This window comes from Chiloscyllium punctatum, chromosome 14, assembly GCF_047496795.1.
Source record: "Chiloscyllium punctatum isolate Juve2018m chromosome 14, sChiPun1.3, whole genome shotgun sequence".
Classification (NCBI taxonomy): domain Eukaryota; kingdom Metazoa; phylum Chordata; class Chondrichthyes; order Orectolobiformes; family Hemiscylliidae; genus Chiloscyllium; species Chiloscyllium punctatum.
The window spans coordinates 11,010,163-11,154,341 of NC_092752.1; the positions used below are offsets into that span (position 1 = coordinate 11,010,163).

Sequence of the window (144,179 nt, forward strand, 5' to 3'; positions counted from 1 at the left end):
ATTAAGGAAAAATGGTTAAATGCTCAACATCCATCACTGTTGTTGTGGTTTTGTTCGCCGAGCTGGCAATTTGTGTTGCAGACGTTCCGCCCCCTGTCTAGATGACATCCTCAGTGCTTGGGAGCCTCCACAGAAATGCTTCACAGGAGGCTCCCAAGCATTGAGGATGTCACCTAGACAGGGGACGAAACATCTGCAACACAAATTCCCAGATCGGCAAACAGAACCACAACAATGAGCACCCGAGCTACAAATCTTCTCACAAACATTGAATCCATCACTGTTGTTTGAGAGTAGGCTGATGGGCTGATAATTAGTTTGATTGTATTTTTCCTACTCTTTGTAGACATAACTGGGCAATTTTCCATATTATTGGGTAGATCCCAGTGTTTGTACAGAAACTGCTTGGTATGATGCATGACCAGCTCTTGAGCACAGTGTTTGATACTATAGTCAGGGTGTTTTTAAAACCCTTAGCTTTTGGTGTGCCAGTGCATGCAGTCTGTTCCTGATATCACAATATTAAAGAAACTTTTTTGCTGCAAACAAAACGATATCTCATTGTTCACCCAGATCTAACGGAGCACCATTATCTCTGATAGGATTTCCTTCCCTTTCATAAATTACTCCTGATAAATAACTCTTTGTTATTTATCAGGACTAGGGGTAAAAATGAGAAAATTGTTGAATTGCATTAAAATCATAAGTTGATCATGCAAATCATTGCCTGGATTTGGCTCTAGATGGTTTCTGACTTGTCCATTCAATAGAGGAATGCAGTATGCAATGGAAGTTATGTTCACTGTTAGCACTTGGAAACTGACCATGAGCAGAATGTTTGTCCATTGTGAAACCTCCCTGACTGTTGTTCGATTGATTAAAAAATCATGTCAATTACTATCACCTTCAATGAGATTGTTGGGAGTCGCACAATTGCTTTAAATTTATAGAATTCCAAATGGTGCTTATACCCTATTAACAATGAAGAATACAAGTGATAGTTGCCGTTACTTCATTCATTGGCAAATTATGGATACTTTTGCAAATCATATATGCTTCTGTTGAATGTAAAAGAAGTAGATTTTATTGGATTTGAGATAGTTTAGAGAAATGATCCACTAATATCATGCAAAATTAATAAGGGCCAGGCTAGGTTGGAAAACAGAGCCAAGACAGGGTCACAGCAGCCAACTGTGATGTTCTGACTGGTAACATTGTGCAGAAGAAAGAGGTGAATGAAGTCAGGGAGCCAGACAGTCTAGAATCAATGAACATGATACCTTTATTCTGAGCACAGCGGAGTCTTGTAAAGTGGCAGCAAGTCACCTGCATGGTGTGTCACATATTACACAGTTACCAAGTAGTGCAAGTTGATTTGGATTGGTCAAGGTTTAGCGCATTAACTTGACACATGAAGTAGCACATGAGCATTAAGGCCACAGTCAGTTAAAACTGTAGGCCAATCCATAGCTTGATATGAAAGAGAATAGGAAATAAACGTTGGTTCATTTTGTTACTTTTGCAGCCACAGGATTTGCAGAAACACTTCTCAATAAGCAAAAGTGGAGTGGGGTGAGGTGGGGGGGGAGGCTGGGGGGGAGGTGGTGGGGGCGTGGTGGTGATGGTAGGTGGGGGCAAGTGTGGGGGGAAGATGGAATCAGTCAGCCAGCTGGCAAAACAGACTGATGCCATCAGCGCGGGTTCAATTCCCACACCAGCTGAGGTTACCGTGAAGGATTCCCCTTCTCAACCTCTCCCCTCCCTGAGGTGTGGTGACCCTCAGGTTAAACCACCCCTCTGTCATCTCTCTATCTGATTAGATAGCAATCTATGATCGGGTAAAACGATGGTGACTTTACAACAAATTAAGTACTTTTTAAAAGTATGGTCACTGCTGTTAAGTAGGAAACATGGCAGCTAATTTGTGCACAGCAACTCCCACAAGCTGCAATGTAATAATGACAAGATATCTGCTTTCCCAACATTGATTGAGAGATTAATGTTAAGCGCGTTAGCAGTACTAACCCCCTTGCTCTTCTTCAAAGTCATGCCATGGGCTGTGCTATGAGAAGGAAAATGATGTCCTGGGATAATATTTTTTTCTGAAGGACAGTACCTTTGACAGTGCAGTACTCCCTCAGTACTGTATTGGAATGTGCATTTTAATTCTTTCCCTCATGCTCCTGGAGTGAATCATGAACAGCCTATCTCCTATCTCAGAAGGTACCAACTGCTACTTACAGTATAATAATGAGTAAATAACACATCTTGTCCATCTGACAAATCAGAAACCTACTTCATTTATCTTGAGATATTGGCAACACTAGCAACACAAAAATTTATTGCTCATCCATTTATTGCTCATTCCCTGAGGACATTTAGAACCGTCACATACTGTAAGGTTGTACCTGGGTAGAAATAGCCTGGGATTTGACCCTGAAAGACATCAATAAAATAATTAGGATTTTTGTGGAATTCTGACAATTTTCATTATTTAACTAAAGCCAACTCACAAACTAGGACGTTCATTGCACTAATGTTATGTTTGTCATATTGCTCATGTTTTCTGCATTGTGTGATTAATATGTCCTGTTTAAAGTTGGAGTATTTTATATACTTGGCGCTACTACTTTCCGACTAAAAGTTAAACCAAAGTCCCATGTAATCTCTTGGACACATTTAAAACATCCCATGGCACTTCCAAATAAGAGAAGAGTTCTTCCATACGTCCTTGACAATATTAATCTCTGGAATACTGTAATTACAGTAAAACACCTGGTCCTTATCACATTGTTGGCTGTGTGACTTCACAATGCACAAAATAGGAGCTGTTCTAATGTGCTTACATTCAAACAATGGCTACACATCAAAAGTAACTTCTTGGGCGGTATAGTGCATGGAGGATGTCAAGTTGCCAGAGACACTATAGAAATGCAAGTACTTTTTTTGTATTGGATGGAAAGAAAATCAACATTAATTGAGCAAACTGAATATTATAGACAACTTGGACTCCAGTCACCCACTAGGGTGACTAGTTGGCTCCAACTGGACAACTGCAGCCTCTGAAAATGTAACATGAGATTTGAACACAGACAGCCTAAAAATCAAGAAGCATGGATTCTTTATCCCGCTAAAAACAGAAGAAAATTGAGGATAAATAAGGAACTGTTTACACTATACACATGAAAAGAGAACATGGGTGAGGAATTCCTTTTTCTGACTCCTGTCTTCCCATTAGCCCTCTATCCACCAAATACACTTTCTCTCTTTTTATCTCTCTTTCTCTTATGGAGCATAAGTCCATTCAATGGCTCCAGATGCCCTCCTTCACCATCCCCATTGGCTGCTTGAGTACATCAATCAAAGGCACTCAATGCCCAATCTTGGGATTGGAATTTGGGAAGGAGCAGCCATCACCCTATCATTACAATTGATCCCACAATATCTCTCCCTCCCCACCCACATTACTTACCTGTAGCTTGGGCCACTTTATGGTTCTGAGAATCCTTAAGTGTACTTCTGGCTACAGCCACCACATTGCTAATGGCAGTGGCAATCGCAAGAGCTTCCAACCTCTGAATGGTCTCTTGATTGGCTGCAGTCCTTCCCCTGGTGTGTTGATTTCAGGCAAAGGCTATTTGTGGCCTGATTAGCTGATTGGTTGGGTTTTGGTGTGGAGAAAATATAGAGAATCACCAGGAGACACAGCAAGTCCCTCAAGAAGTAGGTCTTTTATTTGCAAACAAAAAACCGTGACATTGAGAAAGCAGATTCTCGAATGCCCACAAACCTCAGAGTCCGTGGATTTTTTTAAAATCATGTTTCTATTAGGTTATCAGCATGTCCAACTATATTAGTCAAAGTACCTCACTCTAGCTACATAATAAACCAGTGCTGTTAGTTCCCATTATCTCTTTAGTTGTACATTCTACTTAATGTTATTCTTATGTCACGGTTAGATATTTAGTGCTAACACTTGCAACGATGGTCTTTCATTCCAGATCCTACTTAATATTTTCCTAATGTCATGATTAGATATTTATTATCAGCTCTGCTACAGTGATCGTCCATTCCAGACTAACCTGTCATGCTAGATATTTAGCTATTCCATCTATTACAATAGTCTCCTGTCTCAAGCTAACTCTACTAACTATTAATTAGGTATTTTAGTATCATGTCCCAAACATTTATGGTCCCAATCCTGTCATAATAACACTTAACAGAGAAACTTGCTTCATTACTTGTGTTATCTCATCTCATCATAGTGACCTTTCAGCCTTAACCTTACTCTGCTAATTGGTGTAAGAGCGTTCCACTATGCTTATCCCATCTTGTCTACCACAGTGCCAGTGGAAGACAAGATGGGATAAGCATAGTAGAATGCTCCACTTGATTGCCAGTGGTCTTCATGCTTTAACTCTTCCCATGCTTTAATGTTCTTTATTTTCTATAGTCTCCACCCAAACGGCAAGATTACTGATGCCACAACAAGACACAGAAATGTACAAACTAGTAGCAGAAGTAAGCTATTCGGCCCTTCAAGCCTATTCCACCATACTATGAGAGTATGGCTGATCTATGATCTAACTCCCATGTACCTGCCTTTGGCCCATATCCCTTCTTACGTTTGCTTAATAAAAAAATTATCTATCTCAGATTTAAAGTTAACAGCTGATCCAGCCTCAACTGTGGAAGAGAGTTCTAAACATCTTCCACCCTTTGTGTATAGAAGTGCTCCCTAACTTCTTTCCTGAATGGTCTGGCACTAATCCTCAGGCTATGCCACGTGGTTCGAGAATCTCCAACAAATGGAAATGGTTTATCTTTATCTAACCTGTATTTTCCTGTTCATATCTTGAAGACTTCAAGCAGCTCATCCTTTAATCTTCTAAATTCTAGAGCAAACAGGCCGAATCTCTCCTCATAACTTCAACTCTAAAATCAGGTATCATTCTTGTAACCGTATATTATACTCCCTCCAAGACCAGTATATCTTAAGATGTAGTGCACAGAACTACTTACCATAATCCAAGCGGAGGTTAACCGGGGTTTTTGTATAACTGCAGCATAACCTTTATATCCCTTAGTGCCAGTCTTCTAGATATAAAGGCCATTACACAAACTTAATGTTTCAGGTTGGTGAATTTTCACCAGAACTGGAAAAAGTTAGAGATATCATAAGTTTAAAGAAAGCACAGAAGGAAGATAAGTGGAGAAGGAAACAATAGGAGGGAAGATCAGAGACTGTGTAGTGATTTAACAAGGTCAGCCAGGTGGACTTCATAGATTATGAATTCCCTGAGTGGGGCAGTTAACCTGGTCCAATCAGGGAGTCCTGGTTGACAGATTTAAATGGGACTGTTTATTTTGATTTAGTCCCTACCCTCCCCTTCACTGTTTTGATCACACAGCATTGCCCTGTGGTTTGAAGGGCAGTGCTTGTCACTGGCCACTCGGGTGTCTTTCCTATCTTCCTGGTGGTGGAAATTGAATAAAGATTCGTGCACTAAAGAAAAAAAAAAAAAAATTAAATGGGACTGTTTATTTTGATTTAGTCCCTACCCTCCCCTTCACTGTTTTGATCACACAGCATTGCCCTGTGGTTTGAAGGGCAGTGCTTGTCACTGGCCACCCGGGTGTTTTTCCTATCTTCCTGGTGGTGGAAATTGAATAAAGATTTGTGCACTTTGTGTCTTTTCACTGTGTCTCACATCTACACACACACACACCATGAGTGCTGGGGGAAAAAATAAGCACTACCGCACTTAGGCGGTAGTGTGGGGGTTAAAATAAGAAAAAAAAAAGAAAATTTAAAAAAATTAAAAAAAGAAAAAGAAAGAAAAAAAAATTAAATGGGACTGTTATTTTGATTTAGTCCCTCCCCTCCCCTTCACCTTTTTGATCACACAGCATTGCCCTTTGATGTGAAGGGCAGTGCTTGTCACTGGCCACTTGTGTGTTTTCCTATCTTCCTGGTGGTAGAAATTGAATAAAGATTCGTGCACTTCGTGTCTTTCACTGCGTCTCACAGCTGTACACACACACACCATGGGTGCTGGGGAAAAAATAAGCACTACCACAGTTAGGCGGTAGTGTGAGGGTTAAAGGAAAAAGAGAAAAAAAGAAAGAAAGAAAAAAATATATATATATATAACCAGGAGATTCATACAGCAAGAAAAACAAAGGAAAAAAAGAAAAAAAAAGAATAAACAGGAGTGTATAAATAAAAAAAAAATTAAATGGGACTGTGTGAAGGGCAGTGCTTGTCACTGGCCACTCGGGTGTTTTTCCTATCTTCCTGGTGGTGGGAATTGAATAAAGATTCGTGCACTTTGTGCCTTTCACTGTGTCTCACATCTACACACACACACAGCATGGGTGCTGGGGAAAAAATTAAGCACTACCACAGTTAGGCATTAGTGTGGGGGTTAAAAAAAAATAAATGAACAGGAGACGCATTGCCCTTAAAAAAAATTAAATGGGACTGTCAGAGTTTCTCTCACCCTGAGACCTGGCTCTGAGGAAGTCGGACCAGTGTCAAGTACCAAGCACAGGAAAATAAAAGGTGACTTGGTGATGAGTTACTGATAACTCTGTGGAGTTATCTCAGATTGGGTGGTCGTAAAGGTGATTAAATGACAAAAGAGGATAACGCTGAAAGGCAAAGGAAGATGGTAGGAGAGCAAGGGAAAAACAGAAACTGGCTCCAGAGGAGGTATAATGACAAATGCAAAATAATAATCAATGATTGCTGTTCAATAGAATGAAAACAGTGGTTATGATGTGAAATGGTTGAACTTTGTATTGAAGCTGAAATCTTTAACATGTTTAACCAAAAGAGGAGGTCCTTTTCCATTTAGTTTCAACAGAATACACTCGAAGGCTGAGAATAGAAAGGTCAGATTGGGAATGGATACAAGAAGTTGAATGATCTGAAGCTCGGGGTTACTTGTATTTTGAGTAGGGCCTGAGCTCCTTAGAGGCTGGCAAATGTCTCATAATGTTGACTGAGTAAAGAGAAGAAACCTTTATCACTCAGCAAGTGGTTAGGGTATGGAATGTACTGCCTGGAAATGTGGTGAAGGCGGGTTCAATTGAGATGTTCAAGAGGGTATTGGATGCTTTATTCTGAATAGTAATAGGATGCAGGAATTTGGGGAAAGGACAGGAAAATGACACTAGATATTAGAGACAAAAAAATCTGTAGATGCTGGAATCCAAAACAAATAGGCAGGTGGCTGGAAGAACATAGCAAGCCAGACAGCATCAGGAGGTGGAGAAGTCGATGTTTTGGGTGTAACCCTTCTTCAGGATTGCACGTTACAGAAGGGTTACACCTGAAATGTCAACTTCTCCACCTCCTGATGCTGCCTGGCCTGCTGTGTTCTTTCAGCCTCCTGCCTGTCTATATTACATAATAGAGTCAGACTAGATAACAGAGGCAGTACAAGCAGAATAGATCAATTAGCCTCTTTTTGCACTATTATAATTCTGTGAAGATCTGCACCAATAAAAAAAGTTTTTAAAATGGCATCTCTTTAAATGTGGTATAAACAACTGCAACAATGCATACTTATTGAATATTGCATTTATCCACTTGGTGATTTCCAAGAACTATGTTTTTCCCACACTTTCTGTTTGTAATGATTTTAATGAGCTATCAACCTCTGCACATCAAGTAAAAGCAGAAGGTGGAAAGCATTGGTTTTCATGTTAAAAACATATAATTCCTATTGATATCCAAGCAATGAGCACAGAGCTATGAAATTTCTCCTGTAATTCCATACATAAAGGTGCACCTCCTTGATTTTAGAATTGCTAAGCCATAGTCACTTTGACCTTCTGGCAATGATGACAAATGGTTTGTATTGTGATAAAGTAATAATGCTTTGTTTTCCTTTCACCTGAAGAAAGGAATTATTACATTCTGAAGTGCTTACTGAAGTATTAGATGACAATGCCAAAGAAGCTGACCAGCGATTCGAGTCTCTCATGCTTCAGGCTGTAAGTGAGCATGGCAGATTCATTGTGTTACTCTGATTTACAAAACCTTTTCCCAACTATAACCATCATGTGACTGGAATTGGTAATGATGTCTTCCTGGAATTCAGTTTGAAAAACATGCAACGAGACGTTAAACATAGATTCTGGTAATTTTTCACCTTTATGTTCTTGTTGCAGAACAATCCTTAAACACACAATCTGGACTTGTGCCTTTATCCTTTTCCACCTATCCACTCCACCCTCTCCTCCCTGACCTATCACCTTCATCCCCTCCCCCACTCACCCATTGTACTCTATGCTACTTTCCCCCCACCCCCACCCTCCTCTAGCTAATCTCTCCACGCTTCAGGCTCACTGCCTTTATTCCTGATGAAGGGCTTTTGCCCGAAACGTCGATTTCGAAGCTACTTGGATGCTGCCTGAACTGCTGTGCTCTTCCAGCACCACTAATCCAGAATCTGGTTTCCAGCATCTGCAGTCATTGTTTTTACCACCTTTATAATTTTAGTCTGCAATGCCTGAGCCAATAAATACACTGATAATGGTGGCAAAACAGTGTGTGTTCAATATTGTTAGTCCTCTGAAACTGATAGCAATTTCTGCAAGACTACTCATGCGCCAGATTACATGGAAATCCAGAAGTGGCTGTCATACTGTTCCAGAGATTATGCCATTGAATCACACCTGCCCACCCAACGCCCCCATTCTGAGATCAATAGAAAATCAGTAAACATGTGGGAATTTTCACATTGACATTGTTCACCAGACAATTAAAAAATTGAACTATTAAGAGACAAATATTAGGTAAAGTTTCTTTACATGAAGACAAATCAATATTTGAGTAAACAAAAACAGAAATCGCTGGAAAATTCAGCATGTCTAGCATCATCTGTGGTGGGGAAAACAGAGCAAATGTTTATTAAGGCGAAAGTAAGGACTGCAGATGCTGAAGATTACAGTCGAGAGTGTGGTGCTGGAAAAGCACAGCAGGTCAAGCAGCATCTGAAGAGCAGGAGAATCGACGTTTCAAGCAAAAGCCCTTCATCAGAGTTAATGATTTTTAAGTCCAGTGACTGTAAAGTTTGGAGTGATCTTCCAGACAAAGCAGTGGACACAAGGCTCCTGGAATTTATATTTGGTTGGTCCTATGCCCACTTGTCCCATAATGCAGTGCAATTACCTTTTCAGCAGTCTCTCAACTATTTTATATGTAGGGTAAACTACATATAAAATAGTTGTTGATATAGTTCCAGATTTTTGCGCAGTCACCATCATGAAATTTATTTTCTTTTTGTCCATTTAGTGTTTTTAAGAAGGTTTCATTTTTAATTTGTTGTAATTAGAGTTACACATGCTGCTTCTAATATATTTTCACCTTTGTGAAAGCTGAGACTGTGATATTTTCCAGTGGTTGTTTGAGGATCTACAGAAGAGGCACTGTTCTTAGATAACAAGAAGTTTTATTACAGAATAACAATATGTACAACCATATTTGGTCAGGCATAACTACCAGAACCTTCCGGAATTGGTCCAGATATATCTGTTCCCTCCAAACACTTATCTCCATCCATAGATTGAGTATAACCTCAGTAAAAGTGTGGTACAAATGTAAAGTGAACATTAACTGTTTCAGAATCATTACCATATGCAAAACCTCCCTCCCAAGCCTTTTTTTTCCCATTGTTAACTCAATATTCAATCATGGAGGTAACTATATCAGACTTACCATGGCCCTATCTGCTCTCAGGTTTCTGGTTTTACAATTGTAGGTGGTATGTTCTGATTTCACACCCTCGTCAGATTGCACTCTCTTCACATTTGAAACAACGGTCCTCTTGCTTCAGGATTATTAACCCTCATTCTGATCTATGGATTATTTCACCATTGAAGAATCTCTTTATCTCTTCCATCTTCTTCATAGATGACCATATTCCTTGTGCACCTTGTTGTTAATCCAAAACCTTATGTGGAGGTACCGTTAACCTCCTGAATTTCCTTCCTGGAAGAAGCTGATCCGTTGAAAAGATTACATCCTTCCTTGTCATATCCTGGATTTCTGGACCAAGTAATATCTTTCTCACTGGAAATAGTAGAGAGCCCTTTGATTTTGCAGTAAATTTTCAGTTTTTTTTCCAGCTTGACAATGTGCTGAATCTGTGAACGTCAATCTTTCTCGCATAGAGTCTGAAGCGGTTTATCTCCCTGGAGTTATCAGTCAACAAGGACATCTTCACTCAGCTTTGTTGCTTGTTTGGTGAAGTAAATTTTTTTCAAAATATTGATCGTGTTACTGAAAGATTGTTATGCAGTCAGCGATATGCTCATCACTGGCATTGGCTGCTTTGTTGGTTAAAGAGGATCAGTGAAATATTCCTGAGGATTGTGCTGCTCATTCCTCTTCTCAGTACTCACTTATTCTCACAGGTTTTTGCTGGGCGTTTGCTTCTGACCTGCCTCCATTGATGACAGGGCTGTTTTGCAAACTCGCCATCCCTGTATAATTGCCACCCCAATCCCGCCACATGACGAAACTGGAATGGCTTCTGTGCTGATTCCTCAATCATACTGAAACCTTGCCACCATTCCCTCAATCCTTCTTTCCCCAACAGCTCAGTTACTGACATCTTGGTGGAAACATTAGCCAGATTAAAATTTGGAGCAAGTGCTGGTGAGCACACCACTGCCGTGTTTCCACAGCTGATCGAGGGAGAAAACTCCCAGGTCACTGGAACTCGGAGGACTACTGAAGATCAGGCACCTGCTCAGCCCCAGGCAGGTCAGGAGTCTGTCCGCAATGTATAACTTCACTGATGTGCACAAGCAGACACAAGAGCAATAGGCATGTTTGTCAGGGACCCTGGGCAACCTGACCCAAAGGTTGTGGGACTGCAGTAATACAGTTGGGACCATGCTGCCTCAGACGTGCGAGTGTTTGGCTGCATCCGCAAGATGGCACTCCATCACTCTAGCCATTGCTGCTCAGCACCAGCAGCAAGGTAACAAGGAGACAAGGGGCCTTGAGCTCCTTCCAGGAGCCCCTTCTCCACAAGGAGGCAAGGCAGTGTCATCAACTAGGGAAGGAATCACACATTGGAAAACCCCAAACACCTCCTTTCAGGACACTCTAGAGGTCTTCCATCGCCATCCTGCCTACCATGCCTGTCAGTTCTGAACAAGGGTTACTGGGCCCAAAACACTAACTCTGCCTTCTCTCCATAGATTCTGCCAGAAATGCTGACTTTCTCCAGCAATGTCTGATCAAGGAAGGGTGTGTAGGTGGCACAGATGACATGTCACTGTAGATACGTAATCATATATGCTTACTGTTCTCCATTTGTTATGTGAGCAAATGCCTATCCATCCTCAACTGCTGTATTGAAAGAACAGAACTGAACTATCCTCGGAGCCACACAATATTATATGATCCAAGGTTTGAAGTAAGCATCTCCTGCACCATTCTCAATCTCTAGGAAATTCATTGGCAACAAGGGTGGTTCTTACTAGGCCACAGTGCATTGCTTGTGGATCTCAGTTATTAATGAGACTGATTCCTGGCTGTTGCCCAATGTGGTTAAGGAAGCTTGAGACAAGGATTTGAACTGTACACAGAAGGTTAATTCTTAAGGTTCACATAACATGTAATGTCCAAAGGTGTCTTTCAGCTTTACTGTATGGGTGCCTGTGTAATGCTCTTTCCCATTGAATGGCTTAATCACTCAAAATCAATCACTGACAGAAAGAAGCACTTATCCCATCCACGCTGGGTGTTGTGGCAGCTATTTTCAGTTCCATGGCACCATTGTTATCTATCAACCCTCATGCGGTGAGTCTCTGGCTCAGCCTCTCACGTGGTGAACCCTCAATATACACATTCTTTGCTTGTTATCCCTTGCTATCAACCCCCACCGACCCATCGATCTAAATCTTTACCTCCCCACTTTAACCCTCTAGTCCCAGGCTGGAAACATGTCAGATATTGTAGAGCACTGCTCCCTCTGAGGGAGGCCAGGGTGCCACTAATTGTTGATGACCCAAAGTCCCATATTACCACATTCTCTTCAATGTTCAACCGTGTCCCTGTTATATGATGCATTGTCCCCATTTCAAAGTTGAGAAGTGTGATGCAGGAAAAGCGAAGCAGGCCAGATAGCATCCGAGGAGCAGGAGAATCGACGTTTCGGGCAGTCTAGCACCACACTTTTCAACTGTCTCCTGCTCCTCGGATGCTGCCTGGCCTGTTGCGCTTTTCCAGCACCATACTTTTCGACTCAGGTCGCCAGCATCTGCAGACCTCACTTTCTCCTAGTTGTCCCCATTTCATAACTGCAATCCCTCTGCAAACCAGCATTCTGTCTCCAATTCCCACAATTAAGCTCACCAATTTTCCTCCCATAGCAATGACTCCTAATAATCATCCCCTTTTCGTTTTAGTGAATGGACCCCAGGACTGACAGTAGCCCATCCTATTGAGTGACTTCAATGGACAGCACCAAACGATGAGTGACCAGAGCCCTGACTGATAGTATGTACAAATCCTCAACTCCCTTCCCACAAGCCCCTGGGCTAGTTGCTCTAAACTCACAGGGATGACCATGACTTACTCACTGCACTGTAGACTCATAGACCCTGATCCTGACTGCCCTGAACAGTCAACTGACCATACTCTGATATTGGAAGCTGCCCTTGACTTACTGTGTAGGGATCCCCTGCTTGAAGGGTATATCCATTGACTTGACTGATGTCTACTTCTCTTAGACTTTGAGACATGACCATTTGCTGATACTATATATACTGTATATATAGTGTATTTGGTGTGTACACTGCTAGCCCTGAATGCAGGTGTGTGATTGACATATCATGGTGCTGTATGGCAATACGTCCACTCCTTAACTGATGACTGTTGACACAGTCGGTTCTGCTATAACACATTTCTTCAACGCAAATTAGCTTTAACGCGATTTTAAAATTTAGACCGTTATTTGTAGTACACAAAATGCCCTTACCTGTATTAGTTATAATATGATTCTGGCCCCATTAACTTAAATGTTGTGGCCAGTGTGAGATTTTCTTATAACGTGAGATCGCACAAGAAAGGAGCTATTGCGTTATATCAGAACTGACTGTAACTGGGTCAAAATGCCTGGCTTTCTGTTTGCACAAAAAACCAGGGAAACACTGATGAGCCTTTAAGCTCTGGCTGAAGTTCAAAAACGCAATGCAGAGATGCTGTGAGTGTGGATTTTGACACAAAGTGAATGAGCGCTAAGAGAGCGAACGAGAAGCCCTGAGACACTCCATGGAATAATCCATGATATGGGTACCTGTCCCTGCACATCAAGTCTTTTTGCAAAAGCATTGCAATGATAGGTACACTGCAAAGTGCAGTGTTGGAATGTAGAACCATATTGTAAGTGGATCAGAGTAATGCCATGATGATGTAGTGGGACTAGTAAGTATCAATGCCAATGTATGTAGACAGTGGCCAGATGCGGTCACTGCCTATGGAATGTACTGTATGATTTTGGTGCTGGTTGTCCAAGATGAAGGTACAAAGGGGCAAGTGACAATATGGAGTCGCCAGGTACCAACTGTGACTTTGTTGGGAATTTTCAGTGTCTAGTTCCATCTGGTTGCTGGGAGACTGGGAAACTGCACACTAATGGGATGGTAATACATCAAATAGGCCTCATGCTACTCACTGGTGAGAATCTCATCTCATTGTTCAACATTTGCATTTACTGAATGACAAAAAACTCTTTGCTGCCCACCTCATCTGATTTTCCCAACTTTCTCACCACAGGCTGTGTTGTTCAGGGGCAGGAAACTTCGGATGTCTGTGCACCAGAAAAGAAGATTAGAGTGAGTGTTGGTTGGAAGATTCCATCCCATGTATTCTATGTATCATCAGCGACAAACATATTAATTTTCCCAGACCTCGGGGTAAGGTTGAAATGGCATCAGAAGTGCCAATGTTTGACACAAGACTTTGCTAAGCGAGAGAGACAATTTACAGGTACTTCAGGGGGTGAAGTTTGGTGTAGACACCACGGGAATGACCCTACATGGGTAAGAGGTGTGGTTGACATGAAGGCAGGTCCAGTGACATACAAAGTTTGGGTAGGTGCAACGTTCCTGAACAAGCAAGTGGAAATTCCAAACATGCAAACAGTGCAGGAGGAAATCATGCTCGGCTCCTCAGCAGCCTTCCCAACTGTTCCAGAATCTATGGGTTCTCCATCCCTGTCAAGCATTGAAAATACCTCAGAATCTGAGATGGACACATTGGATATCGTCACCTCGACAACTTTGCCACCTGAAAAGGAAAATGAATTTCTTCCGAGATGGTCCAGGAGCAAGAGGTCAGAATCTGTATGTTACATGATTCCTGTACCAGAAGCAAAGTTGGAGGAATCTGACCAATGCCCCAGGAGGAGTTACAAAAAAAAACTGACCTCTCTCCTCAAACTCGGGTGGGGGACAGATGCAGTGATTGTAATGAGGTCAGCCAGGTAGACCTCACAGAATATGAGTTCCCTGATTGGACCAGACTACCAGCCCCAATCACGGAGCTCTGGCTGACAGATATTAACAGGAATCGAGAGTGTGGTGCTGGAAAAGCACAGCAAATCAGGCAGATCCGAGGAGCAGGAGAGTCGATGTTTCAGGCAAAAGCCAAAAGCCAATGATGAAGGGCTTTTGCCCGAAACATCGACTCTCCTGCTCCTCGGATGCTGTATGACCTGCTGTGTTTTCCAGCAACACACTCTTGACTCTAATCTCCAACATCTGCAGTGCTCACTTTTGCCTAGATAATAAAAGAGTGTCAAACATTCTGTTCACTCTGAGAGCTGGAGTAGTGTCAAGGACTCTCAATGGGTAAATAAGGGGTGACTTGGTGACAGGATACTGGCCTCTGTGGAGTTATTTCATTCATTGCAATCACTTGCAAGATTTGTTGAGACAATGTTCCATTGTTGAAGTGTCACATCTACATTCCCTCACATATTAACACAGAAAATCTTGGAGAAACAATTCCCTCAGCAAATATTAATACAATTACTTCATCCCTCACAGGCCATACTTTAATGATTTTTTCTTCCCACAGTACAATCAGCATCTTATTTTACACTGACTTTGTTTTTCATTGCATGGAATGAAAAATTAATTCAATGTGACTAGTGACTATTTCTTTCTGCTCTATTTAGCATTTACACTTCCCCAGATGGCAAAAGTCACCAGTTTTTGTGAGGCTGCTCCTTGTGACTTTGCACACAACACATTAAGAAAAATTAAAAATTACTATCAAAATATTACAGAAACAACACAATTATTGAGGAGGCTTTTTTAATGCTGTCAGTACATGAAATCATTTAATTTGACATAAGAAACAAAAATAAGACCAGCAATTAATTTAAAATCTCAAAGAAATGTTCATTTTCACCTGCCTGGTTATGATTGTCAAGAAATTACATTAAATTAAACCCTATCACAGTAATGGAGGGAAGAGAGTCTCTGTAGTTTTTTTTACACACGCTATATTAATAGCAAATCTACCAGACACTACAAAAAAGGTAAACGTGTTAAACATATATTGCTGTGCATTTCTCCATTTGAAAGATTTGAAATACTGCAGGGCTCTAATCTTCAGCGCACATGGCAACAGAGGAATAATTTCCACAGGCGAGACAGATCCAACCTTCAATAGAAGTTGTTGATGTGTTTTATGTAAATGTTGGAGCCGAGGGCGTAGAGGAAGAGAGAAAAGTGGAGGGGAGGGGGCGGGGTTGGGTGGTCGTTTGTCCCACTGGTGGTGGGAGGTGGGTTGGAATCGAGAGATGAAAGTCCTTCACACCAACAAATCAGGAAGCACGTTTGCCTTCTTCAGATCGGGACGCAGTGGGGAGAAGCTGGGCTGCTGAGTTGGAGTCAGAGCCAATCGGTTCCAACACCAGGCGCTGGGGTGTTCGGTAGTTTCAGCTTCGCGCTGCGTTTAGCTCAGCCATCCTAAACCAAACCTCGATGCTGCAGTGATGTACTGAACGGCTGGGGAAATTATTTCTCTTTCTCTCTCTCTCTCTCTCTCTCTCTGCCAAATAAAACCAAACGGTAAACTTGTCCATTGCGTTTGTGGTTCTATGAGATTTTAGATGGTTTCAATCATTGTGGATGCTACTTATTGTGTGATCTCTCTCCCTCTCTCTCTCTCTCTTTCGTTCAGTGACCAAAGAGTAGCCATGGATGTTTTCATGAAAGGGCTGTCCAAGGCTAAGGATGGGGTAGTAGCAGCCGCCGAGAAAACGAAGCAGGGAGTGGCAGAGGCGGCGGGAAAAACGAAGGATGGGGTACTATATGTGGGTAGGTAGAAAAATTAATGTTTCACATGGCAAAGAAAATGCAATATTTGGCATGGAAAAACTCCATTCACCTAATCTTACACCTTGGAAGGGGGATGTGTAAGAAACCGGAGCATTAATAGAAAGCTTTTCTTTTCTTCTCTGGTAAGAACGTGTGTGTAAGTGGTTGCCAATCAGGGAGAAAGGATAGCTGACACTTCCAAATCCGAAATGTTTTAAGTTGTAGAGCAGCAAAGCATCAAGTGTTTGGATCCGCGAGGTAAAGAGATTTATATATATTATATATATATTACAAAAAGACTGGACTAATCCAGTGCAGTTTTGTAAAATGTAAACTGTTGGGTGCTAAAAAGGAATCCATTTTTTTCCAACAAATTAATACGAGTGTAGCATTAGATATGTGTTAAATTCGAGGAGGGGGAAGGTTAGCGTCAAGGTCATTTCACTGCTGAATTATGAGGACCTTTTCTGCTGTGTGCACCGAGATTGAGACATTGACCTGTGTCAGTGTAAGGTCAATTTCATTCATTTCCCGGAATTTGAAATTTTAAGAAAATAAAACCAGAATTTGATTTATTTTTCCACTAATTTAAGGTTTTGCCCTTGCCCTCCCGTGCCTTTCTTGCACTAACCTCAGAGCTGTGATCATTATTAGTTTTGTTATTAAAAAACTGTTTGGACATGTTATGACATAGCTCAGGGGCAGATGGGATTTGAAGCTGTTTGCAGGCTGTCAGTTCTCCCGCGGTCCGTCCAAAGGGAGGAGAGAAGATGCAAGGGTGGGGATGGGGAGGGCAGAAGGTCCTGGGTGAGTGGAACAATGGCGTGTTTAACCCTTTCCTGACAGGTAGCTCCTTGCCCCGTGCTGTTTCCAAACCCCGTGGCTCTTCCCCAGGTGATCACCCACTTGTCAGTTTCGCCAGCTTGAACAGCTTTTGATAGTAGCTTTTAATTCCTTTCCACATAATGATGACTCAATTTGACCTGAACCTGGGGAAAGGGAATTTGCTGCTGTGATTTGTGACAATTTATTAATAGGGGTTTTTATATGTTTTCTTCTTAAATATATTTATCTCCAGGCTCCAGGACTAAGGAAGGTGTATTTCATGGCGTATCTTCAGGTATCAGTAATCAATAGAATTCTGTAATGTGGTGTGTGCTAGTCTCTTTGTCCACGTGTATGTGTCTGTCTGTCTGTTTCTAGGTACAGAATTAGGAACACAGAAAGAGGCCATTCTGCCTTCCATCCTGTTCTGCTATTCAATTCGATCATGGCTGACCTATAAGTGAGCTTGGTCCTGTAATCCTGAATGCTTCTGCTGTCAAAAATCCAATCTCCAGTTTGAAATTTTAAATTAAGTCATGGCCTCAAATGTTTTTGGTGGAGCAAGTTGGAGATTTGCACTGCACTTTGTTTGAAGAATTAGTTCTTGACACCACCCTTAATTAGCCTGGTTTAAATTTTAATTTGTGTTCTGCTCACTCTTTTCCCCCCCCGCCAGAGAAAGTACTCTGTCTCTCTCTCTCCTACCAACTCCTTTAATCATCTCAAATCATAATTTGAACACCCTTCATCTCTTGTACTCAAGGAAATACAAAGCAAGTATTTCTCATAAGTTAACTCTGTTAACCCCAATATGTACAATGGATCAGATTGGCTTGTCGAATCAATTTGAGTTTTCCTTTGATGCTACATCTGAGAGAAGAAACAGCCACTGTTGCAGGAAGCATTACGTGAATATCCTATACTTATTACTGGCTTTCTGAGCAGTGAGTGTGGTTTCACCACCAGACCACATGTTTAATGCCATTTCCTGTTGGCAGAACCTCCAATGTTGCACTGGTTTGCCTCTGGCATTGTGTGACCCATAAAACAAGGGAGAAGGAGATCCACATGGAGATTAAAGCTTGGCAGGCCGCTTGGACTATTTCTGTGTGATAAATTTCTATCCAATGCAGGTCACCATTGAGACAGAAAATGTTAGAAGATGTAAATCAAGATATGGTGACACTGGGGCTTGAAACTGCGAGAGTGCAGTGTACAGCCAACAATGTACCCTAGCTCTGTAGAGCTTGTGTGGATACAGATTAACTCAGTCTTAAAATTGCACCTTAAATGTTGCATCTTGTGTTTTACTGTTTACGTTTCCGGTGTTTAAGTGTCTGAATTAATTCCTTTAAGCATGTACAGAGAAAACCGGGACAAGCTGGTAAAAGGCAACCTCACGAAACCATTCTTCACACCAAGAGAAATTAACTTGTTTGATTTGGTTTTTCAGATGGTGCCAGAATCAAAAGTTGCAGATTTATTGAACTATTTTAAAATGATGAGTTCTGTGAGGTTGCCTTACCTGTGCAAAACTTGTAACAGAATTATTTGGAGTACTGTTGTGCTAAGGCGTTTTTGGTGTCTGTGACAAATCTGATATTTCCATATGTAGCAGTTTTCCATGTGACTACCACCACTTGCTAAACTTGTTGAAAATGGAAAAATGATCATGTGTATAAGTGCTGATGGATGTCAAACAGGCAGCAAGGAGCTGTCTCTCAGTGACATGTTTTGATTCACTCTCTGATCACTTTCCCTTCAATTTTTAATTTGAGTCTTGCTCCTTATGTTCCCTCATGGTACAGTTCTAAAGGCTATAACAGGCCCCTCTTACCTCATTCAACAGACTACTTATTTTGTGCCTGGGCATTGACTGGCAATAGGTAGATATCAAAGCCAAATAAACAATCGCTACGTTATAACAGGTTCGCAAACAAAGTTGGATTTTTGAACAATAATTTCTTGATGTCTGGTCTATTGACAGCACTGAGTCTCGCAGCAAAGACTTTTATCGTTTCCCTTGTTGCTGTTTATCAGCAGCTGTCCCCATTTATATCACTTGACTGGCATTTAGGAGCCTCTGATTGCTGCTGTCTGCATGAACTTGTTCCTCCTTTTCTACTTTGGAGACTTTTTGTTTACATTTGCAGAGGCTGGCATGTTGGAGAAGAAGCTTATTCCTCCCAGTGCCCACGGCAGCATTGGTTATGTAAGCAAATGATTTCCAGAATCTCAAGGCCAATTGATGTGGAAGGATAGCCATTGCAGCTTTGTATTTCAAAGAAAATAATCTAAGTCCAAGGGAAGATTTAATGCAGGTCTGCCACCAGTTTTTTTTTGTTTTCCCCAACACTACTGCCTAACTGCGGTAGTGCTTATTTTTCCCCCCGGCACCCATGTTGTGTGTGTGCAGGTGTGAGACACAGTGAAAGACTCAAGGTGCACAAATCTTTATTCAAATTTCCACCACCAGGAAGAAAGGAAGCACCTGAGTGGCCAGTAACAAGCACTGTCCTTCACATCAAAGGGCAATGCTGTGTGCTGCCACAAGTTGGTGGCCATTTGCCCATGATGCTTAGTGACCTCCAAGACAATCACTTAGTCAATGAGATGAGGGGATTATGATTAGATCAGATCCCCTACAGTGTGGAAACAGGCCTTCGGCCCATCAAGGTCCACACCAACCCTCCGAAGAGTAACCCACCCAGACCCATTTCCCTCTGACAAATGCACCTAATAATATGGGCAATTTACCATGGCCAATTCACCTGACCTGCACATCTTTGGACTGTGGGAGGAAACCCACGCAGACATGGGAAGAATGTGCAAACTCCACACAGTTACCCAAGGCTGGATTCAAACCTGGGACCCTGGTGCTGTGAGGCAGCAGTGCTAACCACTGAGCCACCGTGCCTCTACCTCTAGTTTGACTTCTCTCTCAAACAATGTGGATCTTCTCTGCAGTAATATATAGTTGATCAAGTTGGAATTGATGTACTAGGCTCACTCTGTAGGAGAAAGTGAGGACTGCAAATGCTGGAGATCAGAGTCAAAAAGTACAGTGCTGGAAAAGTACAGTTGGTCAGGCAGCATCTGAGGAGCAGGAGGGTCAGCATTTCGAGCATAAGCTCTTCATCAGGAATGTGGGGTGTGAGAGCCCAGGAGGGCAGAGAGATAAATGGGAGGGGGTTGGGGCTGGGGGGAAGGTAACTTGGAAGGCGATAGGTGGGTGTTAATGATAGATGGGAAGGGAGATGGACAGGTAGGACAGTTCCAGAGGGTGGTGCCGAGTTGGAGGGTTTGACCTGGGATGAGGTGGGAGAGGGAAGATGTGGAAACTAGTGAAATTGACATTGGTCCCGTATGGTTGGACAGTCCCAAGTCGAAAAATGAGGTGTTCTTCCTTCAGGCATTGGGTGGCTAGAATTTGGCAAGTGGAGGAGGCCCAGTACTTACTTGTCCTTGGCGGAATGGGAGGGGGAATTGAAGTGTTCAGCCACAGGGTGATGGGGTTGATTGGTGCATTACTCCCAGAGATGTTCTCTGAAATGTTCCGCAAGTTGGCATCCTGTCTCCCCAATGTAGAGGAGACCGCAGAGAGCAATGGACACAGTAGATGAGGTGTTTGCATGTGCAGGAAAATCTCTGCCGAATGTGGAAGAATCCTTTGGAGCCTTGGATGGAGGTGAGGGGGGGAGTTGTGGGCGCAGGTTTTACACCTCTTGTCGTGACGGGGGAAGGTGCCAGGAGTGGAGGGTGGGTTGATGGGGGGGGGGGAATGAACCTAACCAAGGAGTCATGGAGGGAATGGCCTCTGCGGAATGCTGAAAGTGGTGAGGAGGGAAATATGTCTCTAGTGGTGAGGCCTGACTGTAGGTGGCGGAAATGGCGGAGGATGGTGCATGTATCCAGGAAGTTGGTAGGATGGAAGGTTAGGACAAGGGGACTTCTGACCCTGCTGTAATTGGAGGAGTAGGGTTCAAGGGTGGAGGTGTGGGAAGTGGACCTCCGCCCTTGAGCCCCACCCCTCCAATCGCAAAAAGACAGAGCCTCACAGTCCTCACCATCCACCCCACCAACCTCCAGATGCAATGCATCATCCTCCACCATTTCCGGCACACACATTCAGAGCTCACCACCAGAGATATATTTCCTTCCCCACCATTTTCAGCTTTCCATAGAGGCCATTGCCTCCATGACTCCCTGGTTAGGTCCATGCTCCCAGCACCTTCCTTTACCATGACAAGAGGTGTAAAACCTGCACCCACATCTCCACCCTCACTTCCATCCAAGGGTCCAACTCCAAACACCTCATCTACTGTGTCCATTGCTCTCGATGTGATCCCCTCTACATTGGGGAGACAGGACGCCAATTTGCGGAATGTTTCAAAGAATATATGCAACAATCAACCCCACTGCCCTGTGGCCAAACACTTCAACTCGCCCTCCCACTCTGCCAACAACATGCAAGTCCTGGGCTGCCTCAACCGCCAAATTCTAGCCATCTGGCGCTTGGTGGAAGAACGCCTCATCTTCCGCCTTGGGACTGTCCAACCACATAGGATCAATGTTGACTTCACCAGCTTCCACACCACCCCTCCCCCACCTCATCCCAGATCCAACCCTCCAACTTGGAACTGTCCTACATGTCCATCCTCCTCCCCATCTATCCTCTCCACCCTCTATTCTGACCTATCACCATCTACCTATCACATTCCTAGCTACCTACCCACCAGCCCCACCCCCTCCCTTTTGTCTCTCAGACCCCTTGGGCACCCCCCCACGCCCCACATTTCTGATGAAGAGCTTATGCTCAAAATGTCAACTCTCCTGCTCCTCAGATGCTGCCTGACCTGCTGTGCTTTTCCAGCACCACACTTTTTAACTAGGCTCATTCTATTGCCTGCCTGTAGTGACAGGAAGAATAGAAAATATGCAAGAACTTTAAGGAGAAAAAATCTTTCAGAAATGTAAACCACTTATTATGGCTAATTTTCACCTGTTTGGGACTGAGCTGTTATTGACATGGTGATTGGTCCGAGGCAGGGACAACTAACATGTCAGAATAGAATTAATACTTTGTATTCTGCTGTTGATGTAACAGCTAGCTGTTGGTTGATTTGAGCTAACAGGTACAATGTACTAAAAATGAAGCATCTATATCTTGTTTTAACCGAGTCTGCTGTCCCCTTAAATCATATAAGGTGTATGAATTATGAGGCATTAGAAAGTGCCCCAACTGTATTTTATCCTGTGTTTTTGAACTTTGTTATAAATAGAATCCGTACAGCATGAAGACAGGCCATTTGGCCCATCAAGTCCATACCAACCCTCCAAATAGCATCCCACCCAGACCCACAACATCCCTGTAACCTTCCATTTCCCATGGCTAATCCACCTAACCTGCACATCCCTGAATATTTCAGGCAATTCAGCATTGCCAATCCACCAAACCTACACACATCTTTGGGCTGTGGGAGGAAACTGAAACACCTAGAGGAATCCCACATAGACACAGGGCAAATATACAAACTCTGCACAAACAGTCACCCAAGAGTGGAATTGAACCCAGTTCCCTAGCTGCTGTGAGGCAACAGTGCTAACCACTGAGCCACCCTGTTGCCTCAGCAATATGTTTGAGAGGAATTCTACTGGAAGATTCTCATATATATACAGCTTTTGGATGGCATGAATAATTTTGAATTGATAACAGATTTTTTTGTCAATGAGGTTGTCAGTTATGAATTTATATAATGTGTTGGCTGCAGGTTAAGAGGAACGAGTATTTCACTATTTTGGTTGCATTGAATCAAACACATTTTAGATAGCTCCCCACAAATAGAAGGAAGGAGCGCTGAATGTAGTAATAGTTTTTTTACAAGATACAAATTAACATTAGATTTAAAATCTTTTACTACTTACAATTTCAATGACCTGAATTAAGCAGTTTTTACTTTAATTAGTTATCTTTGCCACTGAAGGTGATCAGAAGTAATGACCTGCTGTGCTTTTCCAGCACCGCACTTTTTAACTAGGCTCATTCTATTGTCTGCCTGTAGTGACGGGGAGAATAGAAAACATGCAAGAACCTTTCTCCAAAACTAATGAACAGATATCAACAAAACTTGGCACACAGGGTATGACCCTGAATGGAAAACTGATTAGTTTTCTGCAGCAGAGCAGATCCAAATCCAGAACTGTTAAAATGATCAGTTAACATACAGACATATGAAATAGGAGCAGAAGTAGACCATTTAACCCCTTGAACCTGCTCTAGCACTCAATAAGATCATGACTAGTCCTGTCTCAAGTCCACAATCCCTCCCAACGCTGATAACTTTTGTGTCTCTTGCCAGTCAAGAATATTGGGAAATAGAAGTAATTGTCTTGTTTTTAAACAATGTTGCGTATATTTTGTTTAGAATATTGTTGGTTTATATTTAGGGTGGTGTTTATTTGAATTGCTGTGGATGAATTTGTCACGGTTGTCAAAAGGTGGGCAGAATATTCAGATCAGGTTGTTGGATTTGATTTGGCTTGAATCCTCTTCAGTCAGACGGAAGGTCTCGATGAAAAAATTTATTTTCAGTTTTATATCTCCAAAGCATCAACCAGCCAGAGAAAAGCACCAAGGAAGAGCTGTACAATTCTAATAACATTGTGTTAATACAGTGTGGTAAAGTTATGCACTCTACAAAGTGCCTTTCACCTGGTTTATGATATAATTGCTAGTTTATTGTTAAGTTTGCTTATTACCTTACTATTAGAGTTAGATTGGATTTAATATGTTATCACTTGGCCAACAATAATTTCAGTAGCTTGAAAACAACTAAGAGACCAGAGCTTTCTGTTTGCTCCATGCATGTTTCTTCATGTAGACTCGAGGAATTGAGCCTCACTTAAAATGACTTGGATAGAGAGCCAAAATATCTGGACCAAGTAGGACAGAATAGATTGGAAATGTAGTACATGGCATAGCAATAAATGCAAACCACTATAGATGCTGGAAATCTGAAGTAGAGAATGCTGGAGAAATACAGAAGGTCTGTGGAGAGACAAACAGTGTTAATATTTCAAGTCCAGTATAACACCTCTTCAGAATGACTCTATCTTCATGGATGTTGACAGACCTGCTGTGTTTTTTCAGTCTTCTCGGCGTTTGGTTGTTTATTGCCAGAGGCAGTTGCTCATAGAGGACAGTTTTTGCAACTCCTCCAACCACCTTGTATGGAGACTCCAGGTTCCTGTCAGTGCAGTATTCCTTTAATGCGTGCTAACGTACCTTCACTTCGCAGCTAACATGGAGGCCATTTTCTTGACCCAACCACTTATTTCTCCAAATAACGAATTCAGAAGTTAGTGATCAAGTGATCACTCGCGTGATTTTCTTACAAATGTCAATGGGTGTGATGTACAGACCTAGGGACACAAATATGAGGAAAGTAAGTAGCTGCATCAGAAAGAAGAGGAAATTTATTTCGCTCATTGTGATAGGTGCTTCGTTTCTGTGTTCCTTGTTGTGGTTCAGTAAATGAAGTAAATATCTAATTGCAATCTTTGTGTTGTTACCTACCATTTAGTTTAAAATTTCTCAAGTGTCTTCCAAGCCCAGAAAATTGAAGTGATAGCCTTTGTCCACCTCAAATTCAGCCATACACAATAAAGTGTTGAAGCTGAATTCAATGACCTTTTTTCTTTATTCATTTGTGGGATGTGGGTGTTGCTGGCTGGCCAGCCTTTATTGCCCTTGAGAAGGTGGTGGTGAGCTGCCGCCTTGAAGTGCTGCAAACCACATGCTATTGACCCACAATGCCATTAGGGAGGGATTTCAAGGACTTTGACTCTGCAACAGTGAAGGAAGGATGTATTTCCAAGTCAGGATGGTGAGTAGCTTGGAGGGCAACATGAAGGTGGTGGTGCTCTCATATATTTGATGCCTTTGTCCTTCTAAATGGAAGTCATCATGGGTTTGTACAGGACTATCAGAGGAACTTTGATGAATTTCAGTGAAAGACTGCTTATGGAGGAATAATGAACTGTGATCAGGAGCATTACGTTTAATGAAACATCAGTCATATACTTCTAGAACAGTAGGAAATCCCACAGAAGAAAGACAAGTAATTCTTTCACAGAATTGAGGGAGAAAGTTAGTGTTACACTCATAATGAATTGACCAGATTGAGGGGGGAATCTAATTTGTACCAGCACGCTATATTTATCAGTTGTATTACTGAATAGGTTAAGAACAGAAAATGACTTCAGCTCCCCCACCAACACCCCTGTGTGCTGCTTGAGATGTCACAGAAGGCTTGCCAGTGTCTGTCAAATTCTGACAGTATTACTACGCACAAGAGTGTGTGCTGGAGCATAAAAGACACAGAACGTGGCATGTTCAATGCTTCCTACAGAAGTGTTGCAAATTAATTGCATTCTGCTTCTGAGAGAGATCAGGAGGAGTGTTGTCAAGGAGATGCTGAGTGAATTTAACCACAACTTGCAGTGAACCGCTTTATCCCCCTCTCTTCCAGATAATGAGACTGGAGTTCAAAATCCAAAGTTGAACCTCTGAGGGGAATTCCATTATTTGTCATGTGGCATTGTTGCTTCAAACTTAACATTGCTATTTCGGTTTCTGGCTTGGTTTGTTAAATATATACACAAGCAGTTAAGGTCAGGAGTGAGAATTCTTTTCAAAAGCAGAGAAAGGGATAGAGGTGATTGTATGAGCCTACTGCTTTCCCTGATAAATGCACATTCTAATCACCTGTCAAAATGTACATGGAGAAAGCTCTATGTGAGTTATCATCTCATTGTAGATTATTCTCGCAGCAGTCTCATGTCTGATGTAAATTAACTGCTTGCTGCAAAAAGGATTGAGATAATTATACGTTTGTATTGTACTTTCCTTTATTTCAGTGTCTAGGTTGTGGGTTGGAACCAAAATTTAGGACTGTTGATTAACTGTCAATTTCCAGAATACTTTGGTAGATATTATCATTAGGATAAATACTGTCTGTATATAGATGTAAGCATTTCAGATAATGATAATGAATTAGCGCAATTTCTATTTGAAATGGTGATGTTTTTAGCTTGAGGTCAGGCTGAAAGTGCTTTCTGTGAAAGATCTCCTGAGATTGAACAATCAGTTATGGCATTTTGTACAAAGGTTATTAAGAAAGTGGATTTCTATTTGATGTGAGTATCACTCACCGTCATTGAGTTTGACCAAGCTTAGGGTACAACCTAACCAAGTACTTCACTATTCTCGGTACAGGATCAGGTCCCTCCTTCAATGTCATTGGTCACAGTTTCCAGTTACAAGCTAAACCATTGGGTGGGCCAGTGTTATGACAGCTAATGCATTAACAGTATCTGAAATGAGGCTGAAATTTCGGCCATCCAATTTTGGTGACAAAAGTCCATTTGGATTAAAAGTTTCTTTTCAAATCACATTTAATTATTCACTGAAATTTGCATGGACATGGACTTGGCCCCATGATTTGGCTATTCTGTCTGCATAACAGAAGGTAGGTTTTCAAATCATTGTTGTGAAACACGATCCATTGGGTGGCATGGTGGCTCAGTGGTTATCACTGCTACCTCACAGCAGCAGGGGCCCAGGTTCGATTCCCACCTTGGGTGATTGTCTGTGTGGAGTTTGCACATTCTCCCCATGTCTGCATGCATTTTTTCTGGGTGCTCCGGTTTCCTTCCACAATCCAAAGATGTGCAGTCCAAAGGTGAATTGGCCATGCTAAATTGCCCATAGTGTTAGGTACATTGGTCAAGGGTAAATGTAGGGGGGTGGGTTACTCTTCGGAGGGTCGGTGTGGACTTGTTGGGCCGAAGGGCCTATTTCCACACTGTAGGGAATCTAATTATATGTTTAGCTGAATAGAATTCTCAGTTCTGTTGCTTGCTCAGTACAAGTTGAAGATGTTCAGTTTCAAACTGCAAAGTTCCATGTTAGGAATTCACTTTGGTTTATGGTCACCAAGAGATGAGACAAGCTTTCTGTCCAGCTCAGTGTTGCAGAGAAAAGTAGGGGCTGATTCTTGGGGCCAAAATGATGAGTTATGAGGATAGGCTGGAGTAATCAACCAGAAGGGATTAAAGAGGCACCTTGCGTAAGTGCCTCTATGATTTAGGCATGTTTCATATGGATGGCAGGGAAAGAGGAAATAGTTAAAACTGGTGAAGGAGAAATGTTTGAGATGGCTATCCAAAAGTTTCGGACACCAAGTAGACAACATTTGGAATTGTCTTTGTGTAAAGGTAAAAATTTAGGCTTCTTTGAGAAACTGAGATAACCACATTGTCAGTGTTTTATTCTAGATGATGAATGAACCAATTACAGAGACAGTATCTTGGAACAATACTTATTGGGATCTAATGCAGTGTCCTAGCACATTTCCCTTATCCTCTCGCCTTCAATGATCACATCAACATTGAGTAAATTTATCACTCAATGATAAAGTGATGCAATACAGGAGGCAATACTTCCAAGAGCCCAAACAGCAAAGATGAACTGAAAAAGCGGTCCAATTAATATCTCCTGATTTTTCCTCAGAATTGCATAGTTCATTCTCTTCAAATATTTATGCAATTCCCTTTTACATTATCTTATTAAAAATTGTTTCTGTCACCATCTCAAACAGTGGATTCTACAGCATTATAACTCATTCAGACCATTTTTATTTCTCCTTTGTTCTTTTGCTAATCACCTTAAATCTATATTTTCTGATTAGTGATCCTTCTGCCACTGGAACCTGTTTTTTTTCTTCCTTTTTTATTCTATTAAAGCCATCAGAATTATCATGGTTTAAACACCTCAATAAACCCTCTTTATTTTTTCTATTTAACAAGAATAACCATAGTTTCTTTCATGTCTCTATTTCACGGAAGTCTTCCTTCCCTAATACCTTCTATAAAATTTCCTCAGGCTTCACTGTCCTTCTATCAGTAAGATACTCAGAACTGCACATGATACTCCAGCTGAGACTTAACTGGTGTTTTATAAAAGCTTAGCTTAATTCCCTTGCTCTAGTCCTCTTATACTATATTTGCAATACCACGATCCTATTTAATTTTGTTTATTAATTCACAGAATATGGGCATCGTTGCCTAGAGCAGCATTTATTGCCTTTCCCAAGTTGCCCTCGAGAGGGTGGTGGTGAGCTACCACCTTGAACTACTGTAGTCTGTTTTGTGTATGTAGTCCCACAATGTCATTAGGGAGGGAGGTCCAGGATTTGGACCCAGCAACACTGAACAAACTGTAACCCTCATGATGTTGTCAATGGAGTGATGGTAGTGCCATTGAATGTTAGATTCTCTCATTGGAGATGATCATTGCTGGCATTTTTGTATTGTAAATTTTACAACTTTTTTCTGTCTTTTTAAATTATCTTTAGACAGAGTATCTCAAAGTTGTCTTCCTTCTCTCTCCAATTACATATAATATGAGACACAAGCATGAAGTATTCTACTTTACAAAAACTGGAGTACATTTAAGAATCTTTGAACATCCCCAAAGTAAACGCTAGACATTGAATTAGTTTTGGGTGCAGTCACTGCTGTTACATTGGAAAATAAACAATTTTCTTGTGGAGATGAAATGTTAAACATTTGCTATTTGTGTTTTGCTCTGGATTCATTGGACTTTAATGACTGTGTGGCACAGAGATTTAGAATCTGGTTATTTTTAACTTCAGTTCATCAAAATTGCTCATGTAAGTGATTTATTACTTATTAGGTGCATATCTAAAATTATAATTTCCAGACAAATCAAATAAACTAGCAGTATGTTCATTTCAATACATGTGGGTGTATATTTCAAAAACAAAATCAAATTGTAGAATGATGAGTTTACATATCTGCATTGCAAATAGAGAAGAAACTCCTTCAGCAATTAATAATTAAAAAGCCTGATGATGGTGAACCAGTGGCTAACATAACATGTGGTTTAATTCTTCTACATACTTAGTGTGGGGGAGTAACATAAGTCACCGTAGTCCTACTAAGTCCTGTCTCTTATTCGAGAGATACAACTGTTGGTCGTTTAATCTGACAGTCATCACACCTCAGGTGAGGGTCAAAGTTGGGAATGAGGGACCATCATGATAACCTCAGCCAGTACAGGAATTGATCCCATACTGTTGGTGTTACTCAGCATTTCAAACCAGCTGTCCAGCCAACAGAGCTAATTCAGCCACTAGCATGGGGGAAGAGAGGTAAAGAAACACAGAACTGTTATTGTATGTTGATGGTGAGAAACATGTTGGCAGGAGGTAGGGAGCAGATGCTCCTTTTTGTTTGGGAAGGAGACATGTTGCAGTTGAGCAAATCATTGAAGTTCAAATTCCTTTATACACCTTACTGACATTTAATAAAGCCTGTAAACTTTATTCAATGCTACTATTTACTCTAGGGCACTGGTTTCATTCAATGAATCTTAATTGGTTTTACACTTGCTGCATTATTGCAAAGACCGCTTCATTCATTAGCAAGCCCACTATGGTTCCACAGATCAAAGCAAGTGAGAGGTTTGGTCTCTACACAAGGCAATGGGGAAAGGAAACACTCTGTGAGGTGGTCAAAGAAAGGGTTGCGGACCATCCAATTGATCTGTGACAATGTTGGTCTACTCACCATGAGACTTGATGGAATAATTAGGAAAGAACTAACAGTTATTTGGTAGCACAGAACATTGCTAGAAAAAAATATATGTTTAGTCGAATCTTTTTCTCTTGTACTCAGCAGGCCAATTCACAAAAAATACCAATGTAAAGAGAAAATTCATACTGAATGTGAGGAGAGTGCTGAGTGTTTGGCAAGTGGACTCCATCAGTTCTCTTCTCTGAGTGTATTATATATTCATTTTCACTTGTCCTGGTGAGTGTGAAATGAAAAGCTTTTGACAAAATGCTTTTTCATCCAGCAATACTTAAGAAAGAAGTGTTTCCTGTAGCATTTGAGTTGGTAGTCTGCTCTAGATTTTAAAATATTATTTGCTCATGGGATCTGGGCATTGTTGGATACATCAACACTTGCTGATCCCTGATTGCTGTTTGAGAAGGAGGTGGTGAGCTGCCTTCTTGAACCCCTGCGGTCCTCTGAGTAGGGATGTTCAGAGTTGTTAGGCAGGGAGTCCCAGGATTTTGATCCAGTAATAGAATGGGAATGGTAATGTAGCTACACATCAGGATGGTGTGTGACTCAGAAGGGAGTTTTCAGATGGCTGTGTTCTCATGTCTGCTGCCCTGTTCCTTCTAGGTAGTAGAGGTCACTGGTTTGGAAGAGTTATGAAGGAAGTTGGGTGTGCTGGCTTTTGTAGGTGGATCATACACAGTCACTGAATATTGCTTGTGAGTCGAGTGAATTTTGAATCTGTTGGTTGGGAAACCAATCAAGTGGGGATACCTTGTCCTGGGTGATGGACAAACTCTGGGGAGTAAGCAAGTGAGTTACCCGCTACAGAGTTCCTAATCCCTGGCCTGCTGTTGTATTTATGTAGGTGGTCCTGGTCAGTGGTAACCCAAGAATGTTGATAGTGGGAGAATGCCATTGAATGTCAAGTAGCAATGGTCAGATTCTCTCTTGCTGGAGGTGGTCATTACATGGCACTTGTGTGGCACAATATTATTTGCCACTTACCAACCTAAACCTGGATATTGTCCAGATCTTGCTCTATTTGGGTATGGACTGCATAAATATCTGAGGAGTTGTAACTTGTGCCATCATCAATGAACATACCCACTTTTGACTAGAATTTTCCCCTAATTCCCATTTATCCCAGTTTTGCCAGGGCTCCTCGATGTCACAGTCTGTCAAATGCTTCCTCAATGTGATGGAGAGTCACACCTCCCTCCTCTATGGACTGTTGTAGTGAAACAAAAAAGTCACTCTACACATTGCATCTTTTCTAACATTACAATAAAGCAAATATTCCATTTTTGATTAGTTACTACTAAAGCACAAGAAGCTATTGATCAAAGATAAATAGTTCTATCACTGGTATTCAATATGTTTTTCAACCAAAGTGTAGTAATTGCTGACAATTGTGCAAGTCACACTTGTGTGAGCAATCTGTAAACCAATTTCAAAGGTTGGTAGAGATCAATAAAGCTCTCTGTTCTATGAAACTGAATTGTCAGCCCCAGAAAACTGGCAGCCATTATGTCCGCTTGCCTATTCTTTTTAGAAATAAATCTGGCCGTTGCCTTGGTGACATGCTGTACAATCCTGCACTAAAATGTTGAGACTCCTGCCCATCTGTTCAGATAGCTGCAAGTGGCAGCAAAGGAATGTGTTTCAGACTGGTGTTGGCTTAGCCTGAATTCCTGCCCCTATCTTGGTGTTACAGAGAAAAGCTGCATGTGTTTGTGTAGGTTTCATTGGCAGCTTACTGCATCCTCCAAGCACTTCACAGTCAATGAAGTACTCTCAAGGCAGCAGCTTACATACCCACAGTCTGGTCTTAAATTAAATAACTAAAATATCTTGCCATTGGTTAAGGTATAAATGTTGACCAGGATGACTGAATGCCCTTAGTGGGCAGAGATACTATGAAAACCCACAGTTAAATGGGATGGAGTGGGTGGTTGTGCCTTCAACTGCTCTGTGCACTAAGTCCTTAAAATCTTCATCCTTCTCTCTCACATTCCACTTAACACAGTCTGATCAAGCTTCTAGTCACCTGTCCTAATGTCACATTGTCACATTTTGTGAAGCACCTTGGGGCATGACTATGTTGAAGGCATTATATAAGTCTAAGCTTTCGTTGGTTAGAGTATTGTTTAAAGTATTCTAATCTGGAAATTGCAACTCCATCTTAAGAAAATGGACCAAGCCACTGTCCAGCCACTGTTTTGCCATTCATGTACAGATTGGAAAGGATGACTTGTCTTGTGTTGTGACTTTTCAATGAGTCTGAATGTTCCCATTGCTTCTCTTGTTAGTGGCTGAGAAGACCAAAGAGCAGGCGTCTCTGGTTGGTGGTGCCATGGTGACTGGAATGTCTACAGTTGCTCAGAAGACCGTGGAAGGAGCTGGAAACATTGCAGCTGCTACAGGTCTGGTGAAAAAGGATCAATTGGTGAAACAGGTTAGCTTTTTAAAACTAATCCCCATCCCTTCCCGACCCATCTCTACCTGGGTTTGTCTGCAAAATCAATGACTTACCCAGCTCCCTCATATCTGTTTTATTACGGTCTGATACAGTTTCACAATATCTTTTTTATTTGCATTGTAATGACAGTGAGTGACGTCAATACTATCTGAATGTAATCTTCTGTCTCCGAAGAGACCCAAATGGCTGAAGGCTTTGAAGGAATGGAATGATTATATTAAAATCTATTTTGTCAGCATGTTAGCGAGAGGATGCTGAGAATCACTGAGAGTATTAAGCTGAACATGGAGGAATAGACTGGTTATTTGAAACTTGTGAAATGCATTGAACCACATAACTGCTTATTAGCCAGCAAGCAGTATTGGAAGAGCAGTTGCATTTTAGTTGTGCTCTTCAGGTCAATTTACCTTGAGAAAATGTGAAAACAAATTCTCTGAGAGAAAAGCTCCCTTGATTAGGAGTGTGTAGTGAATATGTCATATGAAGCTATGAAAATAGAATCATTTTAGAACTAGTGAAAGCTTTTCATGGTGAGACCATGGAGATAAGCAACAGAATGGAATTCAGAGATTCCTTCAGTTGATATCTGCACATCTGGATGTTAACCGTCTTGGGTGCAGGTTGGAACAAGTCTGGTGAAAGGTATCTTTAAGAAATGCATTCAAAGTCTTTGGTTTTTTTACTAGAGGGATAGAATGCAACGGCAAGTAAGGTATGTTAAATGGATTACTGATTACACTCCAGTATTGTGTTCAGTTCTGGATGTCTTACTTTAAGAAGGATGTTGAAGTTTTAAACAACATGCAGAAGTGGTCCAATAAAGAAGCATTTTTTTTATTGATTCAAGGGATATAGGCTTCGCTGGTTGGATCAACATTCATTACCTGTCTCTATTTGCTTTGGGGATGATGGTGATAAATGGCTTCTTGAACCATTGAATTCCATGCAGTGTGGGTATATACCCACAGTGCTGTTAGGGAGTGAATTCCAGAAATTTATCTAGTACCAGTGAAGGAACAGTAATGTAGTTTTCAAGTCAGTATAGTGAGTGGCTTGGAGGTCAACCTGCAGGAGGTGGTGTTCCCATATCTCTGCTGCTGTTGTCCTTCTGAATGGAAGTCAAGGATTTGGAAGCTGCTGTCTCAGAAACTGAATTTCTGCGGTGCACCTTGTAGGTTGCACATACTGCTGCTACTGAGCTTTGTTGGTAAAGGGAGTGAATGCTTGTGGATGTGATGCCAGTCAAGTGGATTTTTTTGTGCTTTGTCAAGTGCTATGAGGGCTGCACTTACCTGGGCAAATGGGGAGTATTCTGTCACACTCCTGACTTGTGTCGTCTCGATGGTAGACAAGCTTTAGGGAGTCAGGAGGTGATTTACGTGCCATAAAATTCCCAATCTCTGACCTGCTGTTGTAACCACAGTATTTAGACTCATACAAAGCTTCTCCATGATCACTTTAGAACCAACTAAGTGCTTTTGAAATGTTGTTGAAAAGTGTGGTGCTGGAATAGCTCAGCAGGCCAGGCAGCATCCGAGGAGCAGGAGAATCGACGTTTCGGGCATAAGCCCTTCTTCAGGATTCCTGAAGAAGGGCTTATGCCTGAAACGTCGATTCTCCTGCTCCTCAGATGCTACCTGGCCTGCTGAGCTTTTCCAGCACCACACTTTTCAACTCTGGTCTCTAGCATCTGCAGCCCTCACTTTCCCTTTTGAAATGTAACCACTGTTATAGGAAATATGACATCTAATTGACACATAGCAAACTCCTTCAAACAGGAATGTGTTAATGGCCAATAATGTGCTTTTGCGATGTCTAACAAGGATAAATATTCACCAGGATACTGGGCTTAATTGAATGGTGCCAGGAGTTAGGAGGGCTGTGTGGAAATGCTGGAAAAGTTGTGAAGGGATTTGATGGACATAAGTAATTTGGATATTGTAACTAAGGAAAAACTGTTGGCAGCAGGATAATTGACAAAACCAGAAGCAACATGAGAGAAAGTTGTCATGACCCGGAAAGATTTCTCTGAAAGGCTTTTGGAGCACAACATTCAGTTCTGGTCTCCCTGCTACTGGATGTTATGAAACTTGAGAGGATGCAGAAAAGATTTGCAAGGATGTTGTCAGGGTTGGAAGGTATGAACTGTAGAAGGAGGCAGAATAGGGGCTATTTACCTTGGACCATCCAAAACTGAGGGGTGACGTTGTGGAGGTTTATAAAATCATGAGAGACATGGATATGGTGAATAGTCAGATCTTTTTCCCAAGGAAGGGAGTCCAGAACTGGAGGACATAGGCTTAGGGTGAGAGGAGAAAGATCTAAAAGGGACCTAAGGGACAACCTTTTCACACAAAGGGTGTTGCATGTATGTAATGAGCTGCCAGAGGAAGTGATGGAGGCTGGTCCAATTCCAACTTTTAAAAGACAGCTGAATGGTACATGAATAGGAAAGGTTCAGAGGGATTTGAGCCAAATAATGGCAAATGGGACTGGATTAATTTTGAATATCTGGCTGGCATGGACAAGTTGGACTGAAGGGTCTGTAACTGTGCTGTAGGTCTCCATGACACTTTGGAAGCAAACTCGATAGTAACTTTCATGAGGAACTTGAATAAGTTTCTTTGAGAGAGGATGTTTACAGGCCTCCATGGGAAAAAAAACAGGAAGATTGGATTCACTGGGTAGTTCTATCAAAGAGTGAGCACAAACACAATGGACCAAATGGCTGCCTCCTATGGTGCTTCACCATATGATTCATATTTGATGATGTGTCCTGTTCCTTCTCAGAGGAGAGTTCTTTTCTAAGGTGTACAGAAATGCCTTCCTATCCATCACTTTGTAAATGCATATTTCCATTAGCTAATCACTGATGGTTTACAAGAAGTGAAAATATAATGGTTTGCACATCTCTCCAACTGACTCAATTCTGATGATTTGTGGCAGAGCAGCACTTTGTACTTGCAAAAAGAAAGGCTATGTTTGGGGGTAAACAAACAGGCATTCAAACTCCATAAATTACCCTTTGTAAAACCATAGTTGAATCCTGAAAGAGTGCACATTCATCAAGCCCAGGTTTACTATTAGAGTTAGCACACATAACAAATTGGAAATAAGACAAGCAGTCAAATGATAAATGTGTCACATTTCTGTAATTGATGGGTGGATGAATCAGAGCACAGCAACTATTCACCACTGATCAAACTGTAATTTTAGGTTCATACTGAGATGTGTTTAAAAACAAAAGGACATCTCTTTTCATCTCGGTAAAAGTAAAGTTACCATAGTACTGCTATCTCCTTAGAGAGGGAGAGAGACGACTGGTGGTGACTTTAACCTGAGGGTCACCCTGCCTTAGGTGATACAGGGAGGTTGAAAAGTTATGATTTTCCTGGTAAACTGCAGCAATTGAATCCATGCTGTTAGCTGGTTTGCGATGCAGAGTGATGCTGTCCAATCAACTGAGCGAACCAAACCCCATTTCACCATGATAATGTTATTGTAGAAAAAGGTGTACAGAAGGGAGGCCATTCAACACTGTGCGGCTAGGTGTCCAATTGTATAAAGTTTTGTGATCCCATTTTCCTGCTGTTGCATGCTTCGCTTCACATTTTATTCAAATCTCCCTTTGCAGTAGAAAGGAAGAAGTGTTTTCAAATCCTCCTCAGCTTCTCAGCAAATAAAATACTTTTCAGTGTCATCGATGTTGGAACATGGGTAAATGCAACAGTCTGCTCACTTAGAGCAAAGTCTCAGAGATAGCAGTGTCATAAATGAGCCAATAATCTGTTTCAGTGATAGCTCATTGAGGGGTAATTGTTGGTCACACCACTAGGAGAACTGCCATCCTATAAAGACAAGAAGTGTTTAATAAATTCAGCAGGTCTGGCAGCATCTGTGGAGAGAGAAACAGAATTAACTTTGAGTCCAATTTCTGTACAAATCCTGTCAGACCTGCAATGATTCTGCAGCATTTTCTGTTCTTACGTCAATCTCCAGCATCCTCAGCATTTTACATGTTGTAGAAACTTTTACATCCACCTGCAAGAGGAAACAGGGCCTCCATTTAATGTCTCATTGGAAAGGCAGTACAGCTAACAGTCCTGAGCTGATGTGCCTCGCAGTGTTTTGAGTCTCTAGAGTGGGGACTCCACCTTCTGATTCTGAGGCAGAAGTGCTACCACTGACTGAAGGCTGATGTTATAAGAGATCATTTAAGCATTTGGTGCTTGAACTAACACCACAGAGGCTGGTATCCCGTTATCAAGTCACCTTTTATATACACATGGAGTGTCCTTGACACAATCCAGCTTCCTCAGAGCCAGCTCTGAGTGAACAGGATCTCTGACATTCCTGTTCTTTTTTTTAACAAAGGAGACAACAATGAGATAAGGGAGGAGTTGACTAAAATAGACTGGGAAAAAAGACTATATGGTGTAGGATTAGATTAGATTATCTACAGTGTGGAAACAGGCCCCCCCGGTCCAACAAATCCACACCGACCCCCCCCCCTCCCCCCCAAAAGAGCAACCCACCCAGACCCACTCCTCTCCGACCAATGCACCCAACCCAACAGGCAACCCAGCATGGCCAATCCACCTGGCCTGCACATCCCTGGACCGCGGGAGGAAACCGGAGAACTCGGAGGAAACCCACACATGCACGGGGAGAATGCGCAAACTCCATACAGACAGCTGCCCACGGCTGGAACCGAACCCAGAACCCCAGTGCTGCGAGGCAGCAGCGCCAACCATTGAGCCACCGTGCCGCCCACATTCCTGTTCTTACCTGTCACCCAGGACTCCCTGATTTGGGACTGTTAATCTGGTCCAATCAGGGAACTCACATTCTGACTTTGTTACAATCACTGCAGTGCTAATATTGAAACCTGATGTTGATTGGAAACAGGCCCCCGGCAATTAGTGTTCACAACATTCAGTATTTTAACCTAACGTTTACAAACATTACTTGAAAGAGAAACTGAGACCTGGGGGCCTGTGATGGAACAGGTGAATGCTCAACCTCCTTAATTATTTGATGGACTAAGAATTAAGGCAATGTGTTGAGGGTCAGCTATTGTGTTTCCTACAAGATGGCAAATTACTGAGACTCTGTCATTGGAGTTTAGAAGAAAGAGAGGTGATCTCATTGAAACATGCAGGATTCTTAAGGGGCTTGGCAGGGTAAATGCTGGGAGGATGTTTCCCCTTGAGAAAGTCTCTGACCAGAGGCTGTAGTCTCAGAATAAAGGAGTGCTACTTTAAGACTGAGATGAGGAGGAATTTCTTCAATCAGGGTTGTAAGTCTTTGGAACTCCTTGCCACAGAGTTAGTGGGCAAAGAGTCCTTGTGTATATTTAAGACTGAAACAGAGAGGGGCAGAATAGGAATCAAGGCTGATAGAGAATACACAGGAAAGTGAATGTGAGGAGTGTTGGATCAACCACAATCCTTTTTGAATGGCAAAGCAGGCTTGAAGGATTGAAAGGCCTTCTATTTCTATTCCTATTATTTATGATCTTACAAGGTGGCAGCTCATCCCACTGCTGTGCTGGTTTCCTACAAAACCTGAGAATAGTTGTGGGAATGTTTTGAATCATCTACATTTTCTTTAGTGAAGATTTTCATTGAGTTAAATCTGTGAACTGATATCACGTATCAGGAGGATAAGCCACAATTGCAGGTCACTAATACGATTAGGCTGTCAACCTTTTTCACAGTTACTGCCCAGCCATGTGATGCTCTGACACAAACTGCTGCCTTTGTTTTGCAAAAGTATGTTTTATTCATAAAATATCCTTACATTTATAACAAAACATTTCAAATCCAACATGGCAGAAACACAATATAAAACAACTTTTCTCAATTCTCTTGGGTGGCTCAATGCAGTTGCAAAATTGTAATGTTAGCTAAGTACAGCAAGAACTATGCAAACTCCATTACTGTCATAGAGCCCAAGAGGTTCTATAAGTGCCCAACCCCTTGACACAATAGGTCTGAAAGGCCTTAGACAGTGGTCTTTCTCAATTTGTGATGATGGTCAGTTACCTCAGTTGGCTGGACAGCTGCTTTTGTGATGTAGTGATGCCAACAGTGCAGGTTAAATTCAAGCATTATTGTGTCCCTCAGCATGTAGTTTTGGACCTGGGCACAAGCCAGTTTGCAAAACACTGTTGAAGATAACTCCTTGTACTGGAAGGCCAGCAGCTTTTGGGCAGACGGAGTGTTTTTCACTGAATCCACAAACATACATTGAAGCTACAATTTGAATGCTATCTGGGATGGGCATTTCAGTATGGGCAGTAGAACCTTCCCCTTGAATAGTCCCAACCCACTGCCAACTTTGGCTTTAAGAGCTGTCTCTATTATAGTGGACTGTGGACAGATGTGTCATTGCCCCAGGAAGTATAGAATCCCTACAGTGTGGAAAGGGGCCATTCAGCCCATCGAGTATGCACTACCCCTCTGAACAGCATGCCACCCTATCCCCGTAATGGGGCATTCAGCATGGCCAATCCACTAACGTGCACATCTTTGGACTGTGGAAGAAGATTGGAACACCTGGTGAAACACACTCAAGACACTGGGAGAAAGCTCCTCACAGGCAGTCACCCGGGGTTGGACTGGAACCCAGGTCCCTGGCACTGTAAGGCAGTAGTGCTAACCACCGTGCCACACACTGAGGGGTGAAGAGGAGATGAAAGTGACAATTGTGCTGGGCAGTGCCTGAGCCACCTGTTGCTTGGATGTGTGATGTGACCAGGGGTTCACAGTGCTAACTGGGAATGAAACACGAGTGTAATAGCTAACTGATGATGGCATTGTCCCCGAGTGTCACACTTACCCTTGCTGCAGATGGCACTAGCTGTGCCTTGGGTGGCATGCTGAGCCAGTCCTAGCTGGTAGATTTATAGAAGTGTGCACATATGGTCTGGTGCTTGTTATTGTCCTTGGCAAATCTTCACAACCTTAAGTAGCATTTTCAAAGCACTTTCAAACCAATTTTTAAAAAAAAATTGGATCAAAATGAATTAATACGAAGGCTTTCAGTGTTATGGGAGAAGTCGCTAATAAAATAAAATGTTGTTTTCAAGAAAAATTGCTGTTAAGCATTGCACAAAGACTGAAAGGTTGATCCACCTGAGGATCTTTACTCACAGGAACAGGGTGGAAAGAGCAATATCTGTGCAAATCCAGCAGAATTCTGCTGTCTTCATTTTCAAAAGAATTGGCATTACGTTTGGGCTCAGGCTATGTTTAAAATGTGGACATAAGACATTTGGCTTGCAAAATGCACCAGATTGGATGCCAGTTTCCCACAGAGTTGCTCAATCTGTTCCCCCAATTCTGAAATTTCCTTCGGGAATTCTTTCTAGCCAGTTTTTTTTTGCACTTTTAGTTTGTGATTTGGCAGTTAAAATGGTTTTTATGAAGTCTGTGCTCAATGTTTCCAATATTACCAATATTTATCCTTTGTCCAACAGGAATAAGACAGCCTATCTCGACATTATTGCACTGTTGTTTGTGAGAGCACTTCATATTCAAATTGGCTGCCACGTTTTCCACATTATAGCAGTAACTATGCTTCAAATTTATATCATTGGCTGTAAAGAGTTTTGGGACATCCAGAATTGGGGGAAGGTGCCATATAAATGGAGTTATTTCATTTTTCACCCTTTCACATCACCTGAGCTCATGAAACAACTGGAGCATGTCTTTGACTGAACCCCGAATCTGCCAGATTCCCATGGCTGAGTTCTGCAGAGGACACTGGAGGATTGATTGGTTGAGCCACTGGGTGAGTTGTGTGGCTATTATTTATGTTTGTTTTTTTTTTGGTGGGCGATAGAACATAAATAGCAGTTATCTCTGGGTGAATCCTTCTGTTAGAAGGTACCTCTGGCAATGAACTTAAATCTTCCTTTAAAGAAAGAGGAGTTATGCATGTACATGCACAGCTTTAGTCATTCCTCTGATTAACTGCAGAGAGAAGAATAGAGACCTAGATTAATTACATTGGTTTCATTCACTTGAAAGGTTTGGAAACCACGAAAATATGCAAGACCATTTGCAAACTCAATATCCATTTTCAGACAATATTCTTAAAATGATATGACACCAAAGATCTGAACAATTGGACAGCTGTGTGTGCCCAAAGCTGATTATCACCAAATTAATATTAATTAATATCAGGCTGATTTTTAAAGTCTAAAATAAAAATCCGAATAGGTTTAACACTTCAAATTTCTTACATGATATGCACTTCATTGATTTTCACTTCTTGCCTTGATAATTGGTTTGATAAAAAGAATATTTGTTGAAGTCTGAGCATGTTGGCTTTATAAAGAACAAAGAAAATTTACAGCCCAGGAGCATGCTCTCCAAGCCTGAGCCGATCCAAATGTACTATCTAAACCTGTTGGTCAATTCCTAAGCATTTGTATCCTTCTGCTCCCCATCTCCTCATGTATCTGTCCAGACGCATCTTAAATGGATCTACCATTCCTGCCTCTACCACCTCTGCTGGCAACACGTTCCAAACACCCACCACCCTCTGTGTGAAGTACTTGCTGCATGCGTCCCCCTTAAACTTTCCACCTCTCGCCTTGAAAGCATGGCCTCTCATTATTGAATCCTTCACCCTGGGAAAAAGCTTGTCTCTATCCACCCTGTCTATACCCTTCATGATTTTGTAAACCTCAATCAGGTCCCCTGATTGCTGATTGTATAATTTAAGCAATATCAATAAAACAGAGGCTCTGATCATTATACCATTGCTGTTTTGGGATCTTGCTGTGCACAAATTTGGCTAAAGAGTTTCCTGCATCAGCATTTGCTGCTCTCACTGCCACGGCCCAGGTTTGACTTCCAGTGAGGGCACAAGTGTTTATCTGTTCAACGGGGTGGTATGGTGGCTCAGTGGTTAACACTGCTGCCTCGTAGCACCAGGGATCTGGCTTTGATTTCACCCTTGGGTGACTGTCTGTCTATCTGTCTGTGTCCTCCCATAGTACAAAGACATGTAGGAGTTGGATTAACTATGCTAAATTGCCCATAGTGTCCAGGGGTATGTAGGGTATCCATGGGAAATTCAGGGATGCAGTAGAGGGAGTGGGTCAGGGTGACATGATGTTCAGAGGGTGGTTGTGGACAAAATGGGCTGAATGGCCTGCTTTCACCTAAGGAATTCTCTGGTTTCAAAAAATAGGTGATGATGCAGCAGCATAAGTACTCTGACTGTGTGATACAGCCAAATACATAATGCCACATTTTGGTTGTCAAAGGCACTATATAAATGCAAGTTTGTCATTTTCTTTATGTCCTTCCTTGTCACTAACAATCCACGCCCAATGAGCAGTGTTGACGCACATGGGTATTGAGGACAGATTTCAGAAATTGGAAAGTTTGGCTCAAATCATGGATACAAGTATTCCAGACAATCCCTAGGGAACTGCAAAGTCTGTATTTGGTTATTTCAGTGACTCCGAAAGGGCATCATCAGAGCTCAGCTAGTGAGGAGGCAAGAATCCGCTAACTCCTTCTTGGGAAGTGCAAGTTTTCCTTGTCCTACTATTCCAAGGGTTTGGGAATCTCACTGAGTCATCCAAAATTTGTACAAGGCTTAACCGAGTTGATGCAGGAAGAATGATTTCCCCCTAGCTGTGGAAAGGGGTGGTGCAGTGGGAGGGCATCTAGAACTAGGGGCACAGTTTCGGAACAAGGTGCAGACTATTTAGGACTGAGAAGGGAGAATTTTTTGAGTGTAATGAATTTTTGGAATTCTGTACTCCAGAGAGCTGTGGTAATTCAGTAGTTGAGAATGTTCAAGCTGAAAAGCAATGTGTCTCGAGATATTAACAGCATCAAAGGCTATGAGTACGTTTGGGTAAATGGCATTGAGGTAGGAGGTCAGCAAGCTCGAGGGGCTGAACTGCCTACTCCTGTTCTTTTTTCCTTCTGTTTCTATCAAAAGAACTGTTCCTGAAGGTACGACCTCTTGCCTTTCGCAGTAACTGCAGGTTACCTTAGTCAGTAATCTGTCAGTCGTCTGAAAGGTAGTGACAATAGGAGATGGAATCATATTGAAAACCAGTTCTCTGTTGTTACAGGTCATCTGCTTGAATAGCTGTTCAATGCTTATAATTTGTATATTGATTCACTGCACGTTTTCAAACTCTTTATCAAGCTCAAAAATCACCTCTTCGTTGTAGGAAAAAACTGTCAATCAGAAACAGGTCACTTTAATTGTTTTCTTTTAAGATACCTGATAATGTTGTTGATTTTCCCTAAAGTTCTTCATGGGTTGGAGAAACTCAGCAGGTCTGTCAGCATCTGTGGAAAGAAATAGATTTAAAGTTTCAAGTCATGTATGATTCTTCTTCAGAGCTAGAAAAACTGATGAAAAAAGGCCTCAATGTTTGAAGAGTCATTCCAGACTTGAAACATTAACTGTTATTTCTTGGATCATCTATTTATAGCATCAAGTAACGCAGCATTCTCCTTGTTTATTTGATTTTCAGTGACCATCGTATTTTGCTATTATTTCCTCATTTGTTGTTGGTCTACAGACTAATGCCTAATGCCTCTTCCCAATTGTATGTGCATGCATGAATTATGTATGATTGTTCTCCTAGCACAGAATGTCAAGTGTCAAAAACATCCTTGTACGAATGCCTGTAAAATTCTTCAGCAGCCTCCATCATCTTCAAGGGAAACCTCTCGAGCGCTGTACTCAGAATACACGGCAGGCAGTGGGCAAATTTCTCCCTGAATTTCGCAAAATCTCCAATGAACATTAAATCATAAAGACAACAAATGAGAGAAAGCTTGCACTTGTTCACGGGTGTGACAGAATCAATGTGGAGCTGCTCTTCCGGTCATAGATTCTGTCTCTCCCATGCAAGCTGGTCCAATTGAATGAGTGTGCCCCTCTATGTTTACTAATGATATCACCAAATCAAGAAGAGGAAGGGCGGGGGTTGGCCCCCTCCAGGTCTCTGAAGGTAACAGTGAGGAGGCAGGAAGAGAATCCATTGCAGGTAATACTGGTTATATTCATAAGACCATAAAACCAGAAGACATAGAAGCAGAAATTAGGCCATTCAACCCCTCGAGTCTGCTCTGCCATTCAATCATGGCTGATAAGTTTCTCAACCCCATTCACTGCTTTCTCCCTGTAACCCTTGATCTCCTTGACAATCAAGAACCTATCTATCTCCATCTTAAATGTACTCAATGACCTGGGCTCCACAGCCTTCTGTAGCAATAAATTCCATAGATTCACCCCCCCCGGCTGAAGAAGTTTCTCCTTATCTCCATTCTAAAAGATCTTCCTTTTACTCTAAGGTTTTGCCCTTGGGTCCTAGTCTCTCCTACCAATGGAAACGCCTTCCCAACATCCACTCTGTCCAGGCCATTCAGTAATCTGTAAGTTTCAATTAGATCACCCTCATCCTTCTAAACTCCCTCAAGCATAGACCCAGAGTCCTCAAACCCTCCTCATATGTTCAGCTTTTCATTTCTTCGGCAAAGTGAAACCGAGTGAGAGCAATCCCATTGAATGGAGCAACAACAAAGGTGAGCACAAGGAGTGTCATGTGTTACAACATGGGTGAGGGATGATGGTCACGGATATGTTATGATTGTATTTGGGGTAGTTTAGTGGCAGCTAAATCAGTACAGGAATAGAGGGTTATGAGGAAAGGGTAGGAAATTGGGTATGAGGAATATTGGATCAGCCACGATCCTATTGATTGGTAGATCATGCTCGGGCAGCCACACTGCCCACTCCTCTTTCTGTTTTTTATGATCAGCAGTGAAAACCTGATGGGAGGGCTTGAAGCATGAAGCTGTCAGCAAGATGGACACACTTCCTACCGTTGTGAACTCAAATGTTGTGGAATTTCTATCCCCATCCTCTTTAACTTACTGGAATGTGATAATTGAAACAGTCTTGACAGCTTAAGGTCAGTAACATTGAGTTTCTCCAGTGGTTCTGCTGATCGAACAGGAATCAGAATGGGTCAAAGCCCAATCCCTTAGTTGATAGAGTTAACCGATCTCAGCCCTGGGGATTTGGAGCTGGCAAGAAACCAGCACAGAGTCCCAATGGATCCACTTGAGAGACAGGGTGATTATTTTTTTCTTTTATTATAATGTTAAACATTGTCATTTCAAAAGTACATGACGACTAAGTCATATCCCTGATGCCTTTTATGACTGTATTAATTCTTAACCCAATGAATTTTGGTCTTGTTGTTTTATGCAATTAAATATACCTTTCTCCACTCCTTAAATTCTATAGTGGCCTCCATCGTCTTTGTGGGAAATGTCTCCAGTGCCGTGCTCAGAATACATGGCAGTCTACACAAATGCCAGCTTCCACAAAGTCTCAGGCAAGATTGCTGTTGAATTACATACAGCAGCTCTGATGTGTGCAGCTGTGAGAATACCACTGAGAGATGGGTGACCAACCAAATGGAAACATGACCTCCTCTCAATTTAAACATTGGTGTGGACACACCTGGAACACACAGAGCCACAGGGCCTTTTATATTCATCCAATGAATGGCCCTTCAGTTTAATTTACTCTTGGCCCAAATAGTCAGGGTTGCGAGAATGTAACTTTTCATTGGAAATATGGCATTTCGAACAAGGCAGTGGTCCCCCAATATTAAGTATACTGAGTTGTTTGTGCTGAGCATGTGCAGAAAACCTGGAGTGGGAGCCCACCATCCACAGAGTGCTACCAACTGAGTCAAGGACATTATTGACAGTCATACTGATCAGATCTTCTGCCAGTAGTGAATGTTGATTCCATTTGATTGGTCTCCCATCTCTCAGTGGTATCCTCACAGCTGCACACATCAGAGCTGTAATTCAATGGCAGTCTTGTCTTGGACTTTGTGGAAGTTGGCATTTGTGTTAGGACTGAGAGAAACTTGTTCAGTGAGTTGCTCTTATTGCAAAATCCACATTTCAGCTTGCTTTCACAAGTCATCTTACGATATCCTTTTTCTTTCTCTTTTCTGACTGTCAGCTGTGATTGCATTCTCTGATTCCAAGAGTTATTTTTTGAGAGCTCTGCTGCTTTGCTGACTCTCAGTTGACATGTTACTGTTTCTTGAAGGAGGGTTTTTTATCCCTCATGCACGAGTTTATAATCCTATGTATGTTGCAATTTCTGAACCAAGATTTCTCCAATACCCAGGAGCTGGAGGAAATTGCCATTTTGTGAATGAAACCAGAGAAACTTGGTGAGATGACAACAGCTTGCTTTTATGTTGCACCTTTTAATGTAGAGCAGTAATACAAGAATGTCACTGGTGTGTTATCGGATAAAATTTGGTCCCAAGCCGCATAAACTAATACTAACACGGGTGACGAAAATCTTGCTAAAGATAGGTGTGGGGTTATGCCAGTTCACTGCTGTATAAGTAAATGTTGCTCCTCTTGTGGTTTCATTAACTGGCTCTTGCTTTTTTTTTCGGTTTTACTCTGCTATTTCTCTTGGTAAAGCTGAGCTGCTTATTAGAGCTTGACTTGATGTTACAACTCAGTTGTTCTGATTTCATCCGTGTTATTATTGGTAGCAAAACCAGTGCAAAATGTCATGAAAACAGATCTAGCAGGCAACAAAAACAAACCCTTGCTCCTCCAAACCATGGCCAGCAGCACCAAGGTGTATGTACAGAGAATCATACAGTACAGAAGAGGTCCTTTAGCCCATCAAGTCTGTACTGCCAAAGCGATACTAAATCTACAGTCGTCCCACTTTCCAGCACTAGCTTGTAGCCTTAACTGTTATGACATTTCAAGTGCTCATCCAAGTACCTTTTTAAAAGGTGGGAAGATCCCATTTCTTGCCTCATGTGGTATCTTCCCTTGCTGCTCACATGGTTAGTGAGCTGAAAGTCTCTCTGTAGAGTAGCATGTATGCAGTAAAATGGAGTCTCATCACAAGGTAGCTTTGCTACCACCATCCTCTTTTTAGTGGAGGACCTGCTGAATCTAGTGTAATAGAGGAAAGCCACCCTTTTGGAGTGAACCTAAAGTAGCTTATTGCATATTATAATTAGTTACAAGTTGCATTGATATGATGGACATTATTGCATAGCACGTGAGAGGGATCTCTAATGATATACCTTTGAAATCCTTAGCCATTCCATCCACAAATCCATTTGAGTTCATTCTAATAGATGATGCTAACAGAGCCCCTCTGCACAAACAGCACAGTGCTAACACACAGGAGGATCATACTCAGTGCTGATTCAATAACCATGTTTGAGTTTGGAATCAAGACTGGATGATTGGGATGAAATTCTTGTGCTTGGTATCTGCTCAATGAAGTGAATTTGACCAACTACCGTCTTAGCACCCAATGGATATGAATCATCAGTATTCTGCCACAACTGAAAGGATCCAGTGATGAATTGCCAGTTCTTATGAATGGAGTCCCTTTCTGCATTTTATTAATTCATTCATGGGATGTGGGTGTCGCTGACTGGGCCCCACATCACTGCAAGTCTGGAGTCACATGTAGGCCAGTCTAGGTAGGGGCTGGCAGGTAAGAATGTTAGTGAACCAGACAGGTTTTTGACAATTAACAGTGCTTTGACTTACACTTTGTTCCATATTTTTTAATCCAATTCAACTTTCACTATTTATCAGGCAGGGATTTAAAGCAGAATATTAGCATGGGTATCTGGATTGTTAACTCTGTTTCTCTCTCCTCAGATGCTGCTAGACCTGCTGAGTTTCTCCAGCACTCTGTGTGTTTCTGGATTACTGGGTCAGTATGTGATCCCTCTGCTATCACCACCCCCATGCTTGGAGTATATTTAGGGTTGCAACTTTGGGCTCATTAATGAACATTCCAACAGTATATGTAAAGTTGATTTACTGAAATAAAATTGTGCTCTTTAACTGGTCCATTGTTACAGGTATCATCAATGCAAGGGTTAGCCAAATTCTCTAGCAGCATTTCTTTTAGAACCTTAGGCCTAGATTTTCAACTTCTTAGGAAGTGGAGTGAGTTGGGATCATTCCCAGCTCCTAGGGTTAAGGTTTCAGGAAAGATGGAATTTTCATTCCTGGGATGAGGGCGGGTGTTAACAGGAGTTCACCAGAGGCAGTCTGGTGTAGGGCTTAGCTGTTTAAAATGTCTTCCTCAGTGGTATTAGAGTTCATCCCAATTACAGTGAAACAGGCCTTCACCCCACACCCCATCACCCCTCACTTATATCTTGCACTCTTTGTTCTCCAAGCACTCCCCATGCCCAATCTCTTCCCACAAACAACTCTCCTAGACTCTCATGCTCCTTCCCCTTTCCATTCATGCACTGTGCATAAGCAATGAGTCCCATAGTAACATAGAAACTGGGAGCAGGAGTGGGACATTTGGCCCTTGAGCCTGTTCTGCCATTCAAAACAATCATGACTGATCCTCGATCTCAATGCCATATTCTTGATTTCTTATCATATCCATTAATGCCTTTAATAACTGAAAATCTGTCTGTCTTTTATCCTGAATCTACTGAGTGGCCTGGCCTCCACAGCTTTCCATGGTAGCAAATACAACAGGTTGACCACCCTCTGGGTGAAGAAGTGATTCCTCCCCACAGTCCTAAATGGCCTATCCCTATTGGTTTTATATGTAAAACAAAAAGCTTTTTAAAAAAGTCAATCATTGATATTTTCGACTGTGGCTACATTGAAAGAAAAACACTTTGCTACTACTGGACAATAGAAGTGTCAATCATCCAGGCCCTTTAAAGTTCCAAGAGCCAAAAGTGAAGACAATTGAAACCACTTAACCCCAAGGCAGCGAAATGTGAAATCGATACTAGAGATCAGAGCTGTTAATTAAACAGAGGCTCAGGTGTCTTGAGACTAATGGACGTTTGGGGTTTCATCCTTCCTAGACTGTGATTCCCTGAACTTCCCAGTACACTAGTTGTGCCTGACCAATGCTTTACAGAGGTTCAGCATAACATCTTTGCTTTGGTATTCAATTCTTCTAATTATGAAGCCCAAGATCTTTACTAATTATTCTCAGAATACGTTCTGTCGTCTTTCCAAGGTTGAAGATACTGGACCTCCCCCCCCGCCGGCTCCATCTGTTCCTGCAAACTCTTCAGAACTGTGCACTTAAACCAATATTTCCCCTCTCAATTCCTTCTGCGATTCACCTTAGTTACCTATTAAATTACATCTGCCATTTATCTACTGATGCTGCTGACCTAGCTACATCATGCTGCAGGTGATTGTGTCATTTTCTGTGCTTGGCATTTAGTGTCATCAATGAATTTTGAAATTGTACTGTCTCTGTGCCAATATTTAAGTCAGTTGTACGTAGCAAATAAAAGCAGTAGGCCTGATGCTGACCCTTGTGGAACAGCCCTAAGGGGCATGTTCTGGTCTGAAAAATATTATGTGACTTGCTGTTTTCTGTCCTTTGGCCAATTTGTTTACCCAAATGGGTGTTGTCTCTGCTAGTCCACGAGCCTCAATTTTGTAAACCAGCCATTCTTGTGTTACTTCCTTCAAATCTTTTACAGCTTTGTCAACCTTGTCTGATCCTTCATCAAAAATTCAGTTCAGTTAGTCAAGCGTGATCCATTCCTGCTGGCTATCCTTAATTAACGTATCCTAAATTTAGACCTGATGTGTTGCCTTATTTTGCTTTTTCCAATTGCTGTCTTACTCTTCAAACATCAAATAACATGGAATTTACAACACAGCATCAAGCCGTTTGACCCTGCTGCACTGGGCTGGTTCTTGTGTCTCATGTGTCTGCTTCCACTTGGAACCAATCTCAAAATGGTACATTTTATTTATGTAGCATTTTCAGTGTGGGAGACTTCAGAGGTGTCATCAGACAAAAATCAGTGGTAAGACCAAGCTACAGATCTTGGGACAGGATCCAATAAGTAAGGCAGCCTTACAATTTAAAACTCCAGGCTGCCCGAAGAAAGATGTGAAATATTTTGCGTGGACAGCAATTCTCGTGTCATATTTTTCTCTTTTTAGCATTTTAGTCTTCCTTGTGTATCCTTCCTTGAACACTCAACATGAGTGTGGAATACAATGTGATGGTTTCCTCACCTTTTGTCTGCCCAAAGCCTGTCCACCATCTACAAGGCACAAGTCAAGAGTGTGAAGGAATATTCCCCACATACCTGGATGAATGTGACCCCAGCTATACTCAAGGTGCTTAACAATATCCATGATGAAGCAGCCTGTTTTAATTGGCACCCTGTCCACTGCATTAAAAGTGCAACCCCTTCACCTTAGATACACCGTGTGAGTGCTCAATGCCATCTACAAACTGGCAACTCACCAAGATCCCTTCAAGAGCAAACCTTTAACCCCTACCCATCACAGGATAGCATCATGGAAACTCCCACTCAAGCACCAGTTGAGTAATTGCACCCCCTCAACTGCAGCAAATCAAGAAGACAACATACCATCACCTACACAAGGTGAATTAGGGATGGGAAATAAACATTGGCCTTGTCAGCAATACTGTAAAGAGAATATAAATAAAATATGCTGACAGTCTGTTTCTAAAATACAAGAAAATGCCTTGGTACACCCCTCAACCAGTTGGGCAAAAAAAAATTGACGGCAGCTTTGGTGTAGGGGGATGTTCTGACCCAGTATGTGCTTAAAATTTGGTTTAATATCTAACATCCTATAGCTATCTTTCAGGGCATATCTAACTCAGTTAGTCATTAAACTTCTTCAGACATGCAGAGCAAACTCACATACCACTCGTCCAAATTGAAATTCTAATAGAAATTACACAAACGCAGTCTGCATTATCATCATTGTTGGCTGTCCCTCACAGACAAGGATGATTCTCTTCTACTCTTGGGATGAGTTCTGTAGGTGGCTATACAGACTGATGTAGCTACTGCAGGCTTTGTTACACTTGGGACAGAAGCTGGTCAGGGTGGGAGTCTTCTATCAGCCATGCGGACGACATGCCCAACCTGTCATAGCTCAGGTGAATTGGCCATACTAAATTGCCCGTAGTGTTAGGTAAGGTGTAGATGTAGGGGTATGGGTGGGTTGCGCTTCGGCAGGTGCGGTGGGGACTTGTTGGGCCGAAGGGCCTGTTTCCACACTGTAAGTAATCTAATCTAAACATTGGCGTGACAGCGCACTCCTTGCGCTGTTTCCACCCGGCTTCCATTGGCAAGTCTCGAGCTGCTTGATGTCTTCCCGGATGCGTTCGCCTGCCATTTCGGAGCTGGGAGTGAAGGACCTGCTTGGGGAGTCTCGTATCAGCCATGCGGATGACATGCCCAACCTGTCATAGCCAATCAAGGCAGGATGGGGGAATCAGTGCTTCGATGCCAGGGATGTTGGTCTGCATTCCAGAGCGTTAAGCAAAAGCCACAGTACATCCCTCTGTTTATGAACCTAAGGATTTTCAACATCGTACAGTGTAACCAAGGTCACTTAGACCTGAGGAAGGGTTATATCTGCAGTTTATTTGGCTCTACTACTGGATCAGGCAGTGCTTCCAGATTGTAGAAATATATAAATTATAAACAGAAGGAGACCATTCAGCCCCTTGAGCCTGGGAGAAAGTGAGGACTGCAGATGCTGGAGATCAGAGCTGGAAAGTGTGACCCTGGAAAAGCAGAGCAGGTCAGGCAGCATCCGAGAAGCAGGAGATGTTTTGGGCATAGGCTGTTCTTCAGGAATGCAGATTTTGGAAGGGGGGGTGGGGGGGGGGTCCAAGGGGACTGAGAGATAAATGTGTGAGTGGGGAGATAGTAGCTGGGAAGGTGATAGGTAGATGCAGGTGAGGGGTGATAGTGGTAGATCGGAGCGGAGAGTGGACCAGATAGATGGTCAGGTGGGACAGTTCAAGAGGGCGGTGTCAAGTTGAAGGGTTGGACCTGGGATGAGGTAGGGGGAGGGAGATGAGAAAACTCTGAGGTGGTCGACTTTGATGCTGTGTGGTTAGAGGGTCCCAAGGTGGAAACTGAGGTTTTCTTCCTCCAGTCATCAGGTGGCTTGGATTTGGTGGTGAAGGAGGCCCAGGACCTGCACGACATTGGTTGAGTGGGAGGGGGAGTTGAACTGGTTGGCTACATGCCAGTGGGGTTGTTTAGTGCATGTGTCCCAGAGATGTTCCATGAAATGTTCCACGAGTTGGCATCCTGTCTCCCCAGCATAGAGGAGACCCCGTTGAGAACAGTGGACACAGACAAGGTGTTTGGATGTGCAGGAAAATCTTTGCCAGATGTATAAAGGTCTTTTGGGGCCTTGGATAGAGGTGGGGGGGGAGGTGTGGGTGCAGGTTTGACACATCTTGCAGTGGCAAGGGAAGGTGCCGGGAGTGGAAGATGGGTTGGTGGAGGGCGTGCACCTAACAAGGGAGTCACAGAAGGAATGGTCTCTGTGGAACACAGATGGCGTGGGGGGAGAAATATATCTGTGGTGGTGGGGTCTGATTGTAAGTGGCGGAGATGGTGCAGGATAATGTGCTGTAGCCGGAGATTAGTGGGGTGGAAGGTGAGAACCAGGGATGTTCTATCCATGTCGAGGTTGGATGGATGGGGTACAAGGGCAGAGATGTGAAAAGTGGAGGAGATGCTCTGGAGGGCATTGTTGGCCACATGGGAGGAGAAATTGCGGTTCTTGAAGTAGGAGGTCATCTGGGATGATGGAGGTGGAGCAAGGGATAGTGTTTTTACATGAGAGAGGGTGGGAGGAGGTGTAGTCCAGATAGCTGTGGGGAGTCTCACTGTGCGATAGATCAAGATCAGTCAGTTTGTGTTTTGAATTTCACATTCCCATCTACCTCCAATAATCTTAGTTTCTTATTTATTCCTTCCTTAAAAATATTCAATAAACGTGCTGCATCATCATCTGAGGCAGAGAATTCCAAAGTTGCACAACCCCCTGAGAGTAAACAAAAAGGGTGACTCCTACTTTTTAAAGAGTCTGGATTCTCCCACAAGAGGAAACATCCTTTCCACTAAAATAAAACAAAGAGCTGTCCTGTCTGTCGGATCCAAAGTTCCTCAAGCTGCACTTTTAGGAAGGATATTGTTAAGCTGAAGAGTGTTCAGAAGAGATTTACCATGATGCTGGGAATGGAGGGATTGATTTTATGAGGAGAGACGGGATAGGCTGGGATGTTTTCCAATGGGGCTTGAGAGGTGACCTTATAGATGTTTATAAATTCATGAGGGGTATAGATAAGGTGAATGGCAGGTGTCTTTTCCCTCAGGTGGGGGACTTTAAGACCGGGTGCATATTTTTAAGATGAGAGGAGAAAGATTCAAAAAGGGGGTGGTTTTTTTTGCATAGAGTGGTTTATGTGTAGAATAAACTTCCAGAGGAAGTGATGGATGCTGGTACGGTTATAGCATTTAATAGATGTTTAGATAAGTACATGAATAGGAAATGTTTGGAGGGACATGGGCCAAGCGCAGGCAGGATGAACTAGTTTAGTTTGGGATTATGGTTTCCGTGTTGTATGTCTCTGTACTCTATGACTCTATAACTGCAGATGCTGAAAATCTGAAACAAACAAAAACAGAAAGTGCTGGTCTGGCAGCGTCAGTTCCAAAGTTAAACATCAACCAACACCAGGTTATAGTCCAACAGGTTTATTTGAAAGCACTAGCTTTCGGAGTGCTGTTCCTTCATCAGGTGGTCATGTGATTTGTAATTTTGTACATGCTAGTTCAGCACCGGCATCTCCAAAGCACCAGTTACAGTTGCATGACACTGCAATCTTTTGCTATAAATTTTGTCTTATGATCCTGCTCCACAGCTACCTGATGAAGGGCAGCACTCCGAAAGCTAGCGCTTCCAAATAACCTGTCGGACTATTAATCTGGTGCTGTGTGATTGTTAACTTTGTCCACCCCAATCCAGCACCCGGCACCTCCACATGTCAAGAGAGAAGGGGTTAATGTTTCAGGGCAAGCATTATTATTCTACACATTCACCGAGGTGCTGACGTCCTTCTGTATGTGTGATCACAGTTGTGTAGCTGAGGCTGAACCAATGATTTATGAAGGTTGAGCATAACCCCTTTGGGTGGTGCTGGGTTCTAATAACATTGCAATTCTTGTCCTTTTGACTGGAGTAAGTCAGAGAGAGGAGTGTGCGGTCAAACTAGCTTCAGTAACTTGGTGCATGAATCATGTATACTACGACTGCTGTTTTAATTATGCTATTTAATAAGCAATACATGTCATTTATATTTTAGCACCATTGATATTTATTAATAGGAATACTGTTAATATGGGTATTCTTCCTGGAAGCTTTAATCTAGAATTAAAGACAGAGTTCTAAACATTTAGAGAACTTTACACTGATTTGTGAGAGACAGCATGACTTTGTGAAGGGTATGTCATGTCTAGAAAACCGAATCGCATTTTTTGGAAGAACTATCTCCTCAAGAGACTAGCAATTGTCCACCGATGTCGTTTACAGAGATGGCCAGAAGACATTTCATAAGATATTAAGTAATCATCTGAAAACAAATGTGGAATTGAAAGCAAATTATTAGCCTGTTTAGGAGGTCAGCTAAGTGATGGAAAACCAAGATGAAGGATACATATGAAAGTCAATAGAAGTGACTCATGGTTGTCCTAAAAAAAAGCTGGCTTGGAGCCTCAAGCATTCACTAAGCTTATTAAAGACTTATATAACATATCCTCAAGGTTGCTGATGTGACAAGAATTGGTATAGTTGGGTAGACAGGAGCAAACCAACACAGAAATGCAGAAAGAGAATTTTGATGCAAGTAAGCATGAGGTCATATAATTGTGCTTCAAAGTGGATCAGTTCAAATATTATTTAATGGGTGAAAGGCTAGGAACAGTGAAGGCTGAAAGAAGTTTAAGCATTTGAATGACAGATTGCCAAAACATAATGGTCCGACACAAAACAAATTTGCAAATTTGCAAATTAGCAGATTCATCAGGTGTACAGGTTAGGTGAATTGGCCATGCTAAATTGCCTGTAGTGTTAGGTGAAGGGGTAAATGTAGGGGAATGGGTCTGGGTGGGTTGCTCTTCAGAGGGTCGGTGTGAACTTGTTGGGTCGAAGGGCACGTTTCCACATTGTAAGTAATCTAATCTAATCTAATCAGAATGTTGCTATGGTTCCTTAGATTCTGAGGTGACATTACTATAAACTAAGTTTGAATTTACTACAGTCTCAGAGTTTGAGGGGTAGTTCAGTTGAAGTCATGAGGATATTTGAAAACAATTGATGGGATAAATAGATAGAGAATGGAAATCTACCTCAGAATATGCTGCAATTGCTCACTCAATGACTAATTTTAATTCTGAGAGCAGTAAGAGTTTTATTAACCAAGTGTATTAAGGAACAAGAAGCCAAGGCAAGTTTAGATGGATAGAAGCATTGAAATTGAGTGGCCAAAAGATTTAAAGGGCTGAATGGCCTACTGCTATTAAATATAAACAGAAAATGTTGGAGAAACTCAGGTCTTGCTGCATCCATGGAGAGAGAAAAGTTTTCTTGAACTTGCACTTGTGGAGAGAGAAACAGTTAATGCTTCAAGTCCAATATGACCCTTCTTCAGAATAGAAGAAGGGTCATACTGGACTTGGAAATGTTAATTCTGTTTCTCTTACCACAGATGCTACCAGATCTGCTGAGTTTTTCTAGCACTTTGTGTTTTTTTTCAGATTTCCATCATCTGCAGTTTTTTTATTTTTATTGTTTTTGTTATGTTTCTAATATATTCTCCCTCATTTAAAATCAACAATGGTGGGCCCTTTAAGCTGGAGATGCATGGACACATCCTGACTGTATCGGGCATTTCTGTCTAATTTTAATAGAGAAGGCAAATGGTAGCGGAGAGATAAGGAATTTGTGATTTCCTATTAATGAGATTAGACCTTGAACTTATCAAGGGTAACATGAGGACTGTCTTTTCATTTGACTGAAGTACATTCTTAACATGAAACCGTCCAAAGGCTTGTCTGCTTCTAAAAGGTCAAAGGAAGTATTTTCTGCCTCCAAGGGTAATCCTTGTAAATTCAAGATGAGATAAAATCATTTAGGTTCTAGTAAATATCGAGCTGCAATGAGTAATGTTTCTCAGCTTCACTTTGCTGCTGTGGCTTTTGCCATTGGCAATAGGGTCAGTTTTCTTTGTGGTTGCACTGGGCAATATTTTGCTCTGTTAAGCTAATTGTTATCTGTTCCTTGTTCCCTTTCTCTTCCCTTGCTGCATGATGATCTCTGCTGTCATGGCAGACTCATTGTTAACTTCAGTCATATTGCATTGACAACACCCAAGACACTCTGCATAGGATATAGGTTTAAAAGCCAGTGCTCAACCATATCTCTACGTGGTGTGTGAAGAGTTAATAATTATTGATCACTTTGCAGTGGTATAGGGTCATTCTCCAACTATATAAGGCTGGGCCAAAGTTGGAATCGGGGCTCCCAGAAACTGTTTATGATTCTGTACCATCTCACTGTCTCTGGCACCTTCAGTCAGCTTTCAGGGTCTCTTACCAACTGTCTGCTGTTCCTCATTTTCCTCTCTACTAGGCAGCTTTCAGCAATGTGCTCACAGATTTCCTGCATCTGCACACACTCACTTTCTTAAAATAGAAAAAAAAACCCCTCAGTCTTTTCTATTGAAACCTGCAGCTCCATCTCCAACCTCACTTTCCTCTCCAAAGCCCTCAATTGGGCTGCTTTCAAAATCTATGCCTACTTTTCCATTTACTTCATGTTTGAACCTCTCCATTTCAAATTAAGTTGCATTGTCAACACATAACATGATTAAGAATGCTCTTTGCATCTTATAATATTTTGAAGAATTTCAAGGATTTTGGAGAAATTAGCTGATTTGTAGACCACTGCTCTGCATCCCTGAAAGTAGACTTGCAGGTGCTGCAAGCTGTTAGGAAAGCAAATGGTACATTGGCTTTCATTGTAAGTAAATTGGAGTTCAGATGTAGGGATATATTCCTCCAGTTGTACAAGGCACAATGTGGAGGAGCTGGTGCTGGGCTGGGGTGGACAAAGTTAAAAATTACCCAACACAAGGTTATAGTCCAACAGGTTTGTTTGGAAGCAGTAGCTTTAGCACAAGTTGCTATAAATTCTGTGTCAAGGGTGTCGTGCTGGAAAAGTACAGCAGGTCAGGCAGCATCAAATGAGCAAGAAAATCAACATTTCGGACAAAACCCCTTTAATCATTTCCTGATGAAGGGCTTTTGCCTGAAACATCGATCCTCCTGCTCCTTGGATACTGCCTGATCTGCTGTGCTTTTCCAGCACCACACTGGACTCTAATCTCCAGCATCTGCAGTCCTCACTTTCACTATAAATTCTGTGTCTCGTGGTTTTATGTTCCACAACCATCTGATGAAGGAGCAACACTCCGAAAGCTGGTGCTTCCAAATAAAACCTGTTGGACAATAATCTGGTGTTGTGTGATTTTTATCTTTATACAAAGTCTAGCTAAGTCCACACCTGGAATAGTATGTTTTGATGTTCCTACTTAAGGATGGATGGGAGTCCTAAAGGGAGTGTAGCAGAGGTTCACTGGACTGATACTGGGGATGATCGGACTGTCTCACGAGGAGAGAGTTGTTTGATTGGGTCAGTATTTACTACAGGTATGCAAGGGGATCTGATTAAAATTATATATAATTCTAACAGGGCTGGACAGACTAAATGCAAGGAGGATACTCTCCCTGGTCTCAGGACATGGAGTAGACCATTTAGAACTGAGATAAGGAAACATTTCTCCAAAGGATAGTGAACCGGTGGAATTCTCTACCACAGAAGACTGTGGTCACAAAGTCACTGAATATATTCAAGAAAGACGCATGCACAGAGATTAAGACACACACCCAGGGAGGGACGCTCACGGAGACAGAAAATGCATGGATACACACGGAAATGGAAACACAGACACACATGCATGCAAACACAGATACACACAATTAATCATTGCCTCCAGTTTTGAAGGGCTCATGCCCGAAACGTCGACTCTCCTGCTCCTTGGATGCTGCCTGACCTGCTGTGCTTTTCCAGCAACACATTTTCAGCTCCAGTGATCTGAGGCTGGTTTGTGTGCTGTGCGCCAAATTTGTCCTGTTGAGGTTAGATTTTCAGTTGCTGAAGAAGTTTCCAGTTTTATCACCAGCTACAGTTTAAAATGGTTACTACATTTCAACTCCCTTTCACAGTTCTCTGAAAGCGGTCAGAGAAGAATCCATCAGAAGGTGTGCGCTGTGTCCTGTGGGAACCTTGACGCTCAGACGAATTGAGCCTTAAAAGCGCCAGGTGTAATTTCACACTGAGTCACTGGGAACAGCTTTCATTCTTTTTTATATTAGATATTGTATTCTGGTGGTACCATTCTAAGCTAAGTGGTTACATTCTGAATCCTTACTTCAGTTTTACTGTCAGAAGGTTGTCAATATCTGTTTTGATTTGAGTTGACAAACTTCATTTGTCTTAGCTGTGTGTCCTCCTTGGGATTTGTCACCCAAGTGTCAACTCATCCAGGCGAACGGTAAAATTGACAACTCAGTCAAGATAGAGCTTTGATAACATGTGAAAGAAGGCTTATTATTCAGTGTTGAAATTTCTGAATTGAACAACAGGATGAGACAATAATTTAAGATATGCAAACCTCAAGTAATCAGAGTGAACAGAAGGTGTAAATAGAGGGGTGTTAGAACGTATAATCCACAATTGAACAAGGTTTGACCAGACGTTCCTTGAGGATTGTAGCATATGAAATCTCTGTCAATTTGACATGGGCGAGTCCAGAACCAGAGGTCATGATTTAAGGATAAGGGGTAAACCTTTTGTGACTTAAATGGGGAGAAATGTCTTCAACCAGAGAGCGGCATGGAATGGGTAAATAGACAAAATCCTTTCCCTGGGGTGGGGGAGTCCAGAACTATAGGGCATAGACTTAGGGTGAGATGAGAAAGATATAAAAGGGACCTAAGGGGCAACTTTCTCATACAGTGCATGTATGGAATGAACTGCCAGAGGACGTGGTGAAGGCTGGTGCAATTGCAGCATTTAAAAGCCGTCTGAATGGGTATATGAACAGGAAGTGTTTTGAGGGATATGTGCCAAGTGCTGGCAAATGGGACTAAATTATGTTAGGAAATCTGGTCGGCATGGACGGGTTGGACCGAAGGGTCTGTTTCCGTGTTGTACATCTCTGTGACTCTGTGCGATATGGGTGATGCTGCTGTAATTGCCCTTGAGAAGGTGGCAGCGAGCTGCCTGAATGAACCACTGTAGTCCATGTGCTGTTGGTAGACCCACAAAGTACATGAATTGCAGGCACCTCAAAGAAGATTGATGTTTGGAATGAAGAACGAGCACTGTTTGAGCAGGCTGAACCTGTACTCCCTGGAATTTACAGAAATGAGAGATAATCTTGCTGAAATGTAATATTCTGATGGGGTATGAGTAGGCAGATGCTAAGAGGATGTTGCTTCTTGTTGGAGAATCCACAGGTAGTGGCATTGTGCCACTGAATATATTCAGGGATGATTTAAACAATTTTTTGGTCTACATGGAATTGAAAGGTCATAGGGTGATAGAGATCAAAATGAAATTCATGCCATAATCAGATCAGATCTCATTGAGTGAAGGAGAAAGCTTGAGAGATCAAATGGTCCAACCCTGTTCCTATTTCTTAAAGTTTTATGGAACTGGAACAAATTTTCAGAAGCATTTATTTGCAGAGATACACATTACAAATGAACACTTTCTATCCCAACAGTCCTAGTTTCAGACTGTCTCAACTGAAAGGAACACAAGTGAATCACCTGTTAGTGCCTACCATCTGCATACAATTAAACACAATTATTACAGCAATACAGGCCATGATTCCAGCCTGGAGTCTGGGGCGAAGGCTTTGGATGAATCTTCTTGTCACTGGCATCCCACTGCAATTCAGTCCCCATCTAGGGCAGCATGGTGGCTCAGTGGTTAGCACTGCTCCCTCACACTGCCAGGGTCCCAGGTTCAATTCCAGCCTTTGGCAACTGTGTGGAGTTTGCACGGCCTCTCTGTGTCTGTGTGGGTTTCCTCCAAGTGCCCCAGTTTCCTCCCACAGTCCAAAGATGTGCAGGTTGGGTGAACTGGCCATGCTAAATTGCCCATAGTGTTCAGAGATGTGTAGGTTAGGCACATTAGTCATGGGGAATGGTCTGGGTGGGTTAGTCTTTGAAGGGTCAGTGTTGCCTTGTTGGGTCAATTGGCCTGTTTCCACACTGTAGGTTTTCAGTGTTCTAAAGATTGGAACTGCCAGTCCAACGGAGTTCCCAATCGGGTAAAGGAGTTGGGAGGTCATGTTGCAGCTGTACAGGACACTGGTTTGGCCACTTTTGGAATACTGCATTTAATTTTGGTCCCCCTGCTATAGGAAAGATCTTATTAAACGTGAAAGGGTGCAAAAAGGTTTTACAAGGATGTTGCCAGAGTTTGGAGGTTTTGAACTATAGGGAGAGGCTGAATAGGTTGGGGCGACTTTCCCTAGAAGTACTGGACTGGAGATTGGAGTGTCAGAGGCTGAGGGGTGATTTTATAGAGGTTTATAAAATCATGAGGGGCATGGATAGGGTAAATAGCCAAGGTTTTTTTTCCCAGGGTAGGGGAGTCCAAAACTCAAGGGCAAAGGTTTAAGGTGAGAGGAGAAAGGTTTTTCCTGGAGAAGGTGTATAGAATGAGTTACCAGAGGAGGTGTTGGAGCCTGGTACAATTATAACATTTAGAAGGCACTTGGTGGGTATGAGTAGGAAGGTTTTAAAAGGATATGGGCCAAATACTAGCAAATGGGGCTAGCTTATTTTAAGATATCTGGTTTGCATGGATGAGTTGGTCCAAAGGGTTTGTTTCTGTGTTGTACATCTCTATAACTCTATGACTCTGTCATCTGCAAAGCCAGAATTGCAGTGGGTTGTTAGAAAAAAACATGTTTGTTCTCAAGTCCCATCCTACTTTTGTTCTCTAATCATCTAAAGATGATGTGGGCAGGTCAAATTGACTGTCTTGGAACTCTTCAAAAGGGGTATTCTTTTGTCACGATGAGTGGGATAGAAATAGATGTGGCAGAAGGGTGTGGGCTTTGATCTCTACTGTCAAGCATCCACCTCCCTACCTCTAACGCCCTTTCAGATGAACCTTAAGTCTGTCTAATGACCACCTGCCCAATATATCCTTATTTGGTTGGATGTCAAATTCTGTTGGGTCGTGCGCAAAATACCAGTGGGAAATTTACAACAACAATGCTGCTAAATAACTACAAGTTATTGTTAAGGTAGTTTGTAGTTTTCTTGTTGCTCAATCCATTTTGCATTTTGTTGACTGATTTTGGTCACGAAGTTTGCCAAAGGAGGAGGTACCTATTGGGAAATTGGGAAACTGGGAACATTAATGTTCCAGTTCACTTTTGCCAATTATCTGAGAGCAAGCTTCATTTTTAAATGCTACTTGTACAATCCCATCCTTCATCTTTTTATTCTTTGAAAGCTGTTTGATTGTGCAAAAGAAGCACTTGAACACTAAAAGGGAACGGCTGCCTTTTTGACTTGACTGACCTGTAAATATTTGAACAGGCATTACAGAGTTTCAAGTCATTGACATTGTGCAATCATTTGATCCTTGTACCTCACCACTGAAGGTCAATATAATGATTTATTGGCATACCCATATCTGAGTTTTTTGTGTGAAAGAATACCTACAAAGTACATTGCTTGTTCATGACATACAGTAGCTCATTAATATTTAAATTGGATTAACATCACCTCCCTCAGCTCCCACATCTGTGAATATGCATTATGAACAAGTTTCAATGAAAGAAAGAATTGCATTTGCATAGTGCCGTTCATAACTTCTCAAAGTGTTTTCAAATGTATCTCTGCAGTCACTGTTGTAACATAGGAAACGCAGCAACCAATCTGTACACAGCAAGCTCCCACATACAGTCAGGTCACAACATCTGCTCCAGTGACATTGTTTAAGGGATAAACTCAACCACAAGAGTGTGGAGACCTTGCCTGTTCTCCTCCAAAGAGATCCACAGAACCGTTGAGGCCCACTTGAGATAACAGCCTGTCCATCAGCAATTCCTCTAGAGTTTAGCATTGACATCTCCGGAGTGGAATCCATAAATGTCAAAATCCCGTGAGAGCATTACCAATTGAGGCATGTCTGACACCATAGACAGCTAGGTGGCATGATTGATATTTTTTAAAAATCCTGGTAAACTATTAACCAGAACACTCTTTTACTGTTGCTGGTCTACAATATTACTGAATGGTAAGAGACAGAGAGATACCAGTTGATCAGTGCAGTGGGACTGTATCCATGCAGTCTTGCAGGATGGCAGAATTATGAACATATGAATTACAAACAGCAATAAGGCCATTCAGCCCTTCTGACTTACTGCCTCCTTTGATACGATCATTAACTAATATGATTTGTGGCCTTAAATCCACATTTCTGCCCTAGCTAAATGGTAGCCATGATGTGGAGGTGCCAGTGTTGGACTGGGGTAGACAAGCTCCGAAGTCACACTACACCAAGTTATAGTCCCACTGGTTTATTTGAAATCACAAGCTTCCAGAGTGCTGGTCTTTCATCAAGTGAAGTCAGGTGAAGACACTTCATCTGACGAAGGAGCAGCGCTCTGAAAGCTTGTGATTCTAAGTACACCCATTGGAATATAACCTAGTGTCATGTGACTTCTGACCTTACTAAATGGGAATGAGGAGTGGGAATGCAGCAACAGGAAATTTGAGTCAAAATGTTTTATGGATCTGGATGAAAGTGATCTAAGTTGTGTTTCATGAAACCTTTTAAATTTGTCATAATTTGTCTTCACAATGTGCTCTGGTGTTGTTCCCGAGTGATCAAGATGTTGACGAGCATTTGCACCAGACATCTGGAGAAGGACTAGTTAATCTCTCACCTAAAAATCAACTCCAAGAAAATATCTGTTGGCATTAGGAGCATGCAGTTGTGTGACTTCTGTAAGCCACATTCAACAGGCACGTTGATCAATTTAAAAATAAAAGCTGTGGACCAAAGGAATCAACAGACTAGGTTATGATCTGGAATATGCTTTTTGATAGGCCGGTGGAAGCAGATTCACTCAACTTTCCAAAGTGAATTGGATAAACACTCCTAGAAAATGTTGCAGATTGATGGGGATCAGCAAGGGAGACAGTCCACTGGGTTCCTCTTAGAAAGAGCTGGTATGATAACAGTGGGTCAAATAACCTCTTCCTGCTCCTTAAGATCCTAAAGAGTAAGGTTAACTTCAGCTTCCCAAGCCAAAATGAGGGCCAATGGTTTTCCTTTCTTTGCATTTTTCTGTTTTTACTTGATATCACCTATCGATATACTCTTCTACCTCCTACCCCCTCATGTACTGACCTAACCTTCCCTAAATTGTCCATTGTACTTTCCTCAGCTACTCCTTATTTTATATTCTCACTGTTCGCAGGGCAAAGGGCTTTACCCTGAATATTCCCTGTGGCATTTATTAGTGACTACCTTCAATTTATGGGCACGCGTTTTGAATTTTCTGTGAAATGGAAACCTCTCTTCTCTCCTTCAACCCTAACAACCACATCATAATATTAAAGATGTCGGTTACATCACCTCTTGAATTATTTCAATTTTCCAATATTACTGTCGAAAGGAGAAGAACAATCCTGTCTGTACAGCATCTCCCGTAGACTGAATGGGCAGCGTATGTTTGCAATGAATTATTTAGTAAGCCCAGAATTAACAGTAACCGCCATGTTTTTCAATTAGCTCTGAAATAGCTCAGCATGTATGTTATCTTCTGGTTAAAATTGTCAAATTAGTGCAAACCCGTACTTGTTTTTTAAACAAGAAATCAGTGCAAGTGAAATCCATAATGAATTTTTAAAAGTAAAACACAGACCTATTTGAAATGGAGGAGAAAATAATAGGAGACAGGGGAAGTGCAAGAGACTAGCTACAAATGGATAGCTCTTATAAAGAGTCAGCAGGGATATGACAGTCCCCTTTGGCTACTCTTCTCTAAGATAATTAGTCTTATACAATATTATAAAACTTACACAGCAAAGAACGAGCAGTGCAGAACCCTGCATTATGCACAAGCTGTTACAAAACAAGAAGTTTTTTTCACTGACAAGTGGCAGCATTTATTGACCATCCCTAATTACCCTTAAGCTGATTGGCTCTCTAGGGTATATCAGAGGACAGGTAAGATTAAACCATATTTCTTTTGGTTTGGAGTCAAATTTAGGTTGGTCCAGGTAAGGATGTTCGTCAAGGACATTAATGAGCCAGATGGGTTTTTATGACAATGGTTTTGTGATCATCATTAGACTGCCTTTGTTTAAATCCAGATTCTATTGAATAAAATTCAATTCACCATTTGCCATGGTGAGATTTGAACCTATATGAGGGCTAGAATACGCATCCAATGAGATTGCCACAATGCCACCCACTGCTACACTAACTGTTCCCATGATCAATGAATAAATGAATATTCATTTATTGAATAATAAATGAATAAATGAATAATAGAAAAAGAACTAACAGAAGAAGACCATTCGGCCCTACGATTATGCACTGCCATTCAGTAGGACACTGGCTGATCTTCTGCCTGAATTCCATTGTTCCAACACGCTCCATGTTCCTTGAGAGACTAAACGTCTGGTGCTCTCAGCTTTAAATATGTTTAACAATAGAGCATTTGTAACCTTCTGAGATTGTGAATTGTATGTATTCTCTATCATAAGGGTGAAGACATTCCTTGCCTTAGTCATAAATGATTGGCTTCCCACCCTGAGATTGCCATGAAAAATCCAAAGTTTTGTGAAGATATAAAAGGGATCTAAGGGCAGTTTTTTCATGCAAAGGGTGGTCCATGTATGGAATGAGCTGCCAGAGGAAGTGGTGGAGGCTGGTACAATTGCAGCATTTAAAAGGCATCTGATGGGTATATGAATAGGAAGAGTTGGGAGGGATATGGGCTTGGTGCTGGCAAGTGGGACTAGATTAGGTTGGGATATCTGGTTGGCATGGACGAGTTGCACTGGAGGGTCTGTTTCCGTGCTGTACATCTCTATGATTCTCTGACTCTATTATCCCTTCTTTGCACTGAATCTTGGATAAAATATTAATTGGATAATGCTTCAATGAATATCCCTCATCAGCATAGAGTACAATGGGTGAGTGGGGGAGGAGATGAAGGTGATAGGTCAAGGAGGAGAGGGTGGAGTGGATAGATGGAAAAGGAGGTAGGCAGGTCAGACAAGTCCAGACAAGTCAAGGAGACAGTGCTGAGCTGGAAGTTTGAAACTAGGATGAGGTGGGGGAAGGGGAAATGAGGAAGCTGTTGAAGTCCACATTGAAGCCCTGGGGTTGAAGTGTTCCGAGACGGAAGATGAGGCGTTCTTCCTCCAGGCGTCTGGTGGTGAGGGAGCGGCGGTAAAGGAGGCCCAGGACCTCCACGTCCTCGGCAGAGTGGGAGGGGAAGTTGAAATGTTGGGCCACGGGGCGGTTTGGTTGATTGGTGCGGGTGTTTCGGAGATGTTCCCTAAAGCGCTCTGCTAGGAGGCGCCCAGTCTCCCCAATGTAGAGGAGATCGCATCGGGAGCAACGGATACAATAAATGATATTAGTGGATGTGCAGGTAGAACTTTGATGGATGTGGAAGGCTCCTTTAGGGCCTTGGATAGAGGTGAGGGAGGAGGTGTGGGCACAGGTTTTACAGTTCCTGCAGTGGCAGGGGAAAGTGCCAGAATGGGAGGGTGGGTCGTAGGGGGGTGTGGACCTGACCAGGTAGTCACGAAGGGAACGGTCTTTGCGGAAGGCGGAAAGGGGTGGGGAGGGAAATATATCCCTGGTGGTGGGGTCTTTTTGGAGGTAGCGGAAATGTCGGCGGATGATTTCGTTTATGCGAAGGTTTGTAGGGTGGAAGGTGAGCACCAGGGGCGTTCTGTCCTTGTTATGGTTGGAGGGGTGGGGTCTGAGGGCCTAATCTTCTGCCTCGGAACACTTCAACCCCAGGGCATCAATGTGGACTTCAACAATTTCCTCATTTCCCCTTCCCCCACCTCATCCTCGTTTCAAACTTCCAGCTCAGCACTGTCTCCTTGACTTACCTCGACGCCAACGGTCTTTTCGCAGCAGAGAGCGGCGGGAGCTGGGCGGAAGTTCAGACGGAGCGCAAAGCCGGTCGGGAAGGTAAGTGATTGTTATTAGAGTGGGTGTGTTCTAAACCCCAGGTCCACAGACTTGCCATAGGAAGAGGGTCTAAGGAAGTTTAGATCGAAGAGTGAGGCTTCAGCTCAGGAATCTTGATAAGGAGGTTGAGTAAAGAGATTACGCCACAGTTGAAGAGGGTGAAGACATGACTGCTCAGCTGGTTCAGTGCGCTACGTGTTTGATGTGGCAGGTCAACGACTCTGGTGTGTCTGGCTCGTATATGTGTGGAAAGTGTGCGCACATTCAGCAATTGACCGAGCATATTGCAGCACTGACGAAAGAACTCGAAGACCTTAGGCTCATCCGAGAGAACGAGATCTTTCTGGACAAGACCTTCAGTGATGTTATTACACCAATCATGTCAGAAGAGAGCAGAAGAGTGCAGACGATGAGGAAGGCAGAGAGGAGACAGGTGCAAGAGACGCCGGGAGAAGTACCTGTCAGGAACAAGTTGAAGCTTTTGGACACAGTAGAGTCTGATGACACTGCCAGTTCGCAAGGCGGCCATGTTTGTCAATCAAAAGTTGCCGCAGAAGCAGAGCGGAAGAGTCGGACATCGCACAGAGCCGTGGTAATAGGGGACTCCATCGTGAGAGGAACTGACCGGGGTTTTTGTGGCAGCAGACGGGATTTAAGGATGGTGTGTTGCCTTCCTGGTGCTAGAGTGAAAGACATCGCGGACAGAGTGCAGGACATCCTCAAGGACGAGGGTGAAGAGCCCAAGGTGGTGGTACATGTCGGCACAAATGATGTCGGGAAGAAGAGGAGGAACATATTACAACGAGACTTTGGAGAACTAGGAAGAAGGCTAAAAAGCAGGATGTCCAAGGTGGTTATCTCCAGTTTGCTTCCAGTTCCTCGGGCTAGTGTGGCCAGAAACCGGGAGATAATGGACTTGAACGTGTGGTTGGGGAACTGGTGCAGGAAGCAAGGTTTCAAGTTCTTGGATCACTGGGGTATATTTTATGGTAACCATAAATTCTACAAGAGAGACGGCTTGCACCTTAATAGATCAGGGATCAGCATTCTGGCAGGCAGGTTTTCTGCTGCAACACCGCTACATTTAAACTAAGTAGCGGGGGGGAGGGGACAAGCTGGATGTTTAAAGACAACTGTATCAAGGAGGCAGAAAACTGGAAAAGGCATCATGCTGTAAAGTTGAGTGAAATAAGGGTTGAGGGGAAGGGTGAGAGCAGTAACAAATTAAAAATTCTATATATGAATGCACGAAGCATTAGACACAAGGTGGATGAGCTTGAGGCTCTTTTGGAAATTGGCAGATACGATATTGTGGGGATAACTGAGACGTGGCTTCATGGGGACAGGGCCTGGGAAATGAATATTCAAGGCTACACGTGCTATCGTAAGGACAGACTGACGGGCAGAGGGGGTGGGGTGGCCTTGTTGGTAAGGGAGGATATTCAGTCCCTTGCGCGGGGGGACCCAGAGTCAGGGGATGTAGAGTCAGTGTGGATAGAGCTTCGAAACACTAAGGGTAAAAAGACCCTCATGGGAGTCATCTACAGGCCCCCAAACAGGAGTCTGGATGTCGGATGTAAGTTGAATCAGGAGCTGAAATTGGCTTGTCGCAAAGATGTTACTACAGTTGTTATGGGGGATTTTAACATGCAGGTAGACTGGGAGAATCAGGATGGTATCGGGCCTCAAGAAAGAGACTTTGTGGAGTGCCTCAGAGATGGATTTTTAGAGCAGCTGGTGCTGGAGCCGACCAGGGATAAGGCGATTCTGGATCTGGTATTGTGTAACGAACCAGAATTGGTCAGTGACCTCGAAGTGAAGGAGCCATTGGGAAGTAGTGACCATAATACAATAAGCTTCAATCTGCAATTTGAGAGGGAGTGGGTACAATCGGAAGTGACAATATTTCAGTTGAATAAAGGGAAATATGGAGCTATGAGGGAGCAACTGGCCAAAGTTCAATGGTGCAATACCTTAACAGGGAAGACCGTGGAGGAACAATGGCGGATATTTCTGTGTATAATGCAGAAGTTGCAGGATCAGTTCATTCCGAAAAGGAAGAAAGATCCCAGGAGGAGACATGGGCGGCCGTGGCTGACGAGGGAAGTAAAGTTAAAAGAGAAAAAGTATAACTTAGCGAAGATAAGTGGGAAAACTGAGGACTGGGAAGCTTTTAAAGAACAACAGAGGATTAGTAAGAAGGAAATACGCAGAGAAAAAATGAGATACGAAGGTAAACTGGCCAAGAATATAAAGGAGGATAGTAAAAGCTTTTTTAGGTATGTCCAAGGCAAAAAAATGGTTAGGACAAAAATTGGCCCTTGAAGACAGAAACAGGGGAATATATTACTGGGAACAAAGAAATGGCAGAGGAATTAAATGGGTACTTCAGATCTGTGTTCACTGGGGAAGACACAAGCAATCTCCCTGAGGTAACAGTGGCTGAAGGGGCCTGAACTTAAGGGAATTTATATTTGCCAGGATTTGGTGTTGGAGAGACTGTTAGGTCTGAAGGTTGATAAGTCTCCGGGACCTGATGGCCTGAATCCCAGGGTACTGAAGGAGGTGGCTCGGGAAATCGTGGATGCGCTGGTGATTATTTTCCAGAGTTCAATAGAATCGGGGTCGGTTCCTGAGGATTGGAGGGCGGCTAATGTTGTGCCACTTTTTAAGAAGGGTGGGCGGGAGAAAGCAGGAAATTATAGACCAGTTAGTCTGACCTCAGTGGTGGGAAAGATGCTGGAGTCTATTATAAAGGATGAAATTACGGCACATCTGGATAATAGTAACAGGATAGGACAGAGTCAGCATGGATTTATGAAGGGGAAATCTTGCTTGACTAATCTTCTTGAATTTTTTGAGGATGTAACTCGGAAGATGGACGAGGGAGATCCAGTGGATGTAGTGTACCTGGACTTTCAGAAAGCTTTTGATAAAGTCCCACACAAGAGGTTAGTGAGTAAAATTAGGGCGCACGGTATTGGGGGCAAAGTACTAGATTGGATAGAGAATTGGTTGGCTAATAGGAAACAAAGGGTAGTGATTAACGGCTCCATTTCGGAATGGCAGGCAGTGACCAGTGGGGTACCGCAGGGATCCGTGCTGGGACCGCAGCTTTTTACAATATATGTAAATGATATAGAAGATGGTATCAGCAATAACATTAGCAAATTTGCTGATGATACAAGGCTGGGTGGTAGGGTGAAATGTGATGAGGATGTTAGGAGATTACAGGGTGACCTGGACAAGTTGGATGAGTGGGCAGATGCATGGCAGATGCAGTTTAATGTGGATAAATGTATGGTTACCCACTTTGGTGGCAAGAACAGGAAGGCAGATTACTACCTCAATGGTATCAAATTAGGTAAAGGGGCAGTACAAAGAGATCTGGGTGTTCTTGTCCACCAGTCAATGAAGGCAAGCATGCAGGTACAGCAGGTTGTGAAGAAGGCTAATAGCATGCTGGCCTTCATAACAAGAGGGATTGAGTATAGAAGCAAAGAGGTGCTTCTGCAGCTGTACAGGGCCCTGGTGAGACCACACCTGGAGTACTGTGTACAGTTCTGGTCTCCAAATTTGAGGAAAGACATTCTGGCTATTGAGGGAGTGCAGCGTAGGTTCACGAGATCAATTCCTGGAATGGCAGGATTGCCTTACACGGAAAGACTGAAGCGACTGGGCTTGTATACCCTTGAGTTTAGAAGACTGAGAGGGGATCTGATTGAAACGTATAGGATTATGAAAGGATTGGACACTCTGGCAGGAGGAAACATATTTCCGCTGATGGGGGAGTGCCGAACCAGAGGACACAACTTAAAAATACGGGGTAGACCATTTAGGACAGAGATGAGGAGAAACTACTTCACCCAGAGAGTGGTGGCTGTGTGGAATGCTCTGCCCCAGAGGGCAGTGGAGGCCCAGTCTCTGGATTCATTTAAGAAAGAATTGGATAGAGCTCTTAAAGATAGTGGAGTCAAGGGTTATGGAGATAAGGCTGGAACAGGATACTGATTGGGAATGATCAGCCATGATCATATTGAATGGCGGTGCAGGCTCGAAGGGCTGAATGGCCTACTCCTGCATCTATTGTCTATTGTCTATTGTCCGGACTTGTCCGACCTGCCTATCTCCTTTTCCACCTATCCACTCCACCCTCTCCTCCTTGACCTATCGCCTTCATCTCCTCCCCCACTCAACCATTGTACTCTATGCTACTTTCTCCCCACCCCCACCCTCCTCTAGCTTATCTCTCCATGCTTCAGGCTCACTGCCTTTATTCCTGATGAAGGGCTTTTGCCCGAAACGTCGATTTCGCTGTTCGTTGGATGCTGCCTGAACTGCTGTGCTCTTCCAGCACCACTAATCCAGTATTTGGTTTCCAGCATCTGCAGTTATTGTTTTTACCTCCCTCATCAGCAACCAACTTGGAATAGGGAATGTAAAGAAGGGAATTGAAAGTCCTGGGGTCCTATTGTGTGTCTACCATTATAAAGATGCTGAGAAACATTATTTTGAAAAGCAAACATCTTCTCTATGATCAGACATTTACAACATTGATTATCCCCAGCAGATGAGTAGATGTGTGATCAGCATTAGTTGTCATCTGTTGATTTTCTGAAGCTGACATCTGATTGCAATGCAATCTGTTCTTAAGGTCTGATTGGGATCCACAAATAAAATGCTGGTAACCATTGCAAAGGCTTCATTGTTTAACTGACTTGAAGTTTGCACGTTACTGCACTTCCAATCCAAGGATCACCTTCTCTAGGGTAATTGGAGATGCTAGCCAGCAATGACCAGAGCCCATGAAAGAATCAATATTTATTTAAAACCTCACTGCTGCAGAGATGATCCAGTTATCTTGTCTTCCAGATGTAAAACAACAACAAAATGCATTGTGTAACAGCTTTTTATACTAAAAGTGTTCCAGAGGAACATAAAACATTACAACTCAGTACAGGCCCTTCAGCCCTCGATGTTGCACTGTCCTGAGGAAACCAATCTGAAACCCATCTAACCTACACTATTCCATTCTCATCCATATGCCTATCCAATGATCATTTAAATACCTGTAAAGTTGACGAGTCTACAACTGTTGCAGGCAGTGCATTCCATGCCCTACTATTCTGAGTAAAGAAACTACCTCTGACATCTGTCCTATACCTACCACCCCTCAATTTGAAGCTAACGCCCCTTGTGCTAGTCATCACCGCCTTAGGAAAAGGGCTGTCACTGTCCTCCGAATCTAACCCTCTGATTATCTTATATGTCTCAATTAAGTCACCTCTCAACCTTCTCTCTAACGAAAACAGCCTCAAGTCCCTCAACCTTTCCTCGTAAGACCTTCCCTCCATACCAGACAACATCCTAGTAAATCTCCTCTGAACACTTTCCAAAGCTTCCACATCCTTCCTACAATGCGATGACCAGAACTGCAGGCAATACTCCAAGTGTGGCCTCTTCAGAGTTTTGTACAGCTGCAGCATTACCTCATGGTTCCAAAATTTAATCCCTCTACCAATAAAAGCTAACACACCATATGCCTTCTTAACAACCCTATTAACCCAGGTGGCAACTTTGAAGGATCTGTGTACCCAGACATCTCTCTGCTTATTTACACTGTCCAGAATCTTACCATTAGCTCAGTACTCTGCATTCCTGTTACACCTTCCAAAGTGAATTACCTCACACTTTTCCACATTAAACTCTATTTGCCACCTCTCAGCCCAGCTCTGCAGCTTATCTATGTTCCTCTGTAACCTGCAACATCCTTCGGCACTACCCACAACAATACTGACCTTACTGTCATCTGCAATTTTACTAACGCATCGTTCTACACCCTCAACTAGGTCGTTTATAAAAATGACAAACAGCAGTGGACCCAAAACAGATCCTTGCGGTACACCACTAGTAACTGAACTCCAGAATGAACATTTCCCATCAACCATCATTCTCTGTCTTCTTTCAGCTCACCAATTTCTGACCCAAACCGCTAAATCACTCTCAATCCCATGCCTCCGTATTTTGTGCAGTAGCCTACTGTGGGGAACCTGATCAAATGCCTTACTGAAATCCATATACACCACATCAACAGCTTTACCTGGCAATGCCGGAGGAAACATCACAGGAGCGCTTCACAGGAGGCTCCCAAGCACTGAGGATGTCACCTAGACAGGGGACGAAACGTCTGCAACATAAATTCCCAGCTCAGCGAACAGAACCACAACAACGAGCACCTGAGCTAGAAATCTTCTCACAGACTTTGAAGACTTTACCCTCATCCACCTGTTTGGTCACCTTCTCAAAGAACTCAGTAAGGTTTGTGAGGCAGTGAGGTGACTTATTGTGAGATGACAAGTGACCAAAAGCTGGCGAAGATAGGTTAGTTTTCCAAAATGTCAAACGAGGAGAGAAAGAGGTGGAGATGTTCGGGGAGGGTTTGTACATTGATGTTGGTTGCAAGGTTGCCAGTGATTGGCCAGAAGGAACTTGGGGATGCATGATAGGTCCATGTATGTAGAGCAGAGAAAGCAGGATGACTTCACACGCAGTCACTACAGTGCAGGTCGAAACACTTTACCGTTGATGAAATACAGTCATTGTTGTAATGTGGCAGTCAGTTAGCGAACAGCAAGTTCCCACAAACAGCAATCATGTGATAATAACTAGGTAATCCATTTTATGATCTTAATTGAGGGGTTAATATTGATCAGGGCATCAGGAAGAATTCTTTCCTGCTGTCTTTTAAAAGAGTATCTCAGGATGTTTTAGGTACAACTGAATAGCAGGAAATGCCTTGGCTTAAAAGAGACAATACCTCTAATAATCTAGTACTGTATCATTAATGGAGTATCATCATTGATTTTTGTGTTGAACTCCTGGAGTGAGATTCAAATCTATAAATCATTGACTCAGGAGCAAGAGAACTATCAACTGAGCCACAACTTCTATGGACATGGTCAAACTCATGGATACGTCAAAGATTGGGTGAGACAAAGGCTGTTTGCAAATTTGGATGAGAATTTTAAAATGTAGATGTTGCTAATGAGCTAATGTTGCAGACTGTGAACATTCATATCGAAAATATGTCATGCAGACCCTTTCTCCCTCGAAAGCATGATGACACAACGAATCCAGAGGAAGTTAATGTGCACTCTTCTTAAATGTCAATCAGTTATATCACCCACAATAATGTGGAATATCTCCAATCCAAATTATAAGGTAATGTGGTTTACCTATCAGAAACTGAGGCCATTTCTGCAATTAATGTTATTGATTCATTCAGTGAATCCAGTGAGCCGTTAAATAAATCATACTTGTAGGGCTTAAACCATCCTTGCATATTTATTTCTCTGCTCATTATTTTTAATCAACTTGTTCAGACAGCACAGGCCAACATGGTGGCTCAGTGGTTAGCACTGCTGCCTCACAGCTCCAGAAACTTGGATTTGATTCTACCCTCAGGTGACTGTCTTTGTGGAGTATGCATATTCTCCCCGTCTCTGCGCGAGTGCTCTCTGGATGCTCCAGTTTCCTCCCACAGTCCAAAGATATGCAGTTTAGGTGGTTTGGCCATCTTAAATTGACCATAGCATGCAGGGATTTGGAGGCTATGTGGATTAGCCATGGCTTATAGAATAGGGGATGGGTCTTGTGGGATGTTTTTAGGAAGGTTGATGTGGACTCAATGGGCCGAATGATCTGTTTCCACATTGTAGGGAACCTACATATGACAATATACCTCTGGGAAAGTCAGGACTTGAATGTGGACCTCTGGCCCAGAAGTAAGGACTCTGCTGCCTGACCTGCTGTGCCTTTCCAGCACCATATGTTTTGACACAAGGTTGTTATTGTGTCACCATAGTCTTACCAGACCATAGGGGCTGCTCCTTCATTCGAGAGAAGCAACTGGTGGTGATTTAACCTGAGGGCCACCAGACCTCAGGCAAGGGAAGAGGTTGAGAAGGAGAGTCCTTCATGGTAACCTCAAACCGGTGATGGGAATTGGGGCCATGCTGTTGGCATCACAGTGCTCTGCAAACCAACAATCCAGCCAACTGAGCTAAACCGATTCCCCATGATGCAGGGTTACCACTGATGTACCGTAAGATCCTTACTTTCATTTCTCTGCTTTGTTGACTATGTCTAATTTACAACAGTTATTTTTATGTCTGTCCAACTTAAATGATTTTAGATTTCCCAGTCTCATTTCCTGAGTTGCATTTGTTAATGTAGCAGGATCCTATTTGACTTCTTGAACTTAACATTTATTTTGTGATAGCTTCCAAGTGTTCATTTGGATCTATAGTGGCTTTCAATGGCTGTTTTGAAAGTACAATTGGAGGTTGAGGGGTGACCTTATAGAGATTTATAAAATCATGAGGGGCATGAATAGTGTGAATAGCCAAGATTTGTTTTTCCCAGGGTAGGGGAGTCCAAAACTGGAGGGCATAGGTTTAAGGTGAGAGGAGAAAGATTTAAAAAGGACCTTAGGGCAAATGTGTGCGTGTGTATGGAATGAGCTACCAGAGGAAGTGGTGGAAGCTGGTACAATTACAACATTTGAAAGGCATCTGGAAGGGTACATGAATTGGAAGGGCTGAGAGAGATATGGGCCAAATGCTGGCAAATGGGATTAGTTTAGGTTAAGATATCTGGTCAGATTGGATGAGTTAGGCTGAAGGTTTTGTTCCTGTGCTGTACATCCCTGTGACTCTAAGAAGCAATATTTTCTATGTGGCATGTTTAGTCCTATCAGTTGTGCAGAGGAAGTTCTTTTTCATGCAGGGTTTGTTCCATTTTTTTATTAGCTGGTAATGACTGTCTTTTCAGGTGAGTAGACATACCTCTCCCATGTTGTTACTTAAAATCTGTGTGGCGTAGGCTTAAAAATTTGGACCAAGAAATGCAACTATGACTGCAACAGCATGCATTGATGTAGTACCTGTAAAATAATTTGTTGCAACATGGAGACAGACAGCCAAACCAAATCAGCTTTTCTATCTCTATATTCACAACATAGTAAAATTAAATCCTTCAAAGACTGTCAAAATTGACGCCAATGATTCCTAGCTGGACTTTTGAATAATCAGTTCCAGACTCAGCAAATAATCAATTCCAGGCACCAGTTTGTATCTTAAGCAAAATACTTAGCAATTTATTAACAATATAGTAACTTTAGCAGTGTAAAGTTAACCAACAAAGTAACCTAATTGGTCTATCTTATAAACCCAAAAAACTTCAATTTTCGCCCCATTCATACGAAAGACAGACAAATAACTGTGCAACAAGACCTGGGTGTCATGGTGGAACAATCGCTGAAGGTTGGCAAGCAGGTGCAGCAGGTAGTGAGTAAAGCTAATGGTATGCTAGCCTTCATGGTGAGAGGATTTGTGTATCAGAGTAAGGATATCTTGCTGCAGTTATACAGGGCCTTGGTGAGGCCATACCTTGAGGCTTGTGTGCAGTTTTGGTCTCCTAATCTAAGGAAGGACATTCTTGCTATTGAGGGAGTCCAGCAAAGGTTCACCAGACTGATTCCCGGGATAGCAGGACTGACTGACATATGAGGAAGGACTAGATCAACTGGGCTTGTACTTGCTGGAGTTTAGAAGAATGAGGTGTGATCTCATAGAAACATAAAATCCTGATGGGACTGGACAGGCTAGAAGCTGGAAGAATATTCCTGATGTTGGGGAAGTCCAGGGGTCATAGTCTAAGAATAAAAGGTAAGCCATTCAGGACTGAGATGAGGAAGGATTTCTTCACACAGAGACCTGTGAACCTGTGGAATTCTTTCCCACAGGAAGCTGTTGTAGTCAGTTCATTTGATATATTCCAAGGGGAAGCTGGACATGACCAGGGGATCAAAGGGCATGGGGAAAGGGCGGGAATGGGATACTGAGATTGCATGATCAACCACGAGCATACTGAATGGTGGTGGAGGCTTGATGTGCCGAAAGGCCTACTCCTGCACCCATTTTCTATGTTTCTAAGCACACAAACATAGTAAGGGCTAAATAAAAGAAAATAACAAAACTGACCAGATTAATTAAGTGGTTTTCACAATGCATTTATTCCATAACTTAGGTGATGCTTTCTTGTTTGATTTTCTGAAGATGTTGATCAAGATCACTTTTACAATTCACTCCAATAAAGGCAATAATATTTATAACTTAGTTTCCTCGTCTCTGAGTGTCCAAGAGCTGCTCACGGTTGGTTAGATAGGGAGCTTTCAAAGTTTCATTCCGTAGCATCAACTGGCCGATTCCTTGTTTTCACAGAAAACATAGTCCAAAACCTAAACCAAACTCTGACCCCTCCATGACAGATTGACCATCTCCTCCATGAGATTCCAATTACCATTCAACATCTGTCGTCTGCTTGAGCATAACGTCTTTTCCAAACTTGCTGGAACCAATTCCCAGATGCAAACCTCGTTAGTGGCCAATTTCTTCTATCTGTTTAAACATAATACGCTTCCTCAGTCACACAATGTCTACAGAACCTTTTGATCAGGAACCAACCTGCAACTAACTTCCAGATCTGGCCTCACAAATAAACAAAAGCTTGTTTGGTCTGTTTTTCTTTTAACACAAGCTGTTATCCAGGTCCAAAATTTACTAAAAGAATTCAATAAAAACAATGAAAACATCAGCGAGGGCTGTAACAGATTAAAAGTCTCAGGGCACTTTATTGAGACATTATAGATGAAATGTAAACAAGCTACTGGGGCAGATGGTCTTAAGTGGCTCTTAAAAGTGAAAGGTGAGTTGGAGGGGCTGAGAATTTTAAGGATAATATCAAGCAGTAGGAAGATTAAACCCAGGGCTTCTGTTGAGGGCAAACTGAGAGGACTATTGAGATCCTGGAGCAGATTGCAGAGACAGAAAGGGATGAAGCAAAGAAAGGATTTGCAACCAACGGTGACAATTTTAAAATCGGGATACAGTATAACCAGGAGCCAAAATTGATCAATGAGAAAAGAGGTGAATCAGACCTATTAACATAATCCCGACACTATAATGGACAGGCCCAATATATTTGATATTGGGTCTTGGCCTCATTTTTTTGAGACTGGCAAAACAGTAAGATATTTATGAACTTCCCCAGACAGAGGTTTTTGAAAAGGCAGGAAGACTGGTCAGTGACCGTACTGGTCATACGGTGGCTCGGTGGTTAGCACTGCTGCCCCACAGCACCAGGGATCGGGTTCGAGTCCAGCCTTAGGTGACTGTAAACTCCACATAGACAAATTTTACCTAGATCTGTGTAGGTTTCTATTGGCTGTTCCAGTTTCCACGCTGTGCAGATTAGCTGGATTACCCATGTTAAAATTGTCTGAAAAGTGTGCAGGCTCAGTGGGTTAGCCATGGCAAATGCAGGATTACAAGAATAGGGCAGGGGTATGGGTTTGAGTGTGGAATCATTGAATCCCTGCAGTACAGAAAGAGGCCTTTGGCCCATCGAGCCATGGTAGGATGCTCTTTGGAGGGTCATCGCAGACCTGCTGGACTGATTGACCTCTTTACGCACTGTGGGGATTCTATACTGGAGCTCCATTTTGATGTATGCAAGATCATTCGGGCCAGTACATCCCATTCGCAATTTCTTATTGATTATCCTTCTGGGCAGGCAGTTCCCCAACCAAGGGGATTGAAATGTTGGGTCACTGTGTTACTGGCACCAAGCCTTGAGTAGGTTCTGAGAAAGGGAGCAGCACAAGAGCCAGAAATGATCTTGATCAATGTGTTGAACAAAGGAGGACCATTCCTGCACCTGTACCTCCCCATTCAAGTCGGTAGATCTTCAAAAAAAGTATTTCTTTTGTACCAGGGGCCTCCTGCAATGCTTGGAAGACTTCCATTTAGGCTGCACGAGGAGCAAGTTTTCCTGAATGTGGTTGAACTGCTCCTGGTTGGATGGAGTGGAGCCAAGGAAACCTCAGACTAGCCATGAGCCTTCGATTTGCAGAGGTCTCACATCAGTTCAACTTGATGCAGCTGCAAAATTTGTCATTTTCTGTTGTGCCTTAACAATCAATGGAGTATCTATCTTTAAATACTGGTCAACTTTTCATTTTGTGAGTTGCAATTCCCCATTGATTCTAGTATTATGTTATTTAAATGATTCCACATGGTCTGGGAACTGAATCTAGACTGCCTCAGTTCCAGTCCTTTCCTCTGTCATTATATCCCTGAAGTGGTTTGTTTTATAAATTGAGAAGTATCATCGAGCATCTAGCCGAAGGCTATTTATTCAGGGATTCATTATCCCTTGCTCACATTTATGAGCAATTCATTACTTGTTCTCAGTGAGGAATTCACCCGACATGATCAACTGAATATTCGATAAGCTTATGGAAATATAAAGTAGATATGTGGAGTCATATTCAGGTCAGAGGACGATTTGTACCTTTTAAAGGAGTATAAATGTTAACACTTCAATTTGTGGGATGAGTCCCTCAAGAGTATGAGCAATTACTACATGTTAATTAGTATAGTTACTAACCTTTCACTTGATTCAACAGTAATTTTTCAAAGGGACTGCCTCTACATTTGAATTGGAACAACTTGCAGGCCTGTGGGGAGAGAGGAGGGTAGTGGATGCATCTATCTAAGAGCTAGCACAGACAGAATGGGCTTAATGGCCTCATTGCAAAAATGGGAGGACACTAATATAAATTCTTCAATACGTGACGAATTTCTATTGTAAATTGACTTGCAAACAAATGTCCTTGGGCTCAGAGTGAATAGTTCAACTAGAAGCTGGCTTCATCTATTCCTATGATTTCATTCAGTTCAACAAACCTTAGATCTTTGGTCTCTCGTACTTCCTCAATTTACATCTTCCCACCTTTAGCAACTGTGCTTTCATCTGCCTCGTCCTAACTTCGGAGGTTCCTTCTTATCTCCCCATGCATCCTTAGTCTTCCAAGACGTATGTTTCAAACCTATCCCTTTGACATTGGGTAACCAATGTCTCTTCACGTGGCTCAGTGTTACATTTTGTCTTTTTAATTCATTCATGAGATGTGAACATTGCTGGATAAGCCAGTATTTATTGCCAATTCCTAATTGCCCATTGGGCAGTAAAGAGTCATCCCCATTGCTGTGAGTCTGGATTCACATGCAGATCGGACCAGGTGAGGATGGCAGATTCCATCTGTAAAGGAAATTAGTGAACTTGGGTTTTTTTTCTAGCAATTGACAGTTTCATCTTCGGAACAAATTACTGCAGATGCTGGAATCTGTACTGAAAGCAAAAAGTGCTGAAGATCACAATGGGTCAGGCAGCATCTGTGGAGAGAGAGCAAGCTAATGTTTTTGAGTCTAGATGACTCTTCATCAGAACTCTGACTTGAAACATTAGTTTCAAGACCTGCTGTGATTTCCAGCACTTTTTGTTTCCAGAACGGTTTCATGGTCGTCATTGGACTGTAAATTCAGACATTCTACCAACAGCAATGGTAGGATTCAAACTCAGGTCCCCAGAACATTACCTGGGTCTCTGGATTATTGTCCAGTGATAACACTAAGCCATCGCATCCCCTGAATCCTGTTAAAAACCTTGGTTTGTTTTAGTGCATTAAGGCTCGATGTAAATGTAAGTTATTATTGAAGAGGCATCAACAAATAGCTCTGAATTTTGTCTGGGAATCAATTGGCCCTGTCATTAGCCTGATTCACTAATTTGCTTGCTTGTTCCCGGTTTTGGAGATGGGGGTCACCACTTCCACAGTTGGTTGCTGAGGATCTGAAGTGAAGTGATTTAAAGCACTCTCTATCTAATGCCCAGCAGGAGGGTGTCTGCCACTAATAAGAAAAAAACACTACCTTTAACTTCTCCTGTAATTGGTGCCACTTTGGCAGTCACGCTCAAGGGGGCCATAAGGAATAGAGGTTAGCAGATGGAAGTGTCATGCAAATGTGCTTGATGCAGCTCATTTGAGGTTGCACCATGTTGTCTGAGTAATGGGGAAGGCGGATACTGGATAATGATATTTGGTTGAAAACAGGGATGATGGGACATCTTCTCATTGACATCGCATTTACAAGGGATGTTTTGCTGCATCAAAGGAACGTAACCATGCATAATGTAGTCATTTGCCCACACACAGAAGATGCCAATTGGATTGCAATGGAGTTATTGGACTTGTCTCAGAATGACTCTTGGAGAAGTTCCTGAGTTTCAAACTAGTCAGATCAAATAATATAGCACATAGTTAATAAAATGACCAATATTAATTGATAAACAACTATGTCATCCCTCACTTTGGCAGACAATTTTTCTTTCTGGTAGAGATCCAGACCATTTCTGTCTTTACTGGTCCATTCCCAGTATATAAAGTGAGTGAATGGAGTAGACAAGGAGAAGATGGGGCAGCACAGTGGCTCAGTGGTTAGCACTGCTGCCTCACAGCACCAGGGGCCCAGGTTCGATTCTCAGCCTCAGATGACTGTCCGTGTGGAGTTTGCACATTCTCCGCATGTCTGTGTGGGGTTTCCTCCCACACTCCAAAGATGTGTGGATTAGGTGGATTGGCCGTACTAAATTGCCCACAGTGTTCAGGGATGTGTAGGCTAGGTGGATGAGCCATGGGAAATGCGGGGTTATAGGGATAGGGTAAAGGGGTGCATCTGGGTGGGATGCTCTTCAGAGGGTCAGTCTGGACTCAGTGGGCCTGCTTCCATACTGTAGGGATTCTAAGATGAGCACAGAATCTGAGATTGACCACCTAGGAGTGAAATCAGGAAGCAAGTTGTATTTTGCTCTGAAATGTCTCCCAAATCTTTGGAGCATAAGATCATAAAAAATATAATAAGTAGATCTAGTTTAATATGCCATTCAGGCTGATCTGATTATGGTCTTAACTCCACTCTCTTGCCTGACCTTCACTCTCTTGTCAATCAAAACTCTGTCTAATTCAGCCTGGAAAATAATTCATTGACTCGGTTTCCACCATTCTCAGGGGATGTTAGATTAATTAAAATGTTCATGACTGAGTTGAGTGTATTTTTCTTTGATATCACTTTCAAGGAGCAAAGGTGAGGAAATAGATTTAAGGTACAGGTCATTTAAGACCCACAGGGCCTAATGGCCTATCCCTGTTCCGATATTTTATTCTTTATCACTGGCCGGAATTGTGTGGAGGCATCTGGAGAGCTGACAAGACACACTTTATCTTCTCTGGGGAGGGTCCATATAAACCCTGAGCCACTCAGGCAGTAAAGAAGCCATCTCTGAGCCTTCCCCAGGATCAGACACGCACAGGGCGGAGGGGAGTGGAGGCTAACCAAGAGACCATAAGACATCGGAGTTTGGTTGGCCATTCTGCCTATCACGTTTGCTTTGCCATTCAATGAGATCATGGCTGATCTGATGATCTTCAACTCTGCCTTATTGCCTTTTCCCCATCGCCATTGATTCCCTTCCCACATCTACCTTATCAAGTCCCATAAGAATCTAATATGTTTCAATTAGGTTCCCCTCTCATTCTTCTGTATTCTAATAAGTTCAGGCCCAATCCAATCAACCTCTCCCCATAAGATATTCCTTCCATGCCTGGTAGCCACCAAATGAACCTTCTCTGGACTGTCTCCCGTGCTAATACACCTTCGATAAGGGGTCAGGAACTTGCACCCAGAGACTGCTCAGCAGTGCCACTCAGGAGAATGGCTGCTGTTGGGATGACTCACTGGGGTTTGAAGGGTGTTCTAAGCCAGAAGTAAGAAATAGCAGGAGGAGGTTCACAGCTATAAAGGGAACAGCAACAAAAGGTGGAGGATGGATAATAGCAGGTTCACCCCTCCCCTCACCTCATCCCTTTCTGATATCCACTGCCTTTGAATGAAGACCTACTCTCAACACTCCTCCCTCCCAAACCACAAGAGAAAAGACAATGAGCCCTCACTTCACAGGTTTACTTTTCAGGCTGCCCTAGTGGAGATAGTAGCAATGTGTACTATCTACAGGAGACACTACAGAAATTCAGCAAAGATCCTCAGACAGTACCTTCCAAACCCATACCACTTCCAACTAGAAGGACAAGGGTACCAGATACATGGGAACGCCATCACCTGCAAGTTCCTTTCCAAGCCACTCACCATTCTGACATGGAAATATATTGCTGTTCCTTCACTGTCGCTGGGTCACAATCCTGGAATTCCCTCCCTCAGAGCAAGGTGGACTGCAGTGGTTCAAGAAGGCCACTCACCACCACCTGCTCACCACCTTGGGATGGGCAATAAATGTCAGCCCAGCCAGTGATGTCCATGGCCCATGAGTGAATTTTTTAAAAACTTATATTCATTTCGAACCCTTTCCAACCTCAGGACATCTGTGTGTTTGACAGCCAATGAAGTATTTTTGAATGCAATCGCTGTTGCAGGAAAAACACCAGCAATTTGAACTTGGCAAATTCCCACAAATTGTAATGTGATAATGACCAGATAAGCTATGTGTAGGTGTGACTGAGGGATAAATTTTTGCCAAGGCCTCTGTCTCTCCCTTGAGTAGAGCTGTGGGATCTTCACTGACATATGTGGTCTTGAATCATCATCTTCTTGGCCTGCAAAGTGGGGTTTGATGCTGCTGACTTAAAGCAAGTGGGCTGAAGCTAGGAAATTGCTACCTTTTCCTCACACTTACTGGGTGAATTGAATCTGAGTGAAAGGTCTATTGGACACTCCCAGCAGAATATAAGAGACTGTTGAGGATAGGTGGCAGTGTGTGGGAAGGCATGGGTTGGCACGCATGGCCTTAGGAAATGGGTGGGGGAAGTGAGATTTGATGCCGAAGTATCTGACGTTCATAAAAAAAGTCCCCGAGAACATGCTGCAACACTTGGCAAACTCTACGGCCACCTCTGATCTGCATTTAAGGAACGATGGGCCCAATTCGAACATGCACTGACCACCCAGATTGAAAATCATGCCATTCAGACTTAATCCCGAGGCAAAGGTTCCAGACAGGAAATTTTCTGACTTGAGCTACCTGTTTTTGACACAATGTAAGTTTGAGTTTGATTTGATTTGATTGTAGTCAAATGTACCTAAGTACAGTGAAAAGCTTGGTTTGCAAGCAGTACAGGCAGATGATAGTAAGCAAGGACATACAGATTATAGGGTGCTTAGCCAGAGTGAGGCACATGGATTACAGTGCCCAGGAAGTGCACGAAGCAAAATCAACATGAACAAGATCAGCATTATTTGCAATTGTACAGTCCATTCATCTGTCTAATAACGTCAGGGAAGATGCTGTACTTGAACCTGTTGGTGCATGTGTTCAAGCATTTGTATCTTCTGCCTGGCGGAAGAGTTTTGGAAGAGAACATTACTGGGGTGGGAGGTGTCTTTAATGAAGTTAGCAGACTTTCCATGACAACAGGTAGTGTAAATGGATGGAAGGTTGGCTTACGTGATGGTCTGGGCTGTGCACACCACCTTCAGTAGTTTCTTATGCTCCTTGGCAGACCAGTTTCAGCCAGATGGAATGCTGTCTATGGTGCACCTGTAAAAGTTGATGAGAGTCCTTATGGACAGTGAGCAAGAAGGTGGTAAATGGAGTATAATGTTGGGGAATTAGGGGAATTGGACTTGTAACTTCAATAGAGACAGATTGAAGGGGTGGTTAGTCTAGCTGAAGTTATTGTAGACATTGTTCAATTTCACAGCACTCCCCTCTCACTCCATGCAATGAATTTCACGGTCATGTGGGAGAAATTATAAATTCAGTATAAGCCCTCAGCAAAATGCTTAGCAGAGCCTTGTTCTCCTTGCTTTCTTTCACTGCGTCTTTCCAATCTTTCGCTGAGATGGTTAACTGTCACAGCCAATGCAACAAGTAAGGTTCCTGAGTGTTGTTAGGGCCTCTGGCAATTTGATTGGGAAAATGCAATAGTGTGCATTTCTCTGGAGAAATCAGTTCTGCCTTGGAGACAATTAATTTTTAAGGTTCTTGCATATTTAGTATTGAACGTTTATTAAAAAGCAATCTTTCTGCTGTGGGAGGCTTGAGCAGATGTTTGAAAAAGCAGTTTTGGTTTAGGTCAATTGCAAATGGAACTAATTGTATCAGTCCATTGGTTTTGTGGCAGGTGAGTTGTCACAGGGTGTGACAAATCACTGCTTTCTCTGGTAGTGGATCTGATGCTGTGCATGGCCACGCAGACAATCTAATGATTGCCAAAGGGATTACTTGCGTATCAAGGATGAGTGACGTTCCTGGAAAGATGACAGGATAATTTGACAATTCCCCAGCTGACGTGAGCTGACTAAACAGAAAGTGGGAAATTTGTTTGGCCGACATGTGACTCCAGACTCACAGCAAAGTGATAGAATCATGTTCCTGCTCTCTGAGCAATTCGGGTTGGAGAATAATTGCGGCCTAGCCAGTGATGCCTCCATGCTGTGGACAAGCTTCTTTAAAAATCAGGCCGCTCTCCCTTTCACTTTCCTCATCAGCATTATCTAAGCCATTTTATTTTCCAATCTGTTCCATCAATGCTCCGTCCTCAGAATTCTAATTACCATGTTAAACTACATCTCCGTGTGTGTAGAGTGGCTGGTAGCTGAAATCAGATTAATTGCCTCAGAAACTTTCTTTGACTGTTCGAGAATTTGAGAAAATGAATTGACACATGGAAAGAGGCTATTCAGCCCGTCTGAAGAGACCTCATTGCTTAATCTGACTAGCTATTTCAAGTCTTCCTCTTCCCCCTTACCCTGTTAATATTTTCTTTTCAAATAAGTATCTACCTCCCTTTTGAAAGCTAAATTGAATCTGCTTCAACCCCACCTTCTTTCGATATATTCTTAACGCATGGTTAAAGCAACTTGTCCTCACCCTCTTGCAAGTGAGTCCTTCAGTTTCTGTGCCATCTGCCAGTTGAAATATTTTCCTCTCACTTAATTGATTAGATTGTCAGAAATGCAGAAGGTACAAATCTAATGAATGCCTTAAGGTCAATGTTCTGCAGATTAATAGAGCCTTATCAGTGATGTAATTATTTCCAAGTGCTGCTTCGACAAGTAAAACATTATTTCAGATTTTTAAATGGATTCTGTCATGGAACACGGGCATCGCTGATTGGCCAGCATTCACTGCCCATCCCTCATTGCCTCTTGAGAAGGTGGTGGTGAGCCTCCTTCTTGAACCACTAAAGTCCATATGCTGTCGGTTTCTGGTGCCCAGGTCAATGCCAGGTAGTCCATTCAGTTTCATTTCCTTGTTGAGACTTGATAGCGATTGATACATCTGAATGGCTTGCTCGGGTCTGGAGTCACATATGGGCCAGACCAGGTGTAATTAACACATTTGCTTCCCTGGAAGACATTAGTAATCTGGATGGTTTTTCTGACAATAGTCAAAAAGGGTGGTGCTGGAAAAGGGCAGCATCTGAGGAGCAGGAGAGTCGCATTCCAGGGATAAGCCCTCCTGATGAAGGGTTTATGCCTGAAACATTGACCCTGTCCTGCTCCTCAGATGCTGCCTGACCTGCTGTGCTTTTCCAGTGCAACCCTTTCATCTCTGACTCTCCACCCCACACTTTTTCTGACAATAGCTTCATGGCCATCAGTACTCTCTTAATTCCAGATCTTTTTTGTTGAATTCAAACTCTGCCATCGGCCTTGGTAGGATTTGAACTCAGGTTCCCAGAACATTAGCTGAGTTTCTGGATCAGGTCCAGCAATATTACCACTAGGCCATTGCCTTCCCTTGATACAAGTTTGAATTTTTAGATCTAGCTGGAACTGGAAAGATGGGTGAGGTAGTGGAATGTTGCTCCAATGGCCTGAAAGCTGGTTCCCCAGTTTAACCCCCTCCCATCCTGGGGTGTTATTAAGAGGTGGGTGGGAGTGAGGGGGTAGGGGCTGTGTGGCAGGGAGCATAGCTGCCTGGAACTGACCGATCGGCAAGCCTTTTGACTTTCTAGGTGTATCAGTCATTGATGTCCAGTGGAGGGAATTCTCATCACCCCTTCCTTCTCCCCTTTATTCCCTCATTCACCCCATCCCCATATCCTCCTTTCTTACCTGTCTCTCCTACCCACCTATCATCTTCTTACCCTTCCTCCTCCTCCTCTTCACTCCCTCATTCCATGTTCCATCCCTCTCAACCACATCTATTCTCTACAGCTCAGCCCTTCTGTCATCTGCTCCCTCTCCTCCTCACTTCCCCATCCCTTCTTACTCCCCTTTCACCCATCTCTGTTCTTCCCTCACTCTCTCCCATCACCTGTCTTGATCCTCTGTCATCCCTTGACCATCTAACACCACTCACCTCTCCCTTCCCCTCCCTTCACTTTCTCCCTCCTGCTCCCCCTCACCCTTCAATCCCTCCCCCCCTTTCATTTCCAATTCCTGCCTTCCCCTTGCCCTCCCCTCAACTTCTCCCCATCTCTCTTCTCCCCTTCTCATGTCTGTCCTTACTCCTCCCTGTTAACACACACACACCCAATCTTTCTGGAATTGGAGAGAGGGTGTGGGTCCATTTTTGAGAACCTCTCTCTCTCTCTCTCACTCTCTCTCAGTTCCCTGGTGTTGCTAGAGGGCCTCCTATTGATAATCCAGCTTTGAGTCCTCCCTCATAGTTCTCACTGGGATAGCAAGCTGGCCCTGTGCTCATTAATTGGCTGTTGTGGGGCAAATCACATTGGGTTGCTGTTACCCATACAATAGGGCCTACAAAGCCTTCTTTGAACTTGACAGTGGGGTTGAGAAAGCTGTGGGGCAAATCCTACCCTTCTGTGTCATGGAAAAGGAAACCAAGTTATATGTGCATTAACTTCCAACCAGGAGAGGTTTAAAATGTGTGGGCCAGCAAAATTTATTTCCATAGATCTTATTCAGTAGTATGTCTTAGAATCATAATGAGGACATTCATCTGAAGTATCACATTTGTGTATTTTTAATTGTTGAGTAGAGTACTTGAATTGAATACACACTTAATTAAAAAGCTTCCCTGCTAGTCCCTAATCAGTGGTCCCTCTGAGTTGTAGAATAACAGGCTTTGTGCATTACAACTCTCTTGGGGACATACCTAAGTAGATTTGGACATGTTCACAGTTCAATTATTTCAACAGTTTTGCTTTCAAATGCCATAAAGTCAATAATTGTAACAGACTTTCATAACTAATGTGAAATCTGATTTATGGAACAGAAATCTTGCTGTTAGAGTGGACCTCCTGTCACTGTTGGGATATAATCGACTAGGTAAAAACAATGACTGCAGATGCTGGAAACCAGATTCTAGATTAGAGTGGTGCTGGAAAAGCACAGCAGTTTAGGCAGCATCCGAGGAGCAGGAAAATCAACGTTTCGGGCAAAAGCCCTTCATCAGGAATACAGGCAGAATGCCTGAAGGGTGGAGAGATAAATAAGAGGAGGATGGGGGTGGGGGAAGCTAGCAAAGAGTACAATGAGTGAATGGGGGTGGGATGAAGGTGATAGGTCATGGAGGAGATTGGGGGAAGGTAGCAAAGAGTACAATGGGTGAATGGGGGTGGGATGAAGGTGATAGGTCAGAGAGGAGGGTGGAGTGGATAGGTGGAAAGAAAGACAGGCAGGTAGGACAAGTCATGGGGAGCACTGTCCCCATGACTTGTCCTACCTGCCTATCTTCCTTTCCACCTATCCACTCCTCCCTCCTCCCTGACCTATCACCTCCATCCCCACCCCCATTCACCTATTGCATTCTATGCTACTTTCTCCCCATCCCTACCCTCCTCTCATTTATCTCTCCATCCTGCAGGCTCTCTGCCTCTATTCCTGATGAAGGGCTTTTGCCCGAAACGTCAATTTTCCTGCTCCTCGGATGCTACCTGAACTGCTGTGCTTTTCCAGCACCACTCTAATCCAGACTCTTGGGAGATCTCAAGAATACATGTGGTCACTTGCTGTGCACACAGGCACAGCAGCACAGAATGATCCCACAGATAACTGCTCAGTTATGTTCTGCCCTATGGTCTGGTAGGACTATGGGTGAATAAAAAATAAATGATGATTGACACCCAAAAAGAATCCATTCCCATCTTTGAATAATACCCCAGGATATCTTACATGTACTACATATCAATTTAACATTGGAAGAGTGTAGGCAATTGTGCAGTTTTCCCTCAGAATGGAATTGAGTGCCAGTCTCAAAAATTGGAAGTCTTTCATGATTTTACAATAAATTAGTCAACAAAGCTATACTAGCCTTTCTTACCTCTTCATTTGCACAAACCAATAAAACAGGATATAAGTGGTTGTGACAAGTATCTTTATTACAGCAGCAAGTAAAGAGAAAATGATGTGGAATGTTAACAAGAGTCTTAGTGCGTCAGTTATAACTCATGGCTATAAACTGCTCCTGGAAGTGAAAACAATAACACCAGGGACCAGGTTCAATTCCAGTCTTGGGTGACTGTCTGTGTGGAGTTTGCACATTCTCCCCGTGTCTGCGTGAGTTTCCTCCCACAATCCAAAGATGTGTAGGTCAGGTGGATTGGCCATGCTAAATTGCCCATAGTGTTAGGTGCTTTAGTCAGAGGGAAATGGGTCTAGCTGGGTTTCTCTTTGGAGGGTCGGTGTGGACTTGTTGGGCCGAGGGGCCTGTTTCCACACTGTATAGAATCTAATCTAATCTAACACCCATGATGCCTTTCGCTCTTAGACCCCACTTAAATGCAAGCCAATTTGTTTCAGAATTTAGATTTTTTTTTAGATTTTTTTTTAGATTACTTACAGTGTGGAAACAGGCCCTTCGGCCTAACAAGTCCACACCGCCCCGCCGAAGCGCAACCCACCCATACCCCTACATCTATCCCTTACCTAACACTACGGGCAATTTTAGCATGGCCAATTCACCTGACCTGCACATCTTTGGACTGTGGGAGGAAACCGGAGCACCCGGAGGAAACCCACGCAGACACGGGGAGAATGTGCAAACTCCACACAGTCAGTCGCCTGAGGCTTTGCTTTGCCCTCATTGAACAGCTCTGGCTCACCTTTGGTCACATTGCCTATCTATCCATTGACCTCAGCAAGTTGCCACCTGCTTCTGTTCTAATTCACTCATTTCTTTTGTTTCTATTCTTACCCCGTCTCTCTTGGCGGCCCAGGAGAAGTAACCCTTCTTTCTCTCATTCAATCCACACCAAACACACCCCCTTTCCCTCTTTTTTTCCTTATTCTACCCACCCATTGTTCAAAAACCATTACATCTCTGACTTAAAAACTGAAAGAACATCTCTATGACTGTATAACTGCGGATGCTGTAAATCAGAGACAAAAAAAGAAAGATTGCTGGAAAATCTCAGGTCTGGCAGTATCTGTCTTGTCACGTTTTTGATGACAAGTCACAGATCTTACACACTAACTCTGTTTTTCTTCCTCTTTCCACACTGATGCTGTCAGACTTGCTGAGACTTCTTTCCCTGCATTTTCTGCTTTTTAAATTTCAGCGTTCCGGTGTCCGCCCTCCTTGGCTAAGCTCCTACTGCTGAGCCCCTATACAGTTTGTGAGGAAGTGGTTTCACTTTCTATCACAGAGATGCAGAAATAATGGTAACATAGATTAAAGAGCGAAGATTGCAATGATTTGAAGGCATTCACCTTGTGAAATGTTAATGCAGCAACCTGCAGATCGCAGAATGATATTAGCACTGCTGAAGTTTACAGATTATTAATGATGTCCTTGGGAACTGAACTGTGCTCTCTACTAATTAAGGGAACTATCAGATTCTGTTTTTAATTTTCACAGCAGCATGCTGTACATCAGCAATGATTTAAAGTATTCTAAACCTCCTTTTGTTGTCTGATCCCTTTCATGAATTCTCTGATGTAAAGATCATGTCTCTCTGCTCCACTGTATTGGTTTCGATTTATCCTTTGGCCTGCTTGTGTTTATATGAACAGATGTTCATGGTAGTAATTGGAGTGCAGTGCCATTGACTGTGAAAACTTAGTTTATTTTACTCTTTATTATCTGTAAAGCTCTTCCTGTAAGGAACCAGTTCATTTGGTTCAAACCTCAAACACAAGGCTTCCCAAAGTCTGGCCTGTGACCCCACTCTGAGGCAGAAGTGGCTCCAACTGCAACACCCCTTTAAATTTCTATGATTTTTTGAAGAAAACAATTGTTTATGGTTTAACTGCTGAATCTTTTGAGGCCCAATCTGGATTCCAAAAATGTGTTTTACTTAAAAACGCTCCTGTGGTAACAGCATCTCACTCTCTCAACTCTCCACCTGCCCTGTGCTCACAGTATTTCTGCTCAACTCTTGACCCAGTATGGTGATAGCAATTTACAAACCTCAAAATAGGATCACAGTGGGATGGTGTTTAAGAGACACTGTTTTAATATTCAGTCACAATGAAGGTTAGCCTTTTAGCGTGAATTTCTTGGTCTTAATGTGACTTAAATGAAAGTAAGAAATGGCTAAAGTGCATCCATCATTTTTTTTAAATTTCTTGTATCACCTTTATGAGCTATTTAATCCCCCAGTGTAAACACACTCACTCATTCCATTATCATAGAAATGTGGAAGCACACCATTTGGCCCATCAAGTCCACACCGACCCTTTGAGGAGCATCCTACCCAAACCCACCTCTCTACCCTATCGCTGAATTTTCCATGGTTAATCCACCTAGCCTGGACATTATGGGCAATTTAGCACGGTCAATTCACCTAACCTGCACACATTTGGACTGTGGAAGGAAACCAGAGCACCTGGAGCAAACACATTCAGAATATGCAAACTCCACACAGTCACCTGAGGGTGGAATTGAACCACTCCTGTGAGGCAGCAGTGCTAACCACTGAGCCACTGTGCCACTCCAAGTATGGCTGTAACATTTGTGTTCTATCACATGTATTGAACAGCTTCAGAATCAACCTGATCATGTCATTGTTTATTATCCCTACTTAAGCTGCCATGCTTTGGGACTTTGATCTTGGTTACTTTCGCATGTTCAGAGTCCCCAGTTGCTCCTTTAGGTGGATTTTGCATCCCCTATGATGATGAGGGTGTTTTATTTGGCCTAGTATCTAGGTAAACAATACAGTAGTGATCTCCCAAAGCCTTAAAATGTGACAGTTTCTATCTAGGCATCAAGCAATAATGGGATCAAGCCGATTATTATGTCACCCATGGCCAAGGAGCTGCCAAAATGCATGGTGGTAGCTTTCTACAGAGGACAAGAGCAACAGATACATGGGAACAGCACCTCTTCTTTCTCAGCCACACACCATCCTGACCTGAAGCTCTGTTGCGTTCCTTCACTGTTGCTGAGTCAAACAACCCTTCAGCATTGTGGGTCACCCTACACCACACTGGTCTGCAGTGGTTTAAGAGGGCAGCTCACTGCCGCCTTTGCTCGGGCAACTAGGGTCAGGCAATAAATGCAGGACAGCTAGTAATGCCCACCTACCTTGAGTGAGTAAAAAAAAGTTATGTAGAGGCAGCCACAGCTGGTTTTGCCAGTGATGATCACATCTCGTGAATGAATTTTTAAAAACAAGAGCAATCAGTTTAATGAAGGCTGCAGAGCTGAAGTCTATTCTGTTTGCCTACGGGATGTGAGCGTCACTGGCAAGCTCAGTCTTTATTCTGCCTCCTTCATTGACCTTGGGATGATGGTGATGAGCCACTTCCTTGTAGAGTTGCAACCCATGTGGTGTTGGCATGCCATTAGGTGAGAAAGGATGAAACAAAGTGGGTATATTACAATAGATTATGTATCATGATTAATGTAACTGAGTTTGTGGCTGTCTGACAGATCATTACTGACCTATCCATGTGCTTTCTTCTGCCAATACCAGGCAACCTGCCAACTGTGCTGCATACTCATTATCAGTGCCAATTGACTGACACCTTGCCAACTGTTCTTGCCTTTCTGACTAGACCCCATCACTTTGCCATTCTGAACCAGTCTTGCTACTTAATGGATAGCTTGACAACTGATTTATCAGCTCCTCAGTCTCCTGGCAGTGACATGATTCTCCAGAGAAGAAAAAGATCTTGTAAATAGCACACAGTTGTATGTGAGAGGCAGCAAACCACAGGAACAGAGTTAGACTACTCACCCTCTCACGTCTACATCATTATTCAGTTGCCTCGCATTTGATCTGTCTCTCAGCATAGTTCCATATTCCGTACTACTCTACCTCATAAAAAATGTAGTGAAATCAGACTTAAAATTTAGATTTGACCTTGCCTTGACAACTATCTCATCTAAGAGAGTTCCAAACTTCCACTGCTTCCATAGTATGCCAGCGATCAGGTTTTCCAGCTGGCAAAAGATTGGGTCATGGTGGTATAATGGTAGTGTCAATGGACTAGCATGCCACAGATCCAGACTTACGTTCTGAGGACATCCGTTCAAATCCCTCCCTAGTAGCTTGTGGAATTTAACTTCAATTAATATTTTTGGAGCACAAAGCTAGTCTGAGTGACTGTGAAACTATCATTGGTTCTCCTAAAATCCCGTCCGGGTTCACTCATGTTTCTCAGGGAGGGAAATCTGCTGACTTTACCTGGTCCAGCCTCCATGTGACTCCAGACCAACAACGACCCTCTGAAATGGCTTCTAGCAACAAATGCCAGTGTTGCCCACCTCTCAAGAAAGAAATAAAGAAACAGTGAATGAGCGACTCCCACAAAGAACAAGGAATGGTGGTTTTCTGATGCTCATGTCCAAATTTGTCATAAAATAATATCCTAGCCCTTGTTAAATAAAACCGTTGCTTGTATTATTGTTTCATAGGATATGAAACAATATGTCACTGTCTAGGCCAACAGATATTGCCCATTCTTTTACATTGCTCCTCTGTAGCCCTCAGTACAAAGTCTGGTAACCATGGCTTGGTTAATCACACTTTGCCTTGAGCTGCCAGGTCTAAATCTCCCTCCAGGGATTGAGGGCAAAACTCAAAGTTGACCCTCTCCACTGAGACAGTGCTGTCTTTCAGATGATTGTTAAACCAAGGCTCCATCTTTGATCTCCATCAAAGGTGCCATGTTACTCTTTTTATTCCCATTTCCTGACCTGATCAATGGTTTTAATCCCTCAAACAACATAACAAAAATAGATTATCTGGCCAATATCTAATTCCCTTCTGTGGGAGTTTACCTTACGTGTGTGAAGACTACTCTACCTCCTACATTACAAAAGAGACTACACTTCTAGAAGTATGTCATTGACTATAAAGCGCTTTATGATGTCTGGTCATTTCTTTTCTATATCCCCCTTTCGAGATGGGAAACAAGTGACAGTCTTCACCCACTGCTCTCCCACTTGCCCCCTCTGAAGGCTTACTGGAGTAGAGGGCATTAAATTCAACCCAATGCATTGTTGTATTCCCAGCTGCACAAAGGGAAATGAGTCTCTCTTGGACACAGAAACTAAGCTTTTGACTTTTTGCTCCCTGAGCAATATTGAAACAATCCATGGGCCAGGTAACCGTTAAACTCAGTCAACTCAGCAGGATCAGACTGCACCTGGGAGCTCAGAATCAGAGTGGGCACAGCAGCTCGAGACCAAATTGGGTCAGGGAGCTCTGAGTCAGACTGGGCCTAGTTCCTTGGAGTCAGACTGGGCCCGGGAGCTCGATGTCAGACTGGGCCTAGTTCCTCAGAGTCAGACTGGGCCTGGTAGCTCAGAGTCAAACTGGGCCTAGTTCCTTGGAATCAGAATAAGCCCGGGAGCTCAGAGTCAGACTGGGCCCTGTATCTTAGTGTCAGACTGGGCTTGTTCATTTTGCTGTCTCACAGCCTTGCAGGGCATTCTGAGGATTAATTAACAAACAACAATACTAAGCATTTTAAAATGGTACATACGATTAAATCCAACAGTATTGATGGTGACTTACTCTGTTGACAGGATGAAGATCTTTTCCCTCAGGAGGGTGTGATGGACAGCACAGAGGCACTCCAAATTGACCCTGATACCGAAGCCTTCGGAGCAGCCCCAGGGGTAAGTTCATGAAATTGTTCTCATTATGGGTCATTTAGAATAGGAGAGCTTTAAACGAGCTTCAGGAAGAGTCAATGCAACCTTAAACCAACAAATATAAAATGCTGGACAGATGTTTGAATTCAAGAGTCTGAGATCCATTGAGAAGGTTTAAAAATGTGACACCATCAGAACTGAACTTTGAGTCGGATTGTGACACCTGACTGCATGTTACTTCAAAGGGCATATTACTGTTCAAATGCCCTTTCTTTTGGTTGTTTAAATATCAGTGATGAGAACAGAGTACAATTATAGAGAAATGCTTTGTGGTGACTTCAATTTTTTTTATTTACACTTACTTCCATTTTGTAAATACATATTCCCTTGAGCTCCCATGGACTTACGTACAATTCAGGAAACAGTTACATCCCTAGAACGTTTGGATTCTGAGGAAACTCTGTTTCTCTCTACACTGATGCTGCCAGGCTGTTGAGTTTCTTCAGTATTTTCTGTGCTTATTTTAAATTTTCAGCATCCAATGTATTTTGCTTTTATTTAACAATTCCTTATGTGGGACTTTGGGAGTGAGTAAAGGGCATGGTGTTAAGATTCGAGTAGAGAAATGTTACTTTAAAAACAAGATTTTAATTTCCAGTATGTTAAAACAATTGCACAAGAAGATTTTAAGTTCTAAGACTCTCACTGTAACGCTCAATCTAAAATTGACTATGACTGAACTATTTCATTATTCAAATAATGTGCTAAACTCTGGAAAAGATCCTCCATTTAAAACTTAACTGTCCAAATATCGCCCTCTATGAATATTCCTCATTCTGTCCCTTAAGTGGCTACATCACTCTGCAGGAACCAGTCCAAAATAATTCCTACTTAATTCTCCCTTTGCCAGTGAGATAACTGGTATTCCTTTCGTGGAATTGATATTCATGGTGCACGTTATCACAGAAATCCTTTCTCTGAGACAAAGTGAGGCAATGAATCTTCTTTTTGTCTTTAAAACTTCATGATCGTGTTCTCTTGAGTGGAAATTCCCACCAAATTCATGTATTGTAAAGCAGACTCTCTCTCTCTCTCTCTCTCACACTTGCCCCTCTCCCTCTCACTTATTTCATTACTCGCTTGCTGTCTCCCTATCTCCTTCCCTTTTGCTGTCTGTCTCTCTCTCACTCTTTCACTGCAGGCTTGAGGATAACCCTGTACTGTGGTCCTACTCCTCTCAAAGTCCATCTCAAAAACATATGGGCCTTGTATCCAAGTAAAAATGCTGAGTAGCTTTTGACCTTTTGACTCACAACTTCATTCCGTGGGCGGCACGGTGGCACGGTGGTTAGCACTGCTGCCTCACAGCACCTGAGACCCGGGTTCAATTCCCGCCTCAGGCGACTGACTGTGTGGAGTTTGCACGTTCTCCCCGTGTCTGCGTGGGTTTGCTCCGGTTTCCTCCCACAGTCCAAAGATGTGCAGGCCAGGTGAATTGGCCATGCTAAATTGCTCATAGTGTTAGGTAAGATGTAGATGTAGGGGTATGGGTGGGTTACGCTTCGGCGGGGCGGTGTGGACTTGTTGGGCCGAAGGGCCTGTTTTCACACTGTAAGTAATCTAATCTTAATTGATATCTAATCATTTACAAAAACTAACACATCCGAGTAAATTTTTGAAACTTTTGAGATGAACAGTTCGTCAGTGCTGATGCTTTTGCCATTGTCATTGTCTGAAGACCTTGCCCCTTTTTCTCAATTAAAGAGACTACGTCCCTTTCTAATCTTCAATAAGAAATCCCAATAAGAAATCCTTCAGTAACACAACTTTACTGTCAACAGGTCATATGGCTATCCTCAATCTTCCTTTGTATCCTAAATTACATGCACTGTCCCCAAACACAGTCTACAGAACCTCACACTTGTAATAAGGGTAATTTGACAAGGTAGATGTGGACAAACTGTTCCCATTTGTGGATGAGTTTAGGACCAGAGTAACTGAAGATAAGATAGCAGCAATCAGATTTTGCAATAGTTTGGAAGAATTTCTTTTCACAGAATGTAAGGATTTGGATACTAATTACAACATGGAGTGTTGGAAGAGTTCACACTGCTGCATTTTTGGGGTGGCTTGAAGCTTATGTGGGACATACCTGGCAAAAGCTGGGATAACAGAATCTGTTAAGAGGAAAGTAATTAATAGAGAGATTCTTGTACTGTATTTTTAAAAAAATATCAGCAGAGACCATTGGGTCTAAGTGTCCTGTTTCTCTGCTGTAGGTTCTTGGTTCTCCTTTGAGCCCATGGAGACCAAAGGCTGGATATTTTCAGCCCTTCATTGGATTTGCTTTGGACAGAGAGTGGGTACCATAATGTAGGGAGAGTTCCCAGCCCATTACTTTCCGACCAGCCTCTGACCTTGTCCTGCAATACAAAGGACATGTGTAAAATTGACAGCCCACCCACCATTATTCAGCTTGTTTATAAGTCAACTCATTGCGATATTAAACGGTCCATACCAGAATATAGTTGGCACAGGCAGCTCGGCAAAAGTTGGAATTGTAATTTTTGTTTAGCATGCTTAAAACAGTGGAAAGGAAGTGTTTGTACGAAACAGAAAAACCAAAGAACTGCAGATACTGGAAATCAGAAACAAAAACAAAGATGGCTGGAAAAGCTCAGCAGGTCTGGCAGCATCTGTGGAGTGAAGTCAGAGTTTAACATTTCGGTCCAGTGATCCTTCTTCAGAACTCATTGTAGCTAGGAAATGTTTGGTATATCTGCTAAAGGAGAGGAGGAAGGGGTAGACAATGGGGGAGGATGGAGTCCAGAGGGAAAAATGGTTGGGCAGACAAAGGAATGGGTGAAGGTCAGCCTGGGAGAATGAATACCTGCTAATGGGAGCCAATAGTGGCTTACAATGGGTTGTCTGTCGTAGCAGCCCATGCGATCAAAAGGTCTGGTGTGTGGGTTTTTGGGGGAGTTATCATTAGTGGGTACCCATCAGGGTCACACACCACCCCACCCTACCCCATCAAGGAGACAGCACCTCTCTTTCCTTCCCACCCCCAAGTTCTTGACCAATCTCCCCAAACTGCAAAATGAATAAACCTCAAAGTGCCTGGCTCTAATTCATTTGAGGATCCACCAAGCTTTCCCATGGATCTGGATGTGGTCTAACTACCAACCTGTTTGAGAGGATGTGGGGGTTCCTATGAGGGGTGGTAGACAGACTAGGAACTGGTTGTGTCCACCTCCACTGCTTAATGGGTTCAGGGCAGACCCACCCAGTCAGCTGACCATTTTCCAGCTTCTCTCACCCCTGCCCTGGAATGTTCCTCCCCAGATGGTGTCAGGATCCCTTATCCAAAAAATGCCCCAGTCAAACATCAACTGCTATTTGATAAATGGCCTACCACTGGAGATTAAATGTTAACTACTTTGCCAGTCTGGTTGCTATCTAGCATTGCCTGCTGGGAATGTGAGGTCAAAGGTCAGGATCCACACTGACCCACACTCTCAATTTCTGAACCCATACAAGTGAGAAACAGGAGGCACCAGTGAGCGTTGTAACTACAAAAGCCAGTTAAGGTTGTGAATCCTGCAGTGAGTAACTCACCTCTTGACTCCTTAAAGCCTGTCCACCATCTATTTACAAGGCACAAGTCAGGAGTGTGATGGAATGAGTGCAGCTCCGAACAACTTCCATGAAGCTGGACACCATCTTGGACAGAGCAGTCCACTTGTTTGGTATCCTACCTAATGCATTCAACATGTACTCCTTGACCACTGATGCACAGTGGCAAAGTGTTGGCCATCTACAAGATGCACTGCAGCAACTCATCAAGTCTCCACCACCATCCAAACCTGAGACCTCTACCATCCATAAGGACAAGGGCCGCAGATACTTGGGAACACCAGCACCTACAAGTTCCCCTCCAAGCCTCTCTGGATCCTGACTTGGAAATATATTGCTATTCGTTTCACTGTCACTGGGTCAAAATCCTGGAGCTTCCTTCTTAACCCATACCACGTATAGCACAGCAGTTCAAGAACGTAGCTCACAACCAACTTCTCCAACACATTTAGAATTGGGGAATGAATGCATGTGCACAAACCCGGAACAAATGAGCGTTTTAAAGAGATACATTTTACATATGGAGAAGGTAATGCAGTTACCAAATTGTCATCTATCTGTGTAGCAGGGACACTGTGGGCAATTGTTCAGCCTCAGAGGTGTCGAAGTCCCTGTTATCCTTCGGCCGATCTCACCAGGTTTTAATTACCAATTCATGCAGTTGGGGCCCGTCCCTCAAGAGCGGGTGGGAATTCAGTATCAAATACTGTTAAAAAGCACCCTGCTGGCTCAGGCTGGTAACCATGCAGAGATAGCATCTCTCAGGGGCTCATCCTGACACGGATAGAGAAAATCGGAAACTTTTGACTGTAAGCTGATGTTTCTGTCCTTCTCCACCCTCTATAGGACGAATATCAAGATTATGAGCCTGAAGCGTGAGTATCCACAGACCTGGGCGCACTGACCAAGATCTCTTTTATTGCTCCTTCTCTCTTTTTCTATGTGAATGTACTTCAAATTCATATATTACTGGTTGTACAATTCTTTCTTTAAGTGTGTATGTTTTTTTACAGTGTTCTTTGAAGTCTTCCACCCGCTGTACTCAAGAGTGTTGTGGCTTTTGACCAGGCCTCATTCCAGTGATTCCCTCCCACTGAAATGAGGGCCTGGGAGAGGACCCGCTCAGTTCCATAGACATAGTGTTTGGGTTCAACAGTACAAAACTGCCTATCTGTGTCATGCTATCCTATGTATGTGTAAAAAAGAAAGGTTTTGTGTGCCTGCATCGTGTGTATGTGTGTGTTTAATGTGTCTGTGAGTGTGCGCGTTTGTGTGAATGTGTTTGTATCTCTTGGTGTTACCTATTTACTGCTCCGTTTTCTATGTGTGACAATTCCATTTGCTGAGAACTTTGTTGTATGTACAGTGTATGCAATGGTCAGCATGGAGCTATGCACATTACAATTATCTACTGTGACAATGGAAATCAGTTTGTGCTGGTGGGTTTTTTTTGACGAGTGTATGTAAATATCTGGTGTTTCTGTGAAACAAATTAAACTGAATATGCAAAACTCTGACTGCTGTTGAGTCTGTTCCATGGGTTATGTTGCAGCAATGTGTGTGGTGAAGCCTGAAGACACCAGCTCTGGGCCAGTGCAGAAAGTGGAACTCCACCACCTTGTGCTGGGTACAAGTTTACACCCTGACATTCCAGTTCTCATCTGTTATTCCTTCGGGGTGAAGCCCTGGTTACCACCTTCCCAGGGGTGAGGAGAATAAAAGGAATTAAAAGGAGAGGTGGGATGAGTGCGTGAAATTGCACAATCAGCCATGACCATATTGAATGGTGGTGCAAGTTTGAAGGGCCAAATAGCCTCCTGCTGCATCTATTTTCTATGTTGCACCCCCTCCAGGCAGGCCAGCCTACCCTGAATCAGTTTAATGGCTGTCTCTCTGTCTTAATTGGCACAGGGCAAGACTTCTGTACCTCAAGGAAGTCTTGTCTTCAAAAGCAGATAGCATTTAAATGTGGCTGTCTCATCCCAGAAGTCATTGGGATGAGGGGTATCCCCAAGAAAGTGGTGCCAAGGTCCTGGACGCCCAGGGAAGGCCTGATGTTTGGCTGGTAAGATGCGAGCAGTGTTGGACAGCTGCCCTGATGCCTGACTCTGCCCTCTTTCCCCTTCTGTTAACCCTCTCCCAGCGGCAGGTGGAGAGAGAGTGAAATCTCAGCCTATATCTTTTTGTGACAGAGTGATTAACTTCATAGTGAGATTGAGAAGAGTTTTGGAAGTATATTCCCTCATTACACTCTCTCAGAAGCCTAAAGAAAAGGGAAGTAACTGTTAGGAAAGTGTCCCTGGATTAAAATATTGGTGTAAAATGTCATTCGTTCAGCAAAAAGGTTCCTTTCTTAGAGGTTTCACTCTATGAAAACAGTTTTTGTGTGTTGCAGTGTGAACATACGCTAAAAATATTTTCATTGCGAATCAGAATTGAGTCATTTGGGAACAACACCATGATTCCAAGGGACAAATTCTGAGGAGTGGTTCCTCAAGCTAGAGATCTGTTCCCCAGAATGGAGAAGGTTAAAGATGTTCCATAAAGTGTAATCTATGAGCTAAACTGAACTTTACTCCCACTGTGATATAAGGTACAGCCATTAGGTGGAGCCTCAGACAGTTGGAACAGATATGAATCTGGTATTGGTGTCCTGATGGAGACACATTTGTCCTGCTCACTACTACTTAGTCATGGTTAATATGCCTCAGAGTGAATATAACGTACATACAGTTACTAAGATGTAATAACCACATTGTATTATCTAAGACAAAAGGGCCTTCTACTGAGAATTATTCATGGTACATCCTGTACCACAGACTACTGAACAGCCCTTAGACTAGCATGGAAAGAAATATTGGTGGCAGCTTCTATACCAACCACAAGCTGTTGGTGTTTGGTACCCAGGCGTCACATCATCCAATAGCAGTGGCCTGCTATGCTATTTACGACTGCAAAGGGCTGATTTGATCAACATTTTTAAACTATTAAGGGAAACATAGGATGGATGGAGAGAGAAAGGACTTCCACTAGATTAGGAATCTCAGACTTAGGGACATGGTCTAAACATTTGCTGTGTGGGTTATTGCTGGCTTTTGGCTCAATGTCAACCATGAAACAACATTTTAACTGCAATATGAATGTGGATTGGTATAGCAGAGACATTGAGGAAGGTCAGCAGAGATACACTTGAGAGTTAGGGGCAGTTCACATTGAAACAAAAGAGAACATACTGCAACATAAAACTAGAAATTAGTGGCAAACAATTAGAAGAAAGGCATGGTCTGTCAAGAGAGAAAGAGTGAACATTTCAGGCTGATAACTATTTCTGAAAACAGTAAGATGTTGAAGATTTAATGGGGTGTAATAAGTAAGGAGCATGACCAAAGTAAGGCAAGAAAAGTCAAGGATTAAAGGCCTTCAGTACTACGGAGGACATAATCCTCTTAGTCTCATTGAATATTTACAGTGCTGCGGTAAGGAAAACAAAGTCACAATAAAATGTTTCTTTAATAGCTTTACCTTGCCACAAGGCTGCAGGAGTGAGTAAGATCATGTGACATTGCATCAGCTCCTGTGATTAGATTCTGATATAACAGCAAGTCACAGACTTAACCTTCTATCCCACAAAGGACTGTAGAGATTAAAGGACAAAAAAGGAAGATGGTGCAATGTGCAGTCTGGTGGCAATGACTCAAGTAAAGAAGCAAATGATAGCTCTATAGGAGATTCCAGCAGAAGACCAGAGGAGGATAGAAGTATGGGAAATCTAGATCAGATTCCCAAGACTTGGGAATGTGCCAGAGGAAAATCATGTAAAGCCAGGGATTGTGGACCAGTCACTATACCAGAGAAATACATTTGATAAAAGCAATACATTCTGGGGGAGTTTAGTTAAACATGTAATTACTGGAAATGACTTTCAAACAGGCATATTAATACAATCGAAAATTATCATTCACTCAGATAAATGGTCTATTTCACCATTTGGCTGAAAACTGAGCAAGATGGATAAGGTTTTCCATTCAGACCTTGATCATGCCACAGTTGGGTGCTGAGCAAGTAAAGATGCACTCCAAGGTCAGAGGAAATGAAGACTCACTACCATGAGTGTACCAAAACACGTGAACCCAAGAGAAACCTTTCATAAAACATCTCAGAAACACAACCTCGCCCTTCCAGACAGTATTAACCTCTTGTGGGCTCAGTATTTTAAATCTTGTAACTAAACTTTCTCAAGATTAACAGGCAGGAGCAGTAGATTTCCTCTCTATAGGGCATTTGATTGCCTGGTGCAGCAATGACACCTATACAGCAGATAGGTTCCAGGCTCCCTGCTCTGTGCCGAGTAGAGAAGAATAGGGTGCTGATGTTTGCTCTGACTGCCTCTGTAGTGCAGACGGGAAAAGTAAGACTTTCACTTTTTATGTTTCACTCGTTACCGGCATTCAATGCTGGACAGTGTGATGGATGGATGAACATGGAGTCACGCTCTGCTATATTACTGCGCAACCTGTCCAAATCCACTGTCAGAAGAAAAAGAGAAAACAAGCTTGCATTTCAATAGCACCCTTTTTGATGTCAGAACACCCAAATCATTTTAGTCATAATCATAGAGGGCTACAGCACAGAAAAAGGCCCTTTGGCCCATCAAGTCTGCACCAGTCAAAAATCAAGCACTTATCTATTCTAATCCCATTTCCAAGTCTTGCCACAAAGCCTTGTATGTCTTGGTATTACAAGTGTGCATTTAAATACCTCTTAAATGTTATGAGGTTTTCCCCCACCATGATTTTAGACAGCAAATTCCACATTCCCTCCTCCCTCTGGGTGAAATTTGTTTCCTCATTTCTCCGTGAAAGCTCTTACCCCTTAACTTAAATCTATACTTCGGTCCAACCCGTCCATGCTGACCAGATATCTTAACCCAATCTAGTCCCACCTGCCAGCACCCGGCCCACATCCCTCCAAACCCTTCCTATTCATATACCCATCCAAATGCCACTTAAATGTTGCAATTGTACCAGCCTCCACCACTTCCTCTGGCAGCTCATTCCATACCCATACCACCCTCTGTGTGAAAAAGTTGCCCCTTAGGTCTCTTTTATAACTTTCCCCTCTCACCCTAAACCTATGCCCTCTAGTTCTGGACTCCACAACCCCAGAAAAAAGACTTTGCCTATTTACCCAATCCATGCCCCTCATAATTTTGTAAACCTCTATAAGGTCACCCCTCAGCCTCTGTCGCTCCAGGGAAAACAGCCCCAGTCTGTTCAGCCTCTCCCTGTAGCTCAAATCCTCCAACCCTGGCAACATCCTTGTAAACCTTTACTGAACCTTTTCAAGTTTCACAACATCTTTCTGATAGGAAGGAGACCAGAATTGCACGCAATATTCCAACATTGACCTAACCAATGTCCTGTACAGCTGCAACATGACCTCCTAACTCCTGTATTCAATACTCTGACCAATAAAAGAAAGCAGACCAAATGCCTTCTTCACTATCCTATCTACCTGCGATTCCACTTTCGAGGAGCTATGAGCCTGCACGCCAAGGTCTCTTTGTTCAGCAACACTCCCGAGAACCTTACCATTAAGCGTATAAGTCCTGCTAAGATTTGCTTTACCAAAACGCAGCACCTCGCATTTATCTGAATTAAACTCCATCTGCCACTTCTCAGCCCATTGGCCCATCTGATCAAGATCCTGTTGTAATCTGAGGTAACCTTCTTCGCTGTCCACTACCCCTCCAATTTTGGTGTCATCTGCAAACTTACTAACTGTACCTTTTATGCTCACATCCAAATCATTTATGTAAATGACAAAAAGTAGAGGGCCCAGCACCGATCCTTGTCGCACTCCACTGGTCACAGGCCTCCAGTGTGAAAAACAACCCTCCACCACCACCCTCTTGTCTTCTACCTTTGAGCCAGTTTTGTATCCAAATGGCTAGTTCTCCCTGTATTCCGTGAGATCTAACCTTGCTAATCAGTCTCCAATGGGAAACCTTGCAACCTAAAAAGAACAACCTGGGGCCAAATGATACCCTAGAACTGATCAAAAAGGCAATCAATTAATTCATTGACAACACTTGAGAATTAATCATTAGCAATTCTATTGGATAACATTTCTTGCTGAAAGAATAGTCAGCACACTATCTTGAACTGTCAGCTTTCATTGCTAATAAAAGTGGTGTTGAGAAAATCCCATTCCTTCACACAGAATGGTGGAAACATCCCAGCAAGTTAAATGTTAAACCACAACAGGCTATCACCAGCCAAATTCATTTTAGCAGTGGTCTGGTGCTTTATAGTTTAATTTTAACATTACAGAACTGGCAATTGCTGGATCACTTTGTTTACTTATTATTTCTGTCGTTTAATCCTTGCAGCTCTATTAGTGATTCTGGATTAGTGGTGCTGGAAGAGCACAGCAGTTCAGGCAGCATCCAAGTAGCTTCGAAATCGATGTTTCGGGCAAAAACCTTTTGCCCGAAACGTCGATTTCGAAGCTACTTGGATGCTGCCTGAACTGCTGTGCTCTTCCAGCACCACTAATCCAGAATCTGGTTTCCAGCATCTGCAGTCATTGTTTTTAGCTCTATTAGTGAGTCAATCCGACTGTTATGTCTATCATTCTGCAAAGGTTAGTGATATTCCAGTGGTAAACTGGTTTTAGTTCTCTCATTTCTCATTTGCCATTAATAAAGCCTGTTTGGTCATTTAAAGCCTAATTCATGGTCAAATGAAGACCTCATTGTTGCAGAACTTCATGCAATATGTGATGAAGCCAAACTGAAATATAATGTAAAGGTTTTCTATTTAATTGTCGGATTTGCTACAAATTTCTGAGGAAGTTGATCAACAAAGCTGCATTCCAGATCACACAAAATGAACCACAGCACTGAACTCAGAGAAACAAAAAAAATCTGAATTAAAATGTCCTGTTGTTTATTGTTGCTGCGTCAGTCAGATTTGAGACCGACACATTTCATTGTGACCTTGTGCTGTTTCATTAGTAATTGTATTACAGATTTCCAGAGCTGTTAATGGATTCGGACCATATATTAACTTTTTCTGTACCTTGGTTGAATCCTTTATCTTCTATATTTTGGGAGGTGCTGGGGGTTGGAATAATCTTATAGTTATTGTCGTCACCATCAGCTTCAAGGACTTTGCTTTGGGAAGAGTGGAGGTTGGATTGTTGAGTGAAGATTGGGTCTGTGGCTGGGCTGGCATTAATTGTCCTTTAGAAGGTGATGGTGAGTTTTCTTCTTGAACTAGTCCATTTGTTCTCGGTAAACCAACAATGCCATTAGTCAGGATTTTCAGCCATTGACACTGAAGGAGCAGCAATATATTTCCATGTCAGGATGGTGAGTGACTTGGACGAGAAATTGCAGCTGGAGTGATGATGTTCCCATGTATCTGCTGCCCTTGATCTTCTGTATGGTTTTATCCATTGGTTTGGAAGGTGCTGTCCAAGGATCCTAGGCAAATTTCTGCAATGTATCTTGGAGATGGTACACACTGCTGCTACTGAGTGTCAGTGATGGAAGGATTGTTGAAATTTAATGAAATCAGACTGTCCACAATTGAAGGCACAAGGCTGTCAAATAGAACTTTATCTGTTCACGAGGAAACAATGTTTACACTGACAGATGCAGGATTAAAAATAGCTCTTGGTTTGAGCTCCAGGTGAAGCAGTGTCAACAGGTACCTTCAAATTTAGCAATCATCGAAATTAAAGTCTTTCACTGGCAGGCTATAACCAAGCAGCTTTCTGACAAGTTTTAACCAGCAGCCCATTTGCATTGCTTCACAAACCATTCTTCTATGAAATTCATTCTATGAAAACCCTTCTTAATAACAAAAATTTTATCAAATCTTCCCGTGGCCGTCTCTGCTACAGTTGAAATAATTCTTGGTATTTCAATCCTCTTCATAATTATAGTTCCTCACCCCTAGTGTCATCTTAGTCAAGCTTGAATGTTCTTTCTATGTTAAGAAAGGTTACAAAACCATGATCGAGCCATTAATTTGGAGAGCGGGGTGGGTGGGTGGACCCGTGTCATTGTGGTAATGTCCCTAGAATAGCGGAACCCAGGTTAATCCTCTGGAAACGGGAGTTGAAATCCCACTGAGACAAACTCTGAAACTTCAATTTAAAAAGTTAATCTAAAAGCAACTGCTGCCAATTGTCGTCAAAGCACATCTGATTCACTAATATACTTTGAGGAATTAAATCTGCTTTCATTACCTGGTCCAGCGCTATACGTGACTCCAGATCCACAGCAACTTAGTTGGCTCTTAAATATCCTCTGGGCAATAAGTGTTGGACAATAAATACTGATCAGCTAACCATGCCCTCAGCCCATGAATGCAGAATAAAGCAAGTCATAAATGCCTACTTTTGTATACACTGTCTCTGTTCACAAATACTTTCCTCTTGTCGGGCATCATTAGGTTCAAACACCATGTCATCATGGAGAAATGTAAATTGGTGCGCTTAATAAGCTGTGAGTTGAGAAAAAGATCAATCAAAGGGACTTAATTGCAACTAGTTTTATTGAGTGCAGACTCCCACAGTGACAGATTTGGGTGATGGAAGTAATTATGGACATATAATGGATGTAGAAGGTGTGTCTTCAGCCACAAATTCTTGTTTACTAATGAAAATACATTTGGAAGAGAACCACGGGGATTCAGCTAATGAAACTATCTCACAGCAATTCTGTTCAAATCAGTGATAATGTAAGCGAATAATGCAAATTCTATCGTCTGGGAGTATTTGGCAATCAGATCACCAAGATAATTGTGAGCACACAAAATTTATATAAAAGTAATATGCAATGGAATTGTTATTAAATTTGCTCATACATATGAAAACAATGTATGAAATCGATATAAATGGGTATGGAAGAAAATTACTTTGATAAACCAGGACCATCATGATCAATATGAGTCAGAAAACAGCAGGAATTTATGATCATTTTCTCTCAATCTCATGATTGATTCTTTTCTTTATATTCACTTATGGCATGTGGGTGTCACTAGCTGGGCCTGCATTTCTTGCCCATCAAATTGCTGTTGAGATAATGATGGTATGCTGCCTTCTTGATCTGCTGTAGCCCATGTTGTGTAGATAGATCCACAATGCTGTTAGGGAGGGATTTGGATGTAACAACACTGAAAGAATGTCGATATATTTCCAAGTCGGGATGATGTGTGGCTTGGAGGGGAACATGCACGTGATGGTGTTGCCCTTCTAGATAATTAGGAAGGTGCTTCCTAAAGATTAGATTAGATTGCTTACAGTGTGGAAACAGGCCCTTCGGCCCAACAAGTCCACACCGCCCCGCCGAAGCGCAACCCACCCATACCCCTACATTTACCCCTTACCTAACACTATGGACAATTTAGCATGGCCAATCCACCTGACCTGCACATCTTTGGACTGTGGGAGGAAACCGGAGCACCCGGAGGAAACCCACGCAGACACGGGGAGAACGTGCAAACTCCACACAGTCAGTCGCCTGAGGTGGGAATTGAACCCGGGTCTCTGGCGCTGTGAGGCAGCAGTGCTAACCACTATGCCACCGTGCCGCCCACAAGATCTTTGGTCAATTCCACTAAAGGGAAATGCTGTATTGGGAACTGGATTCTACAAGATGGATAAAAAGGCATAAACCGAGAATAAGATCTTTTCCACCTCAAAACCTCCAATCATTTACTTTGCCAAATAGAACAGCATTGCCAGTGACAGCCTGGTATGACTTTATCCATCCCTTCTCAGTGCTGGTTGACCCTGAATGTGAGTTATTGCACTCTCCTGAGTCAAAATCCTGGAATTCCCTCCCTAATGGCATTGTAGATCAACCTCCAGCTCATGACTGTAGTGTTTCAAGAAGGCACCTCACTATCACCTTCTCGAGGGCAACTCAAAACAGTCAATAAATGCTGGTCTAGCCAGCAATGCCCACATCCCTTGAATGAATAAAAACATGAGTCAGTGATGCATGAGGTTAAGACTGAAGGTAATTGAATGCAGTGATATGGAGATTGGCTGCTGATGTAGGGCTGTGGTGGATTGGCTGCCAAGGTGGGGATTTTACCAGGTTGACTGCTGAAGTATGGCTGTACTGGTTTGGTTGCTGAGGTGGGGCTGTGCCAGACTGGTTGCTGAGGTAGGGGATTGGCTGCTGATGTAGGACTGTAAGGGATTGGCTGCTGAGATAGGGCTGTAGAAGATTGGCTACTGAGGTAGGGGTGTAAGGGATTGGCAGCTGAAGTGTGGCTGTACTGGATTGGCTGCTGAGATAGGGCTGGAGGGATTTGGAAACAAAATGGGTTCCATCAAAATCCTGGAACTCATTGACAAGCAGCACTGGCTATACCTACAGCAGATGGATGTCAATGGTTCAAGAAATCAGCTCACCACCACCATCTCAAAGGCAACTAGGGATGGGCAATAAATGCAGACCCAGTCAGTGACGCCCACATTCTATGAATGAATTAAAAAAAGAAACTGTGAGATGGGGTTCTTCCTCTGCTATGGACTATCATCAGCGGTTTTTGGAACTACAGGTACTCTAGTGGGTGGGTAAATGCAAGCTGGAGTCCAGCAAATAACTGAAGATAAATGCTTCATTGCTCACTGTAGCTTTTTGACATGGACTGCTGTTGCTTGCAACTGTGTCCAACAGATAAAGTTGCCAAACCAGGGTAATCTTTTTCTTTTTTTTCCTGTTTTTTTCTTTTTTTTTCTTTTTTTTTCTTCTTTTTTTAATTTAATCCCCACACTACCGCCTAACTGCGGTAGTGCTTATTTTTTGTCCCCAGCACCCATGGTGTGTGTGTGCAGGTGTGAGACACAGTGAAAGACACAAGGTGTATGAATCTTTATTCAATTCCCAACACCAGGAAGATAGGAAAACACCCGAGTGGCCAGTGACAAGCCCTGCCCTTCACATCAAAGGGCAATGCTGTGTGATCAAAACAGTGAAGGGGAGGGTAGGGACTAAATCAAAATAGAGTTGGAGGGGGAAATAATACACTCCACTCCCTGCAGCGCCCACCTCTCCCTGAACAACTCCAGGGTGTTGGTGGACATCGCGTGCTCCTTCTCCAAGGACACCCGGGCTCTAACATAACCGCGGAAGAGGGGCAGGCAGTCGGCCCTAACGACACCCTCCACGGCCCGCTGCCTGGACCTGTTGATGGCCAGTTTGGCCAGGCCCAGGAGCAGACTCACGAGGAGGTCTTCGGACCTGCCCTCCCTCCTCCGTACCGGGTGCCCGAAGATCAGGAGCGTGGGACTGAAGTGCAACCAAAAGCAGAGGAGGTGGTTTTTCAGAAAATCAAAAAGGGAGTGCAAACGCCCACACCCAATATATACATGGTCCACGGACTCCACCGCACCACAGAACAAGCAGTTGGGCTGGGAGTCCGTGAACCACCGCAACCTGTGGTTGCAGGGGACTGCTGCGTGAAGCACTCTCCACCCCAGATCAAACCAGGGTAATCCTTGCGCAGGGTGTGTGTGTGATTGGGGAGGTGGGGGTATTGACAAGCTTAAAAATAAATTGCATCATTGCATGAGTTAGCCCTCATAAACAGCTAACGAGTAGCTGAACTGAGTTGCAACTTTTGTTTAGGGAAGATTAGCTGACTTTCAGTTCACAGAGAGCAGTAACTGACACTGAGCTGTCTGCAGCAGGGAGCAGTTACTCATATTAAATTGCACCCAATTAGCACTCCTGTCCTTTCTACCTCTTCTCAGTTACATTTTGTTTTTTTTCTCACCAGCAGTGCAAATTACTTCCCAGAAAGATAAAAAGAAATCTAAACTTATCAATGCCAACACCCCTTGTTCCTAGCTGAAGAGGATATTTTAATTAGATTTGATTTAAATGTGTCTTTTCCCATCCAGTAGCTATGGAGAGAATAGTTTAATGCCCTTTTAAGTTGCATTCTTATTCAAAGTGTCTGCACTCTCTACCATCAAAAAATACCTTTGGCTTGGGGTTTTGATGGAACATGGGACAGATGCCAAGTCTGAGGAACTTCCATTGGCAATACTTGGCATTTGGTTTCAGCATATTTGATTTGACTGTGGTCAAACACCCCTTTAATTGCCTCAAGAACATCAATTACATCACTACTGGCAGTGTCATAATGTCTTCTCCCACAAAAATATATTTTATTCTTAAAAGTTCTAAACAAAATTATTGCAAAATATTTGACATAGGTTTGACAGAATTTGCAAGAAAATCAAATGTCTCCTGATAGTAACAGTTTGAATATTTGCAAAAGGCTTTCCAAACCAGATATAAAACCCAAAAGCAAAATATATCAGATTGGAAATTACTAAAAGTGCAATTGTTGTAATTTTTCTCTCTGTATACCATATTCCACTCGGAGGTTGTTGTGATTGTAACAAGGTCGAACAACTGGATATTATAGAATATGAGTTCTCTGATTAGGGCTGCTAATCTGGTCCAATCAGGGAATCCTGAATGACAGATTGAAAAGAGCAGTTTTGTTCCCTTTCAGGGGGTAAAAAGGCGGGCCCTGTATAGATTGCTGCTGCACACCGTCCACCTCTTCTCCCTCATCCACCGTCCGGACACACCTTGGCGTGCCCATTTGCCACAGGGCGGTGGAGATCCCCAGTGGAGGTCTCTCTACGTGGGAGTCCTCCCCTTTCTCTCGGGGATCTGGGGTGGAGGGTGCTGCACGCAGCAGTCCCCTGCAACCACAGGTTGCGGTGGTTCACGGACTCCCAGCCCAACTGCTTGTTCTGTGGCACTGTGGAGTCCGTGGACCATGTATATATTGGGTGTGGGCGTTTGCACTCCCTTTTTGATTTTCTGAAAAGCCTCCTCCTCTGCTTTTGGTTGCACTTCAGTCCCACGCTCCTGATCTTCGGGCACCCGGTACGGAGGAGGGAGGGCAGGTCCGAAGACCTCCTCGTGAGTCTGCTCCTGGGCCTGGCCAAACTGGCCATCAACAGGTCCAGGCAGCGGGCCGTGGAGGGTGTCGTTAGGGCCGACTGCCTGCCCCTCTTCCGCGGTTACGTTAGAGCCCGGGTGTCCTTGGAGAAGGAGCACGCAGTGTCCACCAACATCCTGGAGTTGTTCAGGGAGAGGTGGGTGCCGCAGGGAGTGGAGTGCATTATTTCCCCCTCCAACTCTATTTTGATTTAATCCCTACCCTCCCCTTCACTGTTTTGATCACACAGCATTGCCCTTTGATGTGAAGGGCAGGGCTTGTCACTGGCCACTCGGGTGTTTTCCTATCTTCCTGGTGGTGGATATTGAATAAAGATTCGTATACCTTATGTCTCTCACTATGTCTCACACAAAAAAAAACAAAATAAGAAAAAAAAAAGGTAGTATGTGAAGGGCACTGCTTAAAAAAAAATGAAAAGAGCAGTGTCAAGCAGCGTTGCCCTTTGATGTGAAGGGCACTGCTTGTCACTGGCCACACTGATGTTTCCTTTCTTCCTGGTGGTGGAAATCAAATAAAGATTTATGCACTTGTTGTTCTTCACTGTGTCCTACATGTGTAAAAAAAATGAAAAAAACAGTGTCAGAGATACTGCCACTCTATGAGCTGATTCTGAAGAGACAGTACTAAAGTCAAGGACTGTTCATGTGCAAATAAAGGGTGACTTGGTGACAGGATATTGCCCTCTGTGAGTTATTTCAGAGGTGACTTGAATGAGGTTTGCAATTCTTGAAAATCCATGTCTTCAGGCCTAAAACGTCATCCCGTCCTCACCCTCAATTTCTTTCCTGATCAATCTCCTTCAGATAGATCTCATTTCAAGTGTAGACAATTCAAGAAAAATATCTTCTGATGTTTCTTCTCAGTCATCTGAGACAAGATCATTTTTTATGTTTCATATGCTGGAATGAATATTAATACTTTTTTTTGAACTTCAAAGAATCAAGACAAGGTTGCATGATGATTGAAAGAGAGCCCTTTCTAACATCCTGGGCATGCTGCTACTGAGCATTTTTTATGGCCTTTTATGCAGAGCACTGCATTTTCAGAGGATGGGATAGGCAGGGCAGTGCCTCTATGGGACCCCCCCCTCTATGGTGGACATCTCCCTGAAGCATTCAATTTGTATTGTAGACCCTGTGCGGAGCTGAGTGGAGAGCTGTGTAAATCAATGCATTCCTTCACAACTCTGATATTACTCATTGAAAAGCCCCTCACTGATTACACACTGGTTTGCCCCTAAACCAACCTTTTACTTTATTCACTCACAGGATGAGGGCATCAGTGGTAGGACCAGCAGTTATTGCCCATCCTTATTTGCCCACATTGCTGTGGATCTGGAGCCACATGTAGGCCAGAACAGGTAAGGATAGCAGTTTCCTTCCCTAAAGGATATTAGTGAACCAGACAGGTTCTGCCAACAATCAACAATGGATTCATGGTCATCATTGGACTCTGATCCAGATTTTTAAATTGAATTTAAATCCATCATCACCATGGTGGGATTCAAACCTGGGTCACCAGAACATTCCCGGGGTCTCTGGATTAACAGTCGAACGATAACACCACTAGGTCATCATCTCCCCTAAACTCTACTAATTTCTTGTCCTCTGTGTTTTGCCAACACTTTCAAGTTGCACCTTATAACCAGAACATCAATTGACAACCATTATTAACCAGGACTGAGATTCAGTCTTGGGATTGACTATGTCAGAATATCTCTTACTGTATGTACGACATGATATATATCAGCCGTGGATCAGATATAGGTTAGAAGGTTCTATGTTCAAGCTCTGCTTCAAAGACTTGAGCAGAACACCAAGGCTGACACTCCAGTGTACCACTGAGAAACAGCTGCACTGCCAGAGGTGCCATCTTTCAGAAGAAACTCTAAATCATGGTCCAACTTTTTCAAGTGGGCAGCAAAGAGTCCATGGTGCTATTTCAAAGAGGATCAAGACTGTCCCCTGATGTACCCTGGCCAATCTGTACCTTTAGTGCAACATTACATGGCCATTACCATCTTGTTGCCTTTGGAACCTTCCTGAGTGCAAATTGATTGACGTATTTCCTGCATTACAACAGTGACTGCACTTCAAAAATACTTCATTGCTCATTGAGCATGTTCGGAAACCTGGAGCACACTGTAGAATTGCAAGGACATAATTGTTCCAGAGTGAATACCAGAGGGGATTTACAAACGTGTTGCCAAGGCTTCGAATCTGAAATTCTGAGGAAAGATTGGATAGGCTGGGAGTGTTTTCCTTTGAAGAGAGGAAGGTGAGGAGTGCACTAATTGAGGTGTATGATATAATGAGGGCCTTGGGTGGAGTGGACTGGGGAGACCTGTTTTCATTAGTAGAGAGGTCAGGAGACACGGATTTAAAGAGATTGATAGGAAGATTACAGGGGACAGGAGGGAGAGCCAGAGGATGGTGGCTGTCAGGAATTCACTGCCCAGTTTGGTGACTGAAGTGAAAACCCAAAGCCCATTTAAAAGAAACCTGGATCTGAACCTGAGGTTAAGTTTGCTGATCAGGGACTTGTAATTGATATTAGAACAGGTGGCTAAATTATTCATCCAGGCTGACTTGATGGGCTGAATGGCCTCTTTCAGTGTTGTGTCTTTCGATGGTTCTAAATGCATCTTTCTTTGTCACAATTACATAGAAGCAGAGGTTGGAACCTTTGTTCACTCATTGTTAAATTGAGTGACTCAGGCCACCAATCCTTTATTCAAGAATAAGTAGTCATCAATTATTTTCTGAAATGTCTCTTTCTCTGGTGGCACACGATATACACAGTACAATTGCTTTGTACTGTGTGCACTGATTGTGCTTCCATGTGCTTTTGACCTTGTTTATTGTAGCCCAGTGGCTACTTATTCAATTCTGAATTTCTCTCTTCTAAAGAGAGATAAATAAGAACTGTCAATAAGTTTGCAGCTTATTCAAATATTACAATTACTGTCAATTAATACATTTTTATTGTGCAGACAGGAAAAGATAAGATCCTTGAAATGATGGAATACTTCAGTATTCATCTGAAATTTTATTCTCTGCTAATTTAACAGAGAACTTAGCTACTTAAAATTCCAAGATTTAGGTTTCTCTTTTTAACCATGGATTTGAATTTCTCTACCCAGACCACACTCTGCTTCTGAATCCAGTGCAAGTTAACTCACCATGGATTCAAAGTCACATTTAGAATTAAAACTAATCCATGAATGTTTCCACCTTGTGAGAAAGGAGGGTGTAGAATCTTTAAATGTACATTTTAATTTTTGTTTGTTTCACAGATAGAAAGACTTTCAACTATGAAGGACACCATTCAACCAATCTTGTCAGTGCTGACTCTTTGGTAGTGCAGCCATGCCTGGCTCTACATTTCTTCTTTTTGTCCAAAGCTCTGTACCTTTTAAATGACACACCCTAAACTGCTGTCATCTCTTTCCATCATAAGATGGGATGTGATGTATCATTACAGATGCTGTGTGGAGAGATCAGAGCCCTAGTCTCTCAGACCCATCATATACTATGTAGCTTCTCTACATACAATTGTATGTATATGATATTTTCTTCAAAAAAGCCCTGTATTACTGTTTTAATAACCTTTGAATCATTGATACATTTCCACTAAAGAAAATAATGCAACAAGTTCCTCATTGTAAAGTACATGTTCAACACACTTTATTTCTTTCATTATTTGCGGAATTTATATTAATGGAATAAGCTTCTAACACTTTTTCAGGTACAGGGTTCCAGCTTATGACAACTGAGTGCAAAGGCTCTAAGATTTTGGCTTTGTGACTTCTGGTTATTGTCCCACACAGCAGATGGAATAATTTTTTTTTCTGTCATCACTGATCCAACTACTCATCGTCGTGTAAACCTCTGCACCATCACTTTTTAATCTTATCTGTCGTCAGAAGAAGTTGCAACATTTCTAACTTCTGTTCATGACTGGAGTCTTTCAATCTGATTGGAGTTTATACAAATTTTAAAAGGGAGAGACCGGCTAGATGCAGGGATAATGTTCTTATTTGGGGTGGCTGGAACCAGGAGACAAGCAGTCTCAGAATGCAGGGTTGACCATCTGGGACTGAGATGAGGAGAAATTCCTTCATCCAAAGGAGAGTGTAGCTGCAGAATTCCATACCACAGAGGAGGCCTGGTTGCTGAAGAAAGAGATAGATAAATGTTTAAATTTTAAATGCATCAAGGGGTATGGGAGAAAGTGGGGATATGGCATTGAGTTAGAGTAGCAGCCATGATCATATTGATTGGCAGTGCAGGCTTGAAGGGCTGAATGGCCTATTCCTGCTGCTATGTTCCTATCCTTGGTAACACCCTGGATACTTCCTCTGTAGTTTTCCTGAGGTCTTTCCTGAAATGTGATGCCCAGAATTGTTCAAAATATTTCAGTTGAAGCTTAGATTTAAATGTCTGTTGTAAGCTCAGAACATCAGTGAGATAATTGTCTTATCGCTTGATGAAGCCAGCAAATATTCAAACCTCAAAAACAATTTAGTGTTTGCAGAGAGAGGAGGCAAGTTATGCAATTAGGAATTTAGAAATTGTATTACCACATTCTGTCCCTTTAACCTGTTCCACCATCTGCTTAAATCAGACCTGACCTGTGTATTAAGTCCATCTACCCACTTTGGTTCCACAACCATTAATACCCCAACTGAACAAAAATCTATTAACCTCAGTTTGGAAATTGATTCAACAGAGGACCACGTACTCCTTACTCTTTGCATGAAACAGTGTTTCCTGATGTAACACTGAACAGTCTAACTCAAAGCTAATATTCTGCCCTTTTGCTCTAGACTTTACCACAAGAGAAAATATATTCTCTCAAGCTAATCTGATGAAGCTTCATAATTGAGTCTCTGTTCCCAAATAATGACATAACCCTCAGTCCTCCTTATTTTTTATCATGTACATGATGCAGTGACAGTAAATGTCTGCTCCAGAGAACATATAAAATAAACCCAGCCATCACTCCCAGGCAGAAAGCTTTAAACTATGCCCTCTCACCTCTTAACAACAGATCTTGAACCCTTGGACCCTTTATGGGAGTATGTGCAGGACTCTCAGGAATTTTAAGGATGGAAATGAAAGCTGAAATTCCTTTTCAAACATCTTCAATACTCCTACAAGATCTCACTGCTGCAATCAATGGGATTAAAGCCTGTTTGAGCCTAGTTATGATGCTGGTGAACCCCGTGCAAGAGCAATCTATCATTCTTTCCTGAATGACATAATCCCAGAAATGACTGCAGTTTTCCAGATGCTTCAACTCTCATCAGAGCTATGTCCAGCTGTAATATAATTTCCAGGCTTTTGAATTCTAACCCCTCTTGAGATTAAAACCAATGTTCCATTGTTTATCATTTGTTTTGATGAACCCTTTAGTCTGCAGGTGCTGTCCTCAGATTACTGTATTTCCAACTTTTCACAGTTATATTTCAGATTCCCATATTGCTTGTGTTTTTGCTTATACAATAATTACAATACTCTTCACATTTCAACTCTTCAACTTCCACTCGTTGGATGGGAGAGCTGTAAAGATTTTAAATTTACTTTTTGCTAGTTGCCCCTCAGGATGTCGCCAAGGCCAGCTTTCATTGTCCATCCTTAAACTTCCTGCGAGTCCAGCATTTATTCCCATAAAGGGTCCATTGTTCAGTACAAAGATTTGTTGGTAAGAGGTGAGTGGGCGTAGCTTCAAGCTTTCTGCCTGGAAGTGATGGCTGAGTTTCTTTTATACGTTCTCTGGAGCAGACATTTACCGTCACTGCATCATGTACATGATAAAGAACAAAAGGACTGAGGGTCATGTCGTTATTCTGAAAGCGACCCTCAATTATTAAGCTTCATCAGAATTTTGGATAGAAACCCTAGTGCATCTTGATCCGTTTGGGTCAAAGAGTTACACAGCAAGGAAACAGACCTTTGCTCGATCTCATCTGCACCAACCAAACATCCCAATCTGACCTTTGCCAGCATTTGATCCATATCTCTCTAAACCCTTCCTATTCATATACTCATCCAGATTCTTCTAAATGTTGTAATTGTACCAACCTCCACCACTTCCTCTGGCAGCTCGTTCTATGCATGCACTACCCTCCACATAAGAAGTTACCCCTCAGGTCCTTTTTAAATCTTTGCCCTCTTACCTTAAACCTATGCCCCCTAGTTTTGGATTCTCTCACCACATGAAAACCCTTTGCTTTTCATCCTATCCATGCCCCTCATGATTTTATAAACTTCTATAAGGTCACCCCTCAGCCTCCAACACTCCAGGGAAAATAGCCCCAGACTCTTCTCCCTATAACTCAAACCCTCAACCCTCCAACATCCTTGTAAATCTTTTCTGTACCCTTTTGAGTTTAATAAAATCCTTCCTCTAAAAGGGAAACTAGAATTGTGCACAGAATTCTAAAAGTGACCTCGCCAATGTCCTGTACAGTAGCAACATGATGTCCCAACTCCTATACTCAATCCTCTGACCAATGAAAGCAAGTTGTCCTCTGAGAATCTGCTTCATTGTCTGATGCACTACCTATTTTGGTGTCATCTGCAAACTTACTAACCATACCTCCTATAGTCACATCCAAATCATTTGCATAAATAACGAAAAGCAGTGGACCCAGCACCGAACCTTGTGATAGTCAGACCTCCAGTCCAAAAAGCAACCCTCTACCACCAGCTTCTGTTTCCTACCTTCAAGCCAATTTTATATCCGATTGGTTAGCTCCACCTGGATTCCATGTGATCTAACCTTTCTCCAGTCTACCATGTGGAACCTTAACATTATAACAGCCTCAGTCTATGTTTGGAAAGTTAAGATGTCCTATCATTGCAACCCTGTTATTCTTACAGGTATCTCAGCTCTCCTTACATATTTGCTTTTCAATTTCCCACTGTCTATTGGAGGCTGATGATGCAATCCCAACAAGGAATCATCCCTTTCTTATTTCTCAGTTCCACCTGTATAACTTCACTAGATGATCTCCCAGGAATATCCTCCCTAAGTACAGCCATAATATTATCCTGAAGCAAACATGCCACTCTCCCTTCTTTTTGCCTCCCCTTCTATCCTTCCAAAAGCATCTATATCTAAAACATTAAGCTGCCATTCTGTCCCTCCCTGGGCCACGTTTTAATAGTAGCTACGATAACCCAGTCCCATGTTCCCAGCCAAGCCCTAAGTTCATCTGCCTTGTCTTTTGGGCTTCTCGCAATGAAGTAAATGCAGTTTAATTTATCAGTCTTACCTCACTCTCTGCCAAGTTGTTGTCTGCCTTGACGATTAGATTTGCTCCTCTTATCTACTGTACCAACGTCAGCCATTCCTCTTTTCTCACTATCGCTTTGGTTCCCCCTCCTTTACCAGTTTAAAGCCTTCCAAGTAGATCTGGCAATTATCTCCACAAGGATACTGGTCCCCTTCTAATGCAGGTGGACCCTGCCCCTCTTATACAGCTCTTTTCCACCCTGAAGAAATCCCAATGGTCCAAACTCTGAATCCTTGCCCCGTGCATCAGTTCCTCACCCACACATTCATCTGCTCTCTCCTCCTATTTCTACTCTCACTAGCATGTGGCACCAGAACTAGTCTAGATATTGTTCTTCTCGAGGGCCTACTTTTTAACCTCCTGCCTAGTTTCCTACGTTCTCTCTTCAGGACCTCATCCCTTTTCCTACCTATATCATTGGTACTAACATGCACAACAACCTCCTGCTGGTCAATCTCCCCTTTCAGAATAATCTGCACCCACTCAGGGAGACAACACACCATCCCGATGTCTCGCTGGTGGCCACAGAAATGTCTGTCTGAGTCCTAGACTAGGCAGGCTCCTTTTACAATCAATTGCTTGGAACCTGATATACCCCTCACTTCATTAAAACCAGTCACAGTACCAGAAACATGGCTGTCTGTGGTATACTCCCCTGAGAGGCCATACACTCCATACAGTATTGAAAATGGCATAGCTATCTCTCCTACCATTCCAAGCAGTCAGCCATCTACCTGACTGTATCTGCAGTGGCTCTGCCCTCCTGAAACTGAATGCCAATTTTGGGTTGAACCTTTACCTGGAACTCTCATCAGCTCCCCCCATCTGCCTAACTCTCACGGTCCTTCCTCTATGTGCCTGTTATGCCCATTGTTGTGGAGAAGAAACTGCCTTCCTACCACAATACTTCCTGATTCAACAATGTTTGACTGCCAGTCCAACAGCTGCACTATTTCATTCCCATTACTTTTGCAACCCATAAATATTTGGCTTATGATTCAGGAAAATGAGAAATAGAAAATGCAATGTTTTACTTATGACACTGCGATCGATCTCTTTAATTAGTTGAGACCCAAGAGTAATCAGGGAGAGCTGAAGCTCCTAAATGTATCAGTGGAAATTACGTTCTGCCAAATAATGGTCCCTTTCCATGGTTTTGCAACTCGTCCAGGCTGATTGCTAACAGATACAACTGGGATTTGGGATGCCATTATAGCTCTGTTAACGCAGTACCTTCAACATTCCTGACTGCAGAGTCTAATCTATTATTTATTAAAGTGTAGGGCTCTATGCATAATGAGGAGGTTTTCTGGGACTGTGGGTAATGTCCCTTCATCTGGACCAGAAGGTATAATTTAAAATCCTATTCTAGGACTTGATTTCAAAGGAAGATGTGTTTGTTATAGGGGCCAAATAGGTTGTGTATCAACTTGTGAATCCTTCCAACATCTGTCTGTGATAGCAGGCGAAATTCCTGGGTGGCCCTGTGAAGGAAATAAAATTGGAGTCTCTACTATCACGATGTATAGCTCCAGACTACCATGTGCATGTAAAAATGCATGTTGTCATGACAACGCAGGCTCTCTGAGTAAGCTGCAACACACCACTTGCATAATAACAACGTACAAAAGCAAGCTGAAGAGAAGGCAGCCGTTTAATATGCTTCATAAGATCGCAGGATTCGAAGGGAAGGTACGTCAGTGATGGATTTCTAACCTATCATATGCTCAGTATGAATTATTTTATCATGAGAATCTTACAGGAGTAAACAATCTAGGAACTTACCTTTGGGGAATCAAGGTGGATCAATCATTGTGTTCTATGAATAATGATAAATAATCAAACATGTTGGAAATACTCAGTAGGACAATCAGGAGACGTGGAGAGAGAGAATAAAGTTAATATTCCATGTCATTGACTATCTCTACAATTAAATACCATTATTGCTATTTATCTTTCAGCCAGTTTCTCGCCCATTTCCAAAATTTACTTTGATGTCCTGTCAATTTAACCAAAATAGGCAAGTGATTGAATGCCTTTGGAGTTAAGGAACTACTAGATATAGAAGGTAAAGGTGCCAAAGTATTAGAGAGAGACAAACTTGGGGTGGCACGGTGGCTCAGTGGTTGGCACTGCTGCCTCACAGCATCAAGGACCTGGGTTTGATTCCACCCTTGGACGACTGTGTGGACATTATCCCCTTGTCTGCGTGTATTTCCTCCCACAGTCTAAAGATGTGCAGGTTAGGTAGATTGGCCGTGCTAAGTTGCCCTTGTGTAGGTTAGATGGGTTAGCCATGGGAAATGCAGGATCACAGGGATAGGGTAGAGGGGTGGGTCTGGGTGAGGTACTCTTCAATGGGCTGAATGGACTGTTTCTATTGTGTAGGGATTCTATGATAGTGGTTTAAACTGAGGGTCAGCAAGTACTGGGAGAGGTTGAGAAGGAGAATCCTTCATGGTTACCTCAGCCAGTGTGGGAATTGAACCCATGTGATTGACATCACTCTGCATTGTAAATCTGCCATCCAGCTACCCGGCCCTCTCCCCAGCTACAATGTCGAACAGGTCAATGTGTTAGGGTGTCTCCTCCCTTCTCCAGATAGCCAAGTGAAAATAGATTTCAGTGTATTTCAGTTGTAAATATGGAACTGCATTGGACAAAAAGAATTATATCAATCATCTGATCCCAAAACTGTAGATTTTATGAGCTTCCCAATTACAGTTACTTAATATAGGCAGTTGACTATTTGTAGGAGAAATGAGGACTGCAGATGCTGGAGACCAGAGTTGAAAAATGTGGTTCTGGAAAAACACAGCAGGCCAGGCAGCATCCGAGGAGCAGGAGATGATGTTTCAGGCATAAGCCCTTCTTCAGGAATGAAAGAAGAGCTTATGCCCGAAACCTCGATTCTCCTGGTCCTCAGATGCTGCCTGGCCTGCTGTGTTTTTCCAGAACCACATTTTTCAACAGTTGACTCTTTGTAGCAACTTTCTGGTAGTTTATTGTGGTTAAGAAGCAGAAGATACAATTAGCTAATTCAATAAAGAAAGCATGTAGCCATGAGAACTGGGACTGGTTTACTAATACCAGAGGCCACACAAGTTATTGCCAGGTGATGTTTTGGGGCAGCATCATGCTCTCTAGCTGGGAGCTCTTCCCTGGGTCTTCCTTCTCAACTTTTGATCCATCATATATCTGGGAAAGACAGCTCTCTGAGACCTGCTCTCTGCTATCAAACATTTATCATTATATTTGTAGGCCAGGTAATGCATGCTGTATTAATCAAAACTTCTGGCCAATGGCTGAGAGGCAGCTACTTAAGACGCAGGACATCCATTGCCCCCTTACCCACCTCCATTGAAAAGTTAGTTTTCATTTGTTCTAAGAACAAACCTTCTTATTTTCAAAAACAGTACATTAATAATAGAGTATATTTGGCACCAGATAAATTGTTTATGTGAGTTCAAAGCACATCGTGACTTCTGTGTTTTTCATAATTCTTCCCTTTTGTTTTACCATGTTAGAATTTTGGAAAGTTAATTATTGCTGTAATAGCTGTTAAATGAAATCTGAGTAACTACTTGACAAATTCAGATTTTAAGGGATTCCAATTTCCAACGAATCACTGTTCTGATGTGAAGAATCTTCCTCTTTCCATTCCCCTTCCAAATATCATTAACACTATCTATTAATTTGATCGTGTCTGTGTTAGCCTCAGAATTAAACATTACATCTGGTGTTCTATTTTGCCAAGTTTGCCTCTCAATAGTGTGTTGTATCAAACAGGGAAATGTAAAATAAACAAAGTTGTTTTTCCAGGACACATTCACACACTGTGTCTGCAGATCTTTCTGCAACCACAGAGTTTGCTGATGAATTTGTAGTTTTGAAATATATTGTTAGTGCTCCAAAATACTGACAATCAAAATCAGCTACAGCAGTGGATATTTAATGGAGCTTTTCTACATTTATCCACACCCGGACATAACCATATATTGACATCACTTTCCCCAGTTGCTCTCAGAATCTCCACTTGGACTTCAGGATCCTACTGTCAGGGTCAAGTAGGGAGAGAGAAGCTCATGCTGTGTGGAGACCAGTAGCTCACTCATGACTTTCCCCAAATCAACTGATGAGGATCAAGGCTGGAAATCCAATGCAACTCCTTCCAATATGGGAACAGTGGTGTAGTGGTAAAGTCCAGTTAAGTGTTCAAATCCCATCATGGGTAAGGGCTGAGACTTGAACTCGATCAAATCTGGAATAAAAACCTATTCTAATGGCAGCCATGTAATAATTGCCATAAAGCCCCATCTGGTTCAGTAACCTACTTCAAGGAAAGAAATCTGCCATCCTCACTTTATCTAGCCTACATGTGACTCCACAGTAGGCATAGTAATATGATGACTCATAACTGCCATCTGAAAGATCCTAGAAAGCCTAGGCAATTAGGGAAGTTGACAGGATATGTATGGAGACTCACCTTGAGGGACAGCCACAACCAGAGGGCATAATCTCAGAATAAGGGAATGCAAATTTAACACAGAAATAGGGAGTACGTCTTCTCTCAGAGAGTAGTGAATCTATGGAATTCTTTACTGTAGAGGTTGAGTCATTAAATATATTCAAGGCTGAGATGGACAGAATTTTCATCCATACGGGAATCAGAGGTTATTGGGAAAGTGGAATGTCAGATTATCAGATCGACCACGATCTCGTTGAATGGTGGAGCAGCCTAGATGGGCTGAATGGCCAACATCTACTCCTTTGATGTATGCTCTAATAATTAGGGATTACTTTGGGATTGGCAACAGAGCTTACCAGAGGCATCAACGTCTCATGGTAGGATGGGGGTGCAGTGTTTCCAAGGTTTGAATTTTAAAGTAAGGAAAAGGCTTTGTTATACCACTGTGTGGGTAGGTGATGAGGACACCTCACAGCGTGGCCCAGGGTTGTAATCTAATTGGGGAATGGGAGGGGCTTCTAATCCATTGGCCCCCAGTCTGGGTGCAGACTATCTTCAGGAATCTGTCTCCAGGCAACTCCCGTAACTTGGCCACCCATAACCTGGAGGCTGTCAGCACCATCCTATACAGTTACTGGTAGTCAGCCTTTAATGGCTATTAACAAGGTGAATGTAAGTAGGTCACATACTCCCCACCCCGATCTCCATTTAGCATCTGGGAAATTGGCAGGGGTAGGTTGGAACTGGAGATGCTGCCATTCATGCCAAGGAAACAATTCTGTGCATTGCCTCCTCCATGCCCTCGCTCCTGTATGCCCTCCCAATGCCCTCCTCCATGCCCCACCTCTGTCCCTCCCTCCTTTATGGCCCCTCACCCATGTCCCCTCCTCTATACCCACTCCTTCATGTCCCCATCCTACATTCCCCTACCTCCATGCCCCACCCTCCTCTATTCCTCCCTCCTCCATGTTCCCCTCCTGCATGCCCTCCTCTTCCTTATCCCTGTAGTTCCATCTCTTTCCTCCATGGCCCCCTTCTCTATGTCTCCCTCCTCCATGCCTCCCTTGTCCCATGTCACCTTCCTCTATGCCCCTGGCCTCCATGCCCTCCTCCTCCATCTCCTACCTCCTGCATGCCCCACCCTCCTCTATTCCTCCTTCCTCCCTCCTCCATGTCTCCCTTCTCCATGCCCCTTTCGTCCCCACATTCCCTTTCTCCATGTCTCCCTCCTCCATGACCCCTCCTCTATTCCTCCCTCCTCCATGTTCCCTTCTTCCCTGCCCCCATGTCCCACTCCTCCATGCCCTCCCCCCGATCCCCCTTGTTCCATGTCCCCCTCCTCCAAGTCTCCTTCCTCCTCCATCTCCCCTCCTCCATGACCCCCTCCTCTATTCCTCCCTCCTCCATGTGCCCTTACTCCATGCCCCACTTCTCGGCCCCAGTCCATGTCTGCCCTCTCCATGCCCCACCCAACCCATTTCATGGATGAGAATGGTAAGTTGATGCTGCCTATATACATATTGTATCTAATTAAACAACAAAATGCCGTCTGTGCAATGAGTCAACTTGTCACTGCCAACAAAAAGCCTGGATGAAAGTGCTCAGCATCACAAATTGTAATCCACACAAACGTTCCACTGAGGCTGGAACCTTGACACTTGGTTAATAATAGCACAATGTGTTGTGGTGATTATGTTGTAGAGATTTTCACAGATCTATATCTGTGTATTAATATGTGCAAATGTGGTATAAAAGACTGAATCTTATCCTGTCATTCTGTGAAGAATACTTCAGCTCTTGTCTTTACAGAAGCACAGATTTTAAGTCGCTCTACTGCAGGACAAATCTTGAGGATGAATCACTTAGATTCCACAAAATTGCATAAATACTGTTGAAAGTAAATTTGAGTCTGTGGAGAGCGCTGGAAAGAGCCTTTGGATTGTTTCATAGAACATTACAGCGCGATACAGGCCCTTTGCACCTCAATGTTGCACCAAACTGTGAAACCAATCTAAAGCTGATCTAATCCACACTATTCCATTCTCGTCCATATGCCTATCCAATGACTATTTAAATGCTCTTAAACTTGATGAGTCGACTACTGTCTCCTCATGCTTCCTTCACTAAGACCTCAATGAATATCACCATGGCCTTCTCATCCACTGCTGACATCTTGAGCCAAACGATGGACTCAATTTCCTTCAGAACTCTGCTGCCTGAATCCTGCCTTGCCCCAAGACCCTGTTTAGCAGCGTATTGATGTTAAATGTCTCACCCTTGTGATACCTATCCTTTTCCAATACTATAGGATGGCAGTGCAATCAAGCCTTATCCACCTCCCACTAACTCCCCATCCCCCACCTCCCCAATCCTCAAATCCATGTACATTAATTTCCCAACCAGTGTCTTTGAATAGTGACCGGGAGAGTGGGGAGGAATCTTGACTAATTCCTTTCCTAACGTTGATATGAAAGGCCTGCCATTTTTCTGTAAAATCCTTTCTGATTCAATTTCTAAACAGTGAACAGCAATATTTATTCAAGCAGAACTTTTGTGGGAAGAATGGTACTTTATAAATAGTATGTGTCAGCAGAAAGTTCCTAATCCCATCTATAGAACTGTGGAATTTCTTTATATATATCATATCTATTATAAAATTATTCTTATTTTGTGGATCACATTACAATTATTGTCATTGCAGCAATTCACTTACCTGTTGAAAAATAAATTCAAACTTTTATTAACATTTTCGCAACTTGAGTCACAACGTTCTAACATTTTTGGGTTAATTATCAGTGAATTCAGATTTGCAGCACTCCTGAATTCAGATTTGCAGCAGAAAGGTTCTGGGCACTTCGAGGAACATTAGCATTGTAGCAGCTTTGGCCTTGGTCTTTTTCTACCATTCAGGAGTTCTCACCTTCCCACTGACACGGTGGGTGTTAGACTGCAGTGATTTAAAAAGGCAGCTCACCATCACCCGTCTCCCCGGGCAAGTTAGGGATAGGCCTAGCCAGTGACCCCCACATCCCACAAAATATTATTTTTAAAAAGTGACTTCACATTCTGCTCACACATTTTTTGCCTGAGCACCAAGGTGACAGGAAGATGCTTCAGGATGGAAGTGAGCTTTTGCAGCACTGTTAAATGTATCCTGACATGGTACAAATAAACCAGAGGGAAATATTTACTTTGGCCATCAACTCTGTGAAACCATTTGATAGTGCTTAACTCTGAGACACAATTAATTTTATGTCAATCACATTTCCTCTTCTATTTGTAACCCTGTCTGCCTGTTTCGCTGATGTTACAATATTTACTTCACTATCACCATCTATTATGGAGTTAACAATTGTTTTAACCTCAAGCCCCCCCCCCCCACCCTCTTTTTTCCTTGAATATTCTTTGCTGTTATGGTTTTAAATCAAAGACTGAATTGTTCAGCATGAAAACAAAATAAAACAAACAATAAATTCCACTTGATGTCTTCTACCAAAGCATCCCAAATAACCTTTAAGGTTAACATCCTTCCGGGAACAACAGCCAGTTGGCAAAGAGGACAGTCTCTGGAGAAAAGCATTGTTGCTCTTGTTTGTCAGAATAGCAACGGAATATGAGAGAGCTGCTTCGGCTCGTAACCAGTTAACATGGTTGTTAGAAGGAGCATGTAACATGTGATTTAAAGCTTGGGGAGTTTTTCTTTTATTTATTAATGACAGTTGGGCATCACTGGCTGGGGCAGCATTTATTCCCCATCTCTAGTTGTCCTTGAGAAGGTGGTGGTGAGCTGTCTTCTTGAACCGCCACAGTCCATTTGATGTAGGTAGACCCACAATGCCATTGGTGGATGGGGGAGGGGATTGGTGTTCCAGGATTTTGACAGTGAAGGAACAGCAATGTATTTCCAATTCAGGATGTTGAGTAGCTTGGACAGTGACCTCCCAGTCCAATCAAGGATTGAGTAGGGAATCTGCACTAGGCGATTGGTGACTTGCCCAGTTGAATTGGGAGCTCGATATGTAAGGACCATGGAACATACTCTGTAAATAAGTGTTATAATTGTATTAATCATTGTGTTTTATAAGTTAACCAGCAAAACCAAGATTTGAAGTTATTGCAGATGGTAACTTGCAGGCAGTGGTGTTCTCATGTATCCATTGCCCTCGTCCTTTTAGATGGCGTTGGTCTTGGCTTGGAAGATGCTGTCTAAGCAGCCTATGTGAATTTCTGTAGAACGTCTTGTAGATAGCACAAACCACTTCTCCTGAGCGGCAGTGGTGGAAGAAGTGAATATTTGTGGGTATGGTGCCAATCAAGTGGTGTTGCTTTGTCCCTAATGACGTCAAGCTTCTTGAGTGTTGTTTGGAGCTGCTATCATCCAGGCAGAGGAGAGTATTTTGTCACACTCCTGACTTGGGCTTTGTATATAGTGAACCAGCTTTGGGGGATCAGGAGGTGAGTTGCAGGCTGCCTCTGACCTGTTAACCTCTGACCTGTGCTCGTAGCCACATTGTTTGTATTGCCCATCCAGTTCAGTTTCTCATCAATGGTCACTCCTAGGGATGTTGATAGGATTAATATTGTGGCGAAATGTGGAATTAATGTGCTAACCCACCTTCCCCTGAAGATCTCAATAACATTAGGAACTGGCCATTCGGCCCCTCAGATATGCCTCACTGTTCAATTATATCATGGAATGACCTGCAGTTCACAACCAGTCACCAGCCTTGATTTCAACTCTCTTGATTCTTTTACCTAACAATAATCTATCACTGTCTTGAAATCTTCAATTAGTTTTTCATCCATAATCTCTTGGGAAGAGAGTTCTAAATTTATACTGCTATATGTGTGATTGTTTTTGTAATCTTGCTTCACAATGCCTTAACTATAATTTGACAATCATGCCCTTAGGTTATTCACTCACCTACCAAAGAGAATAGTGCCTCTGTGTACAGAGTTATAGAGTCACACAGACAGAAACAGACCCTTCAGTCCAGGCCAACCATAATCACAAACTAAAGTAGACCCATCTGCCTATGCTTGGCCCACATCCCTCCAAATGTTTCTTATTCATGTATTTAGCCAAATGTCTATTAAACATTGCAACTGTACCCACATCCATCCCTTCCTCTGGAAATTCATTCTATACATGAATCACTCTCTGTGCAAAGTCTATAAAATGTGTAAGCTGTTGAAGAAAGCTTTGATTGGAATATCCTTACCTAAAAGCAGTGGTGATTTATTTTTAAGGCAGAGGTAGATAGATTCTTGTCTAAAAAGGGGGTAAGAGGTTTTCAGGGATAGAGGAGTTGAAGCCACAATCAGATCAGCTGTGATCATACTGAAAAGTGGAGCAGGCTTAAGAGGCTAAAAAGTCTGCTCCTTTCTCGTATGTATGTATCTTCAGACACTTCAGGGAGGGAGGGAGAGAGAGAGAGAGACAGACAGACACAGACAACGGGTGGTGATTTAATCTGAGGGTCACCATGCCTCAGGTGACATTGAGAAGGTGGGACCTTCATGGTGACCTCAGCTAGTGCTGGAATTAAACCTACGCTGTTAGCATCATTTTACATCACCAACCTGCCATCCAGCCAACTGAACTAACCGATCACGTCTGGTGAAGTTAGTAACCTGTGCAGAATAAGAGTCACTAATCTTCAGGATTTTGAAGTCTGTTTTTTGGCATGTAAGTTCACTGAAGTTTACTAACAATAACTAGTGAAGCACTCCTTACTTCAGAGTACTTTACACTCAGGAATGGAGCTTACACATGAGTGCAAAAGAGAAGGAACTAGACATTTGGATGGGAAACTGACAATAGTTTTTGTTTTTCTACGGGACACCTTCCCTTGCTTCGGACTTCTATCCTTTCTTATTCATATGTCATTCACTATTCAAGAGCATCTCTAAGGGTTCATAATATAGTAAAACAGCTCTGAAGTCGAGTCATCTCACACTCAAAACATTTCTCACTCCAGACTTGCTGATTTTCTCCAGCACGTTCTGCTGTTATGTCATAACATAGAATCATTTTTGTGTTAAATGACAGCTGTGATTTTGCAGCTCCCAGATGTGTTCTCCATTAAGAATTTAAACATGCAAAATTAGAAACAATCAAAATAGTTCACTCCATTCGTTGGATCTGAATGAATTAATTACAACTTTCACAGTGAAATTCATCAATTAGTTATCACCTTGTGTTCCAGGAAAAGCAGCAAACATCTATCTCTGCCATCAAAACTTTCCTTTTATACTTGGATGGACTTGATTTGATGGTGTGCCCATCGGGCATGTTTTCAATGAAGGGAATACATAAAATAGACCAGGAGACTAACCCACTGACTTCCTTCCCATCCACAACCTGCCTCCCCATAATACAGGAGGTGGTTAAGCCACCTCCAGTCCTCCTGCCCTTATGCCTTTGAGGACCTTGTATGACCAACTATTGACCACTTTAGCTGCTCAAAACACCTCAAATGCGGTGAGTAGGGGCAGGTAGACAAGAGTGGGCAGGCCATTTTGTTTTACCAAGTTTAATGAAAAGTGGGAAAGAGGGAGGATTACGTCTCTCAAGGAGTGTCCTGAGTGTATGGGGAGGGGTACCTATCCTGGGAAGTTACCCTCCTACCTACATTTCTACTTCCTCACCTGGTCTCCCATCCAAATCAAACTGTACTCCATCTCCTCCTTAGGTTGCCTCATTGCCCTAAAAGCCTAGGAGGTACCAATATTCAGTGCCCATGTTCGACCCTGGTGGGCATATCTGTTCTCCCAGCAGTGGCCACTTGTAAGTGGTTAGCAGCTCTCAAAGGCAGGACCTCCACACACTGAGGAAACACGGAATCAGGAGTAGGTCATTCAGCCCCTCAAGCTTCTTCCACCATTCAATGTCATCATGGCTGACCTGTGGCCGAACTCCATGTACCTGCCTTTGGCTCATATTCTTAATTCCTTTCTTTAATAGAGCGACCAATGTCCACACACATGCTGCTGGACTGTCTCACTGTCTTGGGGACCATGTTAAAGCTGACTCGTTCAAAACTGAGATCTCCTCTAGGGAGGCAAGTTGTACATCACCATTTCCCAAACACATGGCCCCCACAAATCCACCACCACCTTAAAATCCTTCCCTTAATTTGGCATGCAGGCAATTTTCATGTTAAGCTATCAATTAAACTTGCATGAAAGGCTTCATGTTGTCACCTATTGCGCCACCATGTTTGATCACTTCAGACTCTTTCTGAGTGCTTGGAATGAAAATTATTTTATCAAAAAAAATAAAAATCAGTTACACATTTTGACCTATCAAATAACAGAATTGAAACAAAGACATCTTACTGTTTCCTTGTCTCTTTTTGAGAAGCTCATCAAAACTGGTTCATTGTCCATTGGCTGATAGAATCAAAAAGTGTGGCACTGGAAAAGCACAGCAGGTCTGGTAGATTCCAAGGAGCAGGAGAGTCAACGTTTCAGGCATAAGCCCTTCATCAGGAATGTTGGCTGATAGAACCATAGTTAACTTAATTGAGGATGTAGACAGTGCTTTGGTTTAATAGACAATAGACAATAGACAATAGACAATAGACAATAGATGCAGGAGTAGGCCATTCAGCCCTTCGAGCCTGCACCGCCATTCAATATGATCATGGCTGATCATTCCCAATCAGTATCCTGTTCCAGCCTTATCTCCATAACCCTTGACTCCACTATCTTTAAGAGCTCTATCCAATTCTTTCTTAAATGAATCCAGAGACTGGGCCTCCACTGCCCTCTGGGGCAGAGCATTCCACACAGCCACCACTCTCTGGGTGAAGTAGTTTCTCCTCATCTCTGTCCTAAATGGTCTACCCCGTATTTTTAAGTTGTGTCCTCTGGTTCGGCACTCCCCCATCAGCGGAAACATGTTTCCTCCTGCCAGAGTGTCCAATCCTTTCATAATCCTATACGTTTCAATCAGATCCCCTCTCAGTCTTCTAAACTCAAGGGTATACAAGCCCAGTCGCTTCAGTCTTTCCGTGTAAGGCAATCCTGCCATTCCAGGAATTGACCTCGTGAGCCTACGCTGCACTCCCTCAATAGCCAGAATGTCTTTCCTCAAATTTGGAGACCAGAACTGTACACAGTACTCCAGGTGTGGTCTCACCAGGGCCCTGTACAGCTGCAGAAGCACCTCTTTGCTTCTATACTCAATCCCTCTTGTTATGAAGGCCAGCATGCTATTAGCCTTCTTCCCGACCTGCTGTACCTGCATGCTTGCCTTCATTGACTGGTGGACAAGAACACCCAGATCTCTTTGTACTGCCCCTTTACCTAATTTGATACCATTGAGGTAGTAATCTGCCTTCCTGTTCTTGCCACCAAAGTGGGTAACCATACATTTATCCACATTAAACTGCATCTGCCATGCATCTGCCCACTCACCTAACTTGTCCAGGTCACCCTGTAATCTCCTAACATCCTCATCACATTTCACCCTACCACCCAGCTTTGTATCATCAGCAAATTTGCTAATGTTATTGCTGATACCATCTTCTATATCATTTACATATATTGTAAAAAGCTGCGGTCCCAGCACTGATCCCTGCGGTACCCCACTGGTCACTGCCTGCCATTCCGAAATGGAGCTGTTAATCACTACCCTTTGTTTCCTATTAGCCAACCAATTCTCTATCCAATCTAGTACTTTGCCCCCAATACCGTGTGCCCTAATTTTACTCACTAACCTCTTGTATGGGACTTTATCAAAAGCTTTCTGAAAGTCCAGGTACACTACATCCACTGGATCTCCCTCGTCCATCTTCCAAGTTACATCCTCAAAAAATTCAAGAAGATTAGTCAAGCATGATTTCCCCTTCATAAATCCATGCTGACTCTGTCCTATCCTGTTACTATTATCCAGATGTGCCGTAATTTCATCCTTTATAATAGACTCCAGCATCTTTCCCACCACTGAGGTCAGACTAACTGGTCTATAATTTCCTGCTTTCTCCCGCCCACCCTTCTTAAAAAGTGGCACAACATTAGCCGCCCTCCAATCCTCAGGAACCAACTCCGATTCTATTGAACTCTGGAAAATAATCACCAGCGCATCCACGATTTCCCGAGCCACCTCCTTCAGTACCCTGGGATGCAGGCCACCAGGTCCCGGAGACTTATCAACCTTCAGACCTAACAGTCTCTCCAACACCAAATCCTGGCAAATATAAATTCCCTTAAGTTCAGGTCTTTCAGCCACAGTTACCTCAGGGAGATTGCTTGTGTCTTCCCCAGTGAACACAGATCTGAAGTACCCATTTAATTCCTCTGCCATTTCTTTGTTCCCAGTAATATATTCCCCTGTTTCTGTCTTCAAGGGCCCAATTTTTGTCCTAACCATTTTTTTGCCTTGGACATACCTAAAAAAAGCTTTTACTATCCTCCTTTATACCTCAGTTTACCTTCATACCTCATTTTTTCTCTGTGTATTTCCTTCTTACTAATCCTCTGTTGTTCTTTAAAAGCTTCCCAGTCCTCAGTTTTCCCACTTATCTTCGCTAAGTTATACTTTTTCTCTTTTAACTTTATATGTTTCTTTACTTCCCTCGTCAGCCACGGCCGCCCATGTCTCCTCCTGGGATCTTTCTTCCTTTTAGGAATGAACTGATCCTGCAACTTCTGCATTATACATAGAAATATCCGCCATTGTTCCTCCACAGTCTTCCCTGTTAAGGTATTGCACCATTGAACTTTGGCCAGTTGCTCCCTCATAGCTCCATATTTCCCTTTATTCAACTGAAATATTGTCACTTCCGATTGTACCTACTCCCTCTCAAATTGCAGATTGAAGCTTATTGTATTATGGTCACTACTTCCCAATGGCTCCTTCACTTCGAGGTCACTGACCAATTCTGGTTCGTTACACAATACCAGATCCAGAATCGCCTTATCCCTGGTCGGATCCAGCACCAGCTGCTCTAAAAATCCATCTCTGAGGCACTCCACAAAGTCTCTTTCTTGAGGCCCGATACCATCCTGATTCTCCCAGTCTACCTGCATGTTAAAATCCCCCATAACAACTGTAGTAACATCTTTGCGACAAGCCAATTTCAGCTCCTGATTCAACTTACATCCGACATCCAGACTACTGTTTGGGGGCCTGTAGATGACTCCCATGAGGGTCTTTTTACCCTTAGTGTTTCGAAGCTCTATCCACACTGACTCTACATCCCCTGACTCTAGATCCCCCCGCGCAAGGGACTGAATATCCTCCCTTACCAACAAGGCCACCCCACCCCCTCTGCCCGTCAGTCTGTCCTTACGATAGCACGTGTAGCCTTGAATATTCATTTCCCAGGCCCTGTCCCCATGAAGCCACGTCTCAGTTATCCCCACAATATCGTATCTGAATGTTAGATTCATTCAGTGAATGGTAGCTTTCACGGTCCCTATTTCTGATGTGCATTATTAAGAAATTTCAAAGCCTTGAGATAAACAGTCCAAGACATTGGAAAACAAACTGGGTGGAAGGAAAAACTACTATGGTCTACTGACAGGAGTCTGGTGACATGAAGAGAAAGATAGAGCAATCTGAAAAGTCAGTCTATCTATGGGTGCCAGAGGGAGGAGGAAAAGTCTCTGACACTGACTTTAAAAATCTTGTGTATTGTCTTCAAAGTTAAAATTTACATTATGTTCAGTTTGCAGTTTGTTTTAGGATTCTTAGGGAGAGATACCAGGTGAAAGAAACTAACAGGTGAATTGTTAGTACTAAATTACCGATAGTGTCCAGGGATGTGCAGATTAAGTGCATCAGGGGTAAATGTAGAGTGGTGGGAGAATGGGTCTGGGTGGGTTACTCTTCACAGGGCTAAAATGATGTGCTGGGCCTAATGGCCTGTTTCCACACTGCAAGGATTCTAAAGCTTCTAAAGAATATCTGCTGCCCACATAGACCTGTGCGGAAAGGAAACCGATTGCAGCTGTACCAGTCTGGGTCTGAACAAGAGGCTTTAGCATGAAAATAATGGCAACTCTTTGCTGAGGTTAGGGTGTTTACTGGTGTTGAGACTTCCATTTTTTAAAATCACTTTGGTATGGAAAGTAAACTGTGAGTTGCAGGTGGCGTTTGGAATGTGAATAGCAGCTTTTTATTTTGAAAAAGAGAACGAACAAACTGATAAATGTTTATGAGGCCAGTCCTGAAAGTTAATTGCAGGTTGATTCCAGTTGAAAGTGCTGTGTAGATACTGTGATTACAGAGAGGCAGTATGCTCATAGAGATGGCAGATGTTTGAATGGTAACGGGGAGACAACCTGTCTAACAAAGAGGAACTGAAGTTTGAACTGGTTTTTGATGTGTGTTTAAGTCAGAAGAGTTGTGCCTACAAAGTGTACAGTACAGAGGTTTGATTGCTCCCTTGTTTTCCCTACATTATCAACTTATTGAAAATTTGGAGCATAGAATCTGAGTTGTAATTATTAAGTGAATATTCCTCAGAGCCTGTTGGAAGCTAGTTGCATTCATTGGTGTCTTTGGAAATCAAGCAAGATACAATCCCATGTGCCTGTGATGTGACAGATCATGAAGACTGCTTCAGTGAACTAGCCAGCTATGTTCCATCTTATTCTTTGATTTATCCCTTAACTGTGTCTGTTTGTCTGTCTTTGTGTGAGTGGGGTGGGGAGCTAGAATCAAACAAGTTTAGGTTTAAATCATAGACATTAATTAGATTACTTTTGGGTTTAACTTTTGAGGATCATTAAGTATTTTAATTTTACTGTCTTGCAAATATAGGAGTAGGCAGGCTGATTTGATTTGGTTAGGAGAATGTGAGGACTGCAGATGCTGGAGATTGAGTCAAAAAGTGTGGTGCTGGAAAAGCACAGCAGGTCAGGCAGTATCCTGACACATTCCTGATGAAGGGTTTATGCCCAAAATGTCAACTCTCCTGCTCTCGATGCTGCCTGACCTGCTGTGCTTTTCCAGCGCCACATGTTTTGATTTGGTTTCACTGTCTGTCTCCATGGTGTAACACTGAGGTCAGGGTTGAGGGGAAGGAAAATTGTGAATTTGATTTATTTTCTGATAAAAGAAGCCTTTAGATCTTTTATTGTGTTTGGTCAGTATAGTTTTTTTTTGCAAATTAATGGTTTATTCTTTGTAATACACTGGCAGCTTCTTGTAAATGTGCTCCAGAACTAACCTCCACAGTTAACAAAACAACTTTATGTTTGAATAGGCCAACATTCACTGGGGATCTGACTTGTCCAGTATTGGCATCAGCTAAGATCAATTTCAGATTCCAGCATGAGCTGCAATTTGCTTTATATATAAATATTTTGCTTTCTTGTCTGTGTTTAACAATTACATCTTAAATGCTTGTTTTGAAATGAAAGCATTATTCTCTTAAAAGGCTATAAAAGAGTCAAAAGTACATATATGATCCAGTATGCCTTAGGGAGTTCTAGCTGAAAAGACACACTCAGAATATGTACACAGTTTATCAACAAGGCACACAATTTTAATCAACATGGCACTATGACTCACTCAGACTCAACAACAATTATTCTTATAACTTGCAAACTGTGTGGGAGTGTAGGAAACTGAGTGATCTGAGCTGTAAGAATTTTGTAGCAGAGACTAAGGGTGAGTCACATTTCTTACTGATCAACCATTAACATCTTGAAACAGTTTGAAGCCTCCAGAAATTTCGAATTGCCATCATATGACCAAAAACTTAAATGTTTCTGAAAACTCATTTTTTAGAATTAATGTTAATTATTTATGGACATTTAGTGAATGCTGTAGAATAACAGGCACTGACATAACTGATCAAGTGTATAGGAGAATGATTACTGTTCAGGATCCTTTTCAGTGAGTATTGGAATACATTGGATCTGATGTCAAAGCTGTAAGATATCATTTAATATTAAAATGCCAATATACTACTACTGAAGATATATGGAAAGGTTTTTAAAAACACTTAAGAATTCTCATATTTGTTTTCAAATCTGTCAATGGCCTCAACTCTCCCTCAGCTTGTGAGCATATTACGTTCAGTTTGTAATCTATTGCAAGATCTGAAAATGTCACTTCTTTGCCCTCTTCTCTTCTCTCTGGTGCCCTCTGGTGCATTCTCTGTTAAAGAACTGTAAATAGAAGCAGTCAATAATGGCTGCCTGCACTGAACACAATCATTTGTCTTGCATGATGTAAAACACTGCACAATCCTCTGAAATCTTTGCTCTACACTCATTCATTGTTTATCTCCAGTTTTAATCACTCAATCATTCAACACTATGGATTCAGCTGTCAAGAGGAATACATTCTGGAATTTCCTCTCAAAACCTCTCTATGCCTCTATCACTCTTCTTAAAAAATATTTCTTAAAACCAAGCGCTTGGTCTTTATTCTTGTGTAACGTAGTGTCAAATTTATTTGATCATACTCCTGTGAAGCTCTTTGGGACATTTAACTATATTCAATGTTTAACACAAATGCAGGTTGTTGACAGCTGATTGGAAGCTATGGTTTACACACCAAGGGAATTTCAGAGTAATGTGGGAAGGTAAAATGTATGCCAAAGATCATCCACAACGTAATTGAATGTTAGACTATGTTTGAAGGTCATGAGTAGCTTCCCCATGCTCTAATGGCTTAAATTCTCATCAATTGGCACCCCATTTCACAGCTTACAATTGTTGACCAATTTCAGCCAAAGGCCGATTTCACTGTTGGCGAGTTTATCCTGTAATAGCTGAAACATTCAGACACACAAGACTCCAGGCTCGATCCTCAGTCTGCCTTGAGTCAGGCTTCCTGATGAAGAGCTTATGCTTGAAACGTCGGCTCTCCTGCTCCTCAGATGCTGCCTGACCGGCCGTGCTTTTCCAGCACCACACTCTTGGACTCTGATCTCCAGCATTTGCAGTCCTTACTTTTTCTCAGTTGATGACAGGCAAAGTTCTCCTGACCTAATGGTGAAGTTTGTTTTATTTTTTCATTAGCCAGTGATATTCATTGGACAGTATGGATGTGTCAGCAAGGTCAGAATCAGATGTTGTTTCATACACTTCTGTGGAGACCCGATGTGATGATTTGGCAGAGTAGTACAAGGTAACCAGTGTGATTAGTTACTAGAATCCATACAGTGTGGAAACAGGCCCTTCAGCCCAACAAGTCCATACTGACTCTCTGAAGATTGACCTACCCAGACCCACTCCTTTTATTTACACCTTACTAATGCACCTAGCCTACACATCCCTGAACGTGGCCAATTCACCTAACCTGCACATCTTTGGATAGGGAAGAAACGAGAAATCCACGCAGACAGTGGGAGAATCTGCAAACTCCACACAGACAGTCGTCCGAGGCTGGAATCGAACCCAGGTCCCTGGCACTGTAAGGTAGCAGTGCTAACCACTGAGCCACCGTGCTACCCTTAATCTTCAACAAAGACAGGGAAAGACCTGAAAGATTTGCACTTCAACATCTCTTTCATGGTTTCTGCGCATCACAAATCTCTCATTTGAAGAGTAGGCACTGTTGTATTGCGGAAACATAGCAATGTGAGAACATATGGATTTATCAGCTGACTTTCTGAATGAAGCAGCATTGAATAATGTAAGAAGCACACTAGCTATGGGTTGCTTGGCAATTATCATTTGTTCTTAATAAAGTATAGGGCGAGCTGAACCAGTTGCTGCCTTTTGCTGAATTATGTGAACATTGACTCAGAGCAAATTGAACTGAGAAACATACAGCACAGATGGATTCCATTCGCCCCTGCTGGTTCTTTGGAAGGACAGTTATGCCGACTCCTAAATGCCGTGTTTTTTGTTCAAAAACTTGCAATTCTTCATCCTGTCCAACTCGCGTTTGAATTATTTATGGAGTCAACTTCCACAGTATTTTCAGATAGAGCATTCAAGATCCTGACAAAAATGGTCCTCATCTCTTCCTCAGTAGAATGTTTACCAATAATTAAATGAGTAACCTCATTATTGAACCATTCACCAGTAAGAATGTTTTTTTTTCCCTTCTCTGTCTTATCAAAGCTTCTTGTCATCAGAAAAGGCTCAATGGAGTCACCCAGAATCCTCTCTGGTCTTGTCATTATCAGGATGTGTGAAGACGCTGTAGATTAAAGGGTTAACCATACCAGCACTCTGTCAATAGTTACTGATCATATACGTAAGAAGCTATGTCACGATGATGCCAGATCACATGGTGAGACCTGGTGGAAGAGGCACTTGTGCTACCATGCAGATGTGTATTTAGTTTACAGGCAATGAATGTTAATGGTTTGCACTGGCTTTGCACTCAGATCTCATATGCAATGACTTTTCAGAAGCTCCTGAAGATATTCTGACACCTGCAAGTGGATCAAGCAAGCAAATCACTATATCCTATTTTAATAATAGTAATCTGCCTGCTGAAAAGCATTATATTCATCATGGTGGGCCAAAGAACGAGTTCAGGAATCCAATTCCAAATTCCATTTCTTCTGACAATCAACCTGACCAATGCTTCATGACATTGACACTCAGTTCATTAACTGAGCTCAATTCCAATTTGTATAACTGAGGGTCAGTCAGACAGACTGTGTGAAGTGAGATATTCTGCTAATTCTCACAATCTAGGCTCTCCAACAAAAAAAACTTCTGGGATATTGGAATATCACTGCACAGAGAAAGTGAGAGGAAGATTGGGAGGGAAAAGCCCTGGGTCAGATGTGGTATCCTGACAAAGTGAGTGTATTGCGAATTTAAAGGTAGCAAGGTAACAAAGTCAGAGGAGGGATATAGATTAATGTTTCAGTGAGGTCACCTTTGATCAGGCATTTCATTCCATCCCTAACCTGGGGAGAGTTGTTCCTGCACACACAGGATGCAGGATCACAAATAGGTTGGAGGGTGGGGATGGGAAAGGGTGGAGATGCGGTGCAGGATGGTTTAATTCGGAGAAGCTGAGTTGTATCCACTCCCCAGTGCTGCCCCTGCACTGGGACAGTGGGATCAAGCTTCTGACAGATTTTGTGTCCCCTGAGCTTATTCTACTATCCATTTGAAAATTACAGATTAATATTAATTCTCTTGCACAGTACATTCTCACAGCTTAAAAAAAATTGACAGTCCCTAAGCACAGTTCCATTCCTATGTGTGTACCAAAAGATTGACTCAATTTTTCATCGAGATACACCTTTTGAGAAACTCTGTTCTCTTTTCGCAGATATTTTCCCCATTCCTCCTCATGCCAATTTTTTTTTTTAATGATTTAATTGGATAGTTATAGACAATCAATTTTTGGTGGCAGAGATTGAATACATTGGGCTCATTTCTCTACAGAAGACACGACTGATGGGTGAGATGATAAGGGTCTTTCAGACTGTGCAAGGAGTAAATACCAAGGCTGACATTCGTGGGTGAGATAAAAACTAGGAAGCTTAAAAAGGATAGTCACTAATAAATCCAGTTGGGAATTCAAGAGAAGCCTCTTTACTAACAGAGAGGTTTAAGTTTGGAACTGACTGACAGGGATTTGTTGAGGCAAATGGTATATGTGCTGGATAAACATGTGAAGGGGAAATGAGTATAAGGTTATGCTGATAGTTTTGATGAAGAAACAGAGAAGGAAAGACATGGAGCAGAAACACTGACACGGACCAGGAGTCCTGAATGTTCTGTTTAGTTGCAACATATTTTATTTCTTTTACTCTTGATAGCTGGGATAGAAATATTAAACTACATCATTTTTGTTCCAAATTTAATCTTTAATGTTTGGTGGTATCAAAGAATGGAGCAACAGGTAGGATATTTTTATCCATTATATTCAAAAACGTAACAATGAGGTGAAACCCAGTCAGGTTCATAAGTTTGTATTTTTTTCCATTCACTCAAGCTCCATTGATTGGGAAGGGATGGCTGTTTTCCGTTCGGGTGTTGTGGGTCCTGAGGTGACTATATCATCCAATGCTGGAACCATATACATCGTTCTCTCTATGCTGCACAGCCAATGAGAGGTTCCACTCATGCCAACACATCAAGCCAATGCATTGACTTCCACTTGCAGACATACTGCTGCACACAGACCTCACAGGTGGGTGTCCCGATGAAATCTGAGGGAACATTGTCCAAATGCCATGCCAGAGGTGAGGCAGGTTGTGTTTGAAGAGGCAGATGGATGGGGCACTCGGGTTTCCACACCCTCCTCTACATGTTTAAGCTTGGCTTCCACCTAGGCCTGTTCGGGTGTACTGTTTGTGAGGGAGTCGGTGGCCTTGTGGTATTATCATTGGACTATTAATCCAGAGGCCCAGATAACATTCTGGGGAGCTGGGTTCGAATCCCACAACAGCTGGTGGAATTTGAATTCAATAAATATCTGGAATTAAGAATCTAATGACTACTATAAATCCATTGCCAATTATTGGTAAAACCCATGTGATTTACTAATGTCCTTTAGAGAAGGAAGATTGCCATCCTTACCTGGTCTGCCCTACACGTGATTCCAGGCCCACAGCAATGTGGTTGAGTCTCAATTGCTCTCTGGGCAAGTAGGGAAGAGCAATAAATGCTGCCTAGCCAGTGATACCTTCATTCCTTGAATGAATAAAAGTTAAAAAAAAAAGACCCTTGAGATGGTTGGCCCTTCTTCTCCAGTTTCAATATCCTTGGGCAATTCAGACTGTTGCGGCTGTGGGAGTGTGGTATTTTATCGGTGATGCTTTGAGGATGTCCTTGAAGTGTTTCCTGTGCACACCACCCCTGACAGCCATGATGGAGCTCAGTGAAGAGAGCTTCTTTTGGAAGTCCTGTGTCAGGCATGTAGACCATGTGGCCCACATAACGCAGATGACTAATTGTAACCTTGCGCCTTGATACTGGGGATGTTAGCCTGAGAGAGGACTTTGATGTTGGAGCACCTGCCCAATAGATGTGCCTAGGTATATCCTGTACACAAAAAGCAGAACAAATCCAACCCAGCCAATTACTGCCCCATCAGTCTACTCTTGATCATCAGTAAGGTGATGGACGGTGTCCTCAACATTGCTATCAAGCAGTACCTGCTGAGCAATAACCTGCTTAGTGACACCCAGTTTGGATTCCATTAGGGCCACTCAGCTCCTAACCTCATTACAACCTTGGTTCAGACATGAACAAAAGAGGTGAAACCTAGAGGTGAGGTGACAGTGATATCCCTTGACATCAAGGCTGCATTCAACAAAGTATGGAATCAAGAAGCCCTAGCAAAGCTGAAATCAATAGGCATTGGAGGCAAACTTTTCGGTGGTTGATGTCATAGCTGGCACAAAGGAAGATGGTTATAGTTATTGAAGGTCAGTTATCTCAGTTCTAGGTCATCTCTGCAGGAGTTTCTCAGTGTAGTGCTACCCCCCCCCCCCCCCCCCCCCCCCCAACCAATCATAAGGTCAGAAGTGGGGATGTTTGCCAATGATTGCACAATAATCAGCACCATTCGCAACTCCTCAGCTACTGAAGCACTCCATGCTCAAATGCAACAAGATCTGGGCAACATCCAGGCTTGGGCTGACAGTGGCAAGTAACATTCATGTCACACAAATGCCAGATGATGACCATCTCCAGTAAGAGACAATATAAACACTGCCTCTTGACACTCAATGGTGTTACTATCACTGAATCACCTTTTATCAATATCGTGTTGGTTACCATTGACCAGAAACGCAACTGGACTCACCATATACAGGTATGTACAGTGGCTACAAGAGCATGTCAGAGACTAGAAATACAACAGCAAGTAACTCACCTCCTGATTGCTCAATGACTGTCTACCATCTGCAAGGCACAAGTCAGGAGTGTGATGGATAACTCCCTATTTTCCTGGATGGGTACAGCTCCAACAACATTCAAGAAGCTTGACATCATCCTGAACAAAGTGGTCTGCTTGATTGGCACCAAATCCACAACTATCCACTCCCTCCACCATTGACGCTCAGTCACAGTAAGTGTGTACTATCAATGAGATACATTCAGAAGTTCACCAAAGATCCTTAGATCGCACCTTCCAAACCCAATATCACTTCCATCTAGAAGGACAAGGGCAGCAGGTACATGGGAACACAACCATCTGTAAGTTCCGTTTCAAGTCACTCACTATCCTGACTTGGAAATGTATCGTTCTGCCTTCACTGTTGCTGGGTCAAAATCCTGGAAATAACTCCCTAAGGGCATTGTGGATCAACCCAAAGCACATTAGCATATCAGTTCAAGAAGGCAGCTCACCAATGCCTTCTCAAGGGACAGGGACAGGCAATAAATGTTGACCTAACCAATGATGCCCAAGTCCAACTAGAGAATAAGGAAAAGTCTGGCCTGTCAAGTTTTTTCAGAATTAAAAAAAAACTCCATGAGATTACTCCTCAGTCCTCCTTTTACTTGAGAAGAGACTGCCAGGTTGGTCAATCTTTCAAGATAATTACAAACTTTCAGATCTGGTATCATGCTTGTAAATCTTCTTTTTCACACCTTCTCTCGTGCCTCTATATCCACTTTGTAAGATAGAGACAACAACTGTGGACAGTGTTTAAATTAAATGCATATCATTTGAGTCAGGTATCCTGTTGTCTTCATCTGGAAACAGAAACTGGACCCCTAAGCCTTTTTGACAGATGTTTTGTGTAACTTGACAGCCCATATCTACAAAGTTATCATTGCCGAAATAAATGATGTCCATACAGATTCACAATTTGCATATGGTTCTGATGAAAAGAGCATAAGAACATTCAAACTGTAAATAATCACAGGAAACATGTATCTTCTACCTTGTGAGGCCTGAGGTGTTAGACAGCTAGTCAGTTTATAATGGGAATTTCAGAACCAGATCTCTTCCATGCACCATACTCAACAAGGAATCCTAATATAATGGCACCAAAATATCAAACTGAAACTGATTTAAAGCTTCCAAGCTGTGGAAGATGTTACAGTTTTAAGATGAGTTAGTGGACCATGTTGTGAGTTGCATTTACACTATTGTTTTTTTCAGGCTGTGGGGGTGAATCACTGGACTTTTTTGGAACCATGAGTGTGCGTTTAGGGCAGTTTTGCTCAGGGACAGCTTGTTGAATTGTTTTTTGATTAGGACTGGTTGTGTGGGTTAGTAATATCTGTATTTGAAACGTTATTTTGCTCTCTCTCCAAGGATGCTGCCTAACCCGCTGTGCTCTCCAGCATTTTTTTGTTTTCAGTCATAGTACTTTGCAGTTCTTTCATTAGATTAGGTTCCCTGCAGTATGGAAACAGGTCCTTCGGCCTAACAATTCCACACCAACCCTCCAAAGAGTAACATACCCAGACCCGTTCCCCTACCCTATATTTACCCCTGACTAATGCACCTAACACCATGGGCAATTTAGCATGGCCAATTCACCTGACCTGCACACCTTTGGATTGTGGGAGGAAAGCAGTGCAACTGGAGGAAACCCACGCAGACACAGGGAGAATGTGCAAACTCCACACAGACAGACAGTCACCCGAGGGTGGAATCGATTCCGGGTCCCTGAGCTGTGAGCAGCAGTGCAACCACTGAGTCACTGTGCCATCCCCCTAATCATGTAGATCATGTAGAAACAGTGGTCACCAACTCCAGAGACTTGATTTTTATTTGGAATGATATGATTATCAGGAAAGGGTGAACAGACTGGAATTTAGAAGACTTAGAGATTAAACATACTTAACCGAAATACTCAAAATCCGAAGGGGACATGCTCAGGTGGATGCCAAAAGAATATTTCCTTTTGTAAGAGAATGTGGAACTCAGGATCATAGTTTAAAAATAAGGGGTTGTTCATTTAAGACAGAAATGAGGAAACATGTTTTCTCTCAGAGAGTTGATAGTCTTTCAAATTCTATTCCTTAAAAGGCAGTGGATGCAGAAATATTTTTAAGATGGAGGTAGATTTATGGTTACCAAGGGGATGAAAGATTATCAGGAGAATGTAGGAATGAGGTTAAAATCAGATCAGATCAATGATCTTATTGATCGGGTTCAAAGGACCTACTGGTCTACTTTTGTTCATTGTTCACATGTTCGTCAAGGTAGTGTTACGGTTTCAGCAGGGCCTATCTCCACGAATAAAGCCCTTTGCAAATATACCCTGAGGGACATGGTGACACTCCATATGAGTCTGGCATTTATGGTAAGTGTCTGTGGCCAGTGTTTGAATTGAACAAAACCAGTCTTAAACAACTGCAGATGAACATAAAGTAACCTAATCTGCTTATGTTAAAGTGAGTTTGGTGTTCATTCTCAGTGATTGTGCTTGCTGCAAACAAATACTGATTTCTGTCCCCCTCGCCCCTTACTCACTGGCAGGGCTTCAGATAAACACAAATTTTGTCAAGAGAGTTTAGAAGAATGAGGGGTGATCTTGTAGAAACCTATGGAGTTCTAACAGAATAAAAACTTTCAAATTCTAACAGGATAAATCCTATGGAATTCTAACAAGACAGGGTAAATGCAGGAAGGTGTGGGTTAGATAGTTAAGGACTGAGATAAGGAGAAATATCTTCACCCACAGAGCAGTGAGCCTGTAGATTGAAAGCAGTTGAAATGAAACATCAAGTTTTCAAGATGGAGACTGAGTTGCTTCTTAGGACTAAAGAGGTCAAAAGGTATGAGAGAAAGTGGGAACAGAGAGCTAAATTGGATGATCATATTGAATGGCAGAGCAGTCTCAACGGGCTGACTGATCTATCTCTTCTCCTGTTTGGTGTGTTTCTATTGTGATATTGGGTCAGAAGCCCTGGGCAACTCTGCCTCAACTGTTTGCTGGAACCTTAGCTGTATTTGTTTGGGAGACAGACAACAAGTATTGTCAGATCAGCCCGTCATTGGAGGTTTGGTTGATTGCCACTCAGCAGCACCACCAGAGACAGTGGCCACTGCTGCTAATTGCAGCAGGGCTTCTCCATGGACCCCACAGTACCCAAAGAGGAAACAGTGTGGAAGCAGGCGATTCAGCCCATCAAGTCTACACCGACCCTCCTAAGAGCATCCCACCCAGACCCAACCCCCTACCCTATCCCTGCACTTCCCTGGACACTATGGGAAATTTAGCATGGCCAATCCACCTAACCTGCACACCTTCGGATTGTGGGAGGAAACCAGAAACCATTGTCCCTAAGTTTTGCAGCTAGAGCCCAGCCAATATTGGAAAAATACCAATGACAGCAGGAAGAGACCCTTAATTTGTTACTCGAATTGCTCAGTGGGTTACTTGAAGGA

At 42.6% G+C, this 144,179-nt stretch overlaps 1 protein-coding gene across 2 annotated transcripts; it reads left to right on the plus strand.

Annotated features, from left to right (window-relative positions):
• Positions 1–15,855: 15,855 nt before the first annotated feature.
• Positions 15,856–98,660, plus strand: LOC140485591 (alpha-synuclein-like). Of its 2 annotated transcripts, none has more exons than XM_072583871.1 (7): positions 15,856–16,110; positions 16,223–16,359; positions 17,438–17,479; positions 32,148–32,293; positions 93,445–93,537; positions 97,996–98,024; positions 98,144–98,660. In XM_072583871.1, exons 2-7 carry the CDS (start codon positions 16,239–16,241, stop codon positions 98,211–98,213), a joined length of 501 nt encoding a protein of 166 aa, XP_072439972.1. In that variant the 5' UTR covers positions 15,856–16,110; positions 16,223–16,238; the 3' UTR covers positions 98,214–98,660. The 2 variants fall into 2 exon arrangements, with proteins under 2 accessions (XP_072439972.1, XP_072439970.1); XM_072583869.1 differs by having other exon boundaries at positions 15,862–16,110; positions 98,163–98,660.
• The last annotated feature ends 45,519 nt before the right edge of the window (positions 98,661–144,179 follow it).

Excerpts from the sequence above, each read along its gene's own strand:
- LOC140485591 (XM_072583871.1), top strand. The coding sequence starts at position 16,239 with ATGGATGTTTTCATGAAAGGGCTGTCCAAGGCTAAGGATGGGGTAGTA. Across the intron at positions 17,480-32,147 it reads ATTTCATGGCGTATCTTCAG|TGGCTGAGAAGACCAAAGAG; the intron begins GTATCAGTAATC and ends TTCTCTTGTTAG. Across the intron at positions 32,294-93,444 it reads AGGATCAATTGGTGAAACAG|GATGAAGATCTTTTCCCTCA; the intron begins GTTAGCTTTTTA and ends CTCTGTTGACAG.